This window comes from Phyllobates terribilis, unplaced genomic scaffold (assembly GCF_046119375.1).
Source record: "Phyllobates terribilis strain yellow unplaced genomic scaffold, ASM4611937v1 Scaffold_154__1_contigs__length_4444370, whole genome shotgun sequence".
Lineage (NCBI taxonomy): Eukaryota > Metazoa > Chordata > Amphibia > Anura > Dendrobatidae > Phyllobates > Phyllobates terribilis.
The window spans coordinates 1,222,958-1,367,136 of NW_027362914.1; the positions used below are offsets into that span (position 1 = coordinate 1,222,958).

Here is a 144,179-nt window from a genome sequence, read left to right on the forward strand (position 1 = left end):
AATCAACCAAGATATCAGGAAGAGAATTGTGGACTTGCACAAGTCTGGCGCATCCTTGGGTACAATTTCAAGATACCTGAAGGTGTCTCGTTAATCTGTACAAACAATTATATGCAAGTACAAACAAGATGGGAATGTCCAGCCATCATACCGCTCAGGAAGGAGACGGGTTCTGTGTCCCAGAGATGAACGTGCTTTGGTCCGATATGTGCATATCAAGGACAAAAGCAAAAGATCTTGTGAAGATGATAGGGGAAGCTGATAAGATTGTGTCAATATCCACAGTGAAATGAGTTCTGTATCAATATAGGCTGAAAGGCCACTGTGCCAGGAAGAAGCCATTACTCCAAAAGAAAGCTAAAAAAGCCAGATTAATGTTTGCAAATGCACACAGGAACAAAGACCTTAATTTTTGGAGACATGTCCCGTGGTCTGATGAAACTAAAATTGAACTTTTTGGGCATAGTGACCATCGTTACTTTTGGAAGAAAAAAGGAGAAGCTTGGAAGCCTAAGAACACCATCCCAACTGTGAAACATGGGGGTGGCAGCATCATGTGGGGTTGATTTCCTGTAGGAGGGACTGGCGATAGCGCCCCTCACAGGCATCACGTGACCCCCCGGCTGCAGCCGCCTCTTTCTTCCGCTGATGTCACGTCAAATGAGGGGTGACATTAGAGTCGCGGACCCCGCGGTGGATGCTGGGCTGTGGGCGGGGGTTACCCCGCGCGTCCCACCCAGCATCCTCCGCGCCCCACTCCCAATGAATGAGGAGAGGGAAAGAGGGAAACTTTTGACTTAGCAGTAAGTAATAAAAATGTCCTAAAACATTCTCTCTCTCTCATTATTCTGGCATTTGGCAAATATTAAAAATGATGGTAATCCTAATTGACCTAAAATGGGAAGGTTTATTCTGATTTCATGTCAGATATTGAGAAAAACCTGCAGATGTGTCTATTTATACAGTGTATGGAAACTTCTGATTTCACCTGTGTATGTATATATATATATATATATGTGTATATTATATACACGGCGAAGCTCACACACCACAACACCCACAGCAGAGGAACGGGCTGCACACACACCTGCTCCTGTCAGTGCTGAGAGCGCTCCTCATATCGCTGCTGGCTCCGCCCCTCATGTCGCTGCTGGCTCCGCCCCTCATATCGCTGCTGGCTCCGCCCCTCACATCGCTGCTGGCTCCGCCCATCATATCGCTGCTGGCTCCGCCCCTCACATCGCTGCTGGCTCTGCCCATCAGCCGCTTACAGTCCTCAGCAATATGGAGACATCCGCACTGATCAGAATCCTCGGGGGCGTGGCCTGTCACTGTAGTCACACAAGGGTTGTCATGGAGATCTCAAGGGAAGGCAGGTGGGCGGGGCTTAGAGCAGGAAGTAGAAGCCGTGCAGTGTGATTGGCTCCTTACCTTCTGCCAGTAATGGAGCAGATATATGGCTCCTATATAATGGAGGGGGCTCAGGAGGGGTTCCCCACCCAAAAGGTCAGGGGATAAATAATACTGGACGTGAGCGAGGGCAGGAGGACATTATTCTATATTGTAAGAAATCTGATTTCTTCTTTCCTCACAGTTTTTCCTGTGCAAGGCCACATGTATTGTGCGATAATCTGTGAATATGGGGGGGATCTGCTCCTCACATCCACATCAATCCCCCCACGTCTGAGCTCTCCCTTACAGGGGTCTTCTGCTCTGCACATTGATGCCGTATCCATGGAGATGACATCATGGCCGGTACATGTGGATCTCCCCGATGGGACCCTCATGTATCTGGAGGACGAGGCACTGCTGCTCCTCGGGGAGAGGGGGCACAATTCCTGTACACATGATACAGGGGCTTCTGCCATCTCTGGGCTGAGAATAATGCTGGCAGCGCGCAGTCTACATGATGTGAGGATTACAAGTCTGCAGTCACAGAGAGTCACACAGATGACTGCAGCCTTCAGCTTCACACCGGACAATCCCTTTAAATACATGTATATTTCTCTAAAAAGACTTTTTACTATTTCTCTTCATGTAATATTTGCTCTGTTCGGCCTTTACCAGCCTTTAGTTTCCCAGCAGCACATTGATGGCTGCAGAATGAGTTAACTTGAGATTCAGTCAGTGAGCTCCTTATGATGTGGAGTTTCCAGCTCTTTTATTTCTGCGATGATTTATGACTGCATCAGAGATCAGCCCAACTTTCATGCTGGTCTGTGAACATAATCAGCACAGAAGGTCAGAATGAGCTCACTGATAAATTCTCAGTGAGCTCAATCTGCAACTAGCAATGCAAAGGAAATAAAAAAGCCAAATTGTTTATGAAACGTTATTGAAAAAATATTTGTATGTATATATTTAGCCCAAAATGTCTGAGTGTCCATATCCTTAGTACCAGCACAGCTGAGGATTTGGTATAATCAGGGGCGTACATAGGAATCATTGGGCACCATAGCAGAAGTTCTAATTGGGCCCCCCCCCAGCAACAAAAATGTAAATAATTGTCGGGGTCGCAGAAGATCAGATCTCACAACCTTCCAGCCTTTACATAGTAATTTTCCTCCTGCTGAAGTCCTAGATCCCTTTTTCATTGCCCATAAAGTGTGGTGCCAACAAAAGTGCCCCCCAAACACGGTATGATACCCCCATGGTGAATTCCTCCATATGCGCAGTATAATGACCCTACTGTACCCGACCTCAACTCCCAGGGTAAAGTATGATCCCCCAACTGCCCCACACCTCTCCACACTCCATAGAGTATAATGCACTCAGTATAAGACTCTCGCCATGGTTCTCCACACAGTATAAGGCACTCGCCATGGTCCTCCACGCAGTATAATGCACTCCCTCGTGGTCCTCCACGCAGTATAATGCACTCCCACGTGGTCCTCCACGCAGTATAATGCACTCCCTCATGGTCCTCCACACAGTACAATGCACTCCCCGTGGTCCTCCACACAGTATAATGCACTCCCCCATGGTCCTCCACACAGTACCATGCACTCCCCCATGGTCCTCCACACAGTATAATGCACTCCCCCATGGTCCTCCACACAGTACCATGCACTCCCCCATGGTCCTCCACACAGTATAATGCACTCCCCCATGGTCCTCCACACTGTACAATGTACTCCCCCATGGTCCTCCACACAGTATAAAGCCCCCGTCTCACATAGTGATATCGCTAGCGAGATCGCTGCTGTGTCACGGTTTTGGTGACTCACCAGCGACCTCACCAGAGATGTCGCTATGTGTGACACTTTGCAACGATCAGGCCCCTGCTGTGAGGTCGCTGATCGCTGCAAAGTGTCCTGGACCATTTTTTGGTCGTTGGCCTCCCGCTGGCCAGCACACATCGCTGTGTGTGACCAGCGGGACCAACGATCTGGCTGGTAACCATGGTAAACATCGGGTTACTAGGGGCACGCGCGCACTTAGTAACCCGCTGTTTACCATGGATACCACTCTGCTACGGTGCGCGGAGGCTACCGTTCACCTTAGCAGAGTGGTATCCATGATAAACAGCGGGTTACTAGGGGCACACGCGCACTTAGTAACCCGATGTTTACCATGGTTACCAGCCTGCTCCTGCTTAAGCAGTAGGCTGGTAACAGGAGCAGGACATCGTGGAACGATTCTTTCCACGATGTCGCTGCTCCCCTGATCGCTGGTGAGCCTGCCTGTTTGACAGCTCACCAGTGATGTATTAGCGATGCAGCAACGATCCCTGACAGGTCGTATCGTTGTCGGGATCGCTGCTGCATCGCTTAGTGTGACGGGGCCTTAAGACACTCGCCATGGTTCTCCACTCAGTATAATGCATTCCCCCATGGTCCTGTACGCAGTATAATGCAGCCCCCCATAGGGTAAAATGCAGCCCCCACCCGTAGGGTAAAATGCAGCCCCAGTCCTCCAGTATTATCAGTACACAATGATTTAAAAAATAAATACATACTTACCGCTCCTCGTTCCCCGCTGCTTCAGTCTCTGCAGCTGATCACCTCAGCAGCTGCCACCTCCACTGTCTGACACAGCGTGGCGCGTCATCATGCCGCTGCGTCAGACGCAGAGGAGGAATGATGGGAGAGGGAGTGTCACATGATGCTCCCTCCTCCAGGTTTTCGTGGGCCCCGGGCGAAAGAGTCTCAGTGGCCCCTTTAACACATCCAACCATTCATGATGCACAGATACAGCAGAGAAATTATAGATATAGATATAGTACAATGCCAAACATTTCACTGACTTCTTACATTTCATGAGTGATATCTTTTGTAAATTCTACAATAGCTCAGAAACCGGTGAATCCTCACAGCGCACAGTGCAGACCGGACAGTATAGTCCTCCATACAGTGTTATGGCACCACTAAGTCCTCCATACAATATTATGGGCACCACATAGTCCTCCATACAGTATTATGAGCCCTATATAATGCTCCATACAAAATACTGGATCCCATATAATTCACCATAGAGAATACTGCCTGGTCCCCCATGTAATGCCATATGCAGGCTGGACCCCATACAGAGGCCCCACAAGCCCGCTGCATCCTCCCCGGGGCCCCCACAAGCCGGCTGCATCCCCCCAGGGCCCCCCTCAAGCCTGCATCACCCCCCCCAGAGCCCCCACATGCCTGCAGCATCCCCCCATAGACCCCACAAGCCTGCAGCATCCCCCCCAGAGCACCCACAAGCCCACAGCATCCCCTCCAGGGCCCCACAAGCCCGCAGAATCCCCCCCAGGGCCCCACAAGCCCGCAGCATCCCCTTAGGGCCCCCACAAGCCCGCAGCATCCCCCCGGGGCCCCCACAAGCCCTGGACCGTACCTGCATCACCACCAGTAAAGGTATTGAAGTTTACCCTTGTGTGTGTGCCTGTACTTCCTCTGGAACCGTCCTGCTGTCTCCCTCCTGCTTCCACCATCTTTCTACACCTCTACACTGCCCTGAGGCCTGCTCTACCTGTGGGGAGCTGTCCCATCATAGCTGCCCCTAACATCAGCCTCAGTGGACTGTCGCAGCGCTGGTAACCTCTTACCAGAATCCACAGGTGGCGTCACGACAATTTCCCCTATAAGCATTCCCCCCCCCTTTGAGTGACCGCCCTGGGCCACGGACTGGGCCAGCCACCCGGCAACCAGAGGCCCGGCTGCCGAGTGCCCCACGGCCCTGGGGGCGAGTCACTATGCACAGTGGTTCATGAATTAATATTTACAGTGACCCTCCATCCTGTGATTAAAAGGGTCTGTACATTTGACACCTCCGTCTGACTCCCACAGTCTCCTCCGCACAGATCGATATTAAGATGGCCACCGCAATGGCATGGGGAGTGCAGCGGTGAGTCCAGAGCGCAGCTCCTCGCTCTAAAATGCCCATCAGAAGGAAAAAAATAAAGAACATAAAGGCATAATAGTTAAAACAAAAAAACAAAACAATGTCCACATTGTTCTTGCACCATAACAAGCCATTCTGCAACTTCCCCCATCTGTTGGGTATAACCCATCACCACGAGGAGTGGTGCTCCCCCATCTGTTGGGTATAACCCATCACCACGAGGAGTGGCGCTCCCCCATCTGTTGGGTATAACCCATCACCATGAGGAGTGGCGCTCCCCCATCTGTTGGGTATAACCTATCACCTCAAGGAGTGGCGCTCCCCCATATGTTGGGTATAACCCATCACCACGAGGAGTGGCACTCCCCCATCTGTTGGGTGTAACCCATCACCACGAGGAGTGGAGCTCCCCTATCTGTTGGGTGTAACCCATCACCACGAGGAGTGGCACTGCCCCATCTGTTGGGTATAACCTATCACCAGGAGGAGTGGCGCTCCCCCATCTGTTGGGTGTAACCCATCACCATGAGGAGTGGCGCTGCCCCATCTGTTGGGTATAACCTATCACCAGGAGGAGTGGCGCTCGTCATACTTTGTGTCCCTAGGGGAAATGTGGTATTATAAGACATCCAATCAATTGAATGGCCGACCATGTACTGCATGGATGAGCGAGGAACATCAGAGAAGAAGCCGCCGATGCTCAACAGCAGCCTACTCTGTCGTCTTTTACAGACTGTATGCCATAGACTTGTACCTTAGAGTTGGGACTTACCCCATTATGTCCATTTCCTGAATCATCGGTTTTGATTTGGTTCTGATATTCTGTTCAAAAATGGATCCCAGGAACTTCCGATTTTTCAGCATTTTCCACTCTGAAGGGAAACCATAGATGATTAACAGGGTCGGACTGGAACTGAAACTCAGCTCTGGCATGTGAGAGCACGCAGGCCCGCCCGACGCGCGTTGAATGTGAAATATTTTCGAGAATGATTTGGGTATATGTCACAATAAAAATTGCAGCAAACTGCACTTTATCATCGATAGACAAAAACTGACATAATGTAAAATATAAACTTCCCTCCAGGAAAATGTTAATTTCTTTCAACTGGAGGGACGGACATATTTGGAATATAGAGCTCCAAGTTCCCAAAAATGCTATGTTTGATAGTACCAGGAAAAGCAGGAAAAGTGAATCCTTGCAGATTTGAAGCAGTTTCATGTCTATTCTTTCAGTATTTTTGCAGCGTTTCTAAAGAACGGGAAAAAAAATCTCAAAAAACGCAATTTCAAGGGGATTTTCCTGCTGAGCGACACACTTTTTGTGCAGAAATGTTCTTCCCTTTCTTTTTTGTTTATATTTTGTGTTATACACTAGTGGCCAAAATTAAGGCAACACCTTCAGTTTTTCACCATCACCAATATTTAATGGAAGTTTCACTGACCTACTTACTTGTACACACGCCCTCTTCTGCGATATGTATTCTATGTTGGTTTATAGTGACCTGGGTGTGATTTAAAACAGATATTGTGCGATTAAAATTCGGTTTTTATATTTTAATGCCAGTTTGTCATCAGAAGGTAAGCAATTACATGTTTTCGTTCTCAAAGTGTGTAAGCGGTTTCAAGAGACTGGTTCGATAAAGAATAAAGCAGGTAGAGAAAGGAAGAAGGCTACAAGTCCTCAGACTGATAGAAGAATTGTTAGAATCGCCCTAAATAACAGGGAATAAACTGCTGTTAACATCAACAATGAGCTTGTCAACACCGGAGTGACAGTGTCTGATCGGACGGTTCGACGACGACTGGTAAATGCGGGGTTAAGAGCCAGAATACCAGGTAAAAAGCCATTTCTGAATGCCTCACAGCGTCAGAAACGTTTGCAGGGACCAAAGAACATTGTAAATGGACCATTGAACAATGGAGAAATGTTATATGGAGCGATGAGAGACGCCTATCCATCTTTGGCAGCGACGGTGTCCGCTACGTTCGACGACGACCTGGAGAGGACTGGTTGCCAGAGGGTACAGTACCCACCATGAAGCCTCCTCTGAGTGTTATGGTAGGGGGCTGCGTGTCCAGAGATGCAGGTGGTCGGCTGCAGGTAATTGAAGAAACAGTTAATGCTGAAAAGTACATCAAGGACGTCCTTCAGCCTAAACTCATTCCTTCGGCACGTGATGTATTTGGTGAAGGGACACCGTTTATTTTAAGATGGAGCCCCATGCCATACAGCTAAAAAATGTCTCTCTTGGTTCAAGGACAAAAATGTCCAGCTATTGAATTGGCCAGGAAACAGCCCAGATCTCAATCCTATTGAGAATCTCTGGGCTCGGCTCAAAAGAGCGGTGTCAAAACAGCGGGCTTCACACAAGCAGGAACTCATTGCAGCCATCATCAAATCATGGCTTCATATCATCACACCATCTGATTTACACAAACTGGTAGATAGCATGCCAAGTAGATGCCAGGCAGTCATCAAGGCCGAGGGCTGTCCAACTGAGTATTAACATTTAGTGTTAGATATGAAAATAGGACAAATCAATGGCTTTTCTCCCACAGTCATCTGAGTGACAATAGTCTCCAATTTGTTGACAAATGAACAAATTTCCTGCTAATATTGTGTTTCTATATGAGATTTTATTTCTACTTAAAAACTTTACTGTGAAATCAAAAACATTCATGAAATTTGTATTGGTATTGGCAAAATGCTAAAAATTCATAAATCTTGGGGGTGTTGCCTCAATTTTGGCCACTAGTGTATAGAGTTCCTCAGTATATTTATATGTTGTCCCCCATCACCTTTTTCATCTCTCCTTACAAGTATGCCTTGTATCTTAATTAAAACATGGTAGTAAGTAGCATATTAAACCCTTTTATAATGGGTAGTGTAGAATGGCTGCATATTTCAGGGTTATGCGCTCCTGAGGACTCATTAGTGCTGCCCTCCTCAGGCGAAACCTGGTTGTGATATAATATGGGGCTAGCCGGTCTCACCTACCAGTTTGGGTCACAAACCCTTTTTCGTTTGCTTTGATGTTTTACTCATTGTTTATTACGTTTACACCCCAAATCTCTCCTAATCCTGGAGATCAAACCTATGAAAGCAATTTATGAATGATCGTAACACCTCTATGAAGGGTAATTATCATCTCCTTCATAAATATACATTTATATGTATAAATACATATGTGGTCAATGCATAGTACTGGCACATGACTTATCACTTTCCAGGACCTTACAAAGCACCAGGAACATTTATAACAAGCGGAGGTGAAGCGATTCTGGCAACTTAATAGGAAACGATTATTTACAGTTAGAGCAGTCAGACTGTGGAATGCCAACCACAAGATATAGTAATGGCAGATAGTATAACAGCATTTATAGAAGGGCTGGATACTTTTTTAACAAAACATGACATTGTGGGTTATAAATAATCTAGTAATAGAAAATGTATAACTTTGGAGATAGACCTAGGACATTAAAGTTCAAACTTTTTCAACCTATGTAACTATGCAAGTATGCAGAATGCACATTAGGAAAATGCTTGAAATGCAATTCCTTATAATATTATTTTACAAGTAATTTCCTCTTAATTTTCTGCTTTGTAAAGTGCTAGTTATAAGCACAATCTATGGATCTAAAAAGTACAAAACACTCCTGAAACACTTGTACGTATGTTCTATAATCTGTATTTCTTATGGTGCCTAAGGGAAGCCGTAATGATAAGACTCCTGCTTGGTATCAAGTACAATTATTTGCCTCCATAATGAAAGTGAATTACCAATGATGAAAGGGTTAATACTTGGACCCTGCATCAGTAATAGCCCTTGTAGTAACCATGACAACTATTGTGAGGGCATAAACAAGTGTCATAAAGAAGATTCCATAAAAGAATGCCGCACTGCCATGATCAGCGCCATTACTGATGATGCGCCTGAGGACCTTGAGCTTGACCACCCCACGTAATGTGCCAACGTTGGTGTAATTTGGAGGTTCTAGCAGGGAAAGGGGTTGTCTTCTTAGACACCCCGGGGGCATGGGAAGGTAACAGAGGGGGGGTCCCCAAAACAGGATCCCCTTCTGTTACTATGTACAAAGAGCTGCTCTTCTTTGGGAGTTCATGGATGGATCCTTGACTTTAATGGGTGATAAATTGGGAGGGGGGGGATACTCATCCTATTAGGGGTTATCCATAATGAGCAACCCCTGTAACCAAGTGCCCAACTTCTTGAGAGACGGAGCTGGATCTGTAAGGGAGAAGTGGTAGATCCACCTGGGAAATCAGATCAACTAAATTCGTTCCAGCAATAAATGTGGTGACAGATATCGCAGCTATCACATTAATAGTCTATATTTGTTATGTCGTTCTCTGTAAATATGTACAAATTCTAAAACTCCGTCATATATCGGCACTAACTCTCTAAGCCCAAGGGAAGGGCAGCCCTCGAGCCATGGTTCCCTAGAGATTTCCTCCACAGGGGGTTTTCCTCTCCTGAGCGCTGGAGGGTGACTCTTCGTGAGTCGAGGGTTGTGCCATTTTCGGTGTCATGTAAATTTAAATAAAGTTGAGAATGTTTGACACCTAATTGCAATGATTTGTGTATTTATTTTGTATGTGTCTGATTCATTTTGTTTGGGAGTCGGGGTCCATCACACATCACTGAGTCATACGTCTGGACATCTGCCGCCAGCAGTTTTGCCCCAGGGGTTGCCCCTGCTCTGGGGAGTTTGATGGAGCAGAGAAGACAAGAATTACAGCACTCATCCTCAGAATAAGGACTTCTATTACAGTACTACAAGCAGCTTCCTCACCTCATTCACACAGTGAGTATTTTGGGCACTAATTTACAGCAGTATTTGTAAGCTGAAGACCAGAGGGGAACAAACACAGTGAAAAATAGTAACTGAAACACTTTCACCTCTTCTGTTTTGGATCCACTCCTGGCATCTGCTAACAAATACTGATGCAAAATATCGCCATGGAAGTGCCCTAAATTCTTACTGACTGATTTGACTGTTTGAGTTGCAGTCAAGCAACAGAGGTTGCAAGCGTTAAAGGAGTTTTCTGGTATCAAAAACCCCTGTCCCCCTTGCCATTTTTCTCTATCCTGAACCTGTGCTTCCTGCCCTGATCTCAGACTGTCTGACCTAGTCCTTGTCTTCGCTCTCCTGTGTCTGGTACCCTGGTACCTCCGGAATGCTGCTGCAGTCCCGGGGACTGCACTGAAGTTGTACCTGGTGTCTACTGGCGGCCCAGTCTATCCTCACCACCAAAGGTTCTAGTGGAGACCCAGTAGACACCTAATCACAACCCTCCCGTGGGGCAGTGGGTCCATATCCACCAGTGTTACACCCACATAGCAAATGTGGTACCAATATTCAAGAACGGGATAATATCTGAGCCTGGAATTTATAGGCAGGTAAGTTTAACTTGTACTGTGGGCAACATCTTTGAGGGTTTTCTAAGAGATACTAACCTGGAGCACCTCAATAAGAATAACCTAAACATATGATTATGAGGGATCTGTCCTGCAAACTAATCTGAAAAGATTCTATGGGGAGGTAAGTTCTAGGTTGGACCAGGGAAACTTAGTGGTTTTCGTCTATCTGGACTTTTCAAAGGCATTTGATACAGTGCCATACAACAGGTTAGTACGTAAAAATGTTCAATATATTATATGGTAAACTTGCTCCACGAAAGAACAAGTCCTTGTGTTGGAAAAATCAAGGAAAATATCAGTGATGCGGTCGTTACCTCTTGACAGCTCCATTTCGTACTTGTTCTCTAGTCCCTCCATGGCCACGGTGATAAAAAATTCCCTGAGAAGCTCATTATTCTAATAAAAAAAATACAAAGTAAGGAGCTGACACAAAGGAGAGCAGACAGCTCGTATGTCGGAATAAGCAATTGCAGTTACCTTAATTTTCTCAAAGAAGGTGCCATTAATCACTATGTCGTACGCCGTGCAGCCGCCTCCACCTGTAGGACAAAGTGCACCAGGACTTAGATACTTTGCGATGCCGAATCAATCCATTGACCTTAGTTGGGCTGCTATGAATAATTAGCATAAGTTCTTAAAGGGGAATCCAAGTAGTGGGCAATCCCTTTAAGTCCCAAATCTAAACCAAAAAAGTTCAAAAGACAACAACAATCTTTATTCCGCAGACTGGAAGTGGACCTACCAGAACCTGTGGAGACGGCACCTTTGATCATTGAGGATTAGTAAGTTGTAATACTTGCTATTTTATCCCATTTAAGGATATCTCTGGACTACCCCTTTAAAAAGAGACGTGCTGTATTAAAAAAAAAACGTACTATTATCAACTTCAACGTGGGGCTCTCCAAGGCTCATGGGGACTCGATAGCCGGAGGGATCATCAGATTCCAGGATGCTGACTAACTCCTGCTCCGTCAGGTCCGGGGGCGCTGAGATCTGGTTCGACTTGCAGATGTTAATAAAGATTTTGGTATTTTTGGATGTGCGAGTTTTAATGCAGAAACCTAACACAGAAATAAAAACAAAAAGTGAACAAAAACACAATAAAATCGGCAAAAGCCAAGCAGCATTTACATGTAACCAACTGTATAAGAAAAAACGATGTGACCCCCCACGTTGGTTGCATCATGTGACCGTTGCAGTCATTAAGACCCCACTGCCCCACTGTGGTATCTGTCACATAATATGCACAAAGTAATCTGGATAATAATCAGAGGACGCCCATCTCACCCGGCTGGGGTCTGATCTCTCTGCTTTCTGGTAAGTTCGGTATTCTGCTCTGTATCTCCTGTTTGGCCTGAAATGAGGCAACAAGTGAGAATCAGTGAGTAACATGAACAGGATGGTTCTGCAAACAGATTTTTCCTGCACCAAAATAGTACAACTGTGAGGGGTCTAAAGCCAACAATTCACATTAGGTAAATGTTGGAGACTGCCGCGCCCCTGGCGGCTGACGGAGGAGACATTCACCCGGTGATTGCTGGCCTCTCCAATTCATCTTCGTACCTTCATCAGCATCTGTTCATACAGCGCTTCCTCCATGTTTGTGTTCATTTCTGCAGACAGCAGCGACTTGTCAGACGCCATTTTTTCGGTCAAAGACAGAAGCTCAGGGATCTTGTTTTATAAGAGAAAACCTGAAAAATGAAAATATGTATTAATCTTCTCCACAGACAACGACAAGGGGAGAGTGCGGGAGCCTGACAGCCGACGACATGAGGGGGTGCGGGAGCCTGACAGCCCTCGACACGAGGGGGTGCGGGAGCCTGGCAGCCCACGACACGAGGGGGTGCGGGAGCCTGACAGCCCACGACACGAGGGGGTGCGGGAGCCTGACAGCCCTCGACACGAGGGGGTGCGGGAGCCTGGCAGCCCACGACACGAGGGGGTGCGGGAGCCTGGCAGCCCACGACACGAGGGGGTGCGGGAGCCCGACGGCCCACGACACGAGGGGGGGACGCGGGAGCCCGACGGCCCACGACACGAGGGGGGGGCGCGGGAGCCCGACGGCCCACGACACGAGGCGGGGGGCGCGGGAGCCCGACGGCCCACGACACGAGGGGGAGGCGCGGGAGCCCGACGACCCACGACACGAGGGGGAGGCGCGGGAGCCCGACGGCCCACGACACGAGGGGGTGAGGGAGCCTGACAGCCAACGACACGAGGGGGTGCGGGAGCCCGACAGCCCACGACACGAGGGGGGGGCGCGGGAGCCCGACAGCCCACGACACGAGGGGGGGGCGCGGGAGCCCGACAGCCCACGACACGAGGGGGGGGCGCGGGAGCCCGACAGCCCACGACACGAGGGGGGGCGCGGGAGCCCGACAGCACACGACACGAGGGGGTGCGGGAGCCTGACAGCCCACGACACGAGGGGGGGCGCGGGAGCCCGACAGCCCACGACACGAGGGGGTGCGGGAGCCTGACAGCTGACGACACGAGGGGGTGCGGGACCCTGACAATATCGGGAGTGGGATTCTGCACACCTACAGCTAGCTACTTATTGTCCTGAATGTAGTAATCACCTTGGCACATTCCCATCTTCTTACCTGTAGTACAGACACCAAACACCACTACTCTGACTGCAATCACCCAGCTACAGCGTCACCACGCCTCAGCAACAGGGGAGCGTCTAGATTGGAGTTGATGTCTTGAGGGGGAGGAGTGATTTCATGGAATCATGACGTCACCGGAAGGGGCGGGGCCTTCTCAGTCCAGTGGACACTATTCCACCTGCAGCTGCAGCAGTGCGCACATTGTGCCGGGACAGGAGGACTGGTGATGAGGAGCTCGTGTTCAGCGTTGTGCTGTGAGGACTGAGGCGGGGAGAACTGACCATGTGAACGGCTGTGCTGGCATAAAGGGGGGGTGGTGTGAGGGGCATCCAGGGGGCTGTGTGGGTGGTGTGAGGGGGCCAGGGGTAGCGGCAATTCTGCTGCAGAAACACTTAAAAACACATGGTAGAAGGCCTGCCATGTTCCCCAATGATAATCCGCATGTGCTCTGCACATGCTGCGGAAATTTCCGCTGCGGATTATCATTGCGGAAAAAAACGCAGCACTAACAATTATTTTGCGGAAGCGCGGCGCTTTCGCCGCCATTGACTTGCATTGGAACACATGGAATCCGCATCACTGCATCTGTACATGCAGATTCCATGAGTTTCAATGTGCGGATGGTACCCGGGTTTGGAGAAGAGGAGACTCTCCTCCGGACCAGGGGACCATAGAACCTGTAAAAAAAGAATAAAATAAAAAATAAATATTATACTTACCTTCTGATGGCCCCCGGTGTCTTTATCCGATGCGTCCTGGCTTGCCGGCAGCTCGCGATGGTCTGAAAAGGACCTGCCGTGACGTCATTAAGTCATGAGATGGGTCATGCGACCGCTGACGTCGGCAGGCCATCAGAAGGTAATTATATATTTATTTTTTACCATTCTTTTACGGTCACTCTATATAAATCCATGCCGGTTGCATGGATTTATATAGTGTGACCAAGTTGTCAAGCACTTTCCAAGTGATGCTAAAATCGCTTGGAAAGCGCTTGACAACCCGCATGCGGAAATGCAAGTAGAACGCTTCACATCAGCAAGTCCCTGGCAGGAAAAACGCATGTACAATCCGCATGTACAATCCACATGCGTTTTTTCTGCCAGGGAGAAGCAGAAACGCTCAAAAAAAATCCGGAGCATTTCTGCATCGTGTGCACATAGCCTTACATTAATTGTATGACTCAATACTGAGCACACGTAACCATCTATACACAGCGGGAGGCCGCACGTAGCCATCTATACACAGCGGGAGGCCGCACGTAGCCATCTATACCCAGCGGGAGGCCGCACGGCGCCACCTATACACAGCGGGAGGCCGCACGGCGCCACCTATACACAGCGCGAGGCCGCACGGCGCCAACTATACACAGCGGGAGGCCGCACGGCGCCACCTATACACAGAGGAAGGCCGCACGGCGCCACCTATACACAGAGGGAGGCCGCACGGCGCCACCTATACACAGCGGGAGGCCGCACGGCGCCATCTATACACAGCGGGAGGCCGCACGTAGCCATCTATACACAGCGGGAGGCCGCACGCAGCCACCTATACACAGCGGGAGGCCGCACGGCGCCACCTATACGCAGCGAGAGGCCACACGGCACCGCCTATACACAGCGGGAGGCCGCACTGCGCCACCTATACACAGCGGGAGGCCGCACGACGCCACCTATACACAGCGGGAGGCCCCACGGCGCCACCTATACACAGCGGGAGGCCGCACGGCGCCACCTATACACAGCGGGAGGCTGCACGGCACCACCTATACACAGCGGGAGGCCGCACGGCGCCACCTATACACAGCGGGAAGCCGCACGGCGCCACCTATACACAGCGGGAGGCCCCATGGTGCCACCTATACACAGCGGGAGGCCCCACGGCGCCACCTATACACAGCGGGAGGCCGCACGGCGCCACCTATACACAACGAGAGGCCGCACGGCGCCACCTATACACAGCGGGAGGCCGCACGGTGCCACCTATACACAGCGGGAGGCCGCACAATGCCATCTATACACAGCACGGGGCCGCACAATGCCATCTATGCACAGCGGGAGGCCGCACGGCGCCATCTATGCACAGCGGGAGGCTGCACGGTGCCATTTATACACAGCGAGAGGCCGCACAGCGCCTCCCCCAGAGACAGCAGAAGGCCGCACGGCGCCATCTATACACAGCGGGAGGCCGCACAATGCCATCTATACACAGCGGGAGGCCGCACGATGCCATCTATACACAGCGGGAGGCCGCACGGCGCCAGCTATACAAAGTGGGAGGCCGCACGGCGCCACCTATACACAGCGGGAGGCTGCACGGCGCCATCTATGCACAGCGGGAGGCCACATGATGCCATCTATACACAGCACGGGGACGCACAATGCCATCTATACACAGCGGGAGGCCGCACGGCGCCATCTATGCACAGCGGGAGACTGCACGGCGCCATCTATACACAGCGGGAGGCCGCACGGTGCACCACCAGAGACAGCAGGAGACCGCACGGCGCCATCTATATGCAGCGAGAGGCCGAACGGCGCCCCCCCCAGAGACAGCAGGAGGACGCGCGACGCCATCTATACACAGCGGGAGGCCGCATGTCGCCACCTATACATGGCAGGGGGCCGCACGACGCCATCTATACTCAGCAGGAGGCCGCACGGCGCCACCTATACACAGCGGGAGGCCGCACGGCGCCACCTATACACAACAGGGGGCCACACGATGCCATCTATACTCAGCAGGAGGCCGCACGGTGCCACCTATACACAGCGGGAGGCCACATGGCGCCCCCCCCCAGAGACAGCAGTAGGCCGCACGGCACCATCTATACTCAGCAGGAGGCCGCACGGCGCCATCTATACACAGCGGGAGGTCGCACGGCGCCCCCGACCTCAGAGACAGCAGGAGGCCGCACGTCGCCACCTATACACAGTGGGAGGCCGCACGGTGCCACCTATACACAGCGGGAGGCCGCACGGCGCCACCTATACACAGCGGGAGACCGCACGGCGCCACCTATACACAGCGGGAGGCCCCACGGCGCCACCTATACACAGCGGGAGGCCGCACGGCGCCACCTATACACAGCGGGAGGCTGCACGGCACCACCTATACACAGCGGGAGGCCGCACGGCGCCACCTATACACAGCGGGAAGCCGCACGGCGCCACCTATACACAGCGGGAGGCCCCATGGTGCCACCTATACACAGCGGGAGGCCCCACGGCGCCACCTATACACAGCGGGAGGCCCCACGGCGCCACCTATACACAGCGGGAGGCCGCACGGCGCCACCTATACACAACGAGAGGCCGCACGGCGCCACCTATACACAGCGGGAGGCCGCACGGCGCCATCTATGCACAGCGGGAGGCTGCACGGTGCCATTTATACACAGCGAGAGGCCGCACAGCGCATCCCCCAGAGACAGCAGAAGGCCGCACGGCGCCATCTATACACAGCGGGAGGTCGCACGGCGCCCCCGACCTCAGAGACAGCAGGAGGCCGCACGTCGCCATCTATACTCAGCAGGATGACGCACGGCGCCACCTATACACAGCGGGAGGCCGCACGGCGCCACCTATACACAGCGGGAGGCCGCACGGCGCCACCTATACACAGCGAGAGGCCGCACGGCGCCAAAATATACACAGCGGGAGGCTGCACGGCGCCATCTATACACAGCGGGAGGCCACATGATGCCATCTATACACAGCACGGGGACGCACAATGCCATCTATACACAGCGGGAGGCCGCACGGCGCCATCTGTGCACAGCGGGAGGCTGCACGGCACCATCTATACACAGCGGGAGGCCGCATGGTGCCCCCCCAGAGACAGCAGGAGACCGCACGGCGCCATCTATATGCAGCGAGAGGCCGAACGGCGCCCCCCCCAGAGACAGCAGGAGGACGCGCGACGCCATCTATACACAGCGGGAGGCCGCATGTCGCCACCTATACACGGCAGGGGGCCGCACGACGCCATCTATACTCAGCAGTAGGCCGCACGGCGCCACCTATACACAGCGGGAGGCCGCACGGCGCCACCTATACACAACAGGGGGCCACACGATGCCATCTATACTCAGCAGGAGGCCGCACGGTGCCACCAATACACAGCGGGAGGCCACATGGCGCCCCCCCCAGAGACAGCAGTAGGCCGCACGGCACCATCTATACTCAGCAGGAGGCCGCACGGCGCCATCTATACACAGCGGGAGGTCGCACGGCGCCCCCGACCTCAGAGACAGCAGGAGGCCGCACGTCGCCACCTATACACAGCGGGAGGCCGCACGGTGCCACCTATACACAGCGGGAGGCCGCACGGCGCCACCTATACACAGCGGGAGACTGCACGGCGCCACCTATACACAGCGGGAGGCCGCACGGTGCCACCTATACACAGCGGGAGGCCGCACGATGCCATCTATACACAGCACGGGGCCGCACAATGCCATCTATGCACAGCGGGAGGCCGCACGGCGCCATCTATGCACAGCGGGAGGCTGCACGGTGCCATTTATACACAGCGAGAGGCCGCACAGCGCCTCCCCCAGAGACAGCAGGAGGTCGCACGGCACCATCTATACACAGCGGGAGGCCGCACGATGCCATCTATACACAGCACGGGGCTGCACAATGCCACCTATACACAGCGGGAGGCCGCACGGCGCCAGCTATACAAAGTGGGAGGCCGCACGGCGCCACCTATACACAGCGGGAGGCTGCACGGCGCCATCTATGCACAGCGGGAGGCCACATGATGCCATCTATACACAGCACGGGGACGCACAATGCCATCTATACACAGCGGGAGGCCGCACGGCGCCATTTATGCACAGCGGGAGACTGCACGGCGCCATCTATACACAGCGGGAGGCCGCACGGTGCACAACCAGAGACAGCAGGAGACCGCACGGCGCCATCTATATGCAGCGAGAGGCCGCACGGCGCCCCCCCCCAGAGACAGCAGGAGGCCGCGCGACGCCATCTATACACAGCAGGCGGCCGCATGTCGCCACCTATACACGGCAGGGGGCCGCACGACGCCATCTATACTCAGCAGGAGGCCGCACGGCGCCACCTATACACAGCGGAAGGCCGCACGGCGCCACCTATACACAACAGGGGGCCACACGATGCCATCTATACTCAGCAGGAGGCCGCACGGTGCCACCTATACACAGCGGGAGGTCGCATGGCGCCCCCCCCAGAGACAGCAGTAGGCCGCACTGCACCATCTATACTCAGCAGGAGGCCGCACGGCGCCATCTATACACAGCGGGAGGTCGCACGGCGCCCCCGACCTCAGAGACAGCAGGAGGCCGCACGTCGCCATCTATACTCAGCAGGAGGACGCACGGCGCCACCTATACACAGCGGGAGGCCGCACGGCGCCACCTATACACAGCGGGAGGCCGCACGGCGCCACCTATACACAGCGAGAGGCCGCACGGCGCCAAAATATACACAGCGGGAGGCTGCACGGCGCCATCTATACACAGCGGGAGGCCACATGATGCCATCTATACACAGCACGGGGACGCACAATGCCATCTATACACAGCGGGAGGCCGCACGGCGCCATCTGTGCACAGCGGGAGGCTGCACGGCACCATCTATACACAGCGGGAGGCCGCATGGTGCCCCCCCAGAGACAGCAGGAGACCACATGGCGCCATCTATATGCAGCGAGAGGCCGAACGGCGCCCCCCCCAGAGACAGCAGGAGGACGCGCGACGCCATCTATACACAGCGGGAGGCCGCATGTCGCCACCTATACACGGCAGGGGGCCGCACGACGCCATCTATACTCAGCAGGAGGCCGCACGGCGCCACCTATACACAGCGGGAGGCCGCACGGCGCCACCTATACACAACAGGGGGCCACACGATGCCATCTATACTCAGCAGGAGGCCGCACGGTGCCACCTATACACAGCGGGAGGCCACATGGCGCCCCCCCCAGAGACAGCAGTAGGCCGCACGGCACCATCTATACTCAGCAGGAGGCCGCACGGCGCCATCTATACACAGCGGGAGGTCGCACGGCGCCCCCGACCTCAGAGACAGCAGGAGGACGCACGGCGCCACCTATACACAGCGGGAGGCCGCACGGTGCCACCTATACACAGCGGGAGACCGCACGGCGCCACCTATACACAGCGGGAGACCGCACGGCGCCACCTATACACAGCGGGAGGCCGCACGGTGCCACCTATACACAGCGGGAGGCCGCACGATGCCATCTATACACAGCACGGGGCCGCACAATGCCATCTATGCACAGCGGGAGGCCGCACGGCGCCATCTATGCACAGCGGGAGGCTGCACGGTGCCATTTATACACAGCGAGAGGCCGCACAGCGCCTCCCCCAGAGACAGCAGGAGGCCGCACGGCGCCATCTATACACAGCGGGAGGCCGCACGATGCCATCTATACACAGCACGGGGCTGCACAATGCCACCTATACACAGCGGGAGGCCGCACGGCGCCAGCTATACAAAGTGGGAGGCCGCACGGCGCCACCTATACACAGCGGGAGGCTGCACGGCGCCATCTATGCACAGCGGGAGGCCACATGATGCCATCTATACACAGCACGGGGACGCACAATGCCATCTATACACAGCGGGAGGCCGCACGGCGCCATTTATGCACAGCGGGAGACTGCACGGCGCCATCTATACACAGCGGGAGGGCGCACGGTGCACCACCAGAGACAGCAGGAGACCGCACGGCGCCATCTATATGCAGCGAGAGGCCGCACGGCGCCCCCCCCAGAGACAGCAGGAGGCCGCGCGACGCCATCTATACACAGCGGGCGGCCGCATGTCGCCACCTATACACGGCAGGGGGCCGCACGACGCCATCTATACTCAGCAGGAGGCCGCACGGCGCCACCTATACACAGCGGAAGGCCGCACGGCGCCACCTATACACAACAGGGGGCCACACGATGCCATCTATACTCAGCAGGAGGCCGCACGGTGCCACCTATACACAGCGGGAGGTCGCATGGCGCCCCCCCCAGAGACAGCAGTAGGCCGCACTGCACCATCTATACTCAGCAGGAGGCCGCACGGCGCCATCTATACACAGCGGGAGGTCGCACGGCGCCCCCGACCTCAGAGACAGCAGGAGGCCGCACGTCACCATCTATACTCAGCAGGAGGACACACGGCGCCACCTATACACAGCGGGAGGCCGCACGGCGCCACCTATACACAGCGGGAGGCCGCACGGCGCCACCTATACACAGCGAGAGGCCGCACGGCGCCAAAATATACACAGCGGGAGGCTGCACGGCGCCATCTATACACAGCGGGAGGCCACATGATGCCATCTATACACAGCACGGGGACGCACAATGCCATCTATACACAGCGGGAGGCCGCACGGCGCCATCTGTGCACAGCGGGAGGCTGCACGGCACCATCTATACACAGCGGGAGGCCGCATGGTGCCCCCCCAGAGACAGCAGGAGACCGCACGGCGCCATCTATATGCAGCGAGAGGCCGAACGGCGCCCCCCCCAGAGACAGCAGGAGGACGCGCGACGCCATCTATACACAGCGGGAGGCCGCATGTCGCCACCTATACACGGCAGGGGGCCGCACGACGCCATCTATACTCAGCAGGAGGCCGCACGGCGCCACCTATACACAGCGGGAGACCGCACGGCGCCACCTATACACAACAGGGGGCCACACGATGCCATCTATACTCAGCAGGAGGCCGCACGGTGCCACCTATACACAGCGGGAGGCCACATGGCGCCCCCCCCAGAGACAGCAGTAGGCCGCACGGCACCATCTATACTCAGCAGGAGGCCGCACGGCGCCATCTATACACAGCGGGAGGTCGCACGGCGCCCCCGACCTCAGAGACAGCAGGAGGCCGCACGTCGCCATCTATACTCAGCAGGAGGACGCACGGCGCCACCTATACACAGCGGGAGGCCGCACGGTGCCACCTATACACAGCGGGAGGCCGCACGGCGCCACCTATACACAGCGGGAGGCCGCACGGCGCCACCTATACACAGCGGGAGGCCGCACGGCGCCATCTATACACAGTGGGAGGCCGCACGGCGCCACCTATACACAGCGGGAGGCCGCACGGCGCCACCTATACACAGCGCGAGGCTGCACGGCGTCATCTATACACAGCGGGAGGCCGCACGGCGCCCTCCCCAGAGACAGCAGGAGGCCGCACGGCGCCATCTATACACAGCGGGAGGCCGCACGATGCCATCTATACACAGCATGGGGCTGCACAATGCCACCTATACACAGCGGGAGGCCGCACGGCGCCACCTATACACAGCAAGAGGCCGCACGGTGCCACCTATACACAGCGGGAGGCTGCACGGCGCCATCTATACACAGCGGGAGGCCGCACGATGCCATCTATACACAGCACGGGGCCGCACAATGCCATCTATACACCTATACACAGTGGGAGGCCGCATGGCGCCATCTATGCACAGCGGGAGGCTGCACGGTGCCATCTATACACAGTGGGAGTCCACACGGCGCTCCCCCCAGAGACAGCAGGAGGCCGCATGGCGCCATCTATACACAGCGGGAGGCCGCACAGCGCCCCCCCCCAGAGACAGCATGAGGCCGCACGGCGCCATCTATACAAAGCGGGAGGCCGCACGATGCCATCTATACACAGCACGGGGCTGCACAATGCCACCTATACACAGCGGGAGGCCGCATGGCGCCACCTATACACAGCGGGAGGCTGCACGGCGCCATCTATACACAGCGGGAGGCCGCACGATGCCATCTATACACAGCACGGGGCCGCACAATGCCATCTATACACAGCGGGAGGCCGCATGGCGCCATCTATGCACAGCGGGAGGCTGCACGGCGCCATCTATACACAGCGGGAGGCCGCACGGTGCCCCCCCCAGAGACAGCAGGAGGCCGCACGGCGCCATCTATACTCAGCAGGAGGCCGCACGCAGTCACGCACACACAAACATATACAGACATAATCATACACGCATAAACACATTTGAAACACAAAAATACATATAAACATACATCACACAATGATATCTGCCTACACACACACACACACACACATACATACACATACATACACACACACTCACCATCCCCCGGATCGGCTCCAGCTCTTTTCCGGTGCAGCACTGCAGGCCGGGTGCGCACTGCGTAACGTCACAGCTAGGACACACGGCCGTGCACAGGGCCGTGTCTCCTAGCAGTGACGCGGCCGGGCCAGCACAGGGAAGTTAACTGCTGCAGTGCTGGCCCGGCCGAAGAAGAAGCAGCGGCCGTGCGCCACTGCTGGGGGAGCGGTCCGGGGATCCCCCCCGCCACTGTCTGCCGGTATGTGCCGCAGCGCACATATAATGAGGATAATCTGGCCATAGACACCCCGGAGCCCCGGGCCACCTGGAGGTTCGGGGCCCCGGGCAGAAGCCCAGATCGTCCTCATTATAATCCGCCTATGGAGGGGGCATCGGCTATGTAGAGGGGCATCCAGGGGGCAGTGTGGCTGGTGTGAAAAAGCATGGGCTATGTAGAGGGGCATCCTGGGGGCTGCGTGGCTGGTGTGAGGGGCATTGGGTATGTAGAGGGGCATCCAGGAGGCTGCGTGGCTGGTGGGAGGGGGCATGGACTATGTAGAGGGGCATCCAGGGGGCTGCGTGGCTGGTGTGAGGGGGCATGGGGTATGTAGAAGGGCATCCAGGGGGCAGTGTGGGTGGTGTGAGGGGCATGGGGTATGTTGTAGAGGGGCATCCAGGAGGCTGTGTGGCTGGTGTGAGGGGGCATGGGGTATGAAGAGGGACATCCAGGGGGCTGTGTGGCTGGTGTCAGGGGCATGGGGTATGTAGAGGGGCATCCAGGGGGCTGTGTGGCTGGTGTGAGTGGGCATGAGGTATGTAGAGGGGCATCCAGGGGGCTGCGTGGCTGGTGTGAGGAGGCATGGGGTATCTAGAGGGGCATCCAGGGGCCGGTGTGAGGAGGAATGGGGTATGTAGAGGGGCATCCAGGGGGCTGTGTGGCTAGTGTGAGGAGGCATGGGGTATGTAGAGGTGCATCCAGGGGGCTTTGTGGCTGGTATGAGCGGCATGGGGTATGTAGAGATTCATCCAGGTGGCTGCGTGGCTGGTGTGAGGGGCATGGGGTATGTAGAGGGGCATCCAGGGGGCTGTGTGGCTGGAGTGAGGGGCATGGGGTATGTAGAGGGGCATCCAGGGGGCTGTGTGGCTGGTGTGAGGGGCATGGGGTATGTAGAGGGGCATCCAGGGGGCTGTGTGGCTGGTGTGAGGGGCATCCAGGGGGCTGTGTGACTGGTGTGAGGGGCACCCAGGGGGCTGTGAGGCTGGTGTGAGGGGCATTGGGAATGTAGAGGGGCATCCAGGGGGCTGTGTGGCTGGTGTGAGGGGCATCCAGGGGGCTGCGTGGCTGGTTTGAGGGGCATGGGGAATGTAGAAGGGCAACCAGGGGGCTGGTGTGAGGGGGCATGGGGTATGAGGACGGTGGCCGACACAACCTCCTTAAAGACGATAGCACGCCATTTTAAAATCTGTCATGGGAGAAATCCTAAAACATTTATGGTACGTGGTATCGATGTCATCCATAGTGGCATTAGGGGTGAAAATGTAAAAAAACTTCTGGCTCAAAGGGAAACCAAATGGATAGTGGAACTGGGAACAATGACGCCAAATGGCCTTAATGAGGCCCTGAGCTTCACCCATTTCTTTAATAGATATAATCTTTGTGGTATTTTTAAACAATTGTATGTGTTGATTTTAATTTGTTTTCTTTGTCATTTGTAACTTTCTCCCTCCATAGTCTATATGCACCATCTGTATGGATCATCTACATATGGTTAATCAATATGAGGATACTACGAGCAACAATTAAATTGGACCAAGAAAATTGATTTTCGTACTGACAGAATCGTGTTGCAATTATAGGAAAATATTACTTCTTACTCTAACACATTTTTGCATTATTAAGTAGTTGCGTTACTATACTTGTCTTAATGCGTTGCTGTGTTGTTCTTTTTGGCGAGCGCGTGGGTGCTGTGCCTCCCCTTGCCTCTGCGTCATGCACGGCATCTGCATGGTGTCTGCGCATGTTGGGGGGCCATGGCAACGTGTCCTGGTTCCCTGTCATGTGTGGTTCACCTTGATGGCCGTACATGATGCATCTGGCTCGGGCGGTTCAGCGCGCATGCACTGATGGACCAGGAGATGATTGGTCCGTTCCGGTCACGAGACCGCAGGCCCTAAAGTATATTTAAACAGAGATGGAAGGTCCTATTAAACAATCCCCCACCCCCCCTGAGGAAGCCATAGGATATACCACGCGAAACACGCATTGGGGTCCTTGTTTATTCTGGGTGCTGATCTAATATGGGTAAGAGTGCAATATAATTCTTTAGCATTTTTTCACAGGGCACTATAGGCCATATGGCACGTGGTACATATCCATAGTGATGAAATATGCCATAATTTTGTACCAGTGCATAAATGCCTTGAATACGAGCACTTCTTGCACTTTGTCCCATTAGATATTTAACATCTATTATTATGTTGTATATGTGTCACCCAGTTTGGTTGTCTGTGTGTCGTCCTTTTTAATCATGTATGTCTTTTCTGTATATTGTTTACAATAAAGTTTTTTGATTCTTTGCCATATACTCTGTATTTGGTTCGTTTTTGCTATATAACAGCAGAAACAAGTCCGGGGCGCCTCCCGCCAGGGAAAGTATAGAAATAGTCCTTGGATGAGTTCAATGGATCCAGCAGATGAGGGACACAACACAATCCCACGTGGCAGCTTCTATCAATCCACACACGCCACGAGGATCTGGCCGCAGCCTGAGACCCTCCAGCGTCAGGAGGCACCACGCAACTGACCGGGCCAAACATGAGTCTATTGTTCTGTCTACTGGGATCAGCCCCTGGACGGGGGAAGGGTTCACACCCTATAGATGCAACAAGAGATGTTGACCTAGGCCTGATTACATTACAGTCCATGAACACAGGCCGGGGGAGGGACACGCTGTTAGGCTGTGTGCCCACGATGCGTTTAAGCGTTTCCGCACCGGCAAAAACGCTTAAACGCATGGTAGGCCTGCCATGTTCCCCAATGATAATCTGTGCTGTGCACATGCTGCGGATTATCATTCCGGAAAAATACGCAGCATGTCCATTAATTTTGCGGACATGCAGCATAATTGCCGCCATTGGCATTTGCACACACGGATAATATGCGTTTCTATGTGCGGATGGTACCCGGGTGTGGAGGACAGGAGACTCTCCTCCGGACCCGGGTACCATAGTACCTGTGAAAAAAAGAATAAAATAAATATTATATTTACCTTCTGATGGCCCGCGGTGTCCTTGTCTTCACTTGTCAGCAGCGTGCTGTGGACTGAAGGACCTGCGCTGACGTCATAGTCATGTGACGGCAGGTCCTTCAGTGTACCGCGAGCTGCCGGCAGCCAGGACGGAGCGAAGCAAGACAGCGGGGGCCATCAGAAGTTAAGTATAGATTTATTTTTTACCATTCTTTTTTTTACCATTCGGTTGCATGGATTTATATAGTGTGACCAAGTTGTCAAGCACTTTCCAAGTGATGCTAAAATCGCCTGGAAAGCGCTTGTCAACCCGCATGTGGAAATGCATGTGAAGAACGCTTTACATCCGCATGTCCCTGGCAGGAAAAACGCATGTACAATCCGCATGTACAATCCGCATGTCCCTGGCAGGAAAAACGCATGTACAATCCGCATGTACAATCCACATGTACAATCCGCATGTACAATCCGCATGTACAATCCACATGTACAATCCGCATGTACAATCCGCGTGTGCAATCCGCATGTACAATCCGCATGTACAATCCACATGTACAATCCGCATATACAATCCGCATGTACAATCCGCATGTACAATCCGCATGCGTTTTTTCTGCCAGGGAGATGTAGAAACTGAGCATTTCTGCATCGTGGGCACATAGCCTTATACCCCTTACACTAAAGCAGGACATGCGGATTGTACATGCGGATTGTACATGCGTTTTTCCTGCCAGGGACATGCGGATGTAAAGCGTTCTTCACATGCATTTCCACATGCGGGTTGACAAGCGCTTTCCAGGCGATTTTAGCATCCGGCATGGATTTTTATAGTGTGACCGAAAGAATGGTAAAAAATAAATCTATACTTAACTTCTGATGGCCCCCGCTGTCTTGCTTCGCTCCGTCCTGGCTGCCGGCAGCTCGCGGTACACTGAAGGACCTGCCGTCACATGACTATGACGTCAGCGCAGGTCCTTCAGTCCACACGGAGACTACAACCCCCAGCATCTTACAGAAGGCCCTGCTCCGGGTAACCACCTGCACAGCACAGGCCCAGGGGGTGCGTCAGACGCAGCTCCTGATTCATTAAGAGACATATTCATCAGAGGCGTCTGATGGCTGGGCAGCGCCTCCATGCTATGCCACTTACTGGAGTAGGATTTGTAGCGACCACCGCTGCTCATGATGAAGTTGCCAAACAGCAGTCATCACAACCCTGCCCACTTACCGATAAAAATGCCATTAGAAAGCAAAAAGTTGCAACGTTTTTACATAGCCTTCAGTTGCATCCAAATTATACGATTGAGCATTTTATAGCAGAATTCTGGAGTAAAAACTATGATGAATAGGGTCCTATGGGTTTGTTCTGTTTAAGCTGAGTTGATGCAGGTCTGTGCTATGACGTCAATTCAAGTTAAGAAACCCTTTTATCTACAGATGCATCTCACTAAATTAGAATATCATCAAAAAGTTAATTTGTCAGTTCTTCAATACAAAAAGTGAACCTCCTATATAGAGTCATTACACACAGAGTGATCTATTTCAAGTGTTTATTCTTGTTAATGTTGATTATGGCTTACAGCCAATGAAAACACAACAGTCATTATCTCAGTAAATTAGAATACTTTTATAACAGCTTGAAAAATTATTTTAAAATCCGAAATGTTATCCTACTGAAATGTATGGTCAGTAAATGCACTCAGTACTTGGTCGGGGCTCCTTTTGCATCAATTACTGCATCAATGCGGCAATGTGGCATGGAGGCGATCAGCCTGTGGCACTGCTGAGGTGTTATGGAAGTCCAGGTGGCTTTGATAGCAGCCTTCAGCTCGTCTGCATTGTTGGGTCTGATGTCTCTCATCTTCCTCTTGACAATACCCCATAGATTCTCTATAATAGATTCTCTATGAGGTTAAGGTCAGGCGAGTTTGCTGCCAATCAAGCACAGTGATACTGTTGTGTGTAAACCAGGTATTGGTACTTCTGGCAGTGTGGACAGGGGCCAAGTCCTGCTGGAGAATGACATTTCCATCTCCAAAAAGCTTGTCAGCAGAGGGAAGCATGAAGTGCTGTAAAATGTCCTGGTAGACGGCTGCGCTGACTTTGGTCTTGATAAAACACAGTGGACCTACACCAGCAGATGACATGGCTCCCCAAACCATCACCGATTGTGGAAACTTCACACAAGACCTCAAGCAGCTTGGATTGTGGCCTCTCCACTCTTCCTCCAGACTCTGAGACCTTGTGGAGTTTGTCAATGACTGCCTTCTGGACATCTGTCATGTCGCAGTCTTCCCCATGATTGTGGAGCCTACTGAAACAGACTAAGGGACCTTGTTAAATGCTTAGGAAGCCTTTGCAGGTGTTTTTTGTTAATTATTCTAATTTACTGAGATAATGACTTTTGTGTTTTCATTGGCTGTAAGCCATAACCATCAACAGTAGCAGAAATAAACACTTGAAATAGATCACTCTGTCTGTAATGACTCTATATAATATATGAGTTTCACTTTTTGTATTGAAGAACTGAAATAAATTAACTTTTTGATGATATTCTAATTTAGTGAGATGCACCTGTATTATTAGAATTATCACACCAGTACACCTGTTTTCTCATTTGCAAGATTTAAGTAAACCTTGTATGATATCTTATTCATTTGTGAATGTCCTTATACTTTCAAGCAGAACCTAGACACCCCACAATGCAATAACACATCGATCACTACAAGCCCTCTGTTTTCCATGGATATCCATATTATGGACTGAGTATACCTTTCTTATGCCTGAACTGCGCACCCCTCGGTGAAGACAGTGAGTTTTTTGGGGGCAGCTTATGGTCGTCTCAGGATATGAACACCCCCTGATCTGCTTGAAAATAGAACTGAAATAAAATGTTGAGAAAAAATGTCAAATATCACGTTGACCCTTCAAGTCACTGTCTTGTAAATCTTTATCACTTCTCCACAGAATAGGTGATTGGTCTGAAATCACTCAGGGGGTAAAGAGACTCTGTCATCACAGAATAACTAATCAAACCAATCGCAGCCCCTCAGTGTATCATGGCACCCTGTATTTTGATTGGCAGCTGTAGCTTTATAGACTCGAGCGGGGGTCTCAAACATTTGGCCACAGGGGCTGCTTCATGCAGGCCGCAGGCACCATACACCTGGAGGATTGTGGCACGTCAGCACTTTTTCAGTGGAACATATTGCAGGCGCCGTGCACAGACAAGCTCTTTGCTCAGCTCTACCAATGCCAACTGTGGGTCAATCACAGGCCAGCAGCTAATGTCCGCAGAGGACCAGGATGGGAACAGGACTAGAAGATGAGGATCAGGATGTGGTACCACATTTTTAATCTTGATTTCTTTTTGTGTTTCTTAAAGCCATAAAGTTGCCATTTGAAATGACTTTAGTTTTGTGCCATGTCTGTGATCGGCTTTTTTTCAACAACATTAAACAACTGAATGAACATCCTCCGAGCCTGGTGACTCCATAATTTTTGCCAGGGGTTGTAGAAAAGAAATATGGTGTCCCTGAAAATGGCACTTTGTCTTGCTAAGAATGAAGCACAACCCCCCTCACCCCACTCAAATTATTTATTTTTCTAGGTGCGGACAATTATACCCCATTAAGGCTCATACACCTGGACTAGAGAAAAGCAAGTATGTGGTAAAGTGCACTGAGCTGTCCGGCACAACAAGGGTGCACCGAGTGCCTGTACTACATTGGAGCCGTCTTTTTTTGTCTTTATGACAGAATCCCTTTGCAGAGTTACTATCCTTTAGGCAGAGTGCACGTGGTTATAATAATAGTCTAGCTAGTCCCATCCGTAGACATGAGTGATCGTGTGCTTCTCACACATGCCTAACATAGCTGTTTTGCTGTTTATTTACCCCAATTTGATCAATAAATGAATGCAGAATAATGTTTACTGCTCATTTCCAAGGGATCTTGGTGCAAGCCCCCCAAAAAATGCTTCTGTGCGCAGGCACAATCATTATTATTTAGATACGTCCGTTAGGCAAGCTGTACTACTGTGCCCAGAAATCATGGACCTCACTGCAGCAACTCAGCTCTAGTCATCTCTGTAGTGAGACAGAATGGAGTTACTGTATAGAGAACATACTTATATTCCTTACAGTGCACAGACATCATGAGCCTCCATACAGCAACTCCAAGCTAGTCACCTCTGTAGTGAGACGGCTAGCATGGAGTTACTGTACAAGGGGCGTCCTTATACACAGTACAGTGCACAGAGATCATGGACCTCAGTGCAGCAACTCCGATCTAGTCACCTCTGTACTGAGACATATAGATTGAAGTTACTGTACAGAGGACGTCCTTATACACAGTACAGTGCACAGAGATCATGGACCTCAGTGCAGCAACTCCCATCTAGTCACCTCTGTACTGAGACAACTAGACTGAAGTTACTGTACAGAGGACGTCCTTATACACAGTACAGTGCACAGAGATAATGGACCTCAGTGCAGCAACTCCCATCTAGTCACCTCTGTACTGAGACATCTAGACTGAAGTTACTGTACAGAGGACGTCCTTATACACAGTACAGTGCACACAAACTATGAATCTCACTACAGCAACTCTGATCTAGTCACCTCTGTACTGAGACATCTAGATTGTAGTTACTGTACAGAGGACGTCCTTATACACAGTACAGTGCACACAAACTATGAATCTCACTACAGCAACTCTGATCTAGTCACCTCTGTACTGAGACATCTAGACTGAAGTTACTGTACAGAGGACGTCCTTATACACAGTACAGTGCACACAAACTATGAATCTCACTACAGCAACTCCCATCTAGTCACCTCTGTACTGAGACATCTAGATTGAAGTTACTGTACAGAGGACGTCCTTATACACAGTACAGTGCACACAAACTATGAATCTCACTACAGCAACTCCGATCTAGTCACCTCTGTACTGAGACATCTAGACTGAAGTTACTGTACAGAGGACGTCCTTATACACAGTACAGTGCACACAAACTATGAATCTCACTACAGCAACTCCCATCTAGTCACCTCTGTACTGAGACATCTAGATTGAAGTTACTGTACAGAGGACGTCCTTATACACAGTACAGTGCACAGAGATCATGGACCTCAGTGCTGCAACTCCGATCTAGTCACCTCTGTACTGAGACATCTAGATTGAAGTTACTGTACAGAGGACGTCCTTATACACAGTACAGTGCACAGAGATCATGAACCTCAGTACAGCAACTCCCATCTAGTCACCTCTGTACTGAGACATCTAGATTGAAGTTACTGTACAGAGGACGTCCTTATACACAGTACAGTGCACAGAGATCATGGACCTCAGTGCAGCAACTCCGATGTAGTCACCTCTGTACTGAGACATCTAGATTGAAGTTACTGTACAGAGGATGTCCTTATACACAGTACAGTGCACAGAGATCATGGACCTCAGTGCAGCAACTCCGATCTAGTCACCTCTGTACTGAGACATCTAGATTGAAGTTACTGTACAGAAGACGTCCTTATACACAGTACAGTGCACAGAGATCATGGACCTCAGTGCTGCAACTCCGATCTAGTCACCTCTGTACTGAGACATCTAGATTGAAGTTACTGTACAGAGGACGTCCTTATACACAGTACAGTGCACACAAACTATGAATCTCAGTACAGCAACTCTGATCTAGTCACCTCTGTACTGAGACATCTAGATTGAAGTTACTGTACAGAGGACGTCCTTATACACAGTACAGTGCACAGAGATCATGAACCTCAGTACAGCAACTCCCATCTAGTCACCTCTGTACTGAGACATCTAGATTGAAGTTACTGTACAGAAGACGTCCTTATACACAGTACAGTGCACAGAGATCATGGACCTCAGTGCAGCAACTCCGATCTAGTCACCTCTGTACTGAGACATCTAGATTGAAGTTACTGTACAGAGGACGTCCTTATAGACATTAATCCAAGCAAAGTGGTATCAAAGTTTAGTTAAAATATAACCTTTACTTAGTGCAATTAAAAGGGTACAATAATATGTCATCCAGTAAGGTTGTGTGCCCACGATGCGTTTTTCAAGCGTTTATGCTGCGGAATTTCCGCAGCGTAAACGCTTGGGAAACGCTTGGTAAACCTTCCCCCATGGTCTCCAATGCAATTCCACACTTTCAATGCCCATGCTGCGGATTTTTCAGCAGCGTTTATGCTGCGCTCAAAAATCTGCAGCATGTCCATTAATTTTGCGGAAGCGCTGCGTTTTCCCCACCATCGACTTGCATTAGAACGCGCCAATTCGGCAAGACTGCACCTGTACTTGCGTAATTGGCGCGTTCTAATGTGCGGATGGTACCCGGGTGTGGAGGACAGGAGACTCTCCTCCACACCCAGGTACCATTAAAAGCTGTAAAAAAAAGAATAAAATAAAAAATAAAGATTATATTCACCTTCCGACGGCCCCCGGACTCCTTCCCTGTGCTTGCCGATAGATCGCGCAGGACTGAAGGACCTGCGGTGACGTCACAGTCATGTGACGGCAGGTCTTTCAGTACAGCGTACCGCGATCTGCCGGCAGCCAGCACAGGAGCGCAGCAAGACTGCAGGGGCCATCAGAAGGTAAGTATAGGTTAATTTTTTTATTTTTAACCATTCTCTCGGGTCACACTATATAAATCCATGCCGTTTGCATGGATTTATATAGTGTGACCTAGTTGTCAAGCACTTTCCAAGTGATGCTAAAATTGCCTGGAAAGCGCTTGACACCCGCATGCGGAAATGCATGTGAAGAACGCTTCACATCCGCATGTCCCTGGCAGGAAAAGCGCATGTACAATCCGCATGTACAATCCACATGTACAATCCGCATGTACAATCCGCATGTACGATCCGCATGTACAATCTGCATGTACAATCTGCATGTACAATCCGCATGTACAATCCGCATGCGTTTTTTTCTGCCAGGGAGATGCAGAAACGCTCAGGAAAAAATCCTGAGCATTTCTGCATCGTGGGCACATAGCCTAAGACAAAAACTAACAACATACAAACAAACTCAGAGGCAGTGGCGTACCGTCCATAGAGGCAGACCACGCAACTGCTATGGGGCCCGAGTGATCAGGGGGCCCGGCGTCGGATGTCCTGTCCATAGACACGCCCCTCTAGATGGCTACGCTGCGTGCACAGCAGAGAGGAGTTGAGGCTGAGCAGCCTGAGCGACCATCATTAGAGCTGCCTAGTGGAGGCAGAGGAGCCGGCCGCGCTGCAGGGTAAGTCTCTGACTGGCTGCACAGGGAGCCGGCCGCGCTGCAGGGTAAATCTCTGACTGGCTGCAGAGGGAGCCGGCCTGGCTGCAGGGTAAGTCTCTGACTGGCTGCAGAGGGAGTCGGCCTGGCTGCAGGGTAAGTCTCTGACTGGCTGCAGAGGGAGCCGGCCTGGCTGCAGGGTAAGTCTCTGACTGGCTGCAGAGGAGCCGGCCTGGCTGCAGAGTAAGTCTCTGACTGGCTGCTCAGGGAGCCGGCCTGGCTGCAGTGTAAGTCTCTGACTGGCTGCAGAGGAGCCGGCCTGGCTGCAGGGTAAGTCTCTGACTGGCTGCAGAGGAGCCGGCCTGGCTGCAGGGTAAGTCTCTGACTGGCTGCAGAGGGAGCCGGCCTGGCTGCATGGTAAGTCTCTGACTTGCTGCAGAGGGAGTCGGCCTGGCTGCAGGGTAAGTCTCTGACTGGCTGCAGAGGAGCCGGCCTGGCTGCAGGGTAAGTCTCTGACTGGCTGCAGAGGAGCCGGCCTGGCTGCAGGGTAAGTCTCTGACTGGCTGCAGAGGAGCCGGCCTGGCTGCAGGGTAAGTCTCTGACTGGCTGCAGAGGAGCCGGCCTGGCTGCAGGGTAAGTCTCTGACTGGCTGCACAGGGAGCCGGCCTGGCTGCAGGGTAAGTCTCTGACTGGCTGCAGAGGAGCCGGCCTGGCTGCAGAGTAGTCTCTGACTGGCTGCAGAGGAGCCGGCCTGGCTGCAGGGTAAGTCTCTGACTGGCTGCAGAGGAGCCGGCCTGGCTGCAGGGTAAGTCTCTGACTGGCTGCAGAGGGAGCCGGCCTGGCTGCAGGGTAAGTCTCTGACTGGCTGCAGAGGAGCCGGCCTGGCTGCAGGGTAAGTCTTTGACTGGCTGCACAGGGAGCCGGCCTGGCTGCAGGGTAAGTCTCTGACTGGCTGCAGAGGAGCCGGCCTGGCTGCAGGGTAAGTCTCTGACTGGCTGCAGAGGAGCCGGCCTGGCTGCAGGGTAAGTCTCTGACTGTCTGCAGAGGGAGCCGGCCTGGCTGCAGGGTAAGTCTCTGACTGGCTGCAGAGGGAGCCGGCAGGGCTGCAGGGTAAGTCTCTGACTGGCTGCAGAGGAGCCGGCCTGGCTGCAGGGTAAGTCTCTGACTGGCTGCAGAGGAGCCGGCCTGGCTGCAGGGTAAGTCTCTGACTGGCTGCAGAGGGAGCCGGCCTGGCTGCAGGGTAAGTCTCTGACTGGCTGCAGAGGAGCCGGCCTGGCTGCAGGGTAAGTCTTTGACTGGCTGCACAGGGAGCCGGCCTGGCTGCAGGGTAAGTCTCTGACTGGCTGCAGAGGAGCCGGCCTGGCTGCAGGGTAAGTCTCTGACTGGCTGCAGAGGAGCCGGCCTGGCTGCAGGGTAAGTCTCTGACTGTCTGCAGAGGGAGCCGGCCTGGCTGCAGGGTAAGTCTCTGACTGGCTGCAGAGGGAGCCGGCAGGGCTGCAGGGTAAGTCTCTGACTGGCTGCAGAGGAGCCGGCCTGGCTGCTGGGTAAGTCTCTGACTGGCTGCAGAGGGAGCCGGCAGGGCTGCAGGGTAAGTCTCTGACTGGCTGCAGAGGGAGCCGGCCTGGCTGCAGGGTAAGTCTCTGACTGGCTGCAGGGTAAGTCTCTGACTGGCTGCAGAGGAGCCGGCCTGGCTGCAGGGTAAGTCTCTGACTGGCTGCAGAGGGAGCTGGCCTGGCTGCAGGGTAAGTCTCTGACTGGCTGCAGAGGGAGCCGGCCTGGCTGCAGGGTAAGTCTCTGACTGGCTGCAGGGTAAGTCTCTGACTGGCTGCAGAGGAGCCGGCCTGGCTGCAGGGTAAGTCTCTGACTGGCTGCAGAGGGAGCCGGCCTGGCTGCAGGGTAAGTCTCTGACTGGATGCAGAGGAGCCGGCCTGGCTGCAGAGTAAGTCTCTGACTGGCTGCTCAGGGAGCCGGCCTGGCTGCAGTGTAAGTCTCTGACTGGCTGCAGAGGAGCCGGCCTGGCTGCAGGGTAAGTCTCTGACTGGCTACAGAGGAGCCGGCCTGGCTGCAGGGTAAGTCTCTGACTGGCTGCAGAGGAGCCGGCCTGGCTGCAGGGTAAGTCTTTGACTGGCTGCACAGGGAGCCGGCCTGGCTGCAGGGTAAGTCTCTGACTGGCTGCAGAGGAGCCGGCCTGGCTGCAGGGTAAGTCTCTGACTGGCTGCAGAGGAGCCGGCCTGGCTGCAGGGTAAGTCTCTGACTGTCTGCAGAGGGAGCCGGCCTGGCTGCAGGGTAAGTCTCTGACTGGCTGCAGAGGGAGCCGGCCTGGCTGCAGGGTAAGTCTCTGACTGGCTGCAGAGGGAGCCGGCAGGGCTGCAGGGTAAGTCTGTGACTGGCTGCAGAGGGAGCCGGCCTGGCTGCAGGGTAAGTCTCTGACTGGCTGCAGGGTAAGTCTCTGACTGGCTGCAGAGGAGCCGGCCTGGCTGCAGGGTAAGTCTCTGACTGGCTGCAGAGGGAGCCGGCCTGGCTGCAGGGTAAGTCTCTGACTGGCTGCAGAGGGAGCCGGTCTGGCTGCAGGGTAAGTCTCTGACTGGCTGCAGGGTAAGTCTCTGACTGGCTGCAAAGGAGCCGGCCTGGCTGCAGGGTAAGTCTCTGACTGGCTGCAGAGGGAGCCGGCCTGGCTGCAGGGTAAGTCTCTGACTGGCTGCAGAGGAGCCGGCCTGGCTGCAGAGTAAGTCTCTGACTGGCTGCTCAGGGAGCCGGCCTGGCTGCAATGTAAGTCTCTGACTGGCTGCAGAGGAGCCGGCCTGGCTGCAGGGTAAGTCTCTGACTGGCTGCAGAGGAGCCGGCCTGGCTGCAGGGTAAGTCTCTGACTGGCTGCAGAGGAGCCGGCCTGGCTGCAGGGTAAGTCTCTGACTGGCTGCAGAGGAGCCGGCCTGACTGCAGGGTAAGTCTTTGACTGGCTGCACAGGGAGCCGGCCTGGCTGCAGGGTAAGTCTCTGACTGGCTGCAGAGGAGCCGGCCTGGCTGCAGGGTAAGTCTCTGACTGGCTGCAGAGGAGCAGGCCTGGCTGCAGGGTAAGTCTCTGACTGTCTGCAGAGGGAGCCGGCCTGGCTGCAGGGTAAGTCTCTGACTGGCTGCAGAGGGAGCCGGCAGGACTGCAGGGTAAGTCTCTGACTGGCTGCAGAGGAGCCGGCCTGGCTGCTGGGTAAGTCTCTGACTGGCTGCAGAGGGAGCCGGCAGGGCTGCAGGGTAAGTCTCTGACTGGCTGCAGAGGGAGCCGGCCTGGCTGCAGGGTAAGTCTCTGACTGGCTGCAGGGTAAGTCTCTGACTGGCTGCAGAGGAGCTGGCCTGGCTGCAGGGTAAGTCTCTGACTGGCTGCAGAGGGAGCCGGCCTGGCTGCAGGGTAAGTCTCTGACTGGCTGCAGAGGGAGCCGGCCTGGCTGCAGGGTAAGTCTCTGACTGGCTGCAGGGTAAGTCTCTGACTGGCTGCAGAGGAGCCGGCCTGGCTGCAGGGTAAGTCTCTGACTGGCTGCAGAGGAGCCGGCCTGGCTGCAGAGTAAGTCTCTGACTGGCTGCTCAGGGAGCCGGCCTGGCTGCAGGGTAAGTCTCTGACTGGCTGCAGAGGGAGCCGGCCTGGCTGCAGGGTAAGTCTCTGACTGGCTGCAGAGGAGCCGGCCTGGCTGCAGGGTAAGTCTCTGACTGGCTGCAGAGGAGCCGGCCTGGCTGCAGGGTAAGTCTCTGACTGTCTGCAGAGGGAGCCGGCCTGGCTGCAGTGTAAGTCTCTGACTGGCTGCAGAGGAGCCGGCCTGGCTGCAGGGTAAGTCTCTGACTGGCTGCAGAGGGAGCCGGCAGGGCTGCAGGGTAAGTCTCTGACTGGCTGCAGAGGGAGCCGGCCTGGCTGCAGGGTAAGTCTCTGACTGGCACTCTGTACTGTAAGTGTGAAATGTAAATGAATTTCTTTTACTTTGTGTCCTGTTTTGGATGTGCGGGTGTTAAGGCAGGGGGGAGGGGTCGTGTTTGGAATTCTGCCAACTATCTAGGGTAACTGGGGAGGAGGGCTGCAAACAAATAAAAAGTCAGGAAGCCCCTCACACCAAGCCACTGTCTTGTGTCTGTCAGTCACCACAGAGATCCTGAACCTGGGACCAGAGGGTTGAGCTAAACATTAGGACACCTGTGACAATGGAAGCCTATTAATAAATTGTTTAAATTACTTCTTTACACACATTTATCTGCATTGCAGATCATGCACTCCTAATGAAGGATTAACTGAAGGAGGAATGGACAGGCTGCAGAGTGCACAGCAGAGCAAAGGACACGGCTGTCAGAGTGAGTACATCTGACCCCAGACCATCACTAATCACTAGTATTGCTGCAGCTAGCCACACTGTATGTGCGCACAATGCGTACCAGCCTGCGGCCCCAATGCTGCGGAATAGCTACCATTTTTTTTTCACCTGCAGACTTTCCTTTGATGCTGCATAAACACGCAGCGTCAAACCCGCAGCGGCTCCGGATCATGGGCACATAGCCTAAGGGTACGTTCCCACGTTCAAGATTTGCTGCGGTTTTGACGCTGCATATTTATGCAGCGTCAAACCCGCAACAGCCAGATGTTACAGCATAGTGGATGTTCTTTTCTGTCCACTATGCATCTCTGTGCACCAGCGGATCACCAGCGGAAACTGAGATGCGGCGTATCCTTCAGACCCCGAGTATGTCGATTTCTCTTGTGGGTCCGCATGTAGACTTTCCTCATAGACTTGCTTAGTTGAGGAAGATCCGCATGTGTAAAAATGCGTGTCCAGTAATTTACATAATAAGTACAAAAATTCTGCAGCGTGAAAACCGCAACAAATCCTGAAAGTGGGAATGTACTCTTAAAAAAGTTATCCACTACTTTGACATTGATGCTCTATCCATAGGATAGGGCATCAATGTATGATCGGCCGGGTCCCGGACGCCCCATCCCCATCAATCAGCTGTTATCATGCCGGCGGCAGCGGCCACAAGTCCTTATCTGCGGTGCTTGGCCATCCATCTGTAGTGGCCGCCGCTCGTAACTGCACATCCGCCTCCCATTCAATTGAATAGGAGGCGGATATACAGTTACAAGCGGCCGCCACTACAACTTGACGGCCAGGCACCACAGGCAAGGACTTCCGGCCGGCGGCCACCGGCACGATAACAGCTGATCGGCAGCGATGCCACGTGTGGGACCCCAGCCGATCATACATTGATGCCCTATCCTAAGGACAGGGCATCAATGTCAAAGTAGTGGACAACCCCTTTAAAGGGTTGTCCAGGCTTGAGATGAAAGTCTGCAATCACTCTATGACTGCAGACTTCTGAATCCTCAGAGCGCACACATCGCGTGCAGGCGGTCATGCCACCACAAGTATGTGATTTGTGTTATGATCTGCAACATGAACTAAGGAAAGATAGGGGAAGGCTGTCCCTACAATAAGACTAAGCTGAATCCCTACGATGTAGCGGGCTGCCTGTTCCGAGTGAACAGACCCGCCTTAGTCTTCAGCTAGTCTGAACGGAGACCTATAGCATAAAGGAGAGGGGTCCCTAAAAGAACTAAGGACTGGGACAAAAATGGGACACCTCCTAAACAGAGTAGTTGCAGAACACAAAAATACAAACTGACAAAAGTGTACTAGAGGTCCCAGAAGGACCAAGCGAGCTGCCAGATAGGCACAGAAGCACCTGGCTAGAGAAGCAGTCAAACAACACTGAAGTCTAACAGAGCCAAAAGGGCGGAGCTGTAATATAAAGGCAAATGGTCACATGACCGCTATACACAGGAAGGAAAAAACAAACAAACAGGAGGGTTCTAACAATTTGCATGCTTCCAGTCACATTCTGACTAGACGTGTTCGTCCTCGATCAATACAAGGGAACTGAATGCGGCCGAGCACGTTTAATCGACACGTGACCACAGATATGCAAAACACATACTTGTACGTGACCAGCTACTCTTGCCACTGTCATCGAAGAATCCTGACAGCGTATGATGTGAGGATTCAGATGACCGTAGTCATATAGAGCGATTGTAAACTTTCAGCCCAAACTTAGAATCATAGAATCATAGAATGGTAGAGTTGGAAGGGACCTCCTGGGTCATCTGGTCCAACCCCCTGCTCAAAGCAGGATTCACTAAATCATCTCAGACAGATGTCTGTCCAGCCTCTGTTTGAAGACGTCCATTGAAGGGGAACTCACCACCTCTCGTGGCAGCCTGTTCCACTCATTAATCACCCTAACTGTCAAAAAGTTTTTTCTAATATCTAATCTGTGTCTCCTCCCATTTAGTTTCATCCCATTGCTTCTAGTCTTTCCTTGTGCAAATGAGAATAAAGATGATCCTTCTACAATGTGACAGCCCTTGACATATTTGTAGACAGTTATTAAGTCTCCTCTCAGTCTTCTTTTTTGCAAGCTAAACATTCCCAAATCCTGCAACCGTTCCTCATAGGACATGGTTTGCAGACCAGTCACCATTCTGGTCGCTCTTCTCTGAACTTGCTCCAGTTTGTCTATGTCTTTTTTAAAATGTGGTGCCCAAAACTGTACACAGTATTCCAGATGCGGTCTGACCAAAGAGGAGTAAAGACCGATAATGACTTCACGTGATCTAGACTGTATGCTTCTGTTAATACATCCCAGAATTGTATTTGCCTTTTTTGCTGCTGCATCACACTGTTGACTCATGTTCAGTCTATGATCTATTAGTATACCTAAGTCTTTTTCACATGTACTGTTGCTTAGCTCTATTCCTCCCATTCTGTATATGCTTTTTTTCATTTTTATTGCCCAGATGAAGTACTTTGCATTTTTCCCTGTTAAAAACCATTCTGTTGTTTGCTGCCCACTGCTCCAGTTTATTTAGGTCTTTTTGAATCCTCTCTCTCTCTTCTCTAGTATTAGCTATCCCTCCTAGCTTTGTGTCATCAGCAAATTTAATCAGTTTACCCTCAATTCCTTCATCTAAATCATTGATAAAGATGTTGAACAATACAGGTCCCAGGACGGAGCCCTGTGGTACCCCACTTGAGACATTCATCCAGCTGGATGTGAAGCCATTTACAACCACCCTTTGAGTCCGATCACTAAGCCAGTTATGAATCCACCTAACAGTTGCCTGGTCCATTGCATACTTGGTCATTTTTTCAATAAGGATGGTGTGAGATACTTTGTCAAATGCTTTGCTGAAGTCAAGATATACTATATCTACAGCATTTCCCTGATCCACCCAGTCAGTGATTCTGTCATAGAAGGAAATTAAGTTAGTCTGACATGACTTGTTAGTTACAAACCCATGCTGACTCTGGTTAATCACTTCATTCTTATCCATGTACTTACATACATGTTGTTTAATAATTTGTTCAAAGATCTTTCCTGGTATAGAAGTCAGACTCACCGGCCTATAGTTCCCTGGGTCCACCTTCTTCCCCTTTTTGAAGATAGGAACAACATTTGCTCTTCTCCAGTCTTCTGGGACTTCTCCTGTTCTCCAAGAATTTTCAAAGATTATGGAGAGTGGTTCTAAAATTTCTTCTACGATCTCCTTCAGTACTCTGGGGTGTAATTCATCTGGACCTGGAGACTTGAACTCATTTATGTTAGCTAAATATTCCCTCACAATCTTTCTGTTTACAGATAACTTGGATTCCTCTATTCCTTTAAAAGGACAGTGAAGATCAGTTGATGTTACATTTTCTTTCTGAGAGAAAACAGATGCAAAATAGAAGTTAAAAAGTTCGGCCTTCTCAACATCCTCTCTTACCATTTCTCCATTTTCATCCTGTAAAAATCCTATAGCATCTTTGACTTTTCTTTTACTTTTGACATACCCCCAAAATCCTTTTTTATTGATTTTGACATCTCTTCATTGTCAGCTTTAGCTAACCTGATACGTGCCCCGCAGGATCTGCAGACTGCATTATAATCTTCTTTAGATATGCCTCCCTCTTTCCATTTAATAAACATTTCTTTCTTTCTTTTTAGCATGTGTTTAAGTTCTGTGTTCATCCATCCTGGTTTCCTTAAATGCTTCCCATTCTTCCTACTTTTCGGGATTGTTAACGATTGTGCTTTGAGAATCTCATTTTTAAAAATTTCCCATCCTTCCCGGACATTTTTGTCCTTAAGGACATCCAGCCATTGGATCCCTCCTAATCTCTTTCTGAGTCTCTTAAAATCTGCCTTTATAAAATCTAACCTTGAAGTTTGAGTCTTCACATGTCTTCCTCCTCTAGTTATCCAAAATTCTATAATAGCATGATCGCTGCCTCCTAGGGTCCCAGCCACCTTTACCTCCTCAGCCATTTCCTCCTTGTTTATAAGGATTAGATCCAAAGTAGCAGATCCCCTTGTTTTCTCCCCTACCTTTTGGAAGATAAAGTTGTCAGCAAGAGAGGATAAGAATTTGCTTGACCTGTTAGTTTTACTTGAGAGAGATTCCCAACAAATGTCTGGATAGTTGAAATCTCCCATGACCACTACGTCATATTTTTTGGAGAACTTGGTCATTTGATACATAAAGAGTTCATCCATATCTTCAGCTTGCCCAGGTGGCCTGTAGTAAATGCCTACAATGGTGTCCTTTCCGTTGTTCTCTCCTTGTATTCTTACCCAAACAGTTTCCACAGAACTCCCAGTCTCTGACGCTTCAATCTCTGTGCAGATATACGCTTTTCTAACATACAATGCGACACCTCCTCCTCGTTTATCAAGTCTGTTTCTTGCAAATAAGTTGTATCCTTTTAGCCTTTTATTCCAATCATGTGTATCGTCCCACCAAGTTTCAGTGATTCCAATGATATCATATTCCTTTTCCTGCGTTAGTAGTTCCAATTCTCCTTGTTTGTTGCCCATGCTTTGTGCATTTGTATAAAAACATTTTAGTTTGTGATTGGTTTCTCTTCCTCCCATATTTTTATTATTTAATTTGTTTTGTCTTTGTTCTTCCTTTCCACTTCCAGTAGCAGAGATCTCAATAGTATTTGTCAGCTGCATGGCTTTTTCTGGCCTTTTGCTTCCCTTCCCACATTGTTCTAGTTTAAAGCTCTCCTGATGAGTGTAGCAAGGCGACTTCCAAATACATGTTTTCCAGTCTTCGTAAGGTGCACCCCATCTCTAGCAAGTAGTCCATCGTATAGGTAATTCATTCCGTGATTGAGAAATCCAAATCCTTGTTGACGGCACCATCGACGTAGCCAGTTGTTCACCTGTAGAATCTTATTCCACCTCATTGTTCCATGGCCATCCACTGGGAGGATGGATGAGAAGACCACCTGCGCTCCCAATTCTTTCACTTTCTTGCCTAAGTCTTCAAAGTCACTGCAGATGGTTTCCAGGTCCTTTCTTGCGGTGTCATTTGTCCCCACATGTATTAGCAGGAATGGGTAGTGATCTGTAGGTCTGAAGAGTCTTGGTATCCTGTCAGACACATCTTTAATTTTTGCTCCTGGAAGACAGCACATTTCTCTTGAGGTTATGTCTGGTCTGCAGATAGCGGCCTCTGTTCCTCTTAACAGGGAATCCCCCATGACCACCACTCTCCGTTTTTTCTTCACAACATTCTTCTTTTTCCATCCAGGAGGATTCTGAGGGCTTACAAGGTTATTCATTGCTGGCAAAGTCTTATTTTGCTGTATTTCTTCATGGTTCTCCTGCGTGAGAGCCTGGTACTGGTTCCTGAGCAGTATGGGTGCTGACTGCCTCTCGATCCTCCTGCTTCTGTGGGTCACATGCTTCCATTCCTCGGTTTCCTCAGGTGCAGTTCGAATTTCTTCTCTTTCTGAATCATGAAGAGATAATTCTGCTCTGTCTAAGAACTCTTCACCTTCCTTAATGATTTTCAAGGTAGTTAACCTCTCTTCTAGATTTCGCAACTTTTCCTCCAACAGGGACACAAGCTTGCATTTCTGGCATGTGAAGTTTGGCTTTTCCACTGGCAAGTCTGTGAACATGTAGCAGGATATGCAGCTCACCAAATGGCTCCTGGACTCTTCCATGTTCTTACTGTTAATGTTCTGAAAACAGTGAAAAAAGCTTCAAAATGCACACGCCGGTAGGCGCGCGGTTTACCGATGTCCTCTTTTCAGCTCCAACAGCCAAAATCCAGTGTTCTTTGAGCTCGCGGAGACTCTTCACTTACTCCAAAATGCAGTGGGAATATGCAAATTATCTCCCCAGGACTCCTCCCCTGGTTTACCGATGTCCTCTTTTCAGCTCCAACAGCCAAAATCCAGTGTTCTTTGAGCTCGCGGAGACTCTTCACTTACCCCAAAATGCAGTGGGAATATGCAAATTATCTCCCCAGGACTCCTCCCCTGTCTAACCCCTGTCTAACCCCTCTGTGTTTATGTATGTATATCGCCTCCAGACAGAATAAATTAAGTGTGAACAGGCGCTGCTGCTATCACTGCATAATAAAGAATACAGTCGCCTCTGTAAGCGTAGAGATATGGAAAATGAAGGTACTTGGTGCATAAATTGGCCAATTCATGGGAGCCCATCAAGAACGACAAGATGTACCATTCTTTCATAGGACTAACCAAATTTAAAGTGTGCAAATTGAAGTGGTCAGTGCCAAAAAGTGCCTGTTTCTGCCATTTTCCCATAACTCCACCTGATGAAGGCAGCAGACCGCTGCAGAAACGTGTTGTGGGCATTAATACTTCAATAAAGAGGTTTGTTTTATCCTTTTCCAGCGCCTTATCCAGTTTCTAGCGCCCCACTGACCACTTCAATTTGCACACTGTTCACTTTTCCCTTGGGAGTTGTGGCTGGAGGCTGCAGAGAACTGGATACAGTTTCAGCTGCAGGACCTGTAGGACCTGCGATGATGTCATCACCCATGTGACCCCACCCGGAATCACATGATTGGAAGCTCCATCTGCTAATCCAGAGGAGACACTGAAGGCATCGTGGCAGCGCTATCAGCGCCAGTAGCTGTTTAACCTGGGTTGTGCGGTCTGCACAACCCACTCAGGTGAGCAGACCACTGTATCTGCACGTATATTCCACTTCCATACAGGTTCACACAAGCACTGCGCTTTTCCACCCCACCCCCTTTTTTTGTCTAACCAAATTTAAAGGGCAGGTAGGATCCACTACTAATTAAAAACAACCTTAGGACTCATTCACACTTCTGATTTTTCCACATACAAGAAAAATGGCCAATTATTCTGATCAGACTTTAATCAGAGTGTGACCTGAGTGTCATCCGTTGTTCTCGTATCTGGAGAAATAAAAAAATAAAACAATTCTCCACCTTCTTCATTCTTACAGACCATAAAAATCGACTGCACTGAGATGTCAGAGTGCAGTCCGTTTTTTTTTCACAAACCCATTGACCTTGCATGGCCAAGTGTAATCTGACCCTTGGATCAAAATCGGGCATGTCTCTAAAATCACAGACATGTGAATGGCCCCATAGACTATCACAGGTACGAGTGCTATCCTTGAAGACGATGGATAGCACTCGTATGCAAATAGTGCATGTGTGATTGAGGCCTTAGGCTGATGGGAGATCATATACTATTGGAGGTGGTGACTGTCTCCATATCTGACTGATCCCCTCCCATCAGCCTAAGACCTCATTCACACATCCATATTTTTGATCAGATTCTCGGCAGGCCAGTCTGTTCTTCACAGCCAGCTGACGTTCTGAGTGCTAACACAGTGGAGTGTAGAGAGATGCGCTTTGCACAATCTTCACAGGTTACAACCCGTAAGGCTATATTCACACATTGTGTTTTTGCTAATTTTTTTTCCGCTGCCAAAACCTGCTCTCTTGGCAGTAGAGAAAAAGCAGGTTTTGCTGAGTTTTTTTCTGCGTTTTTGTCAGGGTACATTTGTTTCTTGTGCATGCTGATAAAGTTTAGTGCATAAAAAGAAACATGATTCAATTTCCTCAGGTTTTTGCACCAAAAACACAGCAAAACTTGATACCTGCGTTTTTGCTGCAATTTTGCGCTACCCATTGCTTTCTATGGGTGAAAAACGCTAAAAGAAGTGACATGCTGCTGTTTGCAAAAACGCAGCTCTTTGACAAAACAGTCAGGAAAAAAAAAACAAAGAGTGTGCATGAGATTTCTGAAATCTCAGTCTTTGCTGGTACTGTAAAACGCAGCAGAAAATTCATAAATGCTGCAAAAATGCAACATGTGAACATAGCCTAAAGTTAGCTCAGTTTCTTATCAGGGGATTTCATCCACGATGTTGATATTTCAGCAAATGGACAAAGGTTGTCTTTATAAGTGAAGCTCTATACGTAATATGGACTTCACTATATATGTATGTGTGGCGCCCCTGAGGGTTCGACCGCCACAGGGATGCTGCACCTCTTTAATGGGGTGTAGTGTTCCTCCTCTGAGGTAACAACAGTGCGATGGTCAGGACCCTACCTCCACATCCAACACCACACTTCTCCCACCAGAGGGGGCTAGTAGGCACTAGGCGCTGCCCCTACTGGAAATCGGGAGACTGGGGAACCAAGAGATAGGGGAACCAATTAGTGGGTGAGGGTGGAGGATTCACAGTTTAGTGACACTTTAAATTTCATATTTAATACAAAGCCATCTTGGTTCTGGGTTCATTGATCGTTCTTTGATCGTGACCTTCCTCCCTGAGCGTGGATCCTGTGTGGACCTGCAGAGGATGGAGGCACGGCCCTCGTACCCTGGCTTTGGGTCGAGGGGCAGGTTGCAGATAATGAATGTCTCAGCCCGGTCAAGGACAATGACCAAGAAGGCCCGGAGCTTAGGAGTGTAGCTCCACCGCAAATGGATCCCAGGGGGATGCAGACAGAGCGGTATACGCCACCTATCCTCGCCAACCTGATTTATTCAGAGAGATTCCGGCTGCAAGAGGGGTACCGGCCCCTGACACCTGACCTTGCCACTGTACGTCCTGGTCAGGGAAGTCCGGTAGGCCCTGAGGATCCCACCGGGTAACGGAAGGAGCGGAGCTGCCACCCGTACCCTTTTTCTGAGTGAAGTTCAGAGGGAGACCCGGCCTATCTACACACACACAGACAGGAAAGGACCTGGTCTGAAGTCTAGGAACACTCTGGTGCGGAGTCCTGATTGAACACTGGACTTACTTGGAGGTTGTCGGACCCCCCCCCCCCCGTCTCTGGTGACCGCAGAACTCCGCGAGGAGCAGGGAGAAGCCTTCCAACTGCAATCTCTACCGTGAATAAAAACCCTGGAAGTTAACCCCTATGGCCTCCGGACTCTTTATTTTGCATTACACCGCACTACGCAGTACCAGACCTCCTAGACTACAACCCCCTCCATCCTGTCCCTCTGCCCTGAGGCCCTGCTCTGCCTGTGGGGAGTAGTAACAACGATGGCTGCAATAACACCCTGCTTCAGCGGACTGTAGCGGCGCTGGTCGCCTTCACCAGGTGCCACAGGTGACATAGTCGAGATCAGCCACTCAACCCGGATAAGCCCATACCATCCTTTTTAATGTGATGGCCCTGGGCACGGAGCGGGTCCGGGCCACGGCTGCACCCCATCTACAACACAGGACCCGGCTCCGAGTCCCCCATCTCCCAGGATAGGGCTTACAGCTTCACACATATGTACAAAAGAATGTCACTGTGTAAAATAGCTCTTACTATAGTACCAGTGGCATACCACTAATAGCGGCAGATCATATGGCCACATTTGAGCTCTTTAGGAGACCAGATGCTTAAAGGCTCCCTGCTGTACCATTCAGCCATGAGTCTGTGTCTCAGTGCACCAAGCATGATGTCACTATGTCACGTCTGCTGTGCATCGCCTCCGTTCACACAGTGCATAGAGCAGCTCATTGGGGAAACGGGTAGGTGATTAATTTTTATATATTTTTTTATCAGTCAGGACTTGTAGGGGGTTGTGGAGCCTTATACTGTGGAGGCGCCTACTGTGGGGTCATCACTCTGTGTGTGGGGTACCTGTGCAGGCTATTATACTGTGGCTACTTTCATCATATTGTATGGAGGTCCTGTGGAGGCCATGATACAGTGGAGGACCTGTGGGCCATTATACTGTGTGGGCAGCTGTGAGGGCCATCATACAATGTGGGTCTGTGGGGACCATCATACTTCTTGGGAACCATAATACTGTGTGAGGGAGGGGAGTTGCTAGGGAGCCATCATACAGTGTGGGTATATGGGGGGCCATCATGCTGTGTGGGTGTTTGTGAGGGCATCATACCTTACTGGGGGGACTATGGAGTCATCTTACTGTGTGTGTGTCAGGGTTACTGTACAGGAATTTACTGTAGGGGGGTATAATACTGTGTGTTGGATGCATGTTTTGTTGTATTTAAATCAACAGGGTGATAAAAAGGGATGAGAACACTAAAGGACTTCAGTATGGGCACATTCACTATGTACATGCCACAAGACATGTTCATTTCCCTGTCTTCAAAAGTTGAGCTATGCCCTTTGTGAAAGCGCCTATATACTGCGATTCTACTTACACTGCAGAATTTATTATTATTTTTTACTGGGGGGGGCAATTTGGACTTTTGCTATGGGGCCCCATGATTTCTATGTACGCCCCTGGTTAAGGAACTTCCTTTCCAGGGTAAAGACTTGTGTATAAGGTAAAATAAATAACCAAAAACAAAAATGCTCCTCCACACCTTGGGCTATGTTCACAAGTAGCATTTTTTATGCGTTTTTGCACTTTTGTATTGCTTTCAACAGTGACAAATGCATTCACCGGGAAATGTCATTTTAACATTTTACAACCTTATCTGGCCATGTGCTGTGTGACACACGCATACAGTGCTGAAAAGACATGGGAATAGCATTGGTAAGATCCCTGGAAGCATCTCTGACACCCAGGTTACTACCTAAAAGTGTGCCCATCAGAAGTGATCCTTGCCGCATCAGAAGATGCAGACTTGCAACTATCCCCGTGCAAATCCTTGTCCCAGGGCAGTGTTCAATTTGTACCTCCCCCATACCTTTCAATGCAAGCGCAAGTATGCAGCCTGCCACACACCCACCCCCAGGCTGCAATACCATACTGCTAACTTGCACTTGAAATGGGGCCTTTTAGTTTGGAGGAGGCCAAAGCTGGCCATTACCTCATGGCTGCTTTGGCAGCGAGGTATCCATACTCAGTCCCCAGCCGCCCGGCGGCCGGGTGTCCATAAACGGTCCCCAGCCGCCCCTATTTCTCCTTGGAAGTTCCCCCACACTTTTCTTAGCCCGGCCTGCTTTAGAGCAGCATTGGACGAGCCCACCAGAGAACCAGACTCCTCCGGTGGGCCCTGGCTTCTCCATCAGGGGAGTTGAGAGTGCCAAGGTGAGGAGCATGATGAGGATGATAGAAGTTAGCGTCTGCTTTGTTTTCTTGGAATGCAAGCGCATGTGACTCGCCCCCTGGGCCGTGGGGCACTCGGATCCGGGCAATTAGGGAAACGATGGGAGTAGTAGTGGCAACCCGGTTTCGTGGCTCAGGGTGGTCAGGCCAGTGGTAGTCCGTTATGTGTTATTGATAATGTCCGACTACGCCACCCGTGGATTGCGGTTATTAGGAACCGCCGCTGCATGCAGACCGCTGGGGCTGATGAGGTGTGCAGCTAGGGTAGTGTGACTCCCCACGGGAAGAGTGCGGCCCCAGGGCAGTATAGTGGATGGTGGGAGTGATGGTAGTGAGAGTCCCAGTGCTGATAGTGCTGGAGGGGCAAGGAGCACACAGACAACAGGTTGCAGTCCAGGGTCTTTACTAAACAGGTAAACTGACCCACAAACAGTCCCAGCTAGGAGGGGACCTGGATGTCTGAGAGCAACGGGGAAATTGGCCCTGGTCAGGGTGAGGGTGTAGGCCTACCGTGCTTTCTGCGCTCCTTCTGGCTATCTCCTCCTGATAGGGTAACAGCCCACGTTTCCGAGCTCTCCGTGTATTCTCGCCTGTATGGCCTGCGACGTGGGTTCCTTTCTGCTCCCAGCCTTGTACGGCTTTACTGGTCCCTTCGGTTGTGGCAGGGCCTCCAGGCTTCTTAGGCCAAGGAATATACAGTCCCTTGCGGACTGGTTCTCTGCTGGAGGATGTAGAATCCTCCCAGCCTCAGACACCAAAGTCTGGTAAAGTAAGTCTTTTCTCTGCCAAGACAGGCTCACTGCGCCTCTTGTCTCTGGCTTGTGGCTCTCCTTCTGCCACACTTCCTCTTAGGTGCAATACAACTGTCCCTCCCTGCTCTGGGACCTGAATCCTCAGATAGGTCGTCCAGTTCTCTCTAACCCTGCCCCCAGTACCAGCTTTTACAGGGGCAGCCAGCTCCCCCTACTGGCCTGAGACAGGAGGCATTGCATGCTAATGTTCCCCTGACTAGAGAACCTCCCCCTTGCTCTCAGACACAGCTTTAATTACACTTGTGGCATCCAGGCCAGGGTGACACATTCCCCCCTAGTGAAATTTAGTACTCCGGGACTAAACAATAAACAAAGACAATATGCATAACAATAAAACATTAATAGACAGACGACGCACAAATTGAGTTCTTAAGGTCACAGTGTGGCCTGTGACCGCGTGTCCATATCACCAACTCAACGGGGAGCCTTAACCAGGTGGGGGTCTGTCCTACCCCAAGTCCTTCACAGTCTTAGTTCATTCCTGGGTTAGGCTCCGAACGCAGTCCATACAAGGTCCCGGTTATAAAAAGTCCATAACCTGTGAAACAAGCATGTAACTTGGCAAACATTTCAACAGTTGGTAACAGGGCTATTGACAATTTTAGTACACTCTATATTCTCCAGCGAGCGGGTATCTGTCCCTTTGTGCTCCTGGTTGACCTACGTAGCCCACTGTCTGGTGGTGGACCAACCTGGCTTTCCCCACTAGCGTTAGGGATACAGCTGCCAGCTGGGTGTACAGGTAGGGCAGGCAGCTGTCTGCGGGTCCTTTGGCTTACCGCAGGCATGGCAGGCTCACTGTCAGCAGAGGGTTGACTCTCCTGGGCTGCTGGTACAGGCTCTTCTGCCTCTGGAACCGCTTGCTCCTCTTCACCTTCCGGCTCTGGTGTTGGTTGTTGCTGTGCCGGTTGCAGGAAATGCAGGACAGGTACCACTATAGCATCATTTATGCGAGTCCAGGACTGAGGAAACTCTCCAAGAACGGTGCTGATCATTTCTTCCTTGTCCTCTGCGGGTTCAAGGTCACTCTGATCCTCTTCTGCACTACGGAGTTGCTCGGGGCACCTTTTGAGGTGGTCTCTGGAGACGACACTAGTGGTTTCTCCTCCGTCCTTGGTGATTACGCACACCTTTGGGTTGTCGTGGTCAGACTGCAGTACGGTGTAGGGTTCCCTTTCCCACTGGTCGTCCAACTTATGTAGCCTTCTCTTCCGCTTCAGGACTTGCTCACCAGGTTCTAGGGGACCAGCAGGGGCGTGTTGATTGAAGAGTTTTTCTTGCCTCTCTCTCACCTGGGCCAGGCTATTCTCCACACTCTCCTGTACCTTCTTGTACTGCAGTTGCCTTTCCGTATCCCAGTCCGCATCCGGGGAGGTGTCCTCAGGTATTAGGACTCCCATCTCCAGGTCTACGGGCAGCTTACCTGGTCTAGCTCGCATCAGGTAAGCCGGGGTGCAGTTTGTAGCATTCACCGGGATATTGTTGTATAGGTCTATCAGGTCCGGCAGTTTTTCTGGCCACAGGCTGCGTTCCTCCAGGGGCAACGTCTTCAGGAGATCAATGACTATATTGTTCATCTTCTCACACATCCCGTTGGTTTGTGGGTGGTAAGGCGTTGTACGAATTTTCTTACAGCCATAGAGGTTGCAGAACTCCTGGAAGATTTCAGCCTCGAACGCTGGACCCTGGTCTGTCAGGACCTGTTCCGGATACCCGTGTGGACGACAGAAGTATTGCTGGAAGGCTCTGGCTGCTGTTTGGGCTGTCAAGTCTTTTACCGGGACCACCACGAGAAAACGGGAATAGTGGTCCACGATTGTCAGGGCGTAGATGTACCCTGACCGGCTTGGAGCCAACTTGACGTGGTCTAGAGCTACCAGCTCAAGAGGCTGCGTGGTGACGATGGGCCTCAAGGGTGTCTTCTGGCTGGTGCGGTCCTTCCTCCTTAGGTGACAAGGGCCACAGTCTCTGCACCACTTTTCTACAGCTCCTCTCATGCCGACCCAAAAGAACCTTCCTCTTAGCAGGAACTCCAGTTTCTTCCAACCGAAGTGTCCCGCTCTGTCATGGTAAGCTCCCAGGACCATAGCTGCATCCCGCCTTGGGACCACGACTTGCCAGGTCAGCTCGTGCGTCCGGTGGTTGACAATCCTTCTGCACAACTTGCCTTCGTAGAGGAACAGCTTGCTCTTCTCCTTCCACAGCTGCTTGGCTTCCTCTGGAGCATCCGGATCCATGCGGGCGTCTTCCTGGGTCAGCAGATCTTTCACCAGGCGGATGGCAGGGTCACTATCTTGGGTCTCGGCCCAGCTGTGGTGAGGTAGGGGATTGATCATCACAGTTGTTAGATCCTCCTCCTTCACGCGGTGAGAGTGTTGAGCGGCTCCATACCGGTGAAACGCGGGGAGTTCTACCTCCTCCACCTCTTCTGGGTCTTCGTCACCTTCAGGTAAGTGAGGCATCCTTGATAGGGCATCCGCGTTGGCGTTGGTTTTGCCTGCCCGGTACTTGATCACGAAGTCATAGTTGGAGAGACGGGCCATCCACCGCTGTTCTAGGGCACCCAGTCTTGCATTGTCCAGGTGTGTCAACGGGTTGTTGTCTGTGTACACGGTGAACTTTGCGGAGGCCAGGTAATGCTTGAAGCGTTCCGTCACGGCCCACACCACCGCCAAGAATTCTAGCTTAAAGGAGCTGTAATTCTCCGGGTTCCTCTCGGTGGGCCTCAGCTTCCGACTGGCGTATGCGATCACCCGTTCTCTGCCCTGTTGGTTTTGGGACAGTACGGCTCCCAGTCCCACATTACTGGCGTCCGTGTGGAGAATAAAAGGCTGGCCATAATCAAGGTAGGCCAGGATCTCATCCCCTGTGAGGGCCATCTTTAGCTGGCGGAAGGACTCCTCTTCCGGTTTATCCCACTTGAAGGGTGGCTTCTGACTTCTGGACTTAGACTGTCCGATCAGGAGGTCCTGCATAGGAGCTGCCATCTTAGTGAACCCGGGGATGAACCTTCGGTAGTAGCCTACCAACCCGAGAAACTGTCTCACCTCTTTGATGTTCGAGGGGCTTGGCCAGCTCTTGATTGCCGTGACCTTGTCAGGGTCGGGGGCCACTCCTTCCGCGCTTACCACGTGCCCTAGGTACTGGACCTTTGGTTTCAGCAGGTGACACTTCGATGGTTTCACCTTCAGGCCATAGCCTGCCAGGGCTTCGAACACCTCGGCCAGGTGCTTGAGATGATCCTCGTAGGTCTTCGAATAGACGATCACGTCGTCCAGGTAAAGGAGGACCGTCTCGAAGTTTCGGTGCCCTAGACAGCATTCCATCAGCCGCTGGAAGGTCCCTGGTACGTTGCAGAGCCCGAAAGGCATACAGTTGAACTCACTCAGTCCCATCGGGGTGGTGAAGGCGGTATTCTCCTTGTCAGCCTCTGCCACAGGAACCTGCCAGTACCCGCTAGTAAGGTCCAAAGTAGAAAAGAAGTTAGCAGATTTTAGAGCGGCTAAAGACTCCTCTATTCTAGGCAGCGGATATGCGTCTTTGTGGGTGATACGGTTGATTTGTCTATAGTCCACGCACATTCTCATGGTGCCGTCTTTCTTTTTCACCAGAACCAAGGGGGCTGCCCAGGGGCTACAGCTATCTCTAATGACCCCAGCTTCTTTCATCTCTCTTAGCATGCCCTTGGCGTTCTGATAATGTGCAGGGGGTACAGGTCGGTGTCTTTCTTTTATCGGTGGGTGGCTCCCAGTGGGGATGTGGTGTTCTATCCCTTTTACTCTGCCGAAGTCTAGCGGGTGCTTACTAAAGACTCTCTCGTACTCCTGTACCACCCGGTAGACTCCTTGTTTTTGGTGCAGGGGAGTGGAGTCAGCACCCACGTGGAGTTTCTGGCACCAGTCCTCTTTTTGTTTCTGGGAGCCATTACCCTCCGCCTGAGGAGATGGAGGCAAGGGTTCCACGGCCCTGATAGCTTTGTGTTCGACAACAAACAGTTTGGCGAGTGTAGCGTACCTGGGTAAGTGTACTTCCCTCTCCCCAATGTTGAGGATGCGGACGGGCACCCTCCCATGACGGACATCAACCACCCCCCGGGCTGTCAAAATGGTGGGCCTGCTGTCTGAGTACACGGGTTCTACCATGGCTTGGTAGTCTCTACCTCTCAACCCGATTGCAGTCCGACACCAGATCATCATTTCACTTTCGGGAGGCATGGAAATGGGGAATGGGTCACTCAGTCTTACGCTACCGATTTCACCACCAGACAGTTCTACCTGCTGCCGTCTCATCAGGGCTTTTATCTCCTTGTTGAGGACTCTCTGTTGGCTGGAACTAGCATTCACCGCCACCTGTTGTAGAATTACAATTACCTCTGAAAGACAATTTTCAATTATGTTAGTACCCACAGTTATTTTAGGGTGACTTTCATGACGGTCAATGTCCACAATAATCACTCCCTGTGCCGGCAGTTCAACTTTACCAATTTTAATGGTCATCTCCTTGAACCCCATCTGCGGCACGGGTAAGCCATTACTGGCGATGATGCTCAAGTTACTGTCTGGATACCGTGTGATATCAGCATCAGTCCAATACTGCTTAAAAAGTACATAAGGGATTGTGGTTACTTGTGACCCAGTATCCAGCAAGGCGCTCATGGGGATACCGTCCAGCACCACGGGTAAAACCGGGCGCCCCCCAACGTACTTATCACGCCAATTATAAGGGCCTGGTGATCTTATGCCTGGGGGTTGGCCCTCTGCCCCAGGTTGGACCCGTTTAAATTACAGTACCTGGAAATGTGTCCGGGCTGGTTGCATCGACGGCAAATGGGCTGTCCATCCTCTGCGTAGCGGTCTGTGGGCCTCCCTCGGAACGACGGGATCCTCCTCTGTCGACGCCACGGGACATCCTCCGGACTTGAAGCCAGCTCGATGGGTCTTGACGGGTCCACTTGCAACGCCTGGACGGTCCTGGTCAACGCCGCGACGCTCCTGGTCAGCTCCTGGACTTGGTGGTGCAGGTCTTTCGACGGGGCTTGGTTCAGGGCCTGTGCATCAGCCCCCACGGGATCCATAGAGGAGGGCGCCGTCTCCTGGTGGTAGGTGAGAGCAGGGCGCCGGAGGATTATAGCGCCACTTGTTGTGGATTCACGGAGCACCCTTATGACCCTGTCCTTGAATTGGGCAAAGGTCAGATCAGAGTTCTGAAAGAACATGAGGCGCAGCTAGGTCCTGTGGGCGCTAGACAGCAGACCTTCTATGAACTGTTCTGTTAGGAGCTTATCCGTATCCTGCACGCTGCCAGGGTCAGCTTGTTGGATGGCCCTCAGGGCTTCCTGCAGATTGAGGGCATAGTCTCTGATGCTGTCCTGTGCCCGCTGCTTACATCCATAGAACCTCATTTTAATCTCAGCGGAGGTACGTGTGTCAAAGGTACCCCGCAGCCGGGCCAGAATACCCTTCACAGTCCTTTTCTCCTCAGTGGGCCATGATTTTACCTCCCTTTGGGCTGCTCCAGTTAACTGCCCTGTCAATATGCTGACCTTCTGTTCCTCTGTCAGGGGGTAAACCTGGAACAAACTGTACAGCCTTTCCTTGAAGTCAGTTAGGGCATGGGACTCCCCTGAGTACTTGGGCAGCCAGGCCGCTCCAGGGATGTAGGGCAGGGAAAAGGGCATCACCGCTGCTGCAGCTGCGTTGATGGTAGTGGGCGCCTCTGTGTCCGACATCTTCCTCCCCCCTAGTTAAGCGTGGCCTACCTTCCGACAATCCTCTTCTGTAGGCCGCGGCTCCGCTGCTGCTGCTATGGACGAGGACCTGGCATCGCGTCCTGATGACGTCAGCGTCGCTCTCTCTCCCTTCCAGGACCTTGCGCAGCGTCGGTGCGTGGGGCGGAGCTTCGGATCTCGCGCGGTTTTGACGTCCACGCCCCTCTTCTTCCCGCGCGGCGTCCTGAAGATGGCGTCCGATGGCGGGAAGCAGCTGCGGATGGCGGGAAGACGGCAGAAGACGGCGGGAAACGGTCCAAGATGGCGTCTGATGGCGGGAATCGGCTCCAGATGGCGGAAAACGACTCCGGACGGCGGGAAACTTCGCCACAGGTAAGTTACAAAAGTCTTTTTCAGGCACGCAGTACCCGGTGGTTGCGGGCACGAAATCCTGCCGACTACGCCAAAGCTGACTCGCCCCCTGGGCCGTGGGGCACTCGGATCCGGGCAATTAGGGAAACGATGGGAGTAGTAGTGGCAACCCGGTTCCGTGGCTCAGGGTGGTCAGGCCAGTGGTAGTCCGTTATGTGTTATTGATAATGTCCGACTACGCCACCCGTGGATTGCGGTTATTAGGAACCGCCGCTGCATGCAGACCGCTGGGGCTGATGAGGTGTGCAGCTAGGGTAGTGTGACTCCCCACGGGAAGAGTGCGGCCCCAGGGCAGTATAGTGGATGGTGGGAGTGATGGTAGTGAGAGTCCCAGTGCTGATAGTGCTGGAGGAGCAAGGAGCACACAGACAACAGGTTGCAGTCCAGGGTCTTTACTAAACAGGTAAACTGACCCACAAACAGTCCCAGCTAGGAGGGGACCTGGATGTCTGAGAGCAATGGGGAAATTGGCCCTGGTCAGGGTGAGGGTGTAGGCCTACCGTGCTTTCTGCGCTCCTTCTGGCTATCTCCTCCTGATAGGGTAACAGCCCACGTTTCCGAGCGTTCCGTGTATTCTCGCCTGTATGGCCTGCGACGTGGGTTCCTTTCTGCTCCCAGCCTTGTACGGCTTTACTGGTCCCTTCGGTTGTGGCAGGGCCTCCAGGCTTCTTAGGCCAAGGAATATACAGTCCCTTGCGGACTGGTTCTCTGCTGGAGGATGTAGAATCCTCCCAGCCTCAGACACCAAAGTCTGGTAAAGTAAGTCTTTTCTCTGCCAAGACAGGCTCACTGCGCCTCTTGTCTCTGGCTTGTGGCTCTCCTTCTGCCACACTTCCTCTTAGGTGCAATACAACTGTCCCTCCCTGCTCTGGGATCTGAATCCTCAGATAGGTCGTCCAGTTCTCTCTAACCCTGCCCCCAGTACCAGCTTTTATAGGGGCAGCCAGCTCCCCCTACTGGCCTGAGACAGGAGGCATTGCATGCTAATGTTCCCCTGACTAGAGAACCTCCCCCTTGCTCTCAGACACAGCTTTAATTACACTTGTGGCATCCAGGCCAGGGTGACACACATGTATGTAGTAGCAGCTAGGCCTGAGGTGGTCAGCATTTTGGCGCATATCCTACCTCCTCCAAGGATTGCTGGATGTTTTCCTGCTACTATCCCAGTTCTATGACTCCCGTTAAAACAAAGCTTCAGGTGATGTGTAATAGTGGGGAAGGACGTAGCCTTCCTTTGGCACTGAAGTAGTTAAAGAAGGTGTTCCCGTAGTTAGACCTCTCTGAACTGTTGGTAGACCAAGCTAAGGGGTTAGCTTTAGTGGTCCAGTCAATAGAGTGGAGGGGGAACTTAGTGCCCAGATCAAGCCTTAAGTGATATAGAGCTTGTTCCTGACATAATTCCTTGTGGGCTGCAGTACCTGTAAACAGCCACAAGATGCCACTGTCCTGGGTGAAGATGTCAGGTTGAGTCTGCTGGCAGTGTTACAGACAGTGATGGGTTAATGCTGTGTGAAGACAGCTCACTGAGAGTGGGCACATTAGGAAAATCTCTTTAGTTTCCAGGATCAGGAAGTGATTCTTCAGTTAGAGATAGGACGGTGAACCGTACGGGCAGCCTGAATATATGGTGGCTTCTAGGGTAGACGGGAACTCCATACCCTCAGACAGTGGGATCACTAGTGTGAAAGTGTCCCTAAGCAAGAGCAAGAGTCCTGTTAGCCGGCTGGAGAAACTCATCAGAGGTAGTGAGGACCCGGGGCACTTCTAGTCTGCAGGAAGCAGAGGAAGATAAATAGGACTCCCGGCTTAGACGTGGGGGAGAGATCGGATCCAGATCACTGTTGGTATTGCAGAAGAGTCTCTTGGGCTAGAGATTAGAGTCACATAGATGCTTCACTTAAAGAGGGAACCAGGGCTGAAGATGTTGCCAGTGCCTGTGAGAGAGATAATAACCTGTCGGGCCATATCCATTATATCTGCCTGTAAATATTGTACATATTCCTCTTCCCCAAGTAAAGTTCAAGTTCTGGTTAAGAACTTCGTGTCCTCTGAATTTATTGTTGCCCTGGTCCCAGAAGAGAAATGCCTGGAGACAGCCGCGATCGAATGGTTTGAAGTAAGTGGAGAGCACCACATACACAGCCACACATCAGAAGGACACAAATTGTCTGTAGGGTGTCAGAGCGAGAGGGGGCTACAGCTCGCCCACGACTACCTTGCTGGGGCACCTTACAGATGAATGATGGATGAGGTGGTGGCAAAGGAGAGAGCAGGAAGAACAGGGACCATTCACATCAATATCAGGCCAGTCAACCAAACATATCTTGTAGGATATGTTTCTGTACCAAAAGGAGTGGTTCGGCTACACAGTTATAGGGCATACAGTGAGTGCAATGCCTATCAAAAATTTTGAGGCACTCCAATGCCCCTTGGAAATGACATGGAGGTCAGAGGGCATTAACTAAACCGTTTTTTCCATTTATAGCAACTGGGTCTCCTGTGCACTTTTGGCCTAAGCAGTGAATGGAAGGCTTTCCAAAAATTATGAGGAATTGCAATGCCCCTTGAAACAGACGTGGATGACAGCATACTAAAAACCTTCTACCCATTATTGGGGAGTGGGTCTCCCTTAGTGTTCACCTACGCATTGAAGAGCAAAAGTTGACTAAAATTAGGAGGAAATGCAATGCCCGTTGGAAGAATGGTGGAGGTCGCAGTGGAATAAAAAGACAATATCAATGGCCCTTGAAAAAGTGGTGAAGGTCGCAGTAGCTTAACAAGACGGTTTTAATGCCCCTTGGAAGAATGGTGGAGGTCGCAGTAGCTTAACAAGACGGTTTTAATGCTCCTGGGAAAGTGGTGGAGGTCGCAGTGGAATAAAAAGACAATATCAATGCCCCTCGGAAAAGTGGTGGAGGTTGCAGTAGCTTAACAAGACGGTTTTAATGCCCCTTGGAAGAGACATGGAGGTCGCAGTGGAATAAAAAGACAATATCAATACCCCTGGGAAAAGTGGTGAAGGATGCAGTAGCTTAACAAGACGGTTTTAATGCCCCTGGGAAAAGTGGTGGAGGTCGCAGTGGAATAAAAAGACAATATCAAAGCCCCTGGAAAAAGTGGTGGTCGCAGTAGCTTAACAAGACGGTTTTAATGCCCCTGGGGAAAGTGGTGGAGGTCGCAGTAGCTTAACAAGATGGTTTTAATGCCCCTGGGAAAAGTGGTGGAGGTTGCAGTGGAATAAAAAGACAATATCAATGCCCCTGGGAAAAGTGGTGGTCGCAGTAGCTTAACAAGACGGTTTTAATGCCCCTGGGAAAAGTGGTGGAGGTCGCAGTAGCTTAACAAGACGGTTTTAATGCCCCTGGGAAAAGCGGTGGAGGTCGCAGTAGCTTAACAAGACGGTTTTAATGCCCCTTGGAAGAGACGTGGAGGTTGCAGTGGAATAAAAAGACTATCAATGCCCCTGGGAAAAGTGGTGGAGGTCGCAGTAGCTTAGCAAGATGGTTTTAATGCCCCTTGGAAGAATGGTGAAGGACGCATTAGCTTAACAAATTGGTTTTAATGCCCCTGGGAAAAGTAGTGGAGGTCGCAGTGGAATAAAAAGACAGTATCAATTCCCCTGGGAAAAGTGGTGGTCGCAGTAGCTTAGCAAGACGGTTTTAATACCCCTTGGAAGAGACGTGGAGGTCGCAGTGGAATAAAAAGACAATATCAATGCCCCTGGGAAAAGTGGTGGAGGTCGCAGTAGCTTAACAAGACGGTTTTAATGCCCCTTGGAAATGACATGGAGGTCAGAGGTCCTTAACTCTGACTGACATAGGGCCCACAATCCTTGGTGTGGGGAGGATGTGTTCCGTCCCAAGGTCCGACTGGGTTCCGGCTTCCACTATGTTTACCCAGTGTGCCGTCAGGGAGATGTACCGTCCCTGGCCACAAGCACTTGTCCGTTGTCAGGTGGACTCTCCCAGTAACTGCGTTGTTGAGGGCACGGCAGATGTTTTGGGACACGTGCTTGTGTAGTGTGGGGATGGCACACCAGGCAAACTAGTGTTGGCTGGGGACCGAGTACCGAGGGACGGCCGCCGCCATAAGTTTGCGGAAGGATTCCGTCTCCACCAGCCTAAAAGGCAGCATTTCCAACGCAAGTAGTCGTGAAATGTGCGAATTTAGGACTGTGACCTGTGGGGCGTTGGCTGCGAATTTGCGCTTTCGTTCAAAGGTCTGGGATATGGACAATTGAACGCTGCGGTGGGACGTGGACGTTGATGCTGTTTCTTGAGAAACTGCCATAACAAGTGAAGACTGAGAGGAGTATGCAGTATGGACAGGGGATTGCCTTGCACGCACAACAGGGGGTTCTCTTACATGCACAACAGCAGAAGAAGCAGTGGTGACACCCACTGACACTGGTCGTGGACCCTGGGGTTCGCCCCACAAAGTCGGGTGCTTGGCTGACATGTGCCTGATCATGCTGGTGGTGGTTAGGCTGGTAGTTTTGTCACCCCTGCTGATGCTGGCATGGCAGGTGATACAAATGGCCTTTTTGGGGTTATCAGCAGAGTCTTTAAAAAAATTCCAGACTCTGGAAGACCTACCGATTGTACTGGAAACGTCCCTCGTGTTGCTGTTGCAGGGAATGGTTGCCCGCCTTCTGTCTGCGGCCACCACACTGCTTCTTCTGCCTGTTGGGGTACTCTGCCTCCCTCCCCCTGTGAGCTGCTGGCCTCGCTCTGCGTGTCCTCCTGCCACGTTGGGTCAGTTACTAGATCATCCACCACCTCCTCCTCTTCCACTTCCGCACCACGGTCCTCCTCCTCACTTCGTTTCAATTGTGTCTCGTCATCGTCCACCTCTTGTGACAAATTGCCAGCGTCGCCTTCCTGTGGCCTTAGCTGTTCAAATATTTGGCCATCGCTACATGGGATCTCCTCTTCCACCACTTAAAGCGCAGCAGACGAGGGGCCCAAATATGGAAATGGACCAGTGAACAGCTCTTCAGAGTGTCCAATTGTGGAATCAGTTGCTGTCTGACTACACTCAGCATGGTGGGAGGAAGGTGCATCAGAGTGAAGAGGAGTATGCAGTCGATACGGCTACTAACACTTGACCATGTGGAAGACAGACCGAAGGTGGTGGTGCCCAGGTGACTGGAAGTATTATCTGCTGTCCAATTAATAACCTGTTCACACTGATCAGTTGGCAATAGTGGTGCTGTTGTGTGTTTCCCTAGTAATTCGGTCAAGAACTGGGAGCGAGAAGATGTGGCTGTTGGTTGTGACACATTTTCACCTTGGCCACGGCCCCGTCCTCTGCACGCACCATCACCAGAACGTTCAGTTCCACGTCCCTTGCCACGCACCTTGCCCATTGTAAATGAAGTAAAATAGCTTACACTTGCACTATCAATGGCAAAAGGGTAATAAAAAGGAGATTTGAACTGTGGAAGAGAAAAACCACAGTTCTAGTTCTCTGGCCTACACCAGAATCTTTTAAACAGATATATTTGTGTCTGAACAGTCAGCCAGACACTCAAACTTTTTTTTTTATGGAAAAAAGGCAAAAAAGTGGATAACACAGAGATTTGAACCGTGGAACTGCAAAACCACAGTTTTAGTTATCTGGCCTACACCAGATTCGTTTAAACAGATTTATTTGTGTCTGAACACTCACAGACACACTCAACTTTTTTTTTGGGGGGGGGGGGAATACCAAAAGGTTAATAAGACGATTTTTGCAGGCTTTAGAGGCCCTACACTACCTATTTCGCAGTTTAAATCTCTCCCTAGCTCAGCAGCACTCTCCCTACACCGTCTGATCCGGAGCGACTGTGTCCAAGATGACGGCGCCCGGTTTTAAATACCCGAGGTGACGCTGTGCGGCCATCCAATCAATGTAATGCCCACAACCAACATGGCTGCGGCATTACAGCGACTGGCTGGCAATCCCTGCATGTTCACTGGCTCTGTAAAGAGCGCCAAACGTGCAGGGCGGAGACCTGAGCTCCTGCCCGAGTTAACCGAAAATGCTCTGTGCTCGCCGAACATCCCGAGTAGTGAGATGCTCGGGCGAGTACTGAGCAGTGTCGAGCATGCTCGCTCAACACTAGTAATGACGTCACTACATCGCATCTGCTTTGCAGAGTGTGAGTGCACCAAAGATCTTAACAGAGCGTTGGGGGAGTGGGAGCGAATTGAGTTTGTGTAGTTTTCTTTTTCATATTTATATGGGAAGAGTGTCTGTATACAGTGGCTATTTGAGGGCTCATACTGTTGTAAGAGGGTGTGACATCAAGGATGAGAATCCCCAGCGCTGTGTAGCATTTGTGCATGAGGACTGCTATCTACTGTCCAAACGGGACCCTGCGGGACAGACCAGAAGAGGGAGAGTTTCAGGAGGGCTGAGTTTAGATGGAGCAACCGATCTGGTGACCTTGATGATGCAGTTCCCGGGTATAAAAGGCCAGCACTCCAAAACGGGAGGAAATTTGGCGCCTAGAGAAGGGATGGACAGGATGTGTGTCTTGGGAGATGCTGAGGGCAGGGTGCCGGGCCGTTACAGGAAGCGCGAACCTTGTGGCGCGTCTGGACAAGCCCCGGAATCCAGATGATGCCAGTCAAGGCCCAAAGACCAGACCTGCCCAAGGCAAGTTTCAAGTCCTAAAGATCAGACCCAAGAACCGGAGCCCAGACGACGCAAGTCAAAAGCCGAGGCCCAGCCCTCATCCCACCGGGTACGAGAGACATCCGCCGTTGGTCAATACCTGAAGATTTTGAGGAAACTACGCTTGGGGGTGGACACCTGTGTCAACAGGAGGCGCGAGTGAGCTGGGCCGTTACTTCCAGCACTGACGTACGGTACAGCGGTCGGCCTAGGCCAGTGCAACAGAAAGGGAGAAGTGAAGGAGGCCCAGTGAGCCTTGCTAGACTTTGTCAGGAGTTCTTGCGGATTAGAGGGAAGAACTGGAAACGCCCGCTAATGCCTGTGCTAGAGGAAGAAACAGTACAGTGACTCTCGTTATCGGGAACACCATGCCTGCTAGAAGACTATACAAATACTGTATATAAGAAGAGACTGTTATAATAGAGTGGACCTGAGGATTCATTATATGATTGATATTGTATATTTCATGCTGTAATTACCCTGTTATTCATTATTTACTAGTGTTGAGCAAGCACTAAAATGCTCGGGTGCTCGAAGCTCGGGCCGAGCTCGCCGTGATACTCGGGTGCTCGACCCGAGCAACGAGCCCAATGTTAGTCTATGGGAGACCCAAGCATTTTTGCGGCAGCACCCCCGGCAGTCTTTTAAAAGCCTAACAAGTGCCCAAAACGATAGTGACAGTGCTCATATGACATGGGGACAGCATGGGGATCGCCCCAGGAAGCATTTCTGACCCCCAGGTCACGGCTGTCAACAACGTGGTCAGAGGTATAACCCATTTTTAAGGGCACACAATAAAACGTTCACAAACGAAACTGAAACTGCTTTTCTGTGAAATATGTTAAGGAAGTTCCTTTCCAGGGTAAAGACTTGTGTAAAAGGTAAAATAAATAACCAAAAACAAAAATACTCCTCCACACCTTGGGCTATGTTCACAAGTAGCATTTTTTATGCCTTTTTGCACTTTTGTATTGCTTTCAGCCATGACAAATGCATTCACCGGGAAATGTCATTTTAACATTTTACAACCTTATCTGGCCATGTGCTGTGTGACACATGCATACAGTGCTGAAAAGACATGGGAACAGCATGGGGAAGACCCCTGGAAGCATCTCTGACACCCAGGTCACTGCCTAAAAGTGTGTCCATCAGAAGTCATCCTGGCAGCATCAGAAGATGCAGACTTGCAACTATCCCCGTGCAAGTTCTTGTCCAGGGCAGTGTTCAATTGTACCTCCTCCATTCCTTGCAATGCAAGCGCAAATATGCAGCCAACCACCCAACTCCCCCCCCACACACCCCAGGGTGCAATACTATACTGCTTGCTTGCACTTGAAATTGGGCCTTTTAGGCATGTGGAAGCGGAATCTGGCCACCACGTCATGGCTGCGTTGGCGGCCTGGTATCCATACTCGGTCCCCAGCCACCAGGGGGTGGCTGGGTGTCCATACTCGGTCCCCAGCTGCCCCGTCGGCCGGGTGTCCACACTCGGTCCCTAGCCGCCAGGGGGTGGCCGGGTGTCCATACTCGGTCCCCAGCCGCCCCGCGACCGGGTGTCCACACACGGTCCCCAGCCGCCCCTATTTCTCCTGTCAACTTCCCCCCACACACTTTTCTTAGCCCGGCCTGCTTTAGGGCAGCATTGGACGAGCCCACCAGAGAACCAGACTCCTCCGGTGGGCCCTGGCTTCTCCATCAGGGGAGTTGAGAGTGCCAAGGTGAGGAGCATGATGATGATGATAGAAGTTAGCATATGCTTTGTTTTCTTGGAATGCAAGCGCATGTATGTGGTAGCGGCTAGGCCTGAGGTGGTCAGCGTTTTGGCGCATATCCTACCTCCTCCGAGGATTGCTGGATGTTTTCCTGCTACTATCCCAGTTCTATGACTCCTGTTAAAACAAAGCTTCAGGTGATAAATGATGGATGAGGTGGTGGCAAAGGAGGAACAGCAGGAGGAACAGGGACCATTCACATCAATATCAGGCCAGTCAACCACATATGTCTTGTAGGATATGTTTCTGTAACAAAAGGAGCAGTTCGGCTACACAGTTATAGGGCATACAGTGAGTGCAATGCCTACCAAATATTTTGAGGCACTCCAATGCCCCTTGGAAATGACATGGAGGTCAGAGGGCCTTAACTAAACAGTTTTTTCCATTTATAGCAACTGGGTCTCCTGTACACTGTTGGCCTAAGCAGTGAATGGAAGGCTTTCCAAAAATTATGAGGAGCTGCAATGCCCCTTGAAACAGACGTGGATTACAGCATACTAAAAACCTTCTACCCATTATTGGGGAGTGGTTCTCCCTTAGTTTTCGCCTTTGCATTGAAAAGCAAAAGCTGACTAAAATTAGGAGGAAATGCAATGCCCGTTGGAAGAGTCATGCAGGTTACAGTAGCTTAACAAGACGGTTTTAATGCCCCTCGGAAAAGACGTGGCGGTCCCAGTAGCTTAACAAGACGGTTTGAATGCCCCTTGGAAGAGACGTGGAGGTCACAGTAGCTTAACAAGACGGTTTTAAGGCCCCTTACAAGAGCCATGCAGTATAGCATATTACAAACATTATTCCCATTATTGGGGAGTGTGTCTCCCATTGTCTTTGCTTATGCCTTCCAAGCAAAAGCTGCCAAAAATTAGGACGGAGGAACTTGCAATGCCCCTTACAAGAGCCATTCAGTACAGCATATTACAAACATTATTCCCATTATTGAGGAGTGTGTCTCCCATAGTCTTTGCTTATGCCTTCCAAGCAAAAGCTGCCAAAAATTAGGAGGAAATGCAATGCCCGTTCGAAGAGTCGTGGAGGTTAGAATTAATTAAAAACAACATTGCAATGACCCTTGGAAGAGCTGTGGAGTTCAGAGTGGTTTAACAAGACGGTTTAATGCCCCTTGGAAAAGTGGTGGGGGTCGCAGTAGCTTAACAAGACGGTTTGAATGCCCCTTTGAAGAGACGTGGAGGTCCCAGTAGCTTAACAAGGTGGTTTTAATGCCCCTTGGAAAAGTGGTGGAGGTCCCAGTAGCTTAACAAGACGGTTTTAATGCTCCTCGGAAAAGTGGTGGAGGTCACAGTAGCTTAACAAGATGGTTTTAATGCCCATTGGAAAAGTGGTGGAGGTCGAAGTAGCTTAACAAGACGGTTTGAATGCCCCTTGGAAGAGACGTGGAGGTCCCAGTAGCTTAACAAGATGGTTTTACTGCCCCTCGGAAAAGTGGTGGAGGTCCCAGTAGCTTAGCAAGATGCTTTTAATGCCCCTTACAAGAGCCATACAGTACAGCATCTTAAAAATATTATTCCCATTATTGGGGAGTGGGTCTCCCACAGTCTTTGCTTATGCCTTCCAAGCAAAAGCTGACAAAAATAAGGACGGAGGAACTTTCAATAATGGCAACATGGACCACGGTCACCCTGGTGGTATAGTGGTGGTGGAGGCTGAGGATAAGGAGAAGAACATAAAACAGCTGAAATGAGGAAGCGTATACCCATGTGTGGGTGTGAAGCAGTGCATGTGAATACACCTCCCGAAATAACACAGTGGATTTGACTTTGTTACTCTGCTGTCATTTGGTGGTGATGAGAAGTCTGGCCCAATCCAGCCCTTGTTCATTTTGATAAGAGTCAGCTTGTCAGCATTGTCAGTTGACAGGTGAATGCGCTTATCAGTTATAATTCTCCCAGCGGCACTAAAAACACGCTCCGATAACACGCTAGCGGCAGGGCAGGCCAGGACCTCCAAGGTGTACAGAGCGAGTTCATTCCAAGTGTCCAGCTTGGATACCCAATAATTACAAGGCACAGAGGAATCACAGAGAACGCTGGTACGGTCGGCAAGGTACTCCCTCACCATCTTTTGAAACTTTCCACTCTTTGTGAGAGTACCCCGCGCCTCAGGGCCTGTAAGCTGGGCGGGTCTGAGAAAACTGTCCCAGAACGTTGACAGTGTTCCCCTGCCTCTGCTGGATTGGAGTTGCCTCTCTCTCGCTTTTACGCCTTGGTTGGTCAACGAACTGTGACCTCTGCCGCAAGCGTGTTCAGATGGGAATTTTTTTAACAGTTCTGCAGCAAGGGCCTTCTGGTACTGCCACATTTTTGTAGACCTCTCCACCTCAGGAATAAGAGAGTGAAAGTTCTCCTTGTAGCGGGGGTCTAAAAGTGTCACCAACCAGTAATGACTGTCACCCAATATTTTGACAACGCAAGGGTCACGGTTAAGGCAGCGTAACATAAAGTCAGCCATGCGTGCCAGACTGGTAACGGGCAAGACTTCCGTGTCCTCACCAAGATGACGACTGACCATGGTCTCCTCCTCCCCCCTGTCCTCAGGCCACCCACGCTGAACCGACTGTATGACAGTTGTACAGGTACTACCGTCTACAGCGCATGATACAAGCTCCTGTTCCTCCTCCGGCCACCCATGCTGAACCGACGGCATGACAGTTGTACAGGTACTACCGTCTACAGCGCATGATACCAGCTCCTGTTCTTCCTCCTCCTCCTCCCTCCCCTCAGGCCACCCACGCTGAACCGACGGCATGACAGTTGTACAGGTACTACCGTCTACAGCGCATGATACCAGCTCCTGTTCTTCCTCCTCCTCCTCCCTCCCCTCAGGCCACCCACGCTGAACCGACGGCATGACAGTTGTACAGGTACTACCGTCTACAGCGCATGATACCAGCTCCTGTTCTTAATCCTCCTCCTCCCTCCCCTCAGGCCCCCCACGCTGAACGGACAGCATGACCGTTGTACAGGTTCTACCGTTTACAGCGCATGATACCAGCTCCTGTTCTTCCTCCTCCTCTTCCTCCCTCCCCTCAGGCCACCCACGCTGAACCGACGGCATGACAGTTGTACAGGTACTACCGTCTACAGCGCATGATACCAGCTCCTGTTCCTTCCTCCTCCTCTCCCTCATTGTCCCCCAATGCACGTTGGGATGAGATGAGGCTGGGCTGTGTGTAATCGCCCGCTACGGCTTCTTGATCCATCTCATCATACTCTGGCTGCAATGCCTCCTCTTTAATTCTCTGCAGAGAGCGTTGCAAAAGACAGACAAGTGGAATGCTGACGCTAATGATGGCGTCATCGCCACTCACCAGCTTGGTGGAATCCTCAAAGTTTGTCAGGATGGTACATATGTCAGACATCCAGGTCCACTCCTGAGGTCTTATGTGTGGAGTCAGACCTAAATATCGACGGCCTTGTTGCAGCTGGTATTCCACAACTGCTCTCTTCTGTGGGGGCTAGAGTTCCAATGTGTGGGGACATCACACACCAGTCGGTGTGCCGGAAGCTGCAAGGGCGGCGGAAGCTGTAGCCGACTTGCGAAAATGAGTTGACAGGCGGCGTACTTTGACGAGCAGATCTGGCAACTCGGGGAACGATTTAAGAAACCGCTGAACCACGAGGTTAAGCACATGAGCCAGGCATGGTACGTGTGTGATCTCGCCTCGCCTCAGAGCCGCCACCAGGTTATGGCCATTGTCACACACGACCATGCCTGGATGTAGGTTCAGCGGTCTCAGCCACAGATCTGCCTGCTCTTTCACAGCTGTCCATAACTCACAAGCAGTGTGAGGTTTCTCACCTAAGCTTATGAGTTTCAGCACAGCCTGTTGCCGCTTGGCGGAGGCAGTGCTGAAGTGCTTCCAGCTTGTAACTGATGTGGTGATATCTGAGATGGAGGCTGAACATGAGGAGGAGGAGGATGATGCGTAGGAGCTGTACACTGTGGGGGCAACTCTGACTGACATAGGGCCCGCAATCCTCGGTGTGGGGAGGATGTGTTCCGTCCCAAGGTCCGACTGGGTCCCGGCTTCCACTATGTTTACCCAGTGTGCCGTCAGGGAGATGTACCGTCCCTGGCCACAAGCACTTGTCCACCTGTCCGTTGTCAGGTGGACTCTCCCAGTAACTGCGTTGTTGAGGGCACGGCAGATGTTTTGGGACACGTGCTTGTGTAGTGTGGGGATGGCACACAGGGCAAAATAGTGTCGGCTGGGGACCGAATATCGAGGGACGGCCACCGCCATACGGTTGTGGAAGGATTCCGTCTCCACCAGCCTAAAAGGCAGCATTTCCAATGCAAGCAGTCGTGAAATGTGCGAATTTAGGACTGTGGCCTGTGGGACGTTAGCTGCGAATTTCCGCTTTCGTTCAAAGGTCTGGGATATGGACAATTGAACGCTGCGGTGGGACGTGGAGGTGGACGTTGATGCTGTTTCTCGAGAAACTGCCATAACAAGTGAAGACTGAGAGGAGGGGCATCTTTGCATGCAGTATGGACAGGGGATAGCCTTGCACGCACAACAGTGGAAGAAGCAGTGGAGACACCCGCTGACATGGGTTGTGGACCCTGGGGTTCGCCCCATAAAGTCGGGTGCTTTGCTGCCATGTGCCTGATCATGCTGGTGGTGGTCAGGCTGGTAGTTTTGTCACCCCTGCTGATGCTGGCATGGCAGGTGGTACAAATGGCCTTTTTGGGGTTATCAGCAGAGTCTTTAAAAAAATTCCAGACTCTGGAAGACCTACCGGTTGTACTGGCAACGTCCCTCATGTTGGTGTTACGGTAAGCTGTTGCCCGCCTTCTGTGTGCGGCCACCACACTGCTTCTTCCTGCCTGTTGGGGTACTCTGCCTCCCTCACCCTGTGTGCTGCTGGCCTCACTCTGCATGCCCTCCTGCCACGTTGGGTCAGTTACTAGATCATCCACCACCTCCTCCTCTTCCACTTGCACACCACGATCCTCCTCACTTCCTGGCAATTGTGTCTCGTCATCGTCCACCTCTTGTGACAAATTGCCAGCGTCGACTTCCTGTGGCCGTGGCTGTTCAAATATTTGGCCATCACTACATGGGATCTCCTCTTCCACCACTTCAAGCGGAGCAGGAGAGGGGCACAAATCTGGAAATGGACCAGTGAACAGCTCTTCAGAGTGTCCAAGTGTGGGATCAGTTGCTGTCTGACGACACTCGGCATGGTGGGAGGAAGGAGCATCAGGGTGAGGAGGAGTATGCGGTCGAGACTCACGGCTTCTAAGAGTTGACCATGTGGAAGACAGACCGGAGGTGGTGGTGCGCAGGTAACTGGAAGTACTATCTGCTATCCAATTAATAACCTGTTCGCACTGATCAGTTCACAATACTGGTGTTGTTCTGTGCTTCCCTAGTAATTCGGTCAAGAAGTGGGAGCGAGAAGATGTGGCTGTTGGTTGTGGCACATTTTCACCTTGGCCACGGCCTCGTCCTCTGCACGCACCATCACCAGAACGTCCAGTTCCATGCCCTTGCCACGCGCCTTGCCCATTGTAAAGGAAGTAAAATAGCTGACACTCGCACTATCAATGGAAAAAGGGTAATAAAAAGTAGATTAGAACCGTGGAAGAGGAAAACCACAGTTCTGTTTCTCTGGCCTACACCCGAATCTTTTAAACAATCTGAACAATCAGGGAGAAACTATTACTGTTTACGGAAAAAATACCAAAAGCTGGATAATAGAGATTTTTTACTGTGGAATGGCAAAACCACAGTTATTGTTTACTGGGGTATACTAGACTTTTTTAAATATATATATTTGCAGCTGAACAGTGAGCGATACACTCAAACTGTTTTTTTTAGATATAAATGGCCCAAAAGTGGATAATACAGAGGTTTGAACCGTGGAACTGCAAAACCACACTTGTATTTCTCGGGCCTACACCACACTATTTTCAACAGATATATTTGTGTCTGAAAAATCAGAGACACACTTTTTTTTTTTTTGGGGGGGGGGACACACCAAAAGGTTAATAAGACGGGTATTTGTACAGTGTGAAGGAGGAAAAAAAAAGAGGATTTAGATGAAAAAAAAAAGGATTTTTCCTGGCCCCCGAGACCTGAAGCTAAGTCCATCAATTTCAGCAACAGGAGCACACAGGACTGTAATGCAGCGTTTGCTGGTATAAACACTGCGTCTCCTATACAGCCTGCCTGCCTGGTATCTGGGATGGATATTAGTCCTGAGGAGGACTGTTTGTTTGATCTGGCAGCCTTTACAGACCCTACACTAACTATTTCGCAGGATATATCTCTCCCTAAATCAGCAGCGCTGTTCCTACACTGTCTGATCCGGAGCGACTGTGTCCAAGATGGCGGCGCCCTGTTTTAAATACTCGAGGTGACGCTGTGCGGTCAGCCAATCACTGTAATGCCCACAAACAACATGGCTGCGACATTACAGTGACTGGCTGGCAATCCCTGCATGTTCATTGGCTCTGTAAAGAGCGCCAAACATGCAGGGCGGAGACCCGAGCTCCCGCCCGAGTAACCCGGAAATGCTCGGTGCTCGCTGAACATCCCAAGTAGCGTGATGCTCGGGCGAGTACCGAGCAGTGTCGAGCATGCTCGCTCAACACTATTATTTACCATTGCTATAGTTACCACAATTTCCAGCCACATTAGGGACACAAACAGTTTCATTGGGTACTTCCACCTTGTCCCTGCGCGTTGTATCTGGTCACCTACTTACACTGTATGTAGGAGGCTGTGTGGGGGCTCATACTGTATATATGGGGCTGTGTGCAGGCTCATATGGTATATGGGAGGGTGTCAGCATACTTAATTCTGCTCAATATTAAGTGATACAATTAATATTAATATAATATAATAATTATAATTAATATGTTAATATTAATATTGAGCAGAATTAATTTTAGACTTCTGGTTCGGCCTCCAGAATAGTAACTGTCTCTCATGTGGCCCCTCGGGAATATTAATTGCCCACCACTAAGAGATTATATTTTCAGTCGATGCTGGGAACTGTTGGGAGGGCATCGTCCATAGATCACTGCTTGCCCTCTTCTTTATGCTTTTATTGTATAATGCCAAACCAATACCAAAGCTCCGACAATTGTCTCCTACACATACTGTAACCATTAACTGACACTAGCAAAGTGGGCAACATTTCTAGAACGAGTGCACAGCAGACTGTGACACTGCCCTTGGCAATCCGTCAGAATCCATTACATGTCAGTAACAGAATTGCGTGTTTCTCTTAGTAATCATAAGAGCACTATGCCATTAGCTTCCCGCAGAGATTATCAGCAAGGTAGCTTTTCATGACTTTTTCAGAAACATTTTTCACAAAATTGTCCTCCTATTATTTGATCAATTAGTTTAGTATAATAGTGTACTTTTATGAAAAGAATGGGGAAAAGCATTGATGACTGTGAACCCATTTTGTCTCACCGTGAGTTAAAATGGTCGCTTGTGAGATAAAAGCTGCAATAACTACCAGAACAAAGCTGGATCCAGTCTAACTACTGTATTCTATCTGACTGAAGGGAGCTGCGAAGAGCGCGGGAGGGAAACAAGAATGTACTCTCAAAGGAAGAATCACATTAGAAGACCTAACAAATCATTGGTAAAACATTGGAGATCTGGTTGACAACCTAGAGGAGAGCATAAGAAGAGTTAAAATACATATGGATCCATGTGCTGAACGTTTCTGATAGCGTTAAATGGGCATTGAAAGTTAGATAAAAGTCACCTAAACTCTATATTCAACACATTTTATAGAATCACTTGAAAATCCCTTAGATTGCTGTCTGTATTGTTGAGACGGTGTATTCATATACATGAGACAGGACAGGTGTCCATACTTGGAATCTTTTAAAAGACTTCATTTCAGTTTTCAAGGTTAATTCATTGAAGGTTTTTACTTCATCGGTTAAAGCTTTTATGAAATGAATTTTTGGTCCACTCTTCTTTAAAGGCTTTAAAAGCAGTAAAATGAGACATCAGCCATAAGTAGTCCTTGTTCAATATGGACCATCTATGATATTAAAACACTTATCTGAAAATTCATTGTTCCTGTCCTTAAATGGAACCTGACAGCTGATACATGCTGCCCGGTCCACAGATACCATGCGTGTATCAGTCACTGGCTGTATTATCACAGCCAGGTATGTTTGACTCTGAAACGCCACAGCATTTACTTTAAAAGCTGTCAAGGACCAAGCCACGCAGTGACTAGTCGAGAAGGCCAGTCCCCTGTGTGCATGCATAGAGAGAGACCAGTCACTCAAGGGGAGCAGGCAGGGATGAGCTGCCAGGGACCCGCCTTTCTGACTAGTCACATGTGCAGCTCAGTCCAGGTGGCTTTTTAAGTATCTTTTTCCCTGAAATGCTGCAGTGTTTCAGGTCAAACATACATTGCTGAAATCTTACAGCCAGTGACTGATACATGCAGGTTACCCTAGGATTGGGCAGCATGTATCAGTTGTCAGGTTCCCAACATTTTTGGCAAGCACTGCAGTTAATTGAGTCCTAATAGTGTGTAATATTCTTGCCAATTCAAGTGGTCGCCATGTGACCCCAAGTATGGGATTTGCTTAGCTGCACTCACATGCCGACTAGATTCTCATCTGCTTCTCTCAGTGTTCTATTGAGAGTGGCAGGAAAAGAAACTAGTTGGCATGTGACATAAGGATACAAATCGCTAACTTGTGGTCAAGTGACGACTATTCAAATTGGCAAGCAGACTCAAACCCTAATTCTATATACATGCAGAGTTTATTTAGGAGCTTTTTTTTGCTTTTGCTTTCCAAAATTCCTATCAAAAACACTTGGAAAACTCTCCCTATTCATTTCTGTGGCAAATCCACTTTGCTGATAATGAGATTTTTTTTTCTAAAAAATGAAAAAAAAATCCTGGTCTAAAAAAATAAAGTACATGTCACTTCTTTGAAGTGTGTCCTGATGGAAACTGCACCAAACTAGGCACTGTCCAATCTGAAGGCAGGAAATAATGCTTTAGGAAAAAAAATCTTCTAAAACCAAAAGGAAAAGAGAATACTTTGCTGAGCAATTTACCCTTGAAAAAGCTGTCATTTTTTAACATCTCAAAAAAACTCATGCATAGCCTAACACTGTGTATATTACTCGCTTTTAAGGTTTGGCAAATTGCACTCGGCTGAACAACCCCATTAAGGTATAATCTTAAAGAGGTTGCGCAATATAGGAAAAAACATTTTTAACTCACGGATGGGCTTAATATAAAAATGGCATTAGGCCACGTGCACACGTTCAGTATTTGGTCAGTATTTTATCTCAGTATTTGTAAGCCAAAACCAGGAGTGAAACAATCAGGAAAAGTATAATAGAAACTCGTCACCACGTCTGTATTTATCACCCACTCCTGGTTTTGGATTACAAATTCTGAGATAAAATACTGACCAAACACTCAGCGTGTGCACGTGGCCTTAAACTCACCTTTTGGTGCAGACACTGATCTAGTGCAGGTTGCAATAGAGGTCTCTACTGGCTCTGACTGCAATACCTGCTCTTTCAAGAAGTAGCAAAATCACTTCAGTCTGTGATTGTTAGGCTGTGTGCCCACGATGCGTTTTTTAAGAGTTCCCGCACCGGCAAAAATGCTGCAGAAACGCTTAAAAAACGCATGGTAGAAGGTCTGCCATGTTCCCCAATGATAATCCGCATTATTTTGCGGAAGCGCTGCGTTTTCGCCGCCATTGACTTGCATTGGAACGCATGGAATCCGCATCACTGCATCTGTACATGCAGAATCCATGCGTTCCAATGCGCGGATGGTACCCGGGTGTGGAGGACAGGAGACTCTCCTCCGGACCCGGGTACCATAGAACCTGTGAAAAAAAGAATAAAATAAAAAATAAATGTTATATTTACCTTCTGATGGCCCCCGCTGCGCTCGTCCTCCCATGCCTGCAGATTGCGGTGGACTGAAAGACCTGCGCTGACGTCATAGTCATGTGACGGGTCACGCGATGCTGACATCGGCAGGTCCTTCAGTGTACCATGATCTGCCGGCAGCCAGGACGGAGCGAAGCAAGACTGCGGGGGCCATCGGAAGTTAAGTATTGATTTATTTTTTTATTTTTAACCATTCTTTGGGGTCACAGTATATAAATCCATGCTGTTTGCATGGATTTATATAGTGTGACCAAGTTGACAAGCACTTTCCAAGTGATGCTAAAATCGCTTGGAAAGCGCTTGTCAACCCGCATGCGGAAATGCAAGTGAAGAAAGCTTCACATCAGCATGTCCCTGGCAGGAAAAACACATGTACAATCTGCATGTACAATCTGCATGCACAATCCGCATGCACAATCCACATGTACAATCCGCATGTACAATCTGCATGTACAATCCGCATGCCCAATCTGCATGTACAATCTGCATGTACAATCTGCATGTACAATCTGCATGTACAATCTGCATGCACAATCCGCATGCACAATCCGCATGTACAATCCGCATGTACAATCTGCATGCACAATCCGCATGCCCAATCTGCATGTACAATCTGCATGTACAATCTGCATGTACAATCTGCATGTACAATCCACATGTACAATCCGCATGTACAATCTGCATGTACAATCCGCATGCTTTTTTTCTGCCAGGGAGATGCAGAAACGCTCAGGAAAAATCCGGAGCATTTCTGCATCGTGGGCACATAGCCTTAGCAGCAAGTGACTAGCAGAGCCCATCATTAGTGAAACATATGATGACGTGCTCTTCTCATCACCTGACCACTGTGGCCAATCACAGGTTGTAGCAGTCCTTCTACTTACGAATGGCGCAAGCATCGTTTTCAGAGCTGGTGCAGACCTCCATAGTGATCTGCACTGGATCTACAGGAACGCTAGAAGCTGAGTATATCACCATCCAAGCCTTTTTCTATATTGGAGAATCAATGCTGCCCTACTGGCTAATTTATAAAACACCTGCAGGCAGCCTAACAATAAGATGGTCAGCAGCAGGGCCATATTTGGCATTCATGCTGCCCTAGGCATGTTAAGTGGTCACGCCCCCTACTAATCAGTCAGACTAAGGCCGGTTTCACACGTCCGGATATTTCTGGTACTGGGAAAACCCATACAGGAGATATCCATGTCCATGTGTGGCACACATGTAGCAGCTGTGTGCCGCATCAGGAGCAAACGTACCGGCGCTTGGAAATCAGTGGTACAGTTAGCGCTGTTACCAAGCGCTGGGTTCTAAACGCTGCCCTCATTATGGTTCCCTGCCGGCGAACCATAAGGAGTTTTTATTTTATTCTTATTCTGACAGTCGGACACTGGAGGAGCAGACACTACTACTCTCATCATGGTCCCCTACTGGTGCTGATCGCAGCGTTGCCAGGGAATCGTGATGAGGGCAGCATTCAGAACCCGGTGCTTGGGAACAGCGCTAACTGTACTGCTGATTCCCAGGCGCCGGTACGTGTCACACGGATGGCATCTGTGTGCGGTATGTGTTTACACGGACCCATTGACTTGAATGGGTACTTGTGATCCGTGCTGCTGTCATCCAAAAACGGACATGTCAGCATGTTTTGCCCATGGACACACGGTCTGTGGAAACACATTGACATGTGCGCAGACCCATTAATTTGAATGGGTCTATGTGTGTCAGTGTCTCCGGTACGTGTGAAAGAGACTTAAAGGGGTTTTCTCACTAATGAAAGTTGATTTTAATCAATAGATCTTGGAATAATAATAAGTTCCACAATTGGATGTGTTTTAATAAAATGTTCCTGTGCGGAGATAATCTTATAAATGTTCCCCTGTGTAATGGCCGTGTCTGACCGTGTATGGAACATGGTCTGATCATTCCACAGCTCCTGGGCAGGGGAAGAAGGAAAAGAGTATACAGACATTACAGCAGGGAACGCAGCTGATTCATTTTGTGAGGTAAAACATTTCCCTGCCTGTTTTTAAACAATGTTTTACTTCAAAGAAAGAATCAGCTGTGATCCTGTCCTGTAATGTCTGTATCCTCTTTTGCTTCCTCCCCTGCCCAGGAGCTGTGGTATGATCAGACCATGTTCCTGCACGGTCAGAAACAGTCATTACACAGTACACAGCAGGGGCACATTTATAAGATTATCTCAGCACAGGAACATTTTATTTAAATACATTCAATTGTGGAAATAATTATTATTACAAGATTCATTGATTAAAATTAACTTTTGTTTGTGGGAAAACCCCTTTAAGACACGTCACACTCTACTATATTTGGCCCGCGACGCTGGGGACTATGTGGGGCCCATTACACTGTATGGAGGACTATGTGGGGCCATTTTACTATATAGAGGACTAAGTGGGGCCCATTATACTGTATGGAGGACTAAGTGGGTCCCATTATACTGTATGGAGAACTATGTGGGGCCCATTATACTGTATGAACGACTATGTGAAGCCCACTATACTTTACGGAAGACTTTGAGTTGGCCCATTATTCTGTATGGAGGACTATGTGGGCCTATTATTCTGTATGGAGGGCTATGTGGGCCTATTATTCTGTATGGAGGGCTATGTGAGGCCCATTATTCTGTATGGAGGACTATGTGGGCCTATTATTCTGTATGGAGGGCTATGTGAGGCCCATTATTCTGTATGGAGGGCTATGTCAGGCCCATTATTCTGTATGGAGGACTATGTGAGGCCCATTATTCTGTATGGAGGGCTATGTGAGGCCCATTATTCTGTATGGAGGGCTATGTGGGGATCACAGTTGCTGCATCATATTGTGTTGGGGTCACAGTAGGGTCATCATACCGTGTGTGTGAAGGGTTACCATGGAGGAATTCACTGTGAGGGTATCATACTGTGTTTGGGAGGCACTTTTGTTTGCATCATACTTTATTATCTGTATTATTTATTAACTCAAAGTTTTTTATCCTTTGTTATTACATATTTAAATTAGGCCATTGGGCCATTTGCTTTTTACTGCTCATACATAACATTATATTATTCCAGTATGCCCTATTTGTGATTGTGTTTTATTTTATTCTAAGATCTATTAATTAAAATGTACTTTGTTCGTGGCACAACCCCTTTAAGAAAAGTTTCATCATTATATTTGATAAGGAAAAACATCTGCAATTCTAGACACTTTTTTAAATATGAACATTAGCCTGCGACTTTGTCTAAGTTTTTAATTTTGGCCATCTGTGTATTTGAGTTTGCCATCCCTGCCATAAATCGTCTGATCGCTGTGTTGTGCGGGTCGTTATAGGTACAGGAACACATATGTCCATGGTATTTGCTGATTTGTGATGTTTATTATCTTAAAAAGCACAATGAAAATGCCATTATTGTAATTGTTTTTCATTATTTTTTAGTAATGTTATAGGAAAAAAATCTTTTAATTTCCCTCTATAATACAGGGACAAAAAAATACACTGCTATGTATAGATGTATCTCTATGTATCAGTAGCATTTGCCTGTGGGTTCAGAGTGTGCAAATATCGAAAATCCTCCGTGATATCAGCAGAGGCTGTTGCTCATAGCTTTAGTTGTTACCGGCAATGATAGCGGTTGTGGGTTTGATTCCCATGGAGACCAGAAAATGGTTTATTTCATTCATGTAAGAACAAAGCAGAGATGCAGACCCCACCCAAAGGAGCATGTGCTGACACCCATTGGACAAAAAGTGTAGTGGGTTTTATTTTAACCCCACCTAGAAATGAGAATTTCTGATGAGCCCAAAAGGGGGCAGGGTTAGGGACGGAACATAAAAGTCCCCATAAGAAAAAGTGACCCCCAATGATAAGAAGACTGAAAAGCCCTGGTCTAAGTGATCAGGAGATTGGATCTTCAAATCCCCTATGGACTGGGAAAAAAAAACATTTTTCTTCGGTCTTGGTGTTGGAGCCATAGCTGTTGCTAGAGACTATAAAGATATCTATCCTTCCCACTTAAAAAAATAAAAATACTTAAAAAATGTATCAATCATTTGTATATATTATAGGTGCTGTTTATGCTGCCAATCAATGGGATATAAGGTCCTGATTCCAGCACCTATTGGTCAAAAGACCACTCTGAAGTGCGCAGCGCCTGCATAAGCTGTGTGGGGGCTCAATGGTAAGTCCTTGTGTCCGTACACCGCTCTCAGAAAAAAATCACATCATGCAGAAATCAATGGGGTCGCTCTGCTCCCATCTGCATCAGTTATTAGACAACCCCTTTCTATTAGGACAGAGCAGATATCCATCACTGCTTACTGTTGGGAAAGAGAGCCTGATGAAGGCATTAACACTGCCCCCTGCTGGATGATGTCTGGGGCGTTTCCTAGAGCAGAGCACATCCTTCATGAATAACAAGTTTTACAATAACTGTCGCACTATAAGCTGTTTGTCTGCAGCCCGGGCCTATGGCGGCAGGATGAAGACTACAATGAAGCTCTGTGTGGGCAGGGCTGCACTAACTACTGAGCTACTGTGTCAGCCAATCACTGAGCTCCATCAGTGACATATGCAAATGAGCTTCTGGGAAAAGGGACAGAGGCAACGTGTATTCAGGGTAAATCTCCTAAATTTTCGCCGTAGTTGAGCTTTCTATAGCAGGAGGGTGTTCAGCAGGGGCGGCTCATTATATTAGCAGAAAAAAAAGTTTCTCTCCCTAAAGTCAAAGTTTCTCATTTTACGGACTATAAATACAGTATAGGTTGCAGGAGTATATTGGAGGTGAGGGGTAGTCTGCACTAAAGAAAAAAAAAAAAAAAAGAAAGAAAAAAAAAGATATACATATCATATATAAAAAAGTGATGTGACGCCTCAGTGTCTGCACTAAAGAAAAAAAAAAGAAAAAAAAAAAAAAAGATATACATATCGTATATAAAAAAGTGATGTGACGCCTCAGTGATCCACCACGTGCATCTGAATGAAGGTTAATGGACTTGTGCCAATTATCCGTCATGAATCAGATATTTTTTTTGAATTTTTGATTCTAATTTATAGAGATACTACCATTAATACTACACAATATATCAACAGGCCATAACCGCATATCACCAGCACTACAGTAGTGACTATATACTGATCATTGACAAAACTGCTGTACAAAAACCAATATTCCCACCATACGGTGAGCATAAAGTAGTAGATACCAGTCCTACAGGGGCGCTATGTAGAGCACACGTGTCACATTCTGGCCCACGGGCCAAGTCTGGCTCTCAGGGTGATTGAGTTTGGCCTGCGACGCTGGGGACTATATGGGGCCACTATACTGTCTGGAGGACTATGTGGGGCCTATTATCCTGTACGGAGGACTATGTGGGGCCATTATACTGTATGGAGGACTATGTGGGGCCATTATACTGTATGGAGGACTATGTGGGGCCATTATACTGTATGGAGGACTATGTGAGGCCATTATACTATATGAAGGACTATGTGGGGCAAATATTCTGTATGGAGTAATATGTGGGGCACATTATTCTGTATGGAGGACTATCTAGGGCCCATTATTCTGTATAGAGGGATATGTGGGGCCCATTATTCTGTATGAAGGACAATAAGATGGCCCATTATTCTGTATGGAGGACTATGTGGGGCCTATTATTCTGCATGGAGGAAGATGTGGGGCCCAGTATACTGTATGGATGACTATGTGAGGCCCATTATACTGTGTGGAGGACTATGTGGGGCCCATTATACTGTATGGGTGACTATGTGAGGTCCATTATACAGTATGGAGGATTATGAGGGGCCCATTATACTGTATGGAGGATTATGAGGGGCCCATTATACTGTATTAAGCACTATGTGGGCCAATTATTCAGTATGGAGGACTATGTGGGGCCCATTATACTGTATGGAGGACTATGAGGTGGCACATTATACTGTATGGAGCACTATGTGGGCCCATTATTCAGTATAGAGGACTATGTGGGGCCTATTATTCGGTATGGAGGACTATGTGGGCCCATTATTCTTTATGGAGGACTATGTTGGGCCCATTATACTGTATGGATGATTATGTAAGGCCCATTATACTGTGTGGAGGACCATGTGGGGCCCATTATACTGTATGAGTGACTATGTGAGGCCCATTATACTGTATGGAGGATTATGAGAGGCCCATTATACTGTATGGAGGATTATGAGGGGCCCATTATACTGTATGGAGGATTATGAGGGGCCCATTATACTGTATTAAGCACTATGTGGGCCAATTATTCAGTATGGAGGACTATGTGGGGCCCATTATACTGTATGGAGGACTATGAGGTGGCACATTATACTGTATGGAGCACTATGTGGGCCCATTATTCAGTATAGAGGACTATGTGGGGCCTATTATTCGGTATGGAGGACTATGTGGGCCCATTATTCTTTATGGAGGACTATGTTGGGCCCATTATTCTTTATGGAGGACTATGTGGGGCCCATTATTGTGTTTGTAGGACTATCTAGGGCCCATTATTCTGTATGGAGGAATATGTGGGGCCCATTATTCTGTATGGATTACAATGAGTTGGCCCATTATTCTGTATGGAGGACTATGTGGGGCACATTTTACTGTATGGAGCACTATGTGGGCCCATTATTCAGTATGGAGGACTATGTGGGGCCTATTATTCTGTATGGAGGAAGATGTGGGGCCCATTATTCTATATTGAGGACTATGTGGGGCCCATTATAATGTATGAAGAACTATGTGGGGCCCATTATTCTGTATGGATGACTATGTGAGGCCCATTATACTGTATGGAGGACTATGAGGTGGCACATTATATTGTATGGAGGATTATGAGGGGCCCATTATACTGTAGGGAGCACTATGTGGGTCCATTATTCAGTATGGATGACTATGTGGGGCCTATTATTCTGTATCTAGGACTATGTTGGGTCCATTATACTGTATGGAGGACTATGAGGTGGCACATTATATTGTATGGATAACTATGTGCGGCCATTATTCTGTATGGAGGACGATGTGGGGCCATTATTCTGTATGGAGGAATATGCGGGGCCCATTATTCTGTATGGAGGACTATCTAGGGCCCATTATTCTGTATGGAGGAATATGTGAGGGCCATTATTCTGTATGGAGGACAATGAGTTGGCCCATTATTCTGTATGGAGGACTATGTGGGACACATTATACTGTATGGAGCACTATGTGGGCCCATTATTCAGTATGGAGGACTATGTGGGGCTTATTATTCTGTATGGAGGAAGATGTGGGGCCCATTATTCTGTATGGAGGACTATGTTGGGCCCATTATACTGTATGGATGATTATGTGAGGCCCATTATACTGTGTGGAGGACCATGTGGGGCCCATTATACTGTATGGGTGACTATGTGAGGCCCATTATACTGTATGGAGGATTATGAGAGGCCCATTATACTGTATGGAGGATTATGAGGGGCTCATTATACTGTATGGAGCACTATGTGGGCCTATTATTCAGTATGGAGGACTATGTGGGGCCTATTATTCTGTATGGAGGAAGATGTAGGGCCCATTATTCTGTATGGAGGACTATGTGGGGCCCATTATTCTGTATGGAGGACTATGTGGGGCCCATTATACTGTATGGATGACTATGTGGTGGCACATTATATTGTATGGAGCACTATGTGGGGCCAATATTCTGTATGGAGGACTATGTGGGGCGCATTATATTGTATCGAGGACTATTTGGGGCCATTATTCTGTATGGAAGACTATGAGGGGCCTATTATTCTGGGTTGATGACTATGTGGGGCCCATTATAATGTATGAAGGACAATAAGTTGGCCCATTATTCTGTATGGAGGACTATTTGGGCCCATTATTCAGTATGGAGGACTATGTGGGCCCATTATTCAGTATGGAGGACTATGTGGGGCCCATTATACTGTATGGAGGACTATGTGGGGCCATTATTCTTTATGGAGGACTATCTAGGGCCCATTATTCTGTATGGAGGAATATGTGGGGCCCATTATTCTGTATGGAGAACTATCTAGGGCCCATTATTCTGTATGGAGGACTATGTGGGGCACATTATACTGTATGGAGCACTATGTGGGCCCATTATTCAGTAGGGAGGACTATGTGGGGCCTATTATTCTGTATGGAGGAAGATGTGGGGCCCATTATTCTATATGGAGGACTATGTGGGGCCCATTATACTGTATGGATGACTATGTGAGGCCCATTATACTGTGTGTTGGACTATGTGGGGCCCATTATGTAGCATCGGCGTCTCTGCCCCGTACTAGGCAGAGACGCCGCCCCTCTCACCTCCCTGCTCCTGGCGTGGCGTCCTCCAGCGCTTCTCTCCCCGCTGCTTCCGGCACACGCTCCTTCCCCGGCAGTGTGCTTAGGGCGCGTGCGCGCGCGCTCCCCCTCTCTTATAGGGACCGTGCGCGCCGTCCTAAGGAGTCCCCGGCCAATTGCCGGAGGACCTCCCATATATAGGCACCTCCTCCAAAATGGAGGTGCCCGAGCAATGTTGTTGCAAAGCCTTCACTCTGCTTCAGCCCTCAGGTCCTGTTACCAGTTACCTGCCAGTCACCTGCCAGATTCCTGCTTGTTACCTGCCAGTCACCTGCCAGATTCCTGCCTGTTACCTGCCAGTCACCTGCCAGATTCCTTCTTGATACCTTCCTGATATCCGCTACCCACTTGCAAGCCTGCGGTCCGACGGTCTGCCCTCCGACTCCTGTCAGTCTGTCTATGGACCAGCCTGCCCGCTCACCTGGGAGCGCTCACCTGTTACCTGCCTGCTAGCCTACCTGGAGGCTCTGCCGTCACTTGCCGTGACCACCTGCCTGTCCAGAGACTCTTGCCCGCTCACCTGGGAGTGCTCACCTGTTACCTGCCTGCTAGCCTACCTGGAGGCTCTGCCGTCACTTGCCGTGACCACCTGCCTGTCCAGAGACTCTCGCCCGCTCACCTGGGAGCGCTCACCAGCCACCAGCCTGCTGCCCTTCTACTCAGAGACTGTCCCTGTCACTTGCCGTGACTACCTGCCCGTCTTCCCTGGGAGCCACCCGCTTCCTTACAAGGACTGCCCCCTTGTATAGTTGCTCAGAGGTTCCACCTCCCAGACCCGTTACAGTTTGCTCGGGCCATGGAACCCGGTGGCCCCCAGATCTCCGATCTGCACCAGGAAGTCTTACGTCAGAAAACTCCGCAGGAGGTGGTACTGTCCTATCTGTGGTCCGTTAACTCTCGTCTAGGCGCATTGTGTGACTCGTCTATGTCAACCTCTGGTCCAGCCCATTCCTGCGGTACCGCAATCCAGTCCCTTCATGGTACCCGACTATGGACCTCGGCTTCTGGCACCTCCACGCTTTGCCGGCGAACCTACTTTAGCTCGGGGTTTCATAAACCAGTGCACCCTGCACTTTGAGCTATTGGCATACCAGTTCATCTCCGACCGGGCCAAGGTGGCCTTCATCATGTCCCATCTCACTGGGGAGGCACTGGCATGGCTAAATCCCCTGTGGGAGAGAGGGGATCCCCTGGTGTCCGACCTGCCGTCTTTCCTCGCTGCTTTCCGGAAAGTCTTCGATGAACCTGGACGGAAAACCTCTTCTGCCTCCTCTCTGCTACGTCTCCGCCAAGGGAGTCTCACCGTGGGCCAATATGCCATACGGTTCCGCACCCTCGCTTCTGAGCTTGCCTGGGAAAATGAGGCTCTGGTGTCCGTCTTCTGGGAAGGTCTTTCCGGTCGGATTAAGGACGAGTTAGCTGGTCGGGACATTCCTACCACTCTGGATGACCTCGTGTCACTAGCTACCCGGATTGGCATCCGGTTCCAAGAACGTGCCAAAGAGACTGCCTGGGAGAAAGACTTTTCTTGCTATGCTCCTACTTCCCTGAGACCTGCCTCTCAACCAGTCACTCCGCGGGCGCTCTCGCCTGAACCTATGCAGATCGACCAGACCAAGATGGTCAGATCTCGCCAAGAATCTCGCCGAGCCGAGGGAAGCTGTTTCTATTGTGGCAGTATGGAGCACTTCATCCGTTCCTGCCGGGAAACGCCAGTGTCTATGACTGCTCGGAGAGGTCGTCCTAGACAAAAGTAAGCCCTCTCCGTCTCTGACTTTACCGGTCTCTATTGCTTGGGGACAAAACCGTCACTTTGAACTCGCCCACCTGGATTCTGGAGCTGCTGGAAACCTCATCTCCCAGTCTCTGGTAGAGAGATACCGTATTCCCACCAAGTCCCTGGATGAACCATTGTCAGTCGCCTCCGTGGATGGAAGACTTCTCTCGGAGACCATCCTGCTCGTCACTGAACCCATAACCCTGCAGGTGGGAATGCTGCACTCTGAGGAGATCTCATTCCATGTGCTGTCCGGACTTTCTCACTCCCTGTTGCTAGGTCTACCTTGGCTCCAGACACACGAACCCGTACTGAACTGGCGATCCGGTGAAGTACTCCGATGGGGTCAAGACTGCCATAGGACCTGCCTGGTTCCGGTCCGCCCAGCTCGCCCTCCGCCTACTCCAGCTAATTTACCAGGTCTCCCTGGCCCTATGCGGACGTCTCCGGTAAGAAGGAAGCAGAGACGTTGCCACCCCATAGGCCATATGACTGCCCGATCGACCTGGTACCTGGCACCACTCCTCCCCGTGGGCGTATCTACCCGTTGTCTGCAGCCGAGACCCGGGCCATGTCTGAGTACATTGAAGAGAATCTGGCTAGGGGATTTATCCGAAAATCTACCTCCCCGGCTGGAGCCGGATTCTTCTTTGTCAAAAAGAAAGACGGCTCGCTACGTCCATTATACTGTATGGGTGACTATGTGAGGACCATTATACTGTATGGCGGATTATGAGGGGCCCATTATACTGTATGGAGGATTATGAGGGGCTCATTATACTGTATGGAGCACTATGTGGGCCCATTATTCAGTATGGAGGACTATGTGGGGCCTATTATTCTGTATGGAGGGCTATGTGGGGCCCATTATACTGTATGGAGGAAGATGTGGGACCCATTATTCTGTATGGAGGACTATGTGAGGCCCATTATACTGTATGGAGGACTATGAGGTGGCACATTATATTGTATGGAGGACTATGTGGGGCCATTATTCTGTATGGAGGACTATGTGGGGCCCATTATATTTTATCGAGGACTATTTGGGGCCATTATTCTGTATGGAGGACTATGAGGGGCTCATTATTCTGGGTGGATGACTATGTGGGGCCCATTATACTGTATGAAGGACAATAAGTTGGCTTATTATTCTGTATGGTGGACTATGTGGTGCCCATTATTCTGTACGGAGGACTATGTGGTGCCCATTATTCTGTACGGAGGACTATGTGAGGCCCATTATACTATATGGAGGACTATGTGGGGCCCATTATTCTGTATGGATGACTATGTGACGCCCATTATACTATATGGAGGACTATGAGGTGGCACATTATATTGTATGGAGGATTATGAGGGGCCCATTATACTGTATGGAGCACTATGTGGGCCCATTATTCAGTATGAAGGACTATGTGGAGCCTATTATTCTGTATCTAGGACTATGTGGGGCCCATTACACTGTATGGAGGACTATGAGGTGGCACATTATACTGTATGGAACACTATGTGGGCCCATTATTTTGTATGGAGGACTATGTGGTGCCCATTATTCTGTATGGAGGACTATGTGGGGCCCATTATTCTGTATGGATGACTGTGGGGCCCATTATACTGTATGGAGGACTATGAGGTGGCACATTACATTGTATGGATAACTATGTGGGGACATTATTCTGTATGGAGGACGATGTGGGGCCATTATTCTGTATGGAGGACTATGTGGGGCCCATTATTCTGTATGGAGGACTATGTGGGGCCCATTATTCTGTATGGATGACTGTGAGGCCCATTATACTGTATGGATGACTATGAGGTGGCACATTACATCATATGGATAACTATGTGGGGCCATTATTCTGTATGGAGGACGATGTGGGGCCATTATTCTGTATGGAGGACTATGTGGGACCCATTATTCTGTATGGAGGACTATGTGGGGCCATTTTTCTGTATGGAGGACTATCTAGGGCCCATTATTCTGTATGGAAGAATATGTGGTGCCCATTATTCTGTATGGAGGACTATCTAGGGCCCATTATTCTGTATGGAGGAATATGTAGGGGCCATTATTCTGTATGGAGGACAATGAGTTGGCCCATTATTCTGTATGGAGGGCTATGTGGGGCACAATTTACTGTATGTAGCACTATGTGGGCCCATTATTCAGTATGGAGGACTATGTGGGGCCTATTATTCTGTATGGAGGAAGATGTGGGGCCCATTATTTTGTATGGAGGACTCTGTGGGGCCCATTATACCATATGGATGACTATGTGAGGCCCATTATACTGTGTGGAGGACTATGTGGGGCCCATTATACTGTATGGGTGACTATATGAGGCCCATTATACTGTATGGAGGATTATGAGGGTCCCATTATACTGTATGGAGGATTATGAGGGGCTTATTATACTGTATGGAGCACTATGTGGGCCCATTATTCAGTATGGAGGACTATGTGGGGCCTATTATTCTGTATGGAGGACTATGTGGGGCCCATTATTCTGTATGGATGACTGTGGGGCCCATTATACTGTATGGAGGACTATGAGGTGGCACATTACATTGTATGGATAACTATGTGGGGACATTATTCTGTATGGAGGACGATGTGGGGCCATTATTCTGTATGGAGGACTATGTGGGGCCCATTATTCTGTGTGGAGGAGTATGTGGGGCCATTATTCTGTATGGAGGACTATCTAGGGCCCATTATTCTGTATGGAGGAATATGTGGGGCCCATTATTCTGTATGGAGGACTATGTGGGGCCCATTATTCTGTATGGATGACTGTGAGGCCCATTATACTGTATGGATGACTATGAGGTGGCACATTACATCGTATGGATAACTATGTGGGGCCATTATTCTGTATGGAGGACGATGTGGGGCCATTATTCTGTATGGAGGACTATGTGGGACCCATTATTCTGTATGGAGGACTATGTGGGGCCATTTTTCTGTATGGAGGACTATCTAGGGCCCATTATTCTGTATGGAAGAATATGTGGTGCCCATTATTCTGTATGGAGGACTATCTAGGGCCCATTATTCTGTATGGAGGAATATGTAGGGGCCATTATTCTGTATGGAGGACAATGAGTTGGCCCATTATTCTGTATGGAGGGCTATGTGGGGCACATTTTACTGTATGTAGCACTATGTGGGCCCATTATTCAGTATGGAGGACTATGTGGGGCCTATTATTCTGTATGGAGGAAGATGTGGGGCCCATTATTTTGTATGGAGGACTCTGTGGGGCCCATTATACTGTATGGATGACTATGTGAGGCCCATTATACTGTGTGGAGGACTATGTGGGGCCCATTATACTGTATGGGTGACTATATGAGGCCCATTATACTGTATGGAGGATTATGAGGGTCCCATTATACTGTATGGAGGATTATGAGGGGCTTATTATACTGTATGGAGCGCTATGTGGGCCCATTATTCAGTATGGAGGACTATGTGGGGCCTATTATTCTGTATGGAGGACTATGTGGGGCCCATTATACTGTATGGAGGACAATGAGGTGGCACAATAAACTGTATGGAGCACTATGTGGGCCCATTATTCAGTATTGAGGACTATGTGAGGCCCATTATTCTGTATGGAGGACTATGAGGTGGCACATTATTCTGTATGGAGGACTCTATGGGGCCCATTATACTGTATGGAGGGCTTTGTGGGGATCACAGTTGCGGCATCATATTGTGTTGGCGTCACCGTAGGGTCATCATACCGTGTGTATGGATGATACAGTGGAGGAATTCACTGTGAGGGTATCATACTGTGTTTGGGAGGCACTTTTTTTGCATCATACTTTATTATCTGTATTATTTATTAAGTCAAAGTTTTTTATCCTTTGTTATTACATATTTAAATTAGGCCATTGGGCCATTTGGTTTTTACTGCTCTTACATAACATTATATTATTCCAGTATGCCCTATTTGTGATTGTGTTTTATTTTATTCTAAGATCTATTAATTAAAATGTACTTTGTTCGTGGCACAACCCCTTTAAGAAAAGTTTCATCATTATATTTGATAAGGAAAAACATCTGCAATTCTAGACATTTTTTTAAATATGAACATTAGCCTGCGACTTTGTCTAAGTTTTTAATTTTGGCCATCTGTGTATTTGAGTTTGACATCCCTGCCATAAATCGTCTGATTGCTGTGTTGTGCGGGTCGTTATAGGTACAGGAACACATATGTCCATGGTATTTGCTGATTTGTGATGTTTATTATCTTAAAAAGCACAATGAAAATGCCATTATTGTAATTGTTTTTCATTATTTTTTAGTAATGTTATAGGAAAAAAATCTTTTAATTTCCCTCTATAATACAGGGACAAAAAAATACACTGCTATGTATAGATGTATCTCTATGTATCAGTAGCATTTGCCTGTGGGTTCAGAGTGTGCAAATATCGAAAATCCTCTCAGTGATATCAGCAGAGGCTGTTGCTCATAGCTTTAGTTGTTACCGGCAATGATAGCGGTTGTGGGTTTGATTCCCATGGAGACCAGAAAATGGTTTATTTAATTCATTATAGGCATATGGAATTATACTCTATGGTTGGGGCCGAATTATACTTTATCGAGATCTATGGGTTGCATTATATTATATGTACTGTATGTTTGGCTGCATTATACTATAGGGAGGCTGCATTATACTCTATTAAGGACTGAGGAGAAAGCATTATACTATATGAAGGACTATGGGGAGTGCATTATACACTATGAAGGACTATGGAGAGTGCATTATACTATAGGGAGGGCTATGGGGAGTGCATTATACTATAGGGAGGATTATAGGGAGTACATTATACTATATGGAGGACTATGAGGTGCATTCCATTATATGGAGGACTATGGGGAGTATATTATACTATATGGAGGGCTATGGTGAGTGCATTATACTATATGGAGGACAATGAGGTGCATTATACTATATGGAGGACAATGAGGTGCATTATACTATATGGAGGGCTATGGGGAGTGTATTATACTATATGGAGGGCTATGGGGAGTATATTATACTATATGGTGGGCTATGGGGAGTGTATTATACTATATGGAGGACTATGAGGTGCATTATACTATATGGAGGGCTATGGGGAGTGTTTTATACTATATGGAGGACTATGAGGTGCATTATACTAATATGGAGGGCTATGGGGAGTGCATTACACTATATGGAGGGCTATGAGGTGCATTATACCATATGGAGGGCTATGGGGAGTGTATTATACTATATGGAGGAATATGCGGTGCATTATACTATATGGAGGACTCTGGGTAGTATATTATACTATGTGGAGGGCTATGGGGAGTGTGTTATACTATTTGGAGGAATATGGGCCACATTATACAATATTGAGCGCAGTGGGGCACATTATACAGTATGGAGGACTATGGGGAGTACATTATATTATAGGGAGGGCTATAGGGAGTGCATTATACTATATGGAGGGCTATGGGAAGTGTATTATACTATATGGAGGACTATGGGGAATGTATTATTCTATATTGAGGAATATGGGTCACATTATACCATTTGGAGGGTTGTGGGGCAAATTATACTATATGGAGGACTATTGGGAGTGCATTATACTATATGGAGGACTATGGGGAGTATATTATACTATATGGAGGACTTTGGGGAGTGCATTATACTATTTAGAGGGCTATGGGGAGTGTATTATACTATATGGAGGACTATGAAGTGCATTATACTATATGGAGGGCTATGGAGAGTGTATTATACTATATGGAGGGCTATGGGGAGTGTATTATACTATATGGAGGGCTATGGGTAGTGTACTATACTATATGGAGGACTATGAGGTGCATTATACTATATGGAGGGCTATGGGGAGTGTATTATAGTATATGGAGGACTATGAGGTGCATTATACTAATATGGAGTGCTATGGGGAGTGCATTACACTATATGGAGGGCTATGAGGTGCATTATACTATATGGAGGACTATGGGGAGTGTATTATACTATATGGAGTAATATGAGGTGCATTATACTATATGGAGGACCATGGGTAGTATATTATACTATGTGGAGGGCTATGGGGAGTGTATTATACTATTTGGAGTAATATGGGCCACATTATACAATATTGAGCGTTGTGGGGCACATTATACAATATGGAGGACTATGGGGAGTACATTATATTATAGGGAGGGCTATAGGGAGTGCATTATACTATATGGAGGGCTATGGGAAGTGTATTATACTATATGGAGGACTATGGGGAATGTATTATACTATATTGAGGAATATGGGTCACATTATACAATATGGAGGGCTGTGGGGCACATTATACTATATGGAGGACTATTGGGAGTGCATTATACTATTTAGAAGGCTATGGGGAGAGTATTATACTATATGGAGGACTATGAAGTGCATTATACTATATGGAGGGCTATGGGGAGTACATTATACTATATGGAGGGCTATGGGGAGTGTATTATACTATGTGGAGGGCTACGGGGAGTGTATTATACTATTTGGAGGAATATGGGTCACATTATACAATATGGAGCTCTGTGGGGCACATTATACAATATTGAAGATTTTGGGGAGTGCATTATACTATAGGGAGTGTATTATACTATATGGAGGGCTATGGGGAGTGCATTATACTATATGGAGGGCTATTGGGAGTGTATTATACTATATGGAGGACTATGGGGTGCATTATACTATATGGAGGACTATGAGGAGCTTTATACTATATGGAGAACTATGAGATGCATTATACTATATAGAGAGCTATGGGGAGTGTATTATACTATTTGGAGGAATATGGGCCACATTATACAATATGGAGGGCTGTGGGGCACATTATACAATATGAAAGCCTATGGGGAGTGTATTATACTATATGAAGGACTATGGGGAGTATATTATACTATATGGAGGGCTATGAGGTGACTTATACTATATAGAGGTCTATGAGGTGCATTATACTATATGGAGAACTATGAGGTGCATTATACTATATAGAGAGCTATGGGGAGTGTATTATACTATTTTGAGGAATATGGGCCACATTATACAATATGGAGGGCTGTGGGGCACATTATACAATATGGAGGACTATGGGGAGTATATTATACTATATAGAGGGTTATGGGGAATGCATTATACTATATGGAGGGCTATGAGGTGCATTATACTATATGGAGGACTATGAGGTGCATTATACTGTATGGAGAACTATGAGGTGCATTATACTATATGGAGGGCTATGAGGTGCGTTATACTATATGGAGGACTATGAGGTGCATTATACTATATGGAGAACTATGAGGTGCATTATACTATATAGAGAGCTATGGGGAGTGCATTATACTATTTGGAGGAATATGGGCCACATTATACAATATGGAGGGCTGTATGGAGGACTATGGGGAGTATATTATACTATATAGAGGGTTATGGGGAGTGCATTATACTATATGGAGGGCTATCGGGAGTGTATTATACTATATGGAGGACTATGGGCCTCATTATACAATATGGGGGGCTGTGGGGCACATTATAAAATATGGAGGACTATGGCATGTATTATACTAAACAAGCAAAATGCTGCCTATTCATCGAGTAATTGGATTGTTTATGCCAGAACAAAAATCCTTGTTCTCAGCAGCACATCGGCCGGTGTAACCTGCAGATGTGCTGCTGATAACATGATGCTGTATGGGGACAGATTGATCTATTAGTGATTGTTCTGTATCCATCATTCTTCCTCAGCTGGTGTAAAGAGGTCGGGAAACAAGCGTCGAACGGCTTCAGTATTGTGGATTTCGCTCGTTTAGCGGCCTGATCTCAGCGCATGTACATACAAGCTAAATGTTTGTGTGGTGCTGTATGTCAGCATTTGGGACCCCACTTTAAACTTTTCCCCAGGGCCCCACTTTATCTAAAATCGGCCCTGCACCCATTTTAATGGTTCCCGTCCGCTGCACAGACTGGGAGAGAGAGGGGAGACTATTTGGGGCTTATGTAGTGGCGCTCAGTTTTGTGGACATCGGAGGGAAAGTTTTCTTTTAATTTATGAAATTCAATTCATGTGATAAATTTAAAAAAATATTAGTAACAATTCAACTTTATTTTAATCCTTAGGTTATGGGTGAGGATCTTTTGGCAGAAAGAACAGAGGAAGGACAAATGGAGACAAAAACCACTCAGACATTGGCCTCTTACATAATGGCGTCTGACGCCGAGTTCAGAGTCAAATGGTTTCAGAAAGCGACCACTTTCCTAATGAGCAGCGAGTAAAGATGATCAGCTCTCCGCCATCACTGACTGTCTGCCAACTGGAGCTCGTCCATCTCTAATCATTCCTGCTCAATGGGGGCCACAATATTTTGACTTCACAGTAATCACTGACATCTTTTCGGAGTATATTGTACACATAGTGATCTTTATACGGCTGGAGCACTTACAGTAGCCAATCAGATGGCATGCAGGTAGCGTTGTGCGAGATCCAGTATGCCGTCCTGCTTCTATCATTAGAGGGTCCTGCTAGAGAACAGCTGCCACACTATTATACTGTGTCCAGAGTTACAGGAGTCTGTCAGATGTGGACTGCTATGTTGCAAAAAATGCTTAATGAGTTATTTTTTTTCAAACTGGATTGATATGCAAAATATTTTTAATAAAATCATTTTCTTATACTTGCAGGGTTTCTGTTTATTCAGTAATGTTGTAGCTGTTTTCTCTCACGCTGTGGATGATTGTAAATGAATACAGTTTCCTACATAATCATTGCAGCGGATCAGTTAAAAACGGGTGCCGTATGTGTTGTACCCAGGGCCGGCATCACCACCCGGGCAAGTGCCTGGGCCCTGAGCGAGCAGGGGGCCCACTCACCCTCTGGGACACCAGCGCGCTATGGGGCCCATGAGTCAGCGGGGCCTGATGCCAGCGAATGGGCACGTGCACTGGGCCTTCCCCAGTGCTTTAAACTGTTTGCAATACTTACCTCTCCCTGTTCCTCTTCTGCTCCTCTGTCTTCTGTGTCTTCTTACTCTGTGACATCTCAGGGCAGAGGGCGCGATGACGTCACTACAGAGCACCCTCTGCTAAGCAGTCCCAGTGCAGAGAGTCGGAAGACCCTGATGAGACAGGCCTGCTTCCAGCAAGGAGCGGTGAGTATTTGATTTCTTTTTTTTAATGTAATGAGTATTATATGGGGCTCATTATCTATTGAACAATATATGGGGCCCATTATGTATGGAGTATTATATAGGGCTCATTATCTATTGAACAATATATGGGGCTCATTATGTATGGAGTAATATATGGGGATCATTATCTATTGGACAATATATGGGGCTCATGTATGGAGTATTATATGGGGCTCATTATCTATGGAACATTATATGGGGCTCATTATGTATGGAGTATTATATGGGGCTCATTATCTATTGAACAATATATGGGGCTCATGTATGGAGTATTATATGGGGCTCATTATCTATGGAACATTATATGGGGCTCATTATGTATGGAGTATTATATGGGGCTCATTATCTATTGAACAATATATGGGGCCCATTATGCATGGAGTATTATATGGGGCTTATTATCTATTGAACAATATATGGGGCTCATTATGTATGGAGTATTATATGGGGCTTATTATCTATTGAACAATATATGGGGCTCATTATGTATGGAGTATTATATGGGGCTCATTATCTATTGAACAATATATGGGGCCCATTATGTATGGAGTAATATATGGGGCTCATTATGTATGGAGTATTATATGGGGCTCATTATCTATTGAACAATATATGGGGCCCATTATGTATGGAGTAATATATGGGGATCATTATCTATTGAACAATATATGGGGCTCATTATGTATGGAGTATTATATGGGGCTTATTATCTACTGAACAATATATGGGGCTCATTATGTATGGAGTATTATATGGGGCTCATTATCTATTGAACAATATATGGGACTCATTATGTATGGAGTATTATATGGGGCTCATTATCTATTGAACAATATATGGGGCCCATTATGTATGGAGTATTATATAGGGCCCATTATCTATGGAGCATTATATGGGGCCTATTCTTTATGGAGCAATATATTGGGCCCACTATTTATGGAGCAATATATAGGGCCCATACTGTATGGAGCAATATATGGGGCCCATACTGTATGGAGCAATATTTGGGCTCCATTATTCTGTATGGAGCATTATATGGTACCCATTATGTATGGAGCAATATATAGGGCTCATTTTACTTTATGGAGTAATATATGGGGTCCATTATACTGAATGGAGCAATATATGGGGATCATACTGTATGGAGCATTATATGCGGTCCATTATTCTGTATGGAGCAATATATGGTGCCCATAGTACTGGATGCAGGACCATGTGCTGCCCATAATACTGTATGGAGGACCATGTGGTGTCCATAATACTGTATGGAGGACCATGTGGTGTCCATAATACTGTATGGAGGACCATGTGGTGTCCATAATACTGTATGGAGGACCATGTGGTGCCCATAATACTGTATGGAGGACCATGTGGTGTCCATAATACTGTATGGAGGACCATGTGGTGCCCATAATACTGTATAGAGGACCATGTGGTGCCCATAATACTGTATGGAGGACCATGTGGTGCCCATAATACTGTGTGGAGGACCATGTGGTGCCCATAATACTGTATATGGAGGACCATGTGGTGCCCATAATACTGTATATGGAGGACCACGTGGTGCCCATAATACTGTATATGGAGGACCACGTGGTGCCCATAATACTGTATATGGAGGACCACCACGTGGTGCCCATAATACTGTATGGAGGACCACGTGGTGCCCATAATACTGTATAGAGGACCATGTGGTGCCCATAATACTGTATGGAGAACCATGTGGTGCCCATAATACTGTATGGAGGACCATGTGGTGCCCATAATACTGTATATGGAGGACCATGTGGTGCCCATAATACTGTATATGGAGGACCACGTGGTGCCCATAATACTGTATATGGAGGACCACGTGGTGCCCATAATACTGTATATGGAGGACTATGTGGGGCCCATAATACTGTATATGGAGGACCACGTGGGGCCCATAATACTGTATATGGAGGACCACGTGGTGCCCATAATACTGTATATGGAGGACCACGTGGGGCCCATAATACTGTATATGGAGGACTACGTGGGGCCCATAATACTGTATAGAGGACTATATTGTCTGGTCTGCACTGTGCGCTGGGAGGACTCGCCGGTTTCTGAGCTGTTGTAGACTTTACAATAGATATCACTCATGTAATGTGAGAAGTGAAATCTTTAGCATTGTACTATACCTATATTTCTGTGCATCATGAATCGTGGTAGGTGTGAAAGGGGCCCACTGAGACTTTTGCCCGGGGCCCATGAAATCCTGGAGCGGCCCTGGTTGTGGCATCTATTTCTTTTTGTACTGGATGCATGAGTTTTAATGGCGAATTTCTTTCAAAAAACAGTGGGATAAACAGTCATCTGAACTTGTCCCTTAACTTACATTGGTCTGTGAGGTGATCTGAAAGCAGAAAATCCAATGCTGACTTCTAGAACATTTGGGGTAACTTTCCCGCATTGGTCTCTACATGATCTGTGAATTCAGGGAACTGCTAGATCTGCAGCAGATAAAAGAGGGATTATATCAAAATGCCATCATGCAGACCAGCAAGTGACACATCGCTGGGATAAGGTCCTCTGCCCCGACTTGTTGCTTTTAGATTACATAGCAAAAACCTGATGACAGTTTCCCTGTAATAAAATCCCAGAGCTTCTCACATGGGAAATCCAGCGGGTGGCAGATACTGGCCTGGAATCCTGCAGATACACAGCACTGCCGTCGCCTATACACTGCATTGTGAAAGGATTTGGCCCCCTTGAACTTTTCTACCTTTTGCCACATTTCTGGCTTCAAACATAAAGATATAAAATTCTATTTTTTGGGGAAAGAATCAACAACAAGTGGGACACAATCGTGAAGTGGAATGAAATTTATTTGCTATTTTAAACTTTTTTAACAAATTAAAAACTGAAAAGTGGGGCGTGCAATATTATTCGGCCCCCTTGAGTTAATACTTTGTAGTGCCACCTTTTGCTACGATTATAGCTGCAATCGCTTGGGGTATGTCTCTATCAGTTTTGCACATTGAGTGGCTGAAATTCTTGCCCATACTTCCTTGCAAAACAGCTCGAGCTCATTGAGGTTGGATGGAGGGCGTTTGTGAACAGCAGTTTTCAGCTCTTTCCACAGATTCTCGATTGGATTCAGGTCTGGACTTTGACTTGGCCATTCTAACACCTGGATATGTTTATTTTTGAACCATTCCATTGTAGATTTTGCTTTATGTTTGGGATCATTGTCTTGTTGGAAGATAAATCTCCGTCCCAGTCTCAGGTCTTTTGCAGACTCCAACAGGTTTTCTTCCAGAATGGTCCTGTATTTGGCTCCATCCATCTTCCCATCAATTTTAACCATCTTCTCTGTCCCTGCTGAAGAAAAGCAGGCCCAAACCATGATGCTGCCACCACCATGTTCGACAGTGAGGATGGTGTTTTGAGGGTAATGAGCTGTGTTGCTTTTACGCCAAACATATCGTTTTGCATTGTGGTCAAAAAGTTCGATTTTGGTTTCATCTGACCAGAGCACCTTATTCCACATGTTTGGTGTGTCTCCCAGATGGCTTGTGGCAAACTTCAAACGAGACTTTTTATGGATATCTTTGAGAAATGGCTTTCTTCTTGCCATTCTTCCGTAAAACCCAGATTTGTGCAGTGTATAACTGATTGTTGTCCTATGGACAGACTAACCCACCTCAGCTCTAGATCTCGGCAGTTCATCCAGAGTGATCATGGGCCTTTTAGCTGCATCTCTGATCAGTCTTCTCCTTGTTGGAGATGAAAGTTTAGAGCAGTATTTCCCATACTCCAGTCCTCACAGACCCCACAGGTCATGTTTTCAGGATTTACATAGTATTGCACAGGTGAGAGAATTCCTGATGCCTTGATGATACTTCCATCACCTATGCAATACTAAGGAAATCCTGAAAGCACGACCTGTGGGGGTCCGTGAGGACTGGAGTTTGGGAAACACTGGTTTAGAGGGACGGCCGGGTCTTGGTAGATTTGCATTGGTCTGATACTCCTTCCATTTCAATATGATCGCTTGCACAGTGCTCCTTGAGATGTTTAAAACTTGGGAAATCTTTTTGTATCCAAATTCGGCTTTGAATTTCGCCACAACAGTATCTCGGACCTGCCTGGTGTGTTCCTTGGTCTTCATGGTGCTCTCTGCACTTGAAACAGAACCCTGAGACTATCACACAGCAGGTGCATTTATACGGAGACTTGATTACACACAGGTGGATTCTAGTTATCGTTACCAGTCATTTAGGACAACATTGGATCAGTGGATTCTAGTTATCGTTACCAGTCATTTAGGACAACATTGGATCATTCAGAGATCCTCACTGAACTTCTGGAGTGAGTTTGCTGCACTGAAAGTAAAGGGGCCGAATAATATTGCACTTTTCATTTTTTATTTTTTTTTAACAAGTTTAAAATATCCAATAAATTTCATTCCCACTTGTTGATTCTTCCCAAAAATGTGAATTTTATATCTTTATGTTTGAAGCCAGAAATGTGGCAAAAGGTAGAAAAGTTCAAGGGGGCCAAATCCTTTCACAATGCGCTGTATCTACCACTCGCTGACCTCCCTCTGTGAGAAGCTGATGGTTATTAATGATGGAATACAATGTTTTATTATAGCGGTGAGTGCTGCATTCACTTCTTACACTCATTCATGTGGATTTGTCTGATTAGTGACCTGCACCAGCTTATATCATGGGGCTGCTCAAAGTATAAACATTTACCAAAAAGGTGTGTTCTGTTTATTTTCTTTCGGTTTCCATTTTTTTTTACTTTTTTTTTTTCTTTACGTGGATCTTTCTGTAAAAGAGAAATAAAAAATAAAATATAGTCAACCTCTGGTATGCTCTACTACCATGAGATCCCCATAATAAAGGCAGAATTTAATAAAGGGTTACACATTTATCCAAGACATTGAAAGTTATGGTTAAAAAGGTAAAAAGACTTTTCTTTTTTTGCAGCAAAATTGGCTACAATTGCCCAGACAGGTTATATTTGCCCACAGCGTGGGACTGGGGAGACTGGGGCCCACCCTACAGCTAGATGCAGATACCTGTTAGCCTTTATCCCCGTTATAGTGGGACCTCGACTGTAAAACACAGGTGGCTCCTGCACATCTACTGTGCGCACAGCACAACTGGGATGGACAATTACGGTAGTTTGCATTAAAGGGCTTCTTTGGTGAAAACAAGTTATCACCGATCCATGGGCTCCTCAGGATTGGTGATAACTTAATGATCGTTTGGGTCCGACCATTGGAAACCGCACTGATCAGAATTGGGAAGTTTTATCCCTGACAGGACACTTTTATCCCCATTTTAAAATGCAGCGTCAGGTGGGATGTCTGACCGCAGATCCATTCATTCTCTTTGGGGCTTCCAGAAAAAAATAAGAGCAGCGCTCGCAGCCATTGAGGGAATGAATGGATCAGTGGTGAAGTCGCACATGCTGCTCCAGTCTAGTGGGGATAAAAGCTCCACATTCTACTAATCGGTGCGGGTCCCAGCAGTCAGACCCCCACCAATCAATACCTTATCACTTATCCTTTGGAAAGGTGATTACTTGTTTTCACAGTAGAATTCCTGTAAATGCATCTTGTTCCAAGTATTTAATCACAAATCTAAATAAAGATTATTCTCCTAATTAATATCAGAGAGAACAATTCACTGATATACACAACACAATCCACTTTTTCAAGACCAATAACACCACATTCAAGGGAGATCTAAGGTGACACTGTGACCAGACCACATATTACCAGCATAAAGCGACCGAATAATCCCACGTAGAAGGGAGAAATACAGCCACACCGTGACCAGACCACATATTACCACCACATAGTGACCGAACAATACCTCAGACTGTAAAAGGGAGAAATATCGCCACACCATGACCAGACCAGATATTACCAACATATAGCGACCAAATAATTGCACATACAAGGGAGAAATACCACCACACCATGTCCACACCACATAGTGACCAAATAATAACACATACAGGGATAAATACCACACCATGCCCGGACCAGATATTACAACATAGTGACCGAATATTACAATACTGATCATTAATGAAATGTCCTCGGACTCACATTCAGTTGAAACCAGTGGGCCCCCTCTACGTCCTGCTCAGGGTCATGCTAAGGACCCTGGCCCACCGGATAATCGTCCAGTGTCCCGGTGCTCCAGTCAGACCCTGTTTGCCCACCAAACTCATCCATTTAAGTGTCTGATTTTAGAGTTTGCATTGTGTTCCTTTTCTTAGCTTATAAAAACATAATAATTATAGTCTATGGACCTTTTCTGATGCTGATGGTTCACAAAAGAAATTTGAGACATGTTTGATTGTAATCTGATTTGCAGATAAAACTGCCCATTCAAATGATTGGATTGCCAAAAAAAGATCCATTTGCATCCTTGTTCTGTATGTTTTTCACTGACTAATGTTAGAAGTTTGTAAATCTTCATCACTTTTTTTCTCTCATCAATAGGTGGCAGAAAATGTCATTTTTCAACATGAGGAGAGAAAACTTCATCCCATCACTTTACCTGATGGGCCCATGTGTCAGATCAGCACAGAAGCAAATAGGCATCAATTGCTCATTTTTAAGTCCTCTTTAGCTCATAATGTGGAGTAACATTGTGTGGATCAGACACACAAAAACTCTGTTCAAAGGTCGGCTTAGGGTTTACTTCATGTACACACAAATTGACAAAGGCAAATAGAGATCCCTTAATAAAGACCTAAATATAAAACATAACTTTTATTTTGATTATTAGATATAATAACGGAAAAGATAACACACACTTAAAATCACACAGTACTGGATGTTTCTGATAATTCAGCGCTGGGTTCTATGAGCCAGAACTGTTAAAGTGCTTGTGCTTCTGTTATGGCAGTTGTGTATCGAGGGCTTATCTGTCTAATATATTATTCTTCAGAATAAATCACCACCAATAGTGAGTCCTCAATATAATCCTACTCGGTATACACTACTCACTTTATTATCAGGGCTTATTTATTAGGAAATTGGATAAAAGGGATTATGCTATACGTAGCGAGAGAAAACTGCTTATATGTACAACTAAACTGGTCATCAAGGTGTTCAGCCGTCTCTCCAGTTTCTATAGATAGAAAACTATTTGGATCACAATAGATATCTTTTCATATCCAAATGAGCCTTATTCGGCAATATTTGGTTTCATTCATTAGTGGGCAGTGAGGTAAATGCTTCTACTGCCGCCCTTGTATCTCATCTATTAGACTTAGGAGCTGTAGCACTTATTTATCATTGTAGTGCTTTTCAGTTGTCATTAGTGTTGAGCATTCCGATACTGAAATATCGGGTATCGGCCGATATTCGCGGTATCGGAATTCCGATACTTAATTCCGATACTTTTGCAATATTGTATACCAGAATCGGAAGTTCCCATAATGCAATGAGCCATTTTCATTTTATTCAGCCAATGAGGATCCTAAGAAGTGTGGGCACATCCTGTTAGGCATGTAGACATCTTAACTAATGGCATGGCTGTGATTGGCTGCTGAAATGATGTCATGATGCACTATAAAAGCCGCCGCCGCCATTTTGAGCTCACTCTGCTGTGAATTCAGTTAGGGATAGGATGCTGTTGTTCTGAGGGACAGTTTTAGCTACCTATTTGGTCTATTCTGCTTTACCCAAGCTACTTTATAAATCGCTGTGCCTTGCAGTGCTAGTGCACAGTTCTCTGTGCTGTTCACCGCTGTCTGCAAGGTCTGGTGTGTGAGTGCAGCTCACCCTGTAGTGTGTGCTTCAGCCACGTCTGGTTGTAGTGCACTCAGTGTGTGTCACTGCCTCATACATTGTCCTTTTTTGCCAATTCATAATTTTTCCTGATATCTCCTATTAGTGTGGTGGTTCCATCCGTATTCAGCTAAATTGGTTCCAAACACACTATATAGGAGTAGATAGAGAAATTTTTTTGGTCTTGCAGCGCTAGTGCACAGTGCTCTGCATCTGTACTGTTCACGGCTGTCTGCAAGGTCTGGTGTGTGAGTGCAGCTCACCCTGTAGTGTGTGCTTCAACCACGTCTGGTTGTAGTGCACTCAGTGTGTGTCACTGCCTCATACATTGTCCTTTTTTGCCAATTCATAATTTTTCCTGATTTCTCCTATTAGTGTGGTGGTTCCATCCGTATTCAGCTAAACTGGTTCCAAACACACTATATAGGAGTAGTTAGAGGAGCCTTTCTGCAGCATTGGGCCCTGCAGCCCCAGCCAGATTAGTATTAGCCTATTTTTTGTAGCCTCATCTATTGCATTGTAGGTTACCTTCCTGCATTGTAATAGCTACAAAAAGTTTGTGATACTATCGTTATTACATCTTCAGGCACATCCAGTGTCTTTTTGTGACAAAAAAAACCTAAATAAAGTTCACCAAACACTCCACTTTACAGTTATGTAGGCCACATTAGCTCATATTAAAGTCTAGTCCACACTTTATAAAATTAGTGTTTCTTATACCTGTTAGCAGCTGTTCAGGAATAAGCACACTAAGCCCTTAGTACTTTTCTGCCTATTTTTATCAGTCTACCAAGATGAAGAAGGCAGGGAGTAAGGCATGTGGGCGTGGGCGTGGGCGTGGAGTTTCTGCAGGGAGAGGACGTGAGGATTCTGTGCCTGCAGGGAGAGGACGTGGGGATTCTGTGCCTGCAGCGGGCACCAGTGACTCAGCATCCCCCAGTTTTACCAGGGAACAGTCCTTTATGCGCAGCTTTGTAGGAGCTAGCCGTACCCCACTGCTGCGGGAGGACCAAATTGAAGCTGTTGTCGGATGGATGGCAGCTAACGCATCGACTTCAATTAGTTCCAGATCCTCTCAGGTCCTGAGCACTGAAGAGCACCCATCTGTCTCTTCACCACCTGCCAAATTGCCCAGGCAGTCAAAGAGCCCTGGACAGGAGCCATCTCTACTTCTGTTCTCTGAATCTCTTGGCTTGGAAAGAGGGGGCCAGCCAAGCAGAATTCGAGAATTTGAAGAAGAGGTAGTATGCAGTGATGCACAACCGTTTTGTCTCTCTGAATGTGAAGAGGCGGGTGGGCCAGTGCCTATGGTCAGCAGCACACCTCAGTACGCATCTGATGATGAGACTCTTTCTGGTGCGTACTGTGCTGTCGAGACTACCCAGGAGAAGCAGTTGTTTGAAGAGGGTGGTGTAGATGATGAGGTCCTTGACCCATCATGGCGTGAGGGACAGGAAGGTGGTGGGAGCAGCTCTGAGGAAGAGATTCCCCGAACAGCCCAAAAAGGAGGGAGAGGGAGGGGGCAGACTTGGTTGCCTGTAGCCTCCACTTCGGCACCCATTAGGAGCATGGCTCTTCCAAAATCCAAAGCGGGCACTCCCAAGACTTGCAGTGCCTGGTCCTTTTTTGACACAGTTGCAGATGACATTTGCTTTGTAATCAGAAGGTGAAAAGAGGGAAAAGTGTCAGCAACCTCAATACCACAAATATGTGGAAACGTGCGGACCAAGCACGTGGTGGAGTTACAAAAATACACTGAAGACCTAGGCCAACCTACAGCGCCACCTACCACCTCTTCAGCTCGTGTTGTAGCCTCTTCCTCCAGCTCACACACAGCTGGTTCGGCTTCCTCACAGGATCGCCATGGAAGAATCTCTAGCACTTTTGTACAGAGACACAGTGTAATTCCACCCACAGCACCTCTTTCCCAGTCATCCTCACACTCCCAGGCCGGTCTACAGCCATCGTTAGCACAGGCATGGGAGAAAAGGCGCCCATACTCGGCAAACCACCCCCGAGCACAGGCTCTGAATGCTGGCATTGCTAAACTACTGGCCCTTGAAATGCTATCATTCAGGCTGGCGGAGACTGACACATTCCGTAACTTTATGGCATTGGCAGTCCCACAATACAACGTGCCCAGCCGCTTTTATTTCAGCAGGCAAGCCTTTCCTGCCCTGCAACATCATGTGGAGGGAAAAATTAAACATGCGCTACAAAACGCCGTCAGTAGCAAGGTCCACCTGACCACCGATGCGTGGACCAGTAAGCATGGACAGGGACGATACCTTTCCCTCACTGCCCATTGGGTAAATGTTGTGGAGCCGGGTACAGATCTTGAGAGTGGCGCTGTACGTGTTCTGCCAACTCCAAGGATTGCAGGAATCCAGTCTGTACACATTGACTCCTCCTCATACTCCAGTTCCTCTGAATCAGCGCTGCAGGAGCCGTCACGGTCTACCTCCACATCGACCCGTGAACGGTTACCTGTTATGGTAACCAATATGAGCACAGCCGTGGCCAAACGTCAACAGGCCGTATTAAAATTAATTTCTTTGGGGAATCGAAGCCACACAGCGCAGGAGCTCTGGAATGCCATCAAGCAGCAGAGCGACGTATGGTTTGTGCCAGCGAATCTCCAGCCAGGCATGGTAGTGTGTGACAATGGCCGAAATCTGGTGGCAGCTCTGGGCCTAGGCAACCTCACTCACATCCCATGTCTGGCACATGTGCTCAACTTGGTCGTGCAGAGTTTTTTGGGGGACTATCCGGATCTTGATGCACTGCTTCACAAGGTCCGCATAGAGTGCGCTCACTTGCGGCGTTCCAGCAATGCAAGATCACGCATTGCAGCTCTGCAGCGCCCATTACGTCTTCCGGAACATCGCATCATATGTGACCTACCCACCAGGTGGAATTCAACGTTACATATGTTGGAGAGGTTGTGTGAGCAGCAGGCAGCAGTAATGGAGTACCAGCTGCAGCAGGCGCAAACAAGTCGCAGTGCGCGCCGTTCACACTTCACCACCACTGAGTGGGCCTCTATGAAGGACATTTGCCACGTTTTGCGTGCCTTCGATTATTCCACGCGGATGACGAGTGCAGATGATGCACTAGTCAGCATGACTATCCCCCTTATCTGCCTGCTTGAAAAAACACTGCAAGCACTAAGGGACGAGGTTTTGGAAGAGGTGGAGGATGAGGAGTCACAAATGCCATCTGCTTCTCTACAGTCTGCGCAACGTGGTTCCTCACAAAGGCCAAGGCAGGGGACACTTTGTGAGGAGGAGTCAATGGATGAGGAAGACATCTGTCCAGAGGAGGGAGGTGCACAATGCTCTAGTAGTCAGTATCTAGAGCGAGGGTGGGGTGATGCAGAGCAGGCAGAGATCACGCCTCAAGCAGGGGACAGCGTTTCTTGGCCAGTTGGCAGTCTGCAGCACATGGTTGATTTCATGCTGCAGTGCCTGAGAAACGACCGCCGCATCGCCCACATTCTCAACACGGCTGATTATTGGGTGTCCACCCTCCTAGATCCTCGCTACCGGGACAACTTACAAAGCCTCATAACACCGTTGAACCGGGAGCGTAAAATGCGGGAGTACCAAAACGCACTGGTACATTCCATCATGTTCTCCATTCCAACCGAGAGCAGTGCTGCTAGTGCTTTACAAAGCAGCTCAGTGCGTCGAGGCAGTGGAGGAAGCTCTGCACAAAGAGGGAGCAGAAGCAGCGCCTCAGCACAAGGCAAGACCAGTATGGCCGAAATGTGGCAAAGTTTTGTGTCCCCGCCGCCACAAATGTCTACACCATCACAGACGGCTCCAGTCAGCAGGAGGCAACGTTTCCGTCAGATGGTGACAGACTACATGTCTTGCCCTCTTAGTGTACTCCCAGACGGCTCTTCTCCCTTCAAGTTTTGGGTCTGTAAGCTGGATACATGGCCAGAGCTTAGTCAGTATGCATTGGAGGTGCTAGCTTGCCCTGCTGCTAGTGTATTATCGGAACGCGTCTTTAGTGCCGCAGGTGGTGTACTAACAGACCGTCGCATGCGACTATCCTCCGATAACGTTGACCGGCTTACTTTTCTCAAAATGAACAAGGCCTGGATCTCTCATTAATTTGCCAGTCCTCTTCCAGAATAAATAATTGGTTGGCAACAGTATCCAGGTCTCCTGTTCTGTTCATGTTTCTACCACCTGAACTGTAATCCCTGAGCTCCAACACCGCCAGTTGGCGCTCGGAGGTGCCGTCTGCACAGTCAACACTTGCTGCCGTGTCATTGGGGTTCAGTAACGTCAGCTGTTCCCCGGCTGTGCGGACGGCAATTTCTCCTGCTCTGTCCACATTCTCACTACTACAGATTTTAAAGTTTCTCCAATTACACCTCTGGCTCCTCTGTTTTCAGTATTATCCCTGAGCTCCAACACCACCAGTTGGCGCTCGGAAGTGCCGTCTGCACAGTCAACACTTGTTGCCGTGTTATTGGGGTTCAGTAACGTCAGCTGTTCCCCTGCTGTGCGGACGGCAATTTCTCCTGCTCTGTCCACATTCTCACTACTACAGATTTTAAAGTTGATCCAATTACACCTCTGGCTCCTCTGCTTTTAGTATTTACCCTGGGCTCCAATAGCGCTAGTTGCTGCTCAGAAGTGCCGTCTGCACAGTCAACGCTTGCTCCAGTGTTATTGGGGTTCAGTAACGTCAGCTGTTCCCCTGCTGTGTGTCCGGTAAATTCTCCTGCTTTGTCCACATCCACTGTACTACTGATTTAAAACTTGCTCCAATTACACCTCTGGCTCCACTCTGTTTTTAGTATTTACCCTGGGTTCCAGCACTGCCAGCTGGTTCTCGGTAGTTCCATTTGCTCTTGTACCTTCTACTACCCATCCGGGTTCCAGTACCGTCAGCTGGTTCTCGGCAGTGCCTTTGGATTAGGTGCCTCCTTCTCGGTATCCAAGTTCCACCAACGTCTGCTGGTCCTTGGTAGTGCTTTCTGGCACAGGTACCTCCTGCTTAGTAACCGAGTTCCAGTACCTTCAGCTGGTCTTCGGCAGTTCCATTGGCTCTTGTACCTTCTGCTACCCATCCGGGTTCCAGTACCGTCAGCTGGTCCTCGGTAGTTCCATTTGCTCTTGTACCTTCTGCTACATTTCCAAGTTCAAGCTTTTTGAAATGGTTCTTGGTAATCACTCTGGATCTCCCTGACGAGGACCCTGAAGACGAGGACCCTGAAGACCACCCCGAAGAAGACGAGGACCCTGAAGACCACCCCAAAGAAGACGAGGACCCTGAAGACCACCCCGAAGAAGACGAGGACCCTGAAGACCACCCCGAAGAAGACGAGGACCCCGAAGACGAGGACCCAGAAGACCAACCCGAAGAAGACGAGGACCCCGAAGACGAGGACCCCCGAAGACGACGACCCTGAAGACCACCCCGAAGAAGACCAAGAAGATGACCCTGAAGAAGTTGACCAAGAGGACAAAGAAGAGAAGACAAGCACCAAGATACAGAAGAACAAGAGACAGAAAACCAAGAAGCAGAAATACAAGAAGCTGCAGAACAAAAAGCGGAAGAACATTAAGCATAAGACTAAAAATCAGAGCAAAAGATAATATCTAAATTATAAGCAGAAGATGACTAAGCAGTGTATGGGGGTGAGTCCGTTGCTCCTCGTGGTGCCCCTGGAAAAGACCTGCTGCTGCAGGCCAAACTGAACGCGGACAAATCCTGTTGTAAATCTTTTGTGACGGGCAGAACGAAAGGTGAAATGTCCAACCTTTTATAGATAACAACTACAGGAATGCCTGTCACAAATAAGAATATGATGAAGAAGTAGAATATGAAGAATGTAAAAAAAAAGAATAATACGAAGAAGGTGAAGAAGAAGAAGATGAAGAAGGTGAAGAAGAAGTGGATGAAAAAGATGCTGAGGATGATGAAGGAGAAAGTGTGGGAGAAGTAAAAAAGAAGGTGAAGAGCATGGAAGTAGTGAAACATAAATATCTGACAAAATATAAAAATACTTAACATAGTCAATATTTCCGTAACTCAGAACGTCTTAAAAAAAAAATTAATTCCTGCTATTCCATTTGATTGGGCTAAACCTCTATGCCTTTATTGTCTCCCCCACCTCCCCCAATACATTCTACATTATTCTTAGTTGTTTTTCTTCATGTAGAATTAACCTACAAGGAAAGAAAGGGTTTATTTTCATTCCGATATTTCTGTCCCATTGACTTGCATTGGTTTCCGGTATCGGAATCGGCGATATCCGATACTTTTTCGGTATCGGTCCGATCCAATCCGATCCGATATTTCCCGATATCGGAAGGTATCGCTCAACACTAGTTGTCATACAATAGGGCTTCTTGTAGCATGCATTCTTACCTGTAGCAGCTAATCAAAACCATAACATTTACAGATTTTTATCAATTGTATATAAAGCGGAAATCATACTGCTCCTGTTATTCAGCCCTTGTATTTTGATCAACAGCTACTAATACAATATGATGTACCACACGGCCCGGCACCTAGAATGACATCCCCACAAAGCCTCACTACACAGTATTATGTCCTCACAGAACGATATGCTCACACAGCCCCTTTACACAGTATTGTCCCCACAAAGTTCCCTTAAACAGTATTCTGCACCCTGTGACAGAGTCACCGGTGTTATATGCAAGAGGAGTTATGTGTCACTCTGGCTGCTAGCTTGTGTGGACTGAAACCTACAAACTTTCCTCCAGCATGTTATATGTTGGGGGTTAATTCCTAAAGGGTGTGATTTTATGTGAATGGCAAAGAGGGTGGGAGGTCATTCACCCTACGTCCCCTCAGGGTGTAGCTGAGCAAGCTTAAATGCTCAGTCACTATTTTTTTTCTGTAGTGTGTGGTCTGGAGAGTGAATTTTCCAGGCTGTGTTTGCCAGAGAACAACACCGAAGGACTGGTGTTTGGGGCACTTCACTGTGCTACTTTGAGTGGGCAAAGCCTCGCTAATGGACTCTGCTATACTTTATCTTTTGTTTTCCCGTTAACCCGGAGAGGGCCTGTTTATTTTTGTGGAACGCTGCTGGAGTTTATGCCATACAATAAACCAGCAGGAAGTTAACCCGAACCGTGTGTCCTGTGTCTGCCTCTGGAGAGCCGAGCAAGTCAGTTTATCACAACCCATACAGTCTTGTTGCGCAGTATTATGTCCCCACACAGTTCCCTTGAACAGTATTATGCACTCATACAGTTTCCTTGCACAGTATTGTCCCCACACAGCACCTTACTCAGTTTTATGTCCCCCCCTTCCCTCGTAGAAAGATGTTGAAAAAACGTACTCTCCTAACCCCATTCTCCCACTGCTCCAGTCTGCGCTGTCTACTGAGGCACTGCTGGCGCCATGTAGTGACGTCATCACACCTGCAGCGCTCTCAGCTGCACCGGCTCAGTGATGGGACAGGGAGCTGCACAGTGAGGATGAAGATATCAGCGAATGTGAGACGGAGGGTGGCGGAGTGGTTTGGGAGACCAATACATAAAACTCTTTGGCTGCTTGCTGCTGTTTGCAAAGGTCTGGCATAGTAGGCAGTGCTATGTGCTGAGTACATTGCTGCACATTTTTATTTAGAATTTGACACATATTTCTGATCAGAATCCACATGAATTCTACTCACAAGCCATATCTTACTGATCTCAGTAAGAAATCCATGCTGCTGTTCATTTGGTTTTGGATGTGAAAAATGCTTTAATAAGTGAAAAATCTCTTATTGAAGCAGTTTCTCCCTGGAAAGCGCAGCAGGTAGCCACTGTCAGACTTGCCCAACTGAATGACACTAACCCGCGTGGGGACCCACAGCAGGAATATGAGGGTCTGGCTTGGATTTCTGAAACATAGATTCAAGTGCAAATACAAGTCAGATTTTTCCATAAAAAAAATCACTGAATGTAGACATACTCTAAGGCAGGGGTCTCAAACACGCGGCCCGCGGGCCGCATGTGGCCCCTCCGGCTGCTTCTTGCGGCCTGCAGGCACATAGACCCCGTAACGATTGCAGCTCTCTCCAGCAGCCGCCGACATCAGCGCTGTAGTGTAGTGTATTGCTGCGCAGAGACCGGCTTTCTGCACAGCAATACCAGTGGCAGCCGCCGGCAGGGCCGGCCCGAACGTATAGGCGAACTAGGCGGCCGCCTAGGGCGCCGACCCTAAGGGGGCGCCAGAGAAAAAATAGAAAAAATTATAAAAAAAATCTTTTCAAAAGGCAAAAAGTTTTAGGGATGGAAAGAAAAATGTACATAAATTTTTTTGCCATAAATTTAAAAGAAAAACTGTTGAGCTTCAATTTCGCACGGAAAGGAGGCGCTAAACTACGGACGTGAGTCGTTTGCATCGTCTGCTGACAGGTGTTTGATCCCACGCGTTTATTTTGCTCCTAAGTTTTCAAATGTTGGCAAAGCAAAGCAAACAACCAAAAATGCACACACTACACTAAGGGGGCGCCCGAGAGAAAAAAATACGTATACTTAAAAGGTAGGTGTACCATATGGCCTATTTATACGTAGTTTGGACTTTAGGTACTAGTTGGCGATTATATTGATAGATGTCATCAGCAGTCGATGCGGCTAGTGGGAGGAGTCTGTTTTGACGCATTGGCGTAGACTGCCTGGACTGCCAGTCAGGCCAGCTAAGGCAAGGGAGATAGTATCTACATTTTTTGCATATCGGCGCGCGCGATTATAATATTTTCGAGGTATGTCTCTACTGTTTGCATGCTTTATCATGTGAGCCATTGCTGTTATTTTGTATATTCATTAGATTCATTGTTCCATGAGGTTTCATGAATGCAAATAGAAAATAAGAGGTTTTTAGTAAATTTTTGGCCTAGGTTCTAAAGTGTTAGGCGCTGCGAGGTAGGTATACTGTTTTGATTTTCAAAAATATTGGAAACATTGGAAATTGTTAAAGAAATTTGTGGTTTTTGTCTTAAAAGTAAAATCGTATTATATAATGTTCAGATAACAATTTTAATCGGCGCGTTAACTTTTAGGTAAATGCTGTGTGTTGTAACGAGTCATGGCTGATAAGAAGAAAAAACTTTCGGGGTTTCAGAACCGTAAAAGAAAAGCTGAGGAGGAGAAATCACTATCAAAAATCAAAGGGTTATTTTTAAAATATCTAAGCAATAGAAATGAAGACGCGGAATTCCAAACGTTGGAACAACAGGCTTCTGTTGCCTCGGAAATATCGAATGTGGAAATAGAATTTGTTTCTCATGCTGAAAATAGTGAACTATAACCATCAATATCTGGTGGTAGATCTGATCAAAGTACCAGTACTGACATGGAGGCTGGTACATCTATAGAAATACTATTCAGACGATCCCGCTACGTGGACCGTAATCAATGATGACTTACGCCTAGATGTAGTAAAACTCGGCCCCACACAAGTTAAAGATTTCTATTTTCCTTTGGACACTAATCGTAGAAAATTTTCTTGTGTTCACTATAAACGTCGTCTTGTCAGTGGTGAAAGTCTTGAACGCATTTGGCTAACGTATTCTATTCAGAAAAATTCAGTTTTTTGTTTTTGCTGTACGTTGTTTCCAGACTCATCACTTCAACTAGGAATCATCAAACGCTCAGCCTTAGGTACTGATGGTGTAAATGACTGGAAAAACATATCTGCTATTTTAGCCAGCCACGAAAAAAGCAAAGATCACATGATTAGCTTTCAAAAATGGAAGGAACTCGAAAATAGACATAAGATGAACAAGACCATTGACGAAGAACACTTACGCAAAATTGAAGAGCAAGAAAAATACTGGCATCAAATTTTAGAAAGGTTGATAGCTCTAGTGAGGGTACTAGGTACGCAAAACTTAGTGTTCCGTGGATCAAATGATGCATTGTTTGCATCTAATAATGGGAACTTTTTGAAATTTGTGGAGTATTTGGCTATGTTCTATCCCGTGATGTGTGAGCACATTCGGAAAATCCGGGACAAAGAGATTCATGCACATTATTTGGGAAAAACAATACAGAATGAGATGATTCAACTGCTAAGTAATGGTATTCAGGAAAAGATTCTTGACGATGTCTAAACTGCAAAATACATTTCTGCAGTGCTGGTTGTACTTCTGACGTGTCTCATGTTGAACAAATGACTATCATTGTTCGGTTTGTTTCCACATCAAAAGACAAAAAGTTTGAAATTAAAGAGCACTTCTTGGGATTGATTCCTGTTTCTGATACAACTGGAGGTGGTTTGACAGCCGCTGTCTTGAACAAATTTGAAGAACTGTCGCTCTCTGTGGACAACTTACGAGGGCAAGGCTACGACAATGGGAGCAACATGAAGGGAGAAAACATTGGACTACAAAGACGAATTTTGGACATAAACCCACGTGCATTCTTTGTGCCTTGCAGCTCCCATTCTCTAAACTTAGTCGTCAACGATGCCGCTAAATGTTGTTTTGGAGCGACAACTTTTTTCCTGTTAGTTCAAAATCTCTACGTATTTTTCTCTTCGTCAACTCAGCGTTGGGAAGTACTCGTGCGTCATTTGCCATCTCTGACTCTAAAACCTCTAAGCGAAACAAGGTGGGAAAGTAGAATTGATGCTCTGGCCCCCCTCCGTTACCAATTGAGCGAAGTCCATGATGCCCTAATGGACATAGCAGAAAATATTAGTCTCACAGGAAGCTCTGGAAATGTCTCCCGGCTAGAAGCTCAAGGTCTTGCTAAACAAGTTGGAACCTTTTCTTTTGTTACATCTGTTCTAGTATGGTTCAACATTTTGTACGAAATCAATTTGACAACAAGTAAGTTACTTCAGTCACAAGAATTCGATTTAGCTGCTGCTTCTCAACACCTTGACAAAACAAAGAAATACCTGCAATCATTAAGAAGCAATGCAAAGTTTGAGAAGCTGTTAGTTGATGCGAGGGAAATCGCAAAAGAGCTTGGCATACCAGCTAATTTTGAGTCAAGTTCTGCGCCAAAACAAAAAAAGCAGCCTCACCGTGTCCTATTTGTATAGCTCAGTCCGTTTTGCAATGCTGTGGGTCTCCAACCAATAGCCGTGACTTAAGGCTTCACATAAGAAAAATAAATAAAAATAAATTTGGTGAGTCCCAAGAATAATTAAAATCCTCAATTTATTAGAAAATAATTAAAAGATCATACAGGTTGGGGATACATCTCAACGCGTTTCTGGCAAAAGCCCTTATTCTCTGAGATACAGATTCCTTATGATACATGGTATAAAAACAAATGGTGACCAACCATTGATCAATAAACACATATGTTAGCAATCAATCACATTTGAGAATAATCAGCATAATCACAAGGCTAAATCCAAGAAAGCCAGAGAAAAAGAAAGAGAGAAAAAAAAAAACGACATTCAATTCTCTAAGATCTAATATAGATAAAGGGTATCATTCCTATAGTTCATGCCATTGGGGTATTTTGTATCCAGTTTAATAATCCAAAATAACTCTCTTAGGAGGAGTTTTTTCCTCCAATCCCCTCCTCTAATAGGAATATCCACTTTTTCTAACCCATAGAAAGAAAAATTATTTAATTCCCCTTTATGTCTCTCTACAAAATGTTTGCAAGCTCCTGAATAGGATGTATTTTTATTTTTGATGTTGGTGACATGTTCTGCCATCCTTTTCTTTAATTTGCGTATTGTGCAGCCAATGTATTTAATTTTACATTCTTTGCAAAATATGCAATACACAACATAGTTAGTATTGCAATTAATAAATCTTTTTATATCATTGGCTGCATCAGTTTTTTGAGTTTGCAATGTATATTGGCACATCGTACATTTGGAACATGCACATTTAAAAAAACCTTTACAACTGAGCCAGATTTTTTTATCACTTTTTTGTGGCCTGTATAGACTTGGGGAAAGAGTAGCACCTAATGATCTCCCTTTTCTCGGCACACATACTAATCCATTTTCCAGGATTTTGTTTAAATCTCGATCCTGAAATAATATAGGGACATATCTGTTTACAATATTTTTTATTTCCTGAAATTGGCAGCTATATGGGGTACTGAAGATGGGTTTTTTGTCCATATTGTTTGGTTTTTTTGTTGTTAGTTTCTGGCTGTTATTAATATCATCATCTCTGTTATTTAAATGAGTGTTTCTTGCAAGAACTTTTTTTAAAGCTGAATCAATATGTTTTTTCTTATACCCCCTTTCCATTAATCTAGATGTTGCTACCTTTGCTTGTTCATTAAATAGTGTGATATCAGAGCTATTCCTATAAATTCTATTTAATTCCCCATAGGGGATTGAATTCACAGTATGGGCGGGGTGGCAGCTGTCTGCTCTAAGTGTAGTGTTCCCACTGACAGGTTTTCTATAGTTGCGATATTTAACCCTTTGTTGTTTTACATCCCCCATGAGATACAAATCCAAAAAGCTAATTTTATCCTGCGGTTCAGTATAAGTAAATTTTAGATTTACATCATTAGCATTGATATAAGATAAAAAGTATGGAATTTTTTCCACTTCTCCGACCCATATTAGCAAAACATCGTCCAAATATCTAACATATAGTTCAATGTCATTTTTGAAAGGATTTGTATCTGTAAAAATAGTACTTTCTTCCCACCATGATACAAAAAGTATGGCTAAGGATGGGGAGAAACATGAGCCCATTGGGCAACCTTTGATCTGGAAATAATATTCTTCATTGAACATAAAAAAATTATGCTCCAGAAGATATTCAATACTCCGGATAATCATTTCTTTTGTTTCATCCGTATAGCCACTATATTTTTGCAGATGGTGGAACACAGCAGTTAATGCCAGATTATGTGGAATAGATGAAAACAGATTTACCACATCACAAGACAGAAATTTAGATTTTTCAGACCATTTTACATTTTCCATATAATCAATCACTGATGACGTGTCTTTTAAATAACCCGGTGTTCTGGGAATTAATGGCTGTAGATAAAATTCTACCCACCGACTTAAATTTTCGTTCAAAGAAGAAATACTCGATATGATGGGGCGTAAAGGTGTAGGAAATTCTAGTTTGTGGGTTTTAGGGAGCCCATGAAAAATTGGTGTCATCGGATTATCAGGTATTATATTATAACTCATTTTTTCAGTAAACACCCCCATTTTAACTCCATCTTCAACCAATTTACTCAAGATTTTCCTGCATGATTCTGTAGGATTAAATTGTATCCTTTTATAAGTCTCATTATCATCCAGGATATCATAAACACATTTTTCATAGGGTTTCTTATCCATAACAACAATACAGCCTGCTTTGTCGGATTTTTTAATCACCAGGTCATCTCTCTTTGATAAGCTGGTGATTGCTTTTTTCTCATCTATGGTGAAATTATTATTATTATTATTTTTTTTTTATTTGATACATTCTGTTTAATATTTTGAGAAAGTTCTATCAAATCTCTTTCAATTAAAGACTGAAAAGTTGAAATGCATTCAGCCTTAGAATCTTTTGGATAGAAAGATGGATTCAAAATATGAAAATCCTTAGTATCAACATGTATAAGATCAGCATCACCTGATTCACCTTGTAAATCCTCCAAAGCAAGCCGTGCACATTGTTCATCAAACGTCAATTGTGCAAGGGTTTCACAATTATCCTCCTCCTTATACAATTCCCCAGGGACATTGAGATCATTATAAAAATGTTTTTTTACTGTCAATAATCTGGCTAGTTTATTTATATCTAGAATCGTTTGAAATAAATCAAAATCCTGATTCGGAACAAAATTTGTCCCTTTACTTAAGATACTGATCTCATGTTCAGAGAGAATTGTTGGGGTAAGCACGATAACACTGGACCATAGGTTGTCTACTTTTTCTTGCCCCTCGTATTGAAACTTGGGGGATCTGGAACATTGATGAACAATGTGCACGGCTTGCTTTGGAGGATTTACAAGGTGAATCAGGTGATGTTGATCTTATACATGTTGATACTAAGGATTTTCATATTTTGAATCCATCTTTCTATCCAAAAGATTCTAAGGCTGAATGCATTTCAACTTTTCAGTCTTTAATTGAAAGAGATTTGATAGAACTTTCTCAAAAAATTAAACAGAATGTATCAAATAAAAAAAAAATAAATAAAAAATAATAATTTAACCATAGATGAGAAAAAAGCAATCACCAGCTTATCAAAGAGAGATGACCTGGTGATTAAAAAATCCGACAAAGCAGGCTGTATTGTTGTTATGGATAAGAAACTCTATGAAAAATGTGTTTATGATATCCTGGATGATAATGAGACGTATAAAAGGATACAATTTAATCCTACAGAATCATGCAGGAAAATCTTGAGTAAATTAGTTGAAGATGGAGTTAAAATGGGGGTGTTTACTGAAAAAATTAGTTATAATATAATACCTGATAATCCGATGACACCAATTTTTCATGGGCTCCCTAAAACCCACAAACTAGAATTTCCTACACCTTTAAGCCCCATCATATCGAGTATTTCTTCTTTGAACGAAAATTTAAGTCGGTGGGTAGAATTTTATCTACAGCCATTAATTCCCAGAACACCGGGTTATTTAAAAGACACGTCATCAGTGATTGATTATATGAAAAATGTCAAATGGTCTGAAAAATCTAAATTTCTGTCTTGTGATGTGGTAAATCTGTTTTCATCAATTCCACATAATCTGGCATTAACTGCTGTGTTCCACCATCTGCAAAAATATAGCGGCTATACGGATGAAACAAAAGAAATGATTATCCGGAGTATTGAATATCTTCTGGAGCATAATTTTTTTATGTTCAATGAAGAATATTATTTCCAGATCAAAGGTTGCCCAATGGGCTCATGTTTCTCCCCATCCTTAGCCATACTTTTTGTATCATGGTGGGAAGAAAGTACTATTTTTACAGATACAAATCCTTTCAAAAATGACATTGAACTATATGTTAGATATTTGGACGATGTTTTGCTAATATGGGTCGGAGAAGTGGAAAAAATTCCATACTTTTTATCTTATATCAATGCTAATGATGTAAATTTAAAATTTACTTATACTGAACCGCAGGATAAAATTAGCTTTTTGGATTTGTATCTCATGGGGGATGTAAAACAACAAAGGGTTAAATATCGCAACTATAGAAAACCTGTCAGTGGGAACACTACACTTAGAGCAGACAGCTGCCACCCCGCCCATACTGTGAATTCAATCCCCTATGGGGAATTAAATAGAATTTATAGGAATAGCTCTGATATCACACTATTCAATGAACAAGCAAAGGTAGCAACATCTAGATTAATGGAAAGGGGGTATAAGAAAAAACATATTGATTCAGCTTTAAAAAAAGTTCTTGCAAGAAACACTCATTTAAATAACAGAGATGATGGTATTAATAACAGCCAGAAACTAATAACAAAAAAACCAAACAATATGGACAAAAAAAAACATCTTCAGTACCCCATATAGCTGCCAATTTCAGGAAATAAGAAATATTGTAAACAGATATGTCCCTATATTATTTCAGGATCGAGATTTAAGCAAAATCCTGGAAAATGGATTAGTATGTGTGCCGAGAAAAGGGAGATCATTAGGTGCTACTCTTTCCCCAAGTCTATACAGGCCACAAAAAAGTGATAAAAAAATCTGGCTCAGTTGTAAAGGTTTTTTTAAATGTGCATGTTCCAAATGTACGATGTGCCAGTATACATTGTAAACTCAAAAAACTGATGCAGCCAATGATATAAAAAGATTTATTAATTGCAATACTAACTATGTTGTGTATTGCATATTTTGCAAAGAATGTAAAATTAAATACATTGGCTGCACAATACGCAAATTAAAGAAAAGGATGGCAGAACATGTCACCAACATCAAAAATAAAAATACATCCTATTCAGGAGCTTGCAAACATTTTGTAGAGAGACATAAAGGGGAATTAAATAATTTTTCTTTCTATGGGTTAGAAAAAGTGGATATTCCTATTAGAGGAGGGGATTGGAGGAAAAAACTCCTCCTAAGAGAGTTATTTTGGATTATTAAACTGGATACAAAATACCCCAATGGCATGAATTATAGGAATGATACCCTTTATCTATATTAGATCTTAGAGAATTGAATGTCGTTTTTTTTTTTTTTTTTTTCTCTCTTTCTTTTTCTCTGGCTTTCTTGGATTTAGCCTTGTGATTATGCTGATTATTCTCAAATGTGATTGATTGCTAACATATGTGTTTATTGATCAATGGTTGGTCACCATTTGTTTTTATACCATGTATCATAAGGAATCTGTATCTCAGAGAATAAGGGCTTTTGCCAGAAACGCGTTGAGATGTATCCCCAACCTGTATGATCTTTTAATTATTTTCTAATAAATTGAGGATTTTAATTATTCTTGGGACTCACCAAATTTATTTTTATTTATTTTTCTTATGTGAAGCCTTAAGTCACGGCTATTGGTTGGAGACCCACAGCATTGCAAAACGGACTGAGCTATACAAATAGGACACGGTGAGGCTGCTTTTTTTGTTTTGGCGCAGAACTTGACTCAAAGTTAGCTGGTATGCCAAGCTCTTCTGCGATTTCCCTCGCATCAACTAACAGCTTCTCAAACTCTTCATTGCTTCTTAATGATTGCAGGTATTTCTTTGTTTTGTCAAGGTGTTGAGAAGCAGCAGCTAAATCGAATTCTTGTGACTGAAGTAACTTACTTGTTGTCAAATTGATTTCGTACAAAATGTTGAACTATACTAGAACAGATGTAACAAAAGAAAAGGTTCCAACTTGTTTAGCAAGACCTTGAGCTTCTAGCCGGGAGACATTTCCAGAGCTTCCTGTGAGACTAATATTTTCTGCTATGTCCATTAGGGCATCATGGACTTCGCTCAATTGGTAACGGAGGGGGGCCAGAGCATCAATTCTACTTTCCCACCTTGTTTCGTTTAGAGGTTTTAGAGTCAGAGATGGCAAATGACGCACGAGTACTTCCCAACGCTGAGTTGACGAAGAGAAAAATACGTAGAGATTTTGAACTAACAGGAAAAAAGTTGTCGCTCCAAAACAACATTTAGCGGCATCGTTGACGACTAAGTTTAGAGGATGGGAGCTGCAAGGCACAAAGAATGCACGTGGGTTTATGTCCAAAATTCGTCTTTGTAGTCCAATGTTTTTTCCCTTCATGTTGCTCCCATTGTCGTAGCCTTGCCCTCGTAAGTTGTCCACAGAGAGCAACAGTTCTTCAAATTTGTTCAAGACAGCGGCTGTCAAACCACCTCCAGTTGTATCAGAAACAGGAATGAATCCCCAGAAGTGCTCTTTAATTTCAAACTTTTTGTCTTTTGATGTGGAAACAAACCGAACAATGATAGTCATTTGTTCAACATGAGACGCGTCAGAAGTACAATCCAGCTCTACAGAAAAGTATTTTGCAGTTTAGACATCGTCAAGAATCTTTTCCTGAATACCATTACTTAGCAGTTGAATCATCTCATTCTGTATTGTTTTTCCCAAATAATGTGCATGAATCTCTTTGTCCCGGATTTTCCGAATGTGCTCACACATGACGGGATCGAACATAGCCAAATACTCCACAAATTTCAAAAAGTTCCCATTATTAGATGCAAACAATGCATCATTTGATCCATGGAACACTAAGTTTTGCGTACCTAGTACCCTCACTAGAGCTATCAACCTTTCTAAAATTTGATGCCAGTATTTTTCTTGCTCTTCAATTTTGCGTAAGTGTTCTTCGTCAATGGTCTTGTTCATCTTACGTCTATATTCGAGTTCCTTCCATTTTTGAAAGCTAATCATGTGATCTTTGCTTTTTTCGTGGCTGGCTAAAATAGCAGATATGTTTTTCCAGTCATTTACACCATCAGTACCTAAGGCTGAGCGTTTGATGATTCCTAGTTGAAGTGATGAGTCTGGAAACAACGTACAGCAAAAACAAAAAACTGAATTTTTCTGAATAGAATACGTTCGCCAAATGCGTTCAAGACTTTCACCATTGACAAGACGACGTTTATAGTGAACACAAGAAAATTTTCTACGATTAGTGTCCAAAGGAAAATAGAAATCTTTAACTTGTGTGGGGCCGAGTTTTACTACATCTAGGCGTAAGTCATCATTGATTACGGTCCACGTAGCGGGATCGTCCGAATAGTATTTCTATAGATGTACCAGCCTCCATGTCAGTACTGGTACTTTGATCAGATCTACCACCAGATATTAATGGTTATAGTTCACTATTTTCAGCATGAGAAACAAATTCTATTTCCACATTCGATATTTCCGAGGCAACAGAAGCCTGTTGTTCCAACGTTTGGAATTCCGCGTCTTCATTTCTATTGCTTAGATATTTTAAAAATTACCCTTTGATTTTTGATAGTGATTTCACCTCCTCAGCTTTTCTTTTACGGTTCTGAAATCCCGAAAGTTTTTTCTTCTTATCAGCCATGACTCATTACAACACACAGCATTTACCTAAAAGTTAACGCGCCGATTAAAATTGTTATCTGATCATTATATAATACGATTTTACTTTTAAGACAAAAAACACAAATTTCTTTAACAATTTCCAATGTTTCCAATATTTTTGAAAATCAAAACAGTATACCTACCTCGCAGCGCCTAACACTTTAGAACCTAGGCCAAAAATTTACTAAAAACCTCTTATTTTCTATTTGCATTCATGAAACCTCATGGAACAATGAATGTAATGAATATACAAAATAACAGCAATGGCTCACATGATAAAGCATGCAAACAGTAGAGACATACCTCGAAAATATTATAATCGCAGGCGCCGATATGCAAAAAATGTAGATACTATCTCCCTTGCCTTAGCTGGCCTGACTGGCAGTCCAGGCAGTCTACGCCAATGCGTCAAAACAGACTCCTCCCACTAGCCGCATCGACTGCTGATGACATCTATCAATATAATCGCCAACTAGTACCTAAAGTCCAAACTACGTATAAATAGGCCATATGGTACACCTACCTTTTAAGTATACGTATTTTTTTTCTCTCGGGCGCCCCCTTAGTGTAGTGTGTGCATTTTTGGTTGTTTGCTTTGCTTTGCCAACATTTGAAAACTTAGGAGCAAAATAAACGCGCGGGATCAAACACCTGTCAGCAGACAATGCAAACGACTCACGTCCGTAGTTTAGCGCCTCCTTTCCGTGCGTAAATTGAAGCTCAACGGTTTTTCTTTTAAATTTATGGCAAAAAAATTTATGTACATTTTTCTTTCCATCCCTAAAACTTTTTGCCTTTTGAAAAGATTTTTTTATAATTTTTTCTATTTTTTCTCTGGCGCCACCTTAGGGTCGGCGCCCTAGGTGGCCGCCTAGTTCGCCTATACGTTCGGGCTGCCACTGGTATTGCTGTGCAGAAAGCCGGTCTCTGCGCAGTAATACACTACACTACAGCGCTGATGTCGGCGGCTGCTGGAGAGAGCTGCGATCGTTATGGGGTCTATGTGCCTGCGGGCCACAAGAAGCAGCCGGAGGGGCCACATGCGGCCCGTGGGCCGCGTGTTTGAGACCCCTGCCTTAGAGTATGTCTACATTCGGTGATTTTTTTCATGGAAAAATCTGACTTGTTTTTGCACTTGAATCTATGTTTCAGAAATTCAAGCCAGACCCTCATATTCCTGCTGTGGGTCCCCACGCGGGTTAGTGTCATTCAGTTGGGCAAGTCTGACAGTGGCTACCTGCTGCGCTTTCCAGGGAGAAACTGCTTCAATAAGAGATTTTTCACTTATTAAAGCATTTTTCACATCCAAAACCAAATGAACAGCAACATGGATTTCTTACTGAGATCAGTAGGATATGACTTGTGAGTAGAATTCATGTGGATTCTGATCAGAAATATGTGTCAAATTCTAAATAAAAATGTACAGCAATGTACTCAGCACATAGCACTGCCTACTATGCCAGACCTGGGCAAACAGCAGCACGCAGCCAAAGAGTTTTATGTATTGGTCTCCCAAACCACTCCGCCACCCTCCGTCTCACATTCGCTGATATCTTCATCCTCACTGTGCAGCTCCCTGTCCCATCACTGAGCCGGTGCAGCTGAAAGCGCTGCAGGTGTGATGACGTCACTACATGGCGCCAGCAGTGCCTCAGTAGACAGCGCAGACTGGAGCAGTGGGAGAATGGGGTTAGGAGAGTACGTTTTTTCAACATCTTTCTACGAGGGAAGGGGGGGACATAAAACTGAGTAAGGTGCTGTGTGGGGACAATACTGTGCAAGGAAACTGTATGAGTGCATAATGCTGTTCAAAGGAACTGTGTGGGGACATAATACTGTGCAACAAGACTGTATGGGTTGTGATAAACTGACTTGCTCGGCTCTCCAGAGGCAGACACAGGACACACGGTTCGGGTTAACTTCCTGCTGGTTTATTGTATGGCATAAACTCCAGCAGCGTTCCACAAAAATAAACAGGCCCTCTCCGGGTTAACGGGAAAACAAAAGATAAAGTATAGCAGAGTCCATTAGCGAGGCTTTGCCCACTCAAAGTAGCACAGTGAAGTGCCCCAAACACCAGTCCTTCGATGTTGTTCTCTGGCAAACACAGCCTGGAAAATTCACTCTCCAGACCACACACTACAGAAAAAAAATAGTGACTGAGCATTTAAGCTTGCTCAGCTACACCCTGAGGGGACGTAGGGTGAATGACCTCCCACCCTCTTTGCCATTCACATAAAATCACACCCTTTAGGAATTAACCCCCAACATATAACATGCTGGAGGAAAGTTTGTAGGTTTCAGTCCACACAAGCTAGCAGCCAGAGTGACACATACCTCCTCTTGCATATAACACCGGTGACTCTGTCACAGGGTGCAGAATACTGTTTAAGGGAACTTTGTGGGGACAATACTGTGTAAAGGGGCTGTGTGAGCATATCGTTCTGTGAGGACATAATACTGTGTAGTGAGGCTTTGTGGGGATGTCATTCTAGGTGCCGGGCCATGTGGTACATCATATTGTATTAGTAGCTGTTGATCAAAACACAAGGGCTGAATAACAGGAGCAGTATGATTTCCGCTTTATATACAATTGATAAAAATCTGTAAATGTTATGGTTTTGATTAGCTGCTACAGGTAAGAATGCATGCTACAAGAAGCCCTATTGTATGACAACTAGTGTTGAGCGATACCTTCCGATATCGGGAAATATCGGATCGGATTGGATCGGACCGATACCGAAACCAATGCAAGTCAAAGGGACAGAAATATCGGAATGAAAATAAACCCTTTCTTTCCTTGTAGGTTAATTCTACATGAAGAAAAACAACTAAGAATAATGTAGAATGTATTGGGGGATGTGGGGGAGACAATAAAGGCATAGAGGTTTAGCCCAATCAAATGGAATAGCAGGAATTAATTTTTTTTTTAAGACGTTCTGAGTTACGGAAATATTGACTATGTTAAGTATTTTTATATCTTGTCAGATATTTATGTTTCACTACTTCCATGCTCTTCACCTTCTTTTTTACTTCTCCCACACTTTCTCCTTCATCATCCTCAGCATCTTTTCATCCACTTCTTCTTCACCTTCTTCGTCTTCTTCTTCTTCACCTTCTTCGTATTATTCTTTTTTTTTACATTCTTCATATTCTACTTCTTCATCATATTCTTATTTGTGACAGGCATTCCTGTAGTTATTATCTATAAAAGGTTGGACATTACACCTTTCGTTCTGCCCGTCACAAAAGATTTACAACAGGATTTGTCCGCGTTCAGTTTGGCCTGCAGCAGCAGGTCTTTTCCAGGGGCACCACGAGGAGCAACGGACTCACCCCCATACACTGCTTAGTCATCTTCTGCTTATAATTTAGATATTATCTTTTGCTCTGATTTTTAGTCTTATGCTTAATGTTCTTCCGCTTTTTGTTCTGCAGCTTCTTGTATTTCTGCTTCTTGGTTTTCTGTCTCTTGTTCTTCTGTATCTTGGTGCTTGTCTTCTCTTCTTTGTCCTCTTGGTCAACTTCTTCAGGGTCATCTTCTTGGTCTTCTTCGGGGTGGTCTTCAGGGTCGTCGTCTTCGGGGGTCCTCGTCTTCGGGGTCCTCGTCTTCTTCGGGTTGGTCTTCTGGGTCCTCGTCTTCGGGGTCCTCGTCTTCTTCGGGGTGGTCTTCAGGGTCCTCGTCTTCTTTGGGGTGGTCTTCAGGGTCCTCGTCTTCAGGGTCCTCGTCAGGGAGATCCAGAGTGATTACCAAGAACCATTTCAAAAAGCTTGAACTTGGAAATGTAGCAGAAGGTACAAGAGCAAATGGAACTACCGAGGACCAGCTGACGGTACTGGAACCCGGATGGGTAGCAGAAGGTACAAGAGCCAATGGAACTGCCGAAGACCAGCTGACGGTACTGGAACTCGGATACTAAGCAGGATGTACCTGTGCCAGAAAGCACTACCAAGGACCAGCAGACGTTGGTGGAACTTGGATACCGAGAAGGAGGCACCTAATCCAAAGGCACTGCCGAGAACCAGCTGACGGTACTGGAACCCGGATGGGTAGTAGAAGGTACAAGAGCAAATGGAACTACCGAGAACCAGCTGGCAGTGCTGGAACCCAGGGTAAATACTAAAAACAGAGTGGAGCCAGAGGTGTAATTGGAGCAAGTTTTAAATCAGTAGTACAGTGGATGTGGACAAAGCAGGAGAATTTGCTGGACACACAGCAGGGGAACAGCTGACGTTACTGAACCCCAATAACACTGGAGCAAGCGTTGACTGTGCAGACGGCACTTCTGAGCAGCAACTAGCGGTATTGGAGCCCAGGGTAAATACTAAAAGCAGAGGAGCCAGAGGTGTAATTGGAGCAACTTTAAAATCTGTAGTAGTGAGAATGTGGACAGAGCAGGAGAAATTGCCGTCCGCACAGCAGGGGAACAGCTGACGTTACTGAACCCCAATAACACGGCAGCAAGTGTTGACTGTGCAGACGGCACTTCCGAGCGCCAACTGGCGGTGTTTGAGCTCAGGGATAATACTGAAAACAGAGGAGCCAGAGGTGTAATTGGAGCAACTTTAAAATCTGTAGTAGTGAGAATGTGGACAGAGCAGGAGAAATTGCCGTCCGCACAGCCGGGGAACAGCTGACGTTACTGAACCCCAATGACACGGCAGCAAGTGTTGACTGTGCAGACGGCACCTCCGAGCGCCAACTGGCGGTGTTGGAGCTCAGGGATTACAGTTCAGGTGGTAGAAACATGAACAGAACAGGAGACCTGGATACTGTTGCCAACCAATTATTTATTCTGGAAGAGGACTGGCAAATTCATGAGAGATCCAGGCCTTGTTCATTTTGAGAAAAGTAAGCCGGTCAACGTTATTGGAGGATAGTCGCATGCGACGGTCTGTTAGTACACCACCTGCGGCACTAAAGACGCGTTCCGATAATACACTAGCAGCAGGGCAAGCTAGCACCTCCAATGCATACTGACTAAGCTCTGGCCATGTATCCAGCTTACAGACCCAAAACTTGAAGGGAGAAGAGCCGTCTGGGAGTACACTAAGAGGGCAAGACATGTAGTCTGTCACCATCTGACGGAAACGTTGCCTCCTGCTGACTGGAGCCGTCTGTGATGGTGTAGACATTTGTGGCGGCGGGGACACAAAACTTTGCCACATTTCGGCCATACTGGTCTTGCCTTGTGCTGAGGCGCTGCCTCTGCTCCCTCTTTGTGCAGAGCTTCCTCCACTGCCTCGACGCACTGAGCTGCTTTGTAAAGCACTAGCAGCACTGCTCTCGGTTGAATGGAGAACATGATGGAATGTACCAGTGCGTTTTGGTACTCCCGCATTTTACGCTCCCGGTTCAACGGTGTTATGAGGCTTTGTAAGTTGTCCCGGTAGTGAGGATCTAGGAGGGTGGACACCCAATAATCAGCCGTGTTGAGAATGTGGGCGATGCGGCGGTCGTTTCTCAGGCACTGCAGCATGAAATCAACCATGTGCTGCAGACTGCCAACTGGCCAAGAAACGCTGTCCCCTGCTTGAGGCGTGATCTCTGCCTGCTCTGCATCACCCCACCCTCGCTCTAGATACTGACTACTAGAGCATTGTGCACCTCCCTCCTCTGGACAGATGTCTTCCTCATCCATTGACTCCTCCTCATCCTCCTCACAAAGTGTCCCCTGCCTTGGCCTTTGTGAGGAACCACGTTGCGCAGACTGTAGAGAAGCAGATGGCATTTGTGACTCCTCATCCTCCACCTCTTCCAAAACCTCGTCCCTTAGTGCTTGCAGTGTTTTTTCAAGCAGGCAGATAAGGGGGATAGTCATGCTGACTAGTGCATCATCTGCACTCGCCATCCGCGTGGAATAATCGAAGGCACGCAAAACGTGGCAAATGTCCTTCATAGAGGCCCACTCAGTGGTGGTGAAGTGTGAACGGCGCGCACTGCGACTTGTTTGCGCCTGCTGCAGCTGGTACTCCATTACTGCTGCCTGCTGCTCACACAACCTCTCCAACATATGTAACGTTGAATTCCACCTGGTGGGTAGGTCACATATGATGCGATGTTCCGGAAGACGTAATGGGCGCTGCAGAGCTGCAATGCGTGATCTTGCATTGCTGGAACGCCACAAGTGAGCGCACTCTATGCGGACCTTGTGAAGCAGTGCATCAAGATCCGGATAGTCCCCCAAAAAACTCTGCACGACCAAGTTGAGCACATGTGCCAGACATGGGATGTGAGTGAGGTTGCCTAGGCCCAGAGCTGCCACCAGATTTCGGCCATTGTCACACACTACCATGCCTGGCTGGAGATTCGCTGGCACAAACCATACGTCGCTCTGCTGCTTGATGGCATTCCAGAGCTCCTGCGCTGTGTGGCTTTGATTCCCCAAAGAAATTAATTTTAATACGGCCTGTTGACGTTTGGCCACGGCTGTGCTCATATTGGTCACCATAACAGGTAACCGTTCACGGGTCGATGTGGAGGTAGACCGTGACGGCTCCTGCAGCGCTGATTCAGAGGAACTGGAGTATGAGGAGCAGTCAATGTGTACAGACTGGATTCCTGCAATCCTTGGAGTTGGCAGAACACGTACAGCGCCACTCTCAAGATCTGTACCCGGCTCCACAACATTTACCCAATGGGCAGTGAGGGAAAGGTATCGTCCCTGTCCATGCTTACTGGTCCACGCATCGGTGGTCAGGTGGACCTTGCTACTGACGGCGTTTTGTAGCGCATGTTTAATTTTTCCCTCCACATGATGTTGCAGGGCAGGGAAGGCTTGCCTGCTGAAATAAAAGCGGCTGGGCACGTTGTATTGTGGGACTGCCAATGCCATAAAGTTATGGAATGTGTCAGTCTCCGCCAGCCTGAATGATAGCATTTCAAGGGCCAGTAGTTTAGCAATGCCAGCATTCAGAGCCTGTGCTCGGGGGTGGTTTGCCGAGTATGGGCGCCTTTTCTCCCATGCCTGTGCTAACGATGGCTGTAGACTGGCCTGGGAGTGTGAGGATGACTGGGAAAGTGGTGCTGTGGGTGGAATTACACTGTGTCTCTGTACAAAAGTGCTAGAGATTCTTCCATGGCGATCCTGTGAGGAAGCCGAACCAGCTGTGTGTGAGCTGGAGGAAGAGGCTACAACACGAGCTGAAGAGGTGGTAGGTGGCGCTGTAGGTTGGCCTAGGTCTTCAGTGTGTTTTTGTAACTCCACCATGTGCTTGGTCCGCACATGTTTCCACATATTTGTGGTATTGAGGTTGCTGACACTTTTCCCTCTTTTCACCTTCTGATTACACAGCTAGCATTTGACAAAACAAATGTCATCTGCAACTGTGTCAAAAAAGGACCAGGCACTGCAAGTCTTGGGAGCGCCCGCTTTGGATTTTGGAAGAGCCATGCTCCTAATGGGTGCTGAAGTGGAGGCTACAGGCAACCAAGTCTGCCCCCTCCCTCTCCCTCCTTTTTGGGCTGTTCGGGGAATCTCTTCCTCAGAGCTGCTCCCACCACCTTCCTGTCCCTCACGCCATGATGGGTCAAGGACCTCATCATCTACACCACCCTCTTCAAACAACTGCTTCTCCTGGGTAGTCTCGACAGCACAGTACGCACCAGAAAGAGTCTCATCATCAGATGCGTACTGAGGTGTGCTGCTGACCATAGGCACTGGCCCACCCGCCTCTTCACATTCAGAGAGACAAAACGGTTGTGCATCACTGCATACTACCTCTTCTTCAAATTCTCGAATTCTGCTTGGCTGGCCCCCTCTTTCCAAGCCAAGAGATTCAGAGAACAGAAGTAGAGATGGCTCCTGTCCAGGGCTCTTTGACTGCCTGGGCAATTTGGCAGGTGGTGAAGAGACAGATGGGTGCTCTTCAGTGCTCAGGACCTGAGAGGATCTGGAACTAATTGAAGTCGATGCGTTAGCTGCCATCCATCCGACAACGGCTTCAATTTGGTCCTCCCGCAGCAGTGGGGTACGGCTAGCTCCTACAAAGCTGCGCATAATGGACTGTTCGCTGGTAAAACTGGGGGATGCTGAGTCACTGGTGCCCGCTGCAGGCACAGAATCCCCACGTCCTCTCCCTGCAGGCACAGAATCCTCACGTCCTCTCCCTGCAGAAACTCCACGCCCACGCCCACGACCACATGCCTTACTCCCTGCCTTCTTCATCTTGGTAGACTGATAAAAATAGGCAGAAAAGTACTAAGGGCTTAGTGTGCTTATTCCTGAACAGCCGCTAACAGGTATAAGAAACACTAATTTTATAAAGTGTGGACTAGACTTTAATATGAGCTAATGTGGCCTGCACAACTGTAAAGTGGAGTGTTTGGTGAACTTTATTTAGGTTTTTTTTGTCACAAAAAGACACTGGATGTGCCTAAAGATGTAATAACGATAGTATCACAAACTTTTTGTAGCTATTACAATGCAGGAAGGTAACCTACAATGCAATAGATGAGGCTGCAAAAAATAGGCTAATACTAATCTGGCTGGGGCTGCAGGGCCCAATGCTGCAAAAAGGCTCCTCTAACTACTCCTATATAGTGTGTTTGGAACCAGTTTAGCTGAATACGGATGGAACCACCACACTAATAGGAGAAATCAGGAAAAATTATGAATTGGCAAAAAAGGACAATGTATGAGGCAGTGACACACGCTGAGCAGACTACAACCAGACGTGGTTGAAGCACACACTACAGGGTGAGCTGCACTCACACACACAGACCTTGCAGAAAGCGGTGAACAGCACAGAGAACTGTGCACTAGCACTGCAAGACCAAAAAAATTTCTCTATCTACTCCTATATAGTGTGTTTGGAACCAATTTAGCTGAATACGGATGGAACCACCACACTAATAGGAGATATCAGGAAAAATTATGAATTGGCAAAAAAGGACAATGTATGAGGCAGTGACACACACTGAGTGCACTACAACCAGACGTGGTTGAAGCACACACTACAGGGTGAGCTGCACTCACACACAGACCTTGCAGAAAGCGGTGAACAGTACAGATGCAGAGCACTGTGCACTAGCACTGCAAGGCACAGCGATTTATAAAGTAGCTTGGGTAAAGCAGAATAGAGCTAATAGGTAGCTAAAACTGTCCCTCAGAACAACAGCGTCCTATCCCTAACTGAATTCACAGCAGAGTGAGCTCAAAATGGCGGCGGCGGCTTTTATAGTGCATCATGACATCATTTCAGCAGCCAATCACAGCCATGCCATTAGTTAAGATGCCTACATGCCTAACAGGATGTGCCCACACTTCTTAGGATCCTCATTGGCTGAATAAAATGAAAATGGCTCATTGCATTATGGGAACTTCCGATTCTGGTATACGATATTGCAAAAGTATCGGAATTAAGTATCGGAATTCCGATACCGCGAATATCGGCCGATACCCGATATTTCAGTATCGGAATGCTCAACACTAATGACAACTGAAAAGCACTACAATGATAAATAAGTGCTACAGCTCCTAAGTCTAATAGATGAGATACAAGGGCGGCAGTAGAAGCATTTACCTCACTGCCCACTAATGAATGAAACCAAATATTGCCGAATAAGGCTCATTTGGATATGAAAAGATATCTATTGTGATCCAAATAGTTTTCTATCTATAGAAACTGGAGAGACGGCTGAACACCTTGATGACCAGTTTAGTTGTACATATAAGCAGTTTTCTCTTGCTACGTATAGCATAATCCCTTTTATCCAATTTCCTGATAAATAAGCCCTGATAATAAAGTGAGTAGTGTATACCGAGTAGGATTATATTGAGGACTCACTATTGGTGGTGATTTATTCTGAAGAATAATATATTAGACAGATAAGCCCTCGATACACAACTGCCATAACAGAAGCACAAGCACTTTAACAGTTCTGGCTCATAGAACCCATCGCTGAATTATCAGAAACATCCAGTACTGTGGGTTTTTAAGTGTGTGTTATCTTTTCCGTTATTATATCTAATAATCAAAATAAAAGTTATGTTTTATATTTAGGTCTTTATTAAGGGATCTCTATTTTCCTTTGGCAATTTTTGTGTACATGAAGTAAACCCTAAGCCGACCTTTGAACAGAGTTTTTGTGTATCTGATCCACACAATGTTACTCCACATTATGAGCTAAAGAGGACTTAAAAATGAGCAATTGATGCCTATTTGCTTCTGTGCTGATCTGACACATGGGCCCATCAGGTAAAGTGATGGGATGAAGTTTTCTCTCCTCATGTTGAAAAATGACATTTTCTGCCACCTATTGATGAGAGAAAAAAAGTGATGAAGATTTACAAACTTCTAACATTAGTCAGTGAAAAACATACAGAACAAGGATGCAAATGGATCTTTTTTTGGCAATCCAATCATTTGAATGGGCCAGTTTTATCTGCAAATCAGATTACAATCAAACATGTCTCAAATTTCTTTTGTGAACCATCAGCATCAGAAAACGTCCATAGACTATAATTATTATGTTTTTATAAGCAAAGAAAAGGAACACAATGCAAACTCTAAAATCAGACATTTAAATGGATGAGTTTGGTGGGCAAACAGGGTCTGACTGGAGCACCGGGACACTGGACGATTATCCGGTGGGCCAGGGTCCTTGGCAGGACCCTGAGCAGGACGTAGAGGGGGCCCACTGGTTTCAACTGAATGTGCGTCCGAGGACATTTCATTAATGATCAGTATTGTAATATTCGGTCACTATGTTGTAATATCTGGTCCGGGCATGGTGTGGTATTTATCCCTGTATGTGTTATTATTTGGTCACTATGTGGTGTGGACATGGTGTGGTGGTATTTCTCCCTTGTATGTGCAATTATTTGGTCGCTATATGTTGGTAATATCTGGTCTGGTCATGGTGTGGCGATATTTCTCCCTTTTACAGTCTGAGGTATTGTTCGGTCACTATGTGGTGGTAATATGTGGTCTGGTCACGGTGTGGCTGTATTTCTCTCTTCTACGTGGGATTATTCGGTCGCTTTATGCTGGTAATATGTGGTCTGGTCACAGTGTCACCTTAGTTCTCCCTTGAATGTGGTGTTATTGGTCTTGAAAAAGTGGATTGTGTTGTGTATATCAGTGAATTGTTCTCTCTCATATTAATTAGGAGAATAATCTATATTTAGATTTGTGATTAAATACTTGGAAAAAGATGCACTTACAGGAATTCTACTGTGAAAACAAGTAATCATCTTTCCAAAGGATAAGTGATAAGGTATTGATTGGTGGGGGTCTGACTGCTGGGACCCGCACCGATTAGTAGAATGTGGAGCTTTTATCCCCACTAGACTGGAGCTCATGTGCGACTTCACCACTGATCCATTGATTTCCTCAATGGCTGCGAGCTCTGCTCTTGTTTTTTTCTGGAAGCCCCATAGAGAATGAATGGATCTGCGGTCAGACATCCCACCTGACGCTGCATTTTAAAATGGGGATAAAAGTGTCCTGTCAGGGATAAAACTTCCCAATTCTGATCAGTGCGGTTTCCAATGGTCGGACCCAAACGATCATTAAGTTATCACCAATCCTGAGGAGCCCATGGATCGGTGATAACTTGTTTTCACCAAAGAAGCCCTTTAATGCAAACTACCGTAATTGTCCATCCCAGTTGTGCTGTGCGCACAGTAGATGTGCAGGAGCCGCCTGTGTTTTACAGTCGAGGTTCCACTATAACGGGGATAACGGCTATCAGGTATCTGCATCTAGCTGTAGGGTGGGCCCCAGTCTCCCCAGTCCGACGCTGTGGGCAAATATAACCTGTCTGGGCAATTGTAGCCAATTTTGCTGCAAAAAAAGAAAAGTCTTTTTACCTTTTTAACCATAACTTTCAATGTCTTGGATAAATGTGTAACCCTTTATTAAATTCTGCCTTTATTATGGGGATCTCATGGTAGTAGAGCATACCAGAGGTTGACTATATTTTATTTTTTATTTCTCTTTTACAGAAAGATCCACGTAAAGAAAAAAAAAAAAGTAAAAAAAAATGGAAACCGAAAGAAAATAAACAGAACACACCTTTTTGGTAAATTTTTATACTCTGAGCAGCCCCATGATATAAGCTGGTGCAGGTCACTAATCAGACAAATCCACATGAATGAGTGTAAGAAGTGAATGCAGCACTCACCGCTATAATAAAACATTGTATTCCATCATTAATAACCATCAGCTTCTCACAGAGGGAGGTCAGCGAGTGGTAGATACAGCGCATTGTGAAAGGATTTGGCCCCCTTGAACTTTTCTACCTTTTGCCACATTTCTGGCTTCAAACATAAAGATATAAAATTCAAATTTTTGGGAAGAATCAACAACAAGTGGGAATGAAATTTATTGGATATTTTAAACTTGTTAAAAAAAAATAAAAAATGAAAAGTGCAATATTATTCGGCCCCTTTACTTTCAGTGCAGCAAACTCACTCCAGAAGTTCAGTGAGGATCTCTGAATGATCCAATGTTGTCCTAAATGACTGGTAATGATAAATAGAATCCACTGATCCAATGTTGTTCTAAATGGCTGGTAACGATAACTAGAATCCACCTGTGTGTAATCAAGTCTCTGTATAAATGCAACTGCTCTGTGATAGTCTCAGGGTTCTGTTTCAAGTGCAGAGAGCATCATGAAGACCAAGGAACACACCAGGCAGGTCCGAGATACTGTTGTGGCGAAATTCAAAGCCGAATTTGGATACAAAAAGATTTCCCAAGTTTTAAACATCTCAAGGAGCACTGTGCAAGCGATCATATGCAAATCTACCAAGACCCGGCCGTCCCTCTAAACCAGTGTTTCCCAAACTCCAGTCCTCACGGACCCCCACAGGTCGTGTTTTCAGGATTTCATTAGTATTGCATAGGTGATGGAAGTATCATCAAGGCATCAGGAATTCTCTCACCTGTGCAATACTATGTAAATCCTGAAAACATGACCTGTGGGGTCTGTGAGGACTGGAGTATGGGAAACACTGCTCTAAACTTTCATCTCCAACAAGGAGAAGACTGATCAGAGATGCAGCTAAAAGGCCCATGATCACTCTGGATGAACTGCAGAGATCTAGAGCTGAGGTGGGTTAGTCTGTCCATAGGACAACAATCAGTTGTACACTGCACAAATCTGGGTTTTACGGAAGAATGGCAAGAAGAAAGCCATTTCTCAAAGATATCCATAAAAAGTCTCGTTTGAAGTTTGCCACAAGCCATCTGGGAGACACACCAAACATGTGGAATAAGGTGCTCTGGTCAGATGAAACCAAAATCGAACTTTTTGGCCACAATGCAAAACGATATGTTTGGCGTAAAAGCAACACAGCTTATCACCCTCAAAACACCATCCTCACTGTCGAACATGGTGGTGGCAGCATCATGGTTTGGGCCTGCTTTTCTTCAGCAGGGACAGAGAAGATGGTTAAAATTGATGGGAAGATGGATGGAGCCAAATACAGGACCATTCTGGAAGAAAACTTGTTGGAGTCTGCAAAAGACCTGAGACTGGGACGGAGATTTATCTTCCAACAAGACAATGATCCCAAACATAAAGCAAAATCTACAATGGAATGGTTCAAAAATAAACATATCCAGGTGTTAGAATGGCCAAGTCAAAGTCCAGACCTGAACCCAATCGAGAATCTGTGGAAAGAGCTGAAAACTGCTGTTCACAAACGCCCTCCATCCAACCCCAATGAGCTCGAGCTGTTTTGCAAGGAAGTATGGGCAAGAATTTCAGCCACTCGATGTGCAAAACTGATAGAGACATACCCCAAGCGATTGCAGCTGTAATCGCAGCAAAAGGTGGCGCTACAAAGTATTAACTCAAGGGGGCCGAATAATATTGCACGCCCCACTTTTCAGTTTTTAATTTGTTAAAAAAGTTTAAAATAGCAAATAAATTTCATTCCACTTCACGATTGTGTCCCACTTGTTGTTGATTCTTTCCCCAAAAAATAGAATTTTATATCTTTATGTTTGAAGCCAGAAATGTGGCAAAAGGTAGAAAAGTTCAAGGGGGCCAAATCCTTTAACAATGCAGTGTATAGGCGACGGCAGTACTGTGTATCTGCAGGATTCCAGGCCAGTATCTGCCACCCGCTGGATTTCCCATGGGAGAAGCTCTGGGATTTTATTACAGGGAAACTGTCATCAGGTTTTTGCTATGTAATCTAAAAGCAACAAGTCGGGGCAGAGGACCTTATGCCAGCGATGTGTCACTTGCTGGTCTGCATGATGGCATTTTGATATAATCCCTCTTTTATCTGCTGCAGATCTAGCAGTTCCCTGAATTCACAGATCATGTAGAGACCAATGCGGGAAAGTTACCCCAAATGTTCTAGAAGTCAGCACTGGATTTTCTGCTTTCAGATCACCTCACAGACCAATGTAAGTTAAGGGACAAGTTCACATGACTGTTTATCCCACTGTTTTTTGAAAGAAATTTGCCATTAAAACTCATGCATACAGTACAAAAAGAAATAGATGCCACAACCAGGGCCGGCTCCAGGATTTCATGGGCCCCGGGCAAAAGTCTCAGTGGGCCCCTTTCACACCTACCACGATTCATGATGCACAGAAATATAGGTATAGTACAATGCTAAAGATTTCACTTACTTCTCACATTACATGAGTGATATCTATTGTAAAGTCTACAACAGCTCAGAAACCGGCGAATCCTCCCAGCGCACAGTTCAGACCAGACAATATAGTCCTCTATACAGTATTATGGGCCCCACGTAGTCCTCCATATACAGTATTATGGGCCCCACGTGGTCCTCCATATACAATATTATGGGCACCACGTGGTCCTCCATATACAGTATTATGGGCCCCACGTGGTCCTCCATATACAGTATTATGGGCCCCACATAGTCCTCCATATACAGTATTATGGGCACCACATGGTCCTCCATATACAGTATTATGGGCACCACATGGTCCTCCACACAGTATTATGGGCACCACATGGTCCTCCATACAGTATTATGGGTACCACGTGGTCCTCCATATACAGTATTATGGGCACCACGTGGTCCTCCATATACAGTATTATGGGCACCACATGGTCCTCCATATACAGTATTATGGGCACCACATGGTCCTCCACACAGTATTATGGGCACCACATGGTCCTCCATACAGTATTATGGGCACCACATGGTCCTCTATACAGTATTATGGGCACCACATGGTCCTCCATACAGTATTATGGGCACCACATGGTCCTCCATACAGTATTATGGACACCACATGGTCCTCCATACAGTATTATGGACACCACATGGTCCTGCATCCAGTACTATGGGCACCATATATTGCTCCATACAGAATAATGGACCGCATATAATGCTCCATACAGTATGATCCCCATATATTGCTCCATTCAGTATAATGGACCCCATATATTACTCCATAAAGTAAAATGAGCCCTATATATTGCTCCATACATAATGGGTACCATATAATGCTCCATACAGAATAATGGAGCCCAAATATTGCTCCATACAGTATGGGCCCCATATATTGCTCCATACAGTATGGGCCCTATATATTGCTCCATAAATAGTGGGCCCAATATATTGCTCCATAAAGAATAGGCCCCATATAATGCTCCATAGATAATGGGCCCTATATAATACTCCATACATAATGGGCCCCATATATTGTTCAATAGATAATGAGCCCCATATAATACTCCATACATAATGAGTCCCATATATTGTTCAATAGATAATGAGCCCCATATAATACTCCATACATAATGAGCCCCATATATTGTTCAGTAGATAATAAGCCCCATATAATACTCCATACATAATGAGCCCCATATATTGTTCAATAGATAATGATCCCCATATATTACTCCATACATAATGATCCCCATATATTACTCCATACATAATGGGCCCCATATATTGTTCAATAGATAATGAGCCCCATATAATACTCCATACATAATGAGCCCCATATATTGTTCAATAGATAATAAGCCCCATATAATACTCCATACATAATGAGCCCCATATATTGTTCAATAGATAATAAGCCCCATATAATACTCCATGCATAATGGGCCCCATATATTGTTCAATAGATAATGAGCCCCATATATTACTCCATACATAATGAGCCCCATATATTGTTCAATAGATAATAAGCCCCATATAATACTCCATACATAATGAGCCCCATATATTGTTCAATAGATAATAAGCCCCATATAATACTCCATGCATAATGGGCCCCATATATTGTTCAATAGATAATGAGCCCCATATAATACTCCATACATAATGAGCCCCATATAATGTTCCATAGATAATGAGCCCCATATAATACTCCATACATGAGCCCCATATATTGTCCAATAGATAATGATCCCCATATATTACTCCATACATAATGAGCCCCATATATTGTTCAGTAGATAATAAGCCCCATATAATACTCCATACATAATGAGCCCCATATATTGTTCAATAGATAATGATCCCCATATATTACTCATTACATTAAAAAAAAAAAATCAAATACTCACCGCTCCTTGCTGGAAGCAGGCCTGTCTCATCAGGGTCTTCCGACTCTCTGCACTGGGACTGCTCAGCAGAGGGCGCTCTGTAGTGACGTCATCGCGCCCTCTGCCCTGAGATGTCACAGAGTAAGAAGACGCAGAAGACAGAGGAGCAGCAGAGGAACAGGGAGAGGTAAGTATTGCAAACAGTTTAAAGCACTACGGAAGGCCCAGTGCAAGTGCCCTTTCGCTGGCATCAGGCCCCGCTGACTCATGGGCCCCATAGCGCGCTGGTGTTCCAGAGGGTGAGTGGGCCCCCCTGCTCGCTCAGGGCCCAGGCACTTGCCCGGGTGGTGATGCCGGCCCTGGGTACAACACATACGGCACCCGTTTTTAACTGATCCGCTGCAATGATTATGTAGGAAACTGTATTCATTTACAATCATCCACAGCGTGAGAGAAAACAGCTACAACATTACTGAATAAACAGAAACCCTGCAAGTATAAGAAAATGATTTTATTAAAAATATTTTGCATATCAATCCAGTTTGAAAAAAAATAACTCATTAAGCATTTTTTGCAACGTAGCAGTCCACATCTGACAGACTCCTGTAACTCTGGACACAGTATAATAGTGTGGCCGCTGTTCTCTAGCAGGACCCTCTAATGATAGAAGCAGGACGGCATACTGGATCTCGCACAACGCTACCTGCATGCCATCTGATTGGCTACTGTAAGTGCTCCAGCCGTATAAAGATCACTATGTATACAATATACTCCGAAAAGATGTCAGTGATTACTGTGAAGTCAAAATATTGTGGCCCCATTGAGCAGGAATGATTAGAGATGGACGAGCTCCAGTTGGCAGACAGTCAGTGATGGCGGAGAGCTGATCATCTTTACTCGCTGCTCATTAGGAAAGTGGTCGCTTTCTGAAACCATTTGACTCTGAACTCGGCGTCAGACGCCATTATGTAAGAGGCCAATGTCTGAGTGGTTTTTGTGTCCATTTGTCCTTCCTCTGTTCTTTCTGCCAAAAGATCCTCACCCATAACCTAAGGATTAAAATAAAGTTGAATTGTTACTAATATTTTTGTAAATTTATCACATGAATTGAATTTCATAAACTAAAAGAAAACTTTCCCTCCGATGTCCACAAAACTGAGCGCCACTACATAAGCCACAAATAGTCTCTCCTGTCTCTCCCAGTCTGTGCAGCGGACGGGAACCATTTAAATGGGTGCAGGGCCGATTTTAGATCAAGTGGGGCCCTGGGGAAAAGTTTAAAGTGGGGTCCCAAATGCTGACATACAGCACCACACAAACATTTAGCTTGTATGTACATGCGCTGAGATCAGGCCGCTAAACGAGCGAAATCCACAATACTGAAGCCGTTCGACGCTTGTTTCCCGACCTCTTTACACCAGCTGAGGAAGAATGATGGATACAGAACAATCACTAATAGATCAATCTGTCCCCATACAGCATCATGTTATCAGCAGCACATCTGCAGGTTACACCGGCCGATGTGCTGCTGAGAACAAGGATTTTTGTTCTGGCATAAACAATCCAATTACTCGATGAATAGGCAGCATTTTGCTTGTTTAGTATAATACATGCCATAGTCCTCCATATTTTATAATGTGCCCCACAGCCCCCCATATTGTATAATGAGGCCCATAGTCCTCCATATAGTATAATACACTCCCGATAGCCCTCCATATAGTATAATGCACTCCCCATAACCCTCTATATAGTATAATATACTCCCCATAGTCCTCCATACAGCCCTCCATATTGTATAATGTGGCCCATATTCCTCCAAATAGTATAATGCACTCCCCATAGCTCTCTATATAGTATAATGCACCTCATAGTTCTCCATATAGTATAATGCACCTCATAGTCCTCCATATAGTATAATGCACCTCATAGTCCTCCATATAGTATAACGCACCTCATAGCCCTCCATATAGTATAATGCACCTCATAGTTCTCCATATAGTATAATGCACCTCATAGTCCTCCATATAGTATAACGCACCTCATAGCCCTCCATATAGTATAATGCATTCCCCATAACCCTCTATATAGTATAATATACTCCCCATAGTCCTCCATATTGTATAATGTGCCCCACAGCCCTCCATATTGTATAATGTGGCCCATATTCCTCCAAATAGTATAATACACTCCCCATAGCTCTCTATATAGTATAATGCACCTCATAGTTCTCCATATAGTATAATGCACCTCATAGACCTCTATATAGTATAAGTCACCTCATAGCCCTCCATATAGTATAATATACTCCCCATAGTCCTTCATATAGTATAATGCACTCCCCATAGGCTTTCATATTGTATAATGTGCCCCACAGTCCTCCATATTGTATAATGTGGCCCATATTCCTCCAAATAGTATAATACACTCCCCATAGCTCTCTATATAGTATAATGCATCTCATAGTTCTCCATATAGTATAAAGCTCCTCATAGTCCTCCATATAGTATAATGCACCCCATAGTCCTCCATATAGTATAATACACTCCCAATAGCCCTCCATATAGTATAATGCACTCCCCATAGCCCTCCATATAGTATAATACACTCCCTATAGTATAATGCACTCCCCAAAATCTTCAATATTGTATAATGTGCCCCACAGAGCTCCATATTGTATAATGTGACCCATATTCCTCCAAATAGTATAATACACTCCCCGTAGCCCTCCACATAGTATAATACACTCCCCATAGCCCTCCATATAGTATAATGCACTCCCCATAGCCCTCCATATAGTATAATGCACTTCATAGTCCTCCATATAGTATAATACTCTCCCCATAGCCTTCTAAATAGTATAATGCACTCCCAATAGTCCTCCATATAGTATAATGTGCCCCACAGCCCTCCATATTGTATAATGTGACCCATATTCCTCAATATAGTATAATACATTCCCCATAGTCCTCCATATAGTATAATACACTTCCCATAGCCCTCCATATAGTATAATGCACTCCCTATAGCCCTCCCTATAATATAATGTACTCCCCATAGTCCTCCATATTGTATAATGTGCCCCACAACGCTCAATATTGTATAATGTGGCCCATATTCCTCCAAATAGTATAATACACTCCCCATAGCCCTCCACATAGTATAATATACTACCCATAGTCCTCCATATAGTATAATGCACCTCATATTACTCCATATAGTATAATACACTCCCCATAGTCCTCCATATAGTATAATGCACCTCATAGCCCTCCATATAGTGCAATGCACTCCCCATAGCACTCCATATTAGTATAATGCACCTCATAGTCCTCCATATACTATAATACACTCCCCATAGCCCTCCATATAGTATAATGCACCTCATAGTCCTCCATATAGTATAGTACACTACCCATAGCCCTCCATATAGTATAATACACTCCCCATAGCCCTCCATATAGTATAATACACTCTCCATAGCCCTCCATATAGTATAATGCACTTCATAGTCCTCCATATAGTATAATACACTCCCCATAGCCCTCTAAATAGTATAATGCACTCCCCAAAGTCCTCCATATAGTATAATATACTCCCCATAGTCCTCCATATAGTATAATGCACTCCCAATAGTCCTTCATATAGTATAATGTGCCCCACAACACTCCAAATGGTATAATGTGACCCATATTCCTCAATATAGAATAATACATTCCCCATAGTCCTCCATATAGTATAACACACTTCCCATAGCCCTCCATATAGTATAATGCACTCCCTATAGCCCTCCCTATAATATAATGTACTCCCCATAGTCCTCCATACTGTATAATGTGCCCCACTGCGCTCAATATTGTATAATGTGGCCCATATTCCTCCAAATAGTATAACACACTCCCCATAGCCCTCCACATAGTATAATATACTACCCAGAGTCCTCCATATAGTATAATGCACCTCATAGTCCTCCATATAGTATAAAACACTCCCCATAGCCCTCCATATAGTATAATGCACCTCATAGTCCTCCATATAGTATAATACACTCCCCATAGCCCACCATATAGTATAATATACTCCCCATAGCCCTCCATATAGTATAATACACTCCCCATAGCCCTCCGTATAGTATAATGCACCTCATTGTCCTCCATATAGTATAATGCACCTCATTGTCCTCCATATAGTATAATGCACTCACCATAGCCCTCCATATAGTATAATATACTCCCCATAGTCCTCCATATAATGGAATGCACCTCATAGTCCTCCATATAGTATAATGTACTCCCTATAATCCTCCCTATAGTATAATGCACTCCCCATAGCCCTCCCTATAGTATAATGCACTCTCCATAGTCCTTCATAGTGTATAATGCACTCCCCATAGTTCTTCATATAGTATAATGCTTTCTCCTCAGTCCTTAATAGAGTATAATGCAGCCTCCCTATAGTATAATGCAGCCAAACATACAGTACATATAATATAATGCAACCCATAGATCTCGATAAAGTATAATTGGGCCCCAACCATAGAGTATAATTCCATATGCCTATAATGAATTAAATAAACCATTTTCTGGTCTCCATGGGAATCAAACCCACAACCGCTATCATTGCCGGTAACAACTAAAGCTATGAGCAACAGCCTCTGCTGATATCACTGGGAGGATTTTCGATATTTGCACACTCTGAACCCACAGGCAAATGCTACTGATACATAGAGATACATCTATACATAGCAGTGTATTTTTTGTCCCTGTATTATAGAGGGAAATTAAAAGATTTTTTTCCTATAACATTACTAAAAAATAATGAAAAACAATTACAATAATGGCATTTTCATTGAGCTTTTTTAGATAATAAACATCACAAATCAGCAAATACCATGGACATATGTGTTCCTGTACCTATAACGACCCGCACAACACAGCGATCAGACGATTTATGGCAGGGATGTCAAACTCAAATACACAGATGGCCAAAATTAAAAACTTAGACAAAGTCGCAGGCTAATGTTCATATTTAAAAAAATGTCTAGAATTGCAGACGTTTTTCCTTATCAAATATAATGATGATACTTTTCTTAAAGGGGTTGTGCCACGAACAAAGTACATTTTAATTAATAGATCTTAGAATAAAATAAAACACAATCACAAATAGGGCATACTGGAATAATATAATGTTATGTAAGAGCAGTAAAAAGCAAATGGCCCAATGGCCTAATTTAAATATGTAATAACAAAGGATAAAAAACTTTGACTTAATAAATAATACAGATAATAAAGTATGATGCAAACAAAAGTGCCTCCCAAACACAGTATGATACCCTCACAGTGAATTCCTCCACTGTATCATCCATACACACGGTATGATGACCCTACTGTGACGCGAACACAATATGATGCCGCAACTGTGATTTGCACAAAGTCCTCCATACAGTATAATGGGCCCCATAGAGTCCTCCATACAGAATAATGTGCCACCTCATAGTCCTCCATACAGAATAATGGGCCTCACATAGTCCTCAATACTGAATAATGGGCCCGCATAGTGCTCCATACAGTTTAATGTGCCACCTCATAGTCCTCCATACAGTATAATGGGCCCCACATAGTCCTCCATACTGAATAATGGGCCCACATAGTGCTCCATACAGTATAATGAGCCCCTCATAATCCTCCATATAGTATAATGGGACCCTCATAATCCTCCATACAGTATAATGGGCCTCATATAGTCACCCATACAGTATAATGGGCCCCACATAGTCCTCCACACAGTATAATGGGCCTCACATAGTCATCCACACAGTATAATGGGCCCCACATAGTCCTACATACAAAATAATGGGCCCCACATTTTCCTCCATACAGAATAATAGGCCCCACATAGTCCTCCATACTGAATAATGGGCCCACATAGTGCTACATACAGTATAATGTGCCCCACATAGCCCTCCATACAGAATAATGAGCCAACTCATTGTCCTCCATACAGAATAATGGCCCCCACATATTCCTCCATACAGAATAATGGGCCCTAGATAGTCCTCCATACAGAATAATGGGCACCACATATTCTTTCATACAGAATAATGGGCCCTAGATAGTCCTCCATACAGAATAATGGCCCCACAAAGTCCTCCATACAGAATAATGGGTCCCACATAGTCCTCCATACAGAATAATGGCCCCACATCGTCCGCCATACAGAATAATGGCCCCACATAGTTATCCATACAATGTAATGTGCCACCTCATAGTCATCCATACAGTATAATGGGCCTCACAGTCATCCATACAGAATAATGGGCCCCACATAGTCCTCCATACAGAATAATGGGCCCCACATATTCCTCCATACAGAATAATGGGCCCTAGATAGTCCTCCATACAGAATAATGGCCCCACATACTCCTCCATACAGAATAATGGGCCCCACATAGTCCTCCATACAGAATAATGGCCCCACATCGTCCTCCATACAGAATAATGGCCCCACATAGTTATCCATACAAAGTAATGTGCCACCTCATAGTCCTCCATACAGTATAATGGGCCTCACAGTCATCCATACAGAATAATGGGCCCCACATAGTCCTCCATCCAGAATAATGGGCACCACATGGTCCTCCATACAGAATAATGGGCCCACATAGTGTTCCATACAGTATAATATGCCACCTCATAGTCCTCCATACAGTATAATGGGCCCCACATAGTCCTAGATACAGAATAATAGTCTCCACATAGTCCTTCATACTGAATAATGGGCCCACATAGTGCTCCATACAGTATAATGGGCCCCTCATAATCCTCCATACAATTTAATGTGCCACCTCATAGTCCTCCATGCAGTATAATGGGCCTCACACAGTCATCCATACAGAATAATGGGCCCCATATAGTCCTCCATACAGTATAATGGGCCTCACATAGTCCTCCGTACAGAATAATGGGCACCACATGGTCCTCCGTACAGAATAATGGGCACCACATAGTCCACCATACAGAATAACAAGCCAACTTATTGTCCTTCATACAGTATAATGGGCCCCACATAGTCATCCACCCAGAATAATGAGCCCCTCATAGTCCTCCATACAGAATAATGGCCCCAAATAGTCCTCGATAAAATATAATGGGCTCCACATAGTCCTCCATAGAGAATAATGGCCCCACATAGTACTCCATTCAATATAATGTGCCACCTCATAGTCCTCCATACAGTATAATGGGCCTCACATAGTCCTCCATACAGAATAATGGGTCCCACAACTTCCTCCATACAGTATAATGGGCCCCACAACTTCCTCCATACAGTATAATAGGCCCCACATAGTCCTCCATACTGAAAAATGGGCCCACATAGTGCTCCATACAGTATAATGAGCCCCTCATAATCCTCCATACAGTATAATGGGCCCCTCATAATCTGCCATACAGTATAATGGTCCTCACATAGTCACCCATACAGTATAATGGGCCCCACATAGTCCTCTACACAGTATGATGGGCCTCACATAGTCATCCATACAGTATAATGGGCCCCACATAGTCCTCCATACAGAATAATTGGCCCCGCATCTTCCTCCATACAGAATAATAGGCCCCACATAGTCCTCCATACACAATAATGGGCCCCACATAGTCCTCTGTACAGAATAATGGGCCCCAGATAGTCATCCACACAGAATAATGGGCCCCTCATAGTCCTCCATACAAAATAATGGCCCCAAATAGTCCTCTATACAATATAATGGGCCCCACATAGTCCTCCATACAGAATAATGGCCCCACATAGTCCTCCATACAATATAATGTGCCACCTTATAGTCCTCCATACAGTATAATGGGCCTCACACAGTCATTCATACAGAATCATGGGCCCCACATAGTCCTCCATACAGTATAATTGTCCCCACATAGTCCTCCATACAGAATAATGGGCATCACATAGTCCTCCATACAGAATAATGGGCCAACTCATTGTCCTTCTTACAGTAAAATAGGCCCCACATAGTCCTCAATATTGAATAATGTGCCACCTCATAGCCCTCCATACAGAATAATTGGCCCCACATATTTTTCCATCCTGAATAATCGTCCCCACATAGTCCTCCATACAGAATAATGGGACCCACATAGTCCTCCATACAGAAAAATGGCCCCACATAGTCCTCCATACAGAATAGTGGCCCAACATAGTCCTCCATACAATATAATGTGCCATGTCATAGTGCTCCACACAGTATTATGGGCCCCACATAGTCCTCCATACAGAATAATAGGCCCCACATACTCCTCCATACTGAATAATAGGCCCACATAGTGCTCCATACAGTATAATAGGCCCCTCATAATCCTCCATACAGTATAATGG

General features: G+C 47.2%; 1 protein-coding gene across 1 annotated transcript; it reads right to left on the bottom strand.

Moving 5' to 3' along the window:
• Positions 1-6,102: 6,102 nt before the first annotated feature.
• On the bottom strand, positions 6,103-72,822 carry LOC141206969 (PIH1 domain-containing protein 1-like). The gene is made up of 7 exons (XM_073664333.1): positions 72,805-72,822; positions 71,592-71,705; positions 12,063-12,129; positions 11,651-11,836; positions 11,253-11,314; positions 11,090-11,171; positions 6,103-6,206 (listed from the first exon to the last, which is right to left on the bottom strand). The coding sequence occupies exons 1-7, from the start codon at positions 72,820-72,822 to the stop codon at positions 6,103-6,105; spliced, it is 633 nt and encodes a 210-aa protein (XP_073520434.1).
• Between the last annotated feature and the right edge of the window lie 71,357 nt (positions 72,823-144,179).

What these genes read in the sequence shown, in the direction of transcription:
- LOC141206969 (XM_073664333.1), bottom strand. An exon ending in AGAGATCAGACCCCAGCCGG is followed by an intron (nt 11,837 to 12,062) that starts GTGAGATGGGCG and finishes TTTCTGTGTTAG; the next exon opens with GTTTCTGCATTAAAACTCGC. An exon ending in CGAAATGGAGCTGTCAAGAG is followed by an intron (nt 6,207 to 11,089) that starts GTAACGACCGCA and finishes GTTTCCCTTCAG; the next exon opens with AGTGGAAAATGCTGAAAAAT.